The sequence below is a fragment of the Muntiacus reevesi genome, chromosome 2 (genome assembly GCF_963930625.1).
Source record: "Muntiacus reevesi chromosome 2, mMunRee1.1, whole genome shotgun sequence".
Lineage (NCBI taxonomy): Eukaryota > Metazoa > Chordata > Mammalia > Artiodactyla > Cervidae > Muntiacus > Muntiacus reevesi.
In genome coordinates, this window is record NC_089250.1 from 114,082,062 (window position 1) to 114,225,397 (window position 143,336).

A 143,336-nucleotide genomic window follows, 5' to 3' on the forward strand; every position below is an offset into this window, starting at 1 on the left:
TGATAGACCTTGCTAATACTTGTTGGAGCAACTCACCCTAGTTTGCCAGAGACTTTTCCATTCTGACTCTGAATGTCCAGTGTCCTGAGAAACCCTCAGTCCCTAGCAAACCAGGACAGTGGGTCACCCTACCTGGAGGCCTTCCTCACAAGCTGGTGATCCTAGGCTGGACATCTACATCTGGGGACGAAGCACTAAACACTGCCTGGAATCTCTGCCTGGGAGTAGGGTTTGTTGACTGATGGAGTTCGCCGCAGGGTGTTTAACTATCCATCAGTGCTGCCACTGAGGGAAACAGTAAATATCTGTCACTAGAGGACGTTTGTCTGAAATGCTCATTTTCTGCACAAATGAATTCTCTAATTCCCTGCTTGTGGATGGTAAATCAGATTGCTGACTTCTCAGGGTCTGAGATCCCATTATTCAATATGCAAATTTTTGCTTATTCCTTGCTTAGCCCCAGTATCTTACTTACCTCCTTCTTTCAAATTCATTGCCTTACATTTCTCCAAAGAAGACATACAGCTGCTAACAAACACATGAAGAGATGCTCAACGTCACTCATTATCAGAGAAATGAAAATCAAAACCACAATGAAGTACCATCTCACGCCAGTCAGAATTGCTACTATCAAAAAGTCTACAAACAATAAATGCTGGAGAGGGTGAGGAGAAAAAGGAACCCTCTTTCAGTATTGGTGGGAATGCAACCTAGTACAGCCACTATGGGGAACAGTGTGGAGAGTCCTTAAAAAACTGGAAATAGAACTGCCATACAGCCCAGCAATTTCACTGCTGGGCATACACACTGAGGAAACCAGAATTGAAAGAGACATGTGTACCCCAATGTTCATCTCAGCACTGTTTACAATAGCCAGGACAAGGAAGCAACCTAGATGTCCATTGGCAGGTGAATGGATAAGAAAGTGTGGTACATATACACAATGGAATATTACTCAGCTATTAAAAAGAATGTATTTGAATCAGTTCTAAAGAGGTGGATTAAACTGGAGCCTATTATGCAGAGTGAAGTAAGTCAGAAAGAAAAACACCAATACAGTATAATAATGCATATATATGGGTTTTAGAAAGATGGTAACGATGACCCTATATGTGAGATAGTGAAAGAGACACAGATGTAAAGAACAGACTTTTGGACTCTGTAGGAGAAGGCGAGGGTGGGATGATTTGAGAGAATAGCATTGAAACATGTATATTATCATATGTGAAATAGATCGCCAGTCCAGGTTCGATGCATGAGACAGGGTGCTCCGGGCTGGTGTACTGGGATGACCCTGAGGGATGGGATGGGGAGGGAGGTTCAAGATGTGGAATACATGTACACCCATGGCTGATTCGTGTGAATGTATGGCAAAAACCACCGCAATATTGTAAAGTAATTAGCCTCCAATTAAAAAACAAAAACAAGAACAAAAATAAGTTCATTGCCTTACATCTACCATTCTGCAGTCTCCACAGTTCAACATATGTGACAAATATGTCTCCCTTTTCCCATATCTCCCTGAAGGAAACAGAGAAAGTGACCTAGGGTTTCCACCCAGGCCCTGCGGTGCTGTGTGCAGTCTTACAGGTACCTTACATCTTCAAGGGCTGAGTCTTTCTGAGACTCTGGGGGTGGGGTGGAGAGAAATAGCTGGCTTCTCCTGGTTTTCTCCCCCTGGAGGCAACTGACATTTTGAGAAAGATTAGAGCCGTACAAGCTGCTGCAGAGGGAGAGGCAGAGCCTGCCGGCTGAACTGTTTGTTCCTACAATAGCTTGCTTACTTTTGCAAATCCTACAAGAACAGATAACTACGTAAAACACTACGAAGTAAAAACCCGTGAAGCCTCTCCCATGAGGAATCCACAGAAACCAGGGGCTTGCAACTTCACGGTGGTGATTCTGGCAGAGGGAAAGCAAATAGTTACCAGAGCTCTAGGCTGGATGCCTTGGCAGAAGATGGTATCTCACTTGAGATATAGAACCCAGAGGGAAAGCAGATTGAGAGCGAAAGATGGTTAGTTCATTTTTTGACATTATAAGTGTGAGTTTTTGGAGGAATATTTTGGTAAAGGTATACAGAAGTTATTGATTCATACATTTGTAATTCTGGTATCACTCCCCTGTTTAAATGAAAAAATTCAAACAATCTAAAGGAAGGTAGAAAAAGAAAAAAGAAACAAAGAGGAAGTATATACCATGTGATATTCAACATATCATGTGCCACCTGTATGGCTTAATGCCTCTTTTTCTTTTTTTAGTGCCTCTTTTGTTGCTGGATCTAGGGGAAGGTCAAGGTTGGGGTACTGTAAGGTCTCAACAACAACTATTTACTGAACAGGATGGAAATTTTTCAGTTTGTTATATCAGTCCTGAAGGCACACACACTCACACACACAAACATAACAACATAAAAGGCGTGGATATAAATCTCAATATTTCTGTAGTCGTTATCCATATAAGCTGGTTAAACTCACCAATTAAAAGCGGATACTCAGATCTATTTCTTAAATCTTGTAAAAAGTAGTTGTATGGCATTTCCAAGAGAAAACAACAACAAAAGATTCTAAAAATAAACAACAGTCAACTCTAGAAACCAGAAAAAGAACACTAGAGCAAGCACAAAGAAAGTAGAAGGAACAAAAGTACAAAGATAAAAGCAGAAATAAAAGGAATAGATCCTTAAAAAAAAGAGAGAGAATTAACATGATTTTAAAAATTAGAAGATTCCCTAATATCCACCTGCAGTGCCAGAGACCTGGGTTCAATCCCTGGGTTGGGAAGAATCCCTGGAGAAAGGAAAGGCTACTCACTCCAGTATTTTGCCCTGGAGAATTCCATGGACTGTATAATCCATGGGGTCACAGAGAGTCTGGCACCTACTAAGTGACTTTCACTTTCACTGCAAAATCTGGCAAGACAGATCAGAAGACTTTCTGGACCCCAGCCTCTCACCTGCCTCTCACCTGCCTCTGATTCACCCCGGGGTGCTTTTTGCAAGTCTCTATTGTGTGGGATATAAGTCCTGGGGGTTCATTGGAGGGACTGATGCTGAAATTCCAATACTTTGGCCACCTCATGCGAAGAGTTGACTCGTTGGAAAAGACTCTGATGCTGGGAGGGACTGGGGGCAGGAGGAGAAGGGTCGACAGAGGATGAGATGGTTGGATGGCATCACTGACTCCATGGGCATGAGTTTGAGTAAACTCCGGGAGTTGGTGATGGACAGGGAGGCCTGGCGTGCTGTGATTCATGGGGTCGCAAAGAGTCGGATACGACTGAGTGGCTGAACTGAACTGATTGTGTGGGATATTTACAACTTAATATTTTTTTCCCATTAAAGAAGAACTGTATTTAGAGTAATGTGATTTTCTTTTGTACCTCTTCCTGAGGCATCTAGTACAGGGCTGGTCATGTTGGCTGGGTCACCTTGGCTGTATTCAACCATGGTCAGATGAGTGAATCAAAAGATTTAATACGGTACTACTCAGAGGTCTACAGCACCTGACATTTTTACAAGGCACTTACTTTCCCTTGCTTCATTTGATGTTTGCATCAGCCCTGAGCAACAATGAAGTAGAGGTTACTTTACAGATTTTTATAGATTAATTTGAAAATTTTACAGGTGAGAAAACCAATGCTTGGAGAACGCATCCCTTCCAAGTGTCAGAATGGGAACTAGAACCCAGGTATTTGAACACCAAATCTAGTCATTTCCCCCACAGGGTGTTCCTACCAAGTCACAAAACCCAGCGGTAACTATTCTGGCTTCGAGGGGCTCAGTTCTAAGGCAGAAAAGTTTGTGCTACACCAAAGAATTTCAGTGTAAATGACTGACTTATCTATCAACGTCGTATTTAAAAGCATTTGCTCAGTCAGGAGAAAAATGAGCCAATCAAAGAAACTCGCTTCTGCAACTACCTAGGAGCTGGGAACACCGCGGTGCTGGGTCTTCAGGCTTTCGGGCTGGGGGGATACCACGTGAACTTACCAGACAAAACCCCCAGCCCAGAGAGAGCGCCAGGTAACAGATAACCCGCCCCCGCCCCCGGAAAGCTGCGGGTTCGGCTGGGCGCTTCAAGCGGGCGCCCGCACAAACAACGCCGCAGGCGCCCGCATCAGAGTAATAACAACCCTGCAAGAGTCGTCTGTGCCTCTGACTCTTTCCGCTCTTTTTCTGCTCCGGGGCGCGTTTCCTTCGAGCAGCTCGCGAGCCTTTGGCCTGCGTTTCACCCTCACCCGCCTAATCATCTCCAAAAAATGCAGTACGGTCCCCAAAAAGAGCCGCGCCTTGGGGGAGGTGGGGGTGTTGGAGAGACTGCGGAAGATGACTGGATACCCAGGGTTCTTAGCTGGGCTCCTGCGGCCAAACCTGCACCAGGGACCCTGCGCGCAGCACACTGACCTGGCATCCTCCTCGGTATGTCCAGCTCCTTCGCTATTAAAATGCAAATCGAACCAGCAGCTTTGTTTTTAACGGCCCCAAATGCGCAACAATCTAAAAGTCCGTTGTAAGGAGCTAAGTAACAAAGAATGATGACGCGCAAAACCGCTCCTATTGTGCAGTGGTTGGGAAGAACCAAGTTGATCCCGGTGCACTTGCTAGCTAAGACCCTCCAATATATAGTGACTAAAAAACCACGTTGCAGAAAAACACCGCAACACCATTTTGTAAACAGTACATCTACCTACTGTATGAAAGATACGTCTAAAAGTGGCCTGAGAGAATGAAAAGTGAATTTGTTTTTTTTAAACTGTATTATGGATGCTTAGTCGCTTCAGCCCTGTCCGACTCTTGGCGACCCCAGGAACTGTAGCCTGTCAGGCTCCTCTGTCCAAGAGATTTCCCAGGCAAGAATACTGGAGTGGGTTGCTATGTAAATAATATATTATATTTTAAAATAAGTACAATAAATATACTAATATATTACATAGATGACCTTTTTTTTTAACAAATAAACTTTATTTTCTAGAATAGTTTGTTACAAGAAATTTCAGATAGAGTTCTCATAAACTCCAGTTTCTTCTATCATTAACATCTTTTATTAGCATGGAGTTTTGCCACAATGAATGAGCCAGTATTGATGCATTATTATCAATTAACCTCCATACTTTATTCAGGTGTCCTTAGTCTTTATCTAATGGGCTTTTTCCAGGATCCTATCCAGGATACATTACATTTAGTTTTCACATTTTCTCAGGCTTCTCTTGACTGTACCAACGTGTCTCAGGCTTTTCTTGGTTTTGATGACCTTGACAATTTTGAGGAATACTGGTCAGTGTTTTGTAAAATATCCCTGAACCAGGATTAATCGTGTTTTTCTCACGACTAGATTAGGATTATGCATTTTTGAAAAGAAGACCACAATCGGTACATACTATCACTGTTGATCTATCATTCTTGACGTTGACCTTGACCATCCGGCTGAGATATTAATAGTTGACTGCAGTTTCTGCACCATGAAGCTACTCTCCGTCACCTCCACTTCCATCCTGTTGTGTCACTTTTTAATGTACAGAGTTAATAAAGAAGGGACACTGAGCTGGAGGGGGCTTGGGGAAATCCCCTTCCCCGGAGTGCAGCGCAGGGCAGGACAGGTCAAGGAAGGCGGTGCAGTGAACCTGTTCTTCGCCGACCTCGGGAGCCTGCCGTAACCTCCCGTGGCGGAAGGCCTGTGGCTTCCTTCCCAGACTGGTAGAGACATTCTGTAGTGGGCTGGCCCAGAGCGACTCTCACCTGGGGGCGGGGCCGCGTGCTTACCACGCCCCGGCCCCGCCCACCCGGCCCCGCCCCTCCGTGGCGCACGCGGCCCCGCCCCGGGGCACGTTGGGCCTCGGGCCCGGGGTTTTCCGCCCAGTGGGCTCCTCCTCCGGCTCCTCCCTGACGGCTGAGGAGCCTGCGGGTCGCCAGTTCCCCGAGTGCTCCGAGTGTGGGAGTGGGACAAAACTCGAGTCCGGTGGGAGGTGCCGCGCCTGGGACGCCCGGAGAGAGAGCTGCTGCTGCCCGCGTCCCACTTCTCCCCTCGCGGCTCCCCACTGCCCCTTGGCCAGGTGAGTGAGGTTTCTCCGGCTTGAGGGGGGCACGGGACGGGGTGGAGGCAGGGCGCCGCGGCCCGCGCCGGGAGGCCCCGGACTGCCCCGCGCCACCTTCAGCCCGGCCCTGAGGCTTCCTGGTTACACAGCATGGGGGTAAAGGCGCGGGTGTCGGGCTGGTCCCGGACGGGCTTCGTCGGCCTGCCTCCCCAGCTCTGTCAGCGGCTGGGGGCGCTCCTTGTGAGGTGGGCGGTGCACGGGCGGAGCCCCCAGTGGCCAGGGCCGCGTGATTGTGCTGCTCCGCTGGGGTCCGGGGCTCAGGGCCTGGGAGCCCGTTAACCTGCGACAAGAAGGCTGCTGACTGGTGTGGGGATGGCGGTGGCCGCGACCCCTCTGACCCCGCTGACTTCTGGAGAGTGTGTGTAACCCTTCCGGAAAAGGCTTCTGTAAGGAGATCTAGGAGGGGTGGCTGCCTTCAGGAACTTGCCTTCAGGAACTTTCCTCCGGAACTGGAAAGACGGAAATTCCTGGGAGCTGCTGCTGTTGCAGTTGATTTATAAGGCACTTTATTTGAGAGAATGCGGGATCTACCTCAGGTGCTGTGTTCACCTGTGTGTTTACCTTCTCTGCCTGTTCCTTCATCTCAGGCTTGAGCTACAGTTTCAGGGAGGGATTCTTGACTTCTCCCCCTGAAAAACCTTTAAGAAATGCGTCTGTTGATTTAACGGAGAGTTTTGCAGTTCATCAACTTGAGACTTTGGGGAGCTGAAGCCTAGCTAGACCGTTCCAGCCCAAGCTGGGAGCAGTATGCCTGGCACATTTCTGTCCCTTCCCCTCTAAATCAGCGACCTTTCTTTGGCGTGGTGTTTTAGGACAGACCCAGGGTATCTTTGGTAGCCAACCCCTCTGCCTTCCCTCCCTGCCTTCACTTTGCTCTCCGGCTGCCTTGACCTGGACTTGGACTGACCCTTCAAGGGGTGAGCCTTTGCCCAACCACCACAGCAGGAACAAAAGCTTAGAGGGCAGTGCCAGGCTGAGTTCAGGCAGGGCGTGTTATCTTGCTCATCCCCCAACTGGCTCTGCTTATGTTCCTTCCTTGTTTCAGTCAGTTGTTCGGGATGCCAGGAGAATTAGCAGGGCCCCTTCACTCAAGGCGCTCTCCTTGCCACAAGGTTTTCCCTGGCAGGAGAAACTAGGTGAGGTTCCAGGGCTGTTTGTTGCTCCGGCATGGGATGCACACTACCTTGGGCATCCCTTCCAAATCTCGCCTCTTACTAGTCTCTCTGCCTTTGGTTCCTTCGCCTTAACATGGGGGTAATAATAATACTTGGAGCTTCCCTGGTGGCTCAGCTGTAAAGAATCTGCCTGCCAGTGCAGAAGACGCAGGTTCTATCCCTGGGTCGGGAAGATCCCCTGGAGAAGGAAATGGCTACCTACTCCAGTATTATTGCCTTGGAAATCCCATGGACAGAGGAGCCTGGTGGGCTACAGTCCATGAGGTCACAAAGAGCCGAACATGACTTAGTGACTGAAGACAACAGCAACAATCATAATACCTACCTCACAGGGTTATTGTGAGGAGTAAATAAATTAATATACTAAACAACCATACAGCTCAGTCACTGATCTGAGTAGGTGGTGACCGTGCTTCTGTGTCCCAGATAGACGTAAAGCTTACAGCAGGGCCTGACACATTTGTATTCATTGGTAAGAGCCAATAATATTTATTACTCCCTTCATGCAGCTGAAGGTCAGCCTAGTTGAATTGCTCTCCTTCTGACCTGTTCCTCTGTCTTCGCTGATGTTCTTTTGCCCTTCTCCCCCCAGTTCTGCCTGTTATTCATTGCCCTTCTAGGAACCATCGAGGTACCTGGAGCAGGAAGGGGCAAGACACGTGGTCAGCCCACACAGCTCTCCTCTACTCCTTTAACATCACTTCTCAGTATTCGCCCTGCAGAAGTAATTGTACAGCCAACATCTTTCTGCCCCGTCCTCTGTCTGGAGGGTGGGTGGTATTTCTCACTCATCTCTTGGTCTCACAGCATCCAGAAAGGACCTTGCCTGATGTTGGTACTCAGCAGATGTTAGCTAAGTGAAGAGGCAGACCAGGGATATTTGACCTTGGAAGCTGAATTTGGATAGGTTAAAAAAAAGAAAAAGTGGGGAGAGTGAGATGGACGTTGAGTTCAGACTGAGAGGTGGGCATAGGAACTGGCAGAGAGGTCAAGAGGAAGTCCCCTTGGACTCCTTTATGTTATCAGGTCAAGGATTGTTGTCAGGGCTTGTCCTGGATTGCGGCATCTAGAAGGCCAAGATTTGATTAGTGATGCCTTGGCCACGTGATTTGGGGAGGATGGGTAGCTTGGGATGGTAGGAGTGAGAATTGAGCCCGAATAGGTGAGTGTGAGATTTTCCTGGGCATTCACTGCAAAAAAAAAAAAAAAAGAAAGAAAAAAAAAGCTGGTGTGGGTAGGAGGTGACTGTAGAAACCAAATCTGTGCTGAGTGCTGAATCTTCAGAGAACCTAGGGCCTTTCTGGATCTCACTCTTTCCTGTTCTTTCCTCTCTCTTTTCAGCTGCTGTCTTTCCCCCCTTAAGCAGTTCCTAGCACTTGTCCCATGGCGGGCACTGGAGGAAGATTCTGTGTGTAGGTGTATTTCACAATCGCAGCCAAGTGAACGGATTCAGGTTTCTCTGGATTTTTCTCAACAGCACCTTGTGAGCCCGTTGCCTGTAAAACATAAGGAATCTGAGGGATACCTAGATAGGAACGCTCTTAGGAGAAATGGAGAAACTGAAATGTCTTTGTTGGGAATTTGCATTTTTAAAAGCAGTTGTTGAAATTTCAACGGAGCTTTCTAATAACACTGAAACCATACCACAGGAGGCCTCCTGACCCTGATCCCGGGACCCGGTGAAATAAAGGTCAGATGTCATGTGGTGGTCTGGGAGGATCCTGACACTGTGGCGTGAATAGTGACTCAAACCGCAGCTGACTTTGCTCCTGATGTGAGAAAGTAACAGGTGGGGTGAATGGAGGGGTGAGGAGGCAGAGTTCCCATCTGTGCTGGGTATCCTGGGACAAGCCACATAGCCACAACAGGGTCCCAGTGTTCTGGGTAGTAAAATGGTTGTTTGCAGAATCTGGTGAGAAGATGTTTGCAAAAGGGGCTTGATATCAGTTAGGGGGTGGCGATGGCAGTGTTGATATCTTGGGTTGCTGCAAGGAATCTTGAAGCTGGGGTTGGAGTGTGTGGGTGGTAGGTAGCTGACTCCTGGTTCTGTGATCTGTGAGTTCTAGTCTTCCAAGGACTTATGGTCCTGAAGGTACCTCTGCCTTAGCAGGAAAAAGGGGGAGAAATGACTCCTGAAATTGAGAAGGGAAGTCAGGTGCCCGGAGCCTCTTACACCTGTAGCATGGGCAGAGACTGGCTTGGAGGACAGTGAGTGAGGGACGAGGAGAAACTCAAAGCTGATGACAGGGAGGTGGAGGGTCAGCCTGGGGATGGCATCCTTGGGGAAAAGGGTGTGTCTGTGAGGGGGCTGGTGATAGCGGACTGAGCTTACTGTGTTCACCTAAAAGGTCATGGCTATTTTAGGAAGCTAGTGACAAGCATATTGCTGTTGAACTCATAGTGAGTACCCACTGTTTGCCTAGCCTTGTACTGTGAGCACAAAAGCAGAGGCCACCCCCACCCTCCCTAGGTTGTCCTTGGCTGTTTTGTAGTACAGATATAAAATAATTTATTCTACCTTTCCCTTATTTCTGGGTATGGAGGCTATTGACTGTTTTTTTAGTTTGAAACAGTGTTGGAATAAATAGTCTGTGCATGCTCAGTCGCTTCGGTTGTGTCCCACTCTTTGCAACCCTATGGACTGTAGCCCGCTAGGCTCCTCTGTCTATGGAATTCTTCAGACAAGAATACTGGAGTGGATTGCCATGCCCCTCTCCAGGGATCTTCCTGACCCAGAGATCGAACCTGGGTCTCCTGCATTGCAGGCGAATTCTTTACCACTGAGCCACCGGTAGAAATCTTTATAAGGAAGAGTTAACACTTCTATAATAAGTCTTCCACATCAAGGACAAATTACAGGCCTTGTGATATAGAATGTCTTCGTTAGATACTAAGAATGGGATTCTAATTGGATATGTTGGAGGTGTATATTTCATAAAATATGTTATATAATTTGGAAATTATTTGTAAATATTTTTTTGAAAATTCTTTCTACTTTTTTGGTCATTGATTTCAACCTTTATTGTTACTCCTTTCTTCTTACTTTTGCTTATTTCATTGCTCTAGTTTTCATGTCTAAATTGGTTCATTTATTTTTAGTTTTTTAATTTAAAAATTATGTAGACGTCAGAATTTTCTTCTGAGTACCAGTCTAGCCAGTGGGCCTTTATATGAAATGCTTATCTTTCCATTGCTTCCTAGTACTCTGTAGATTATTTCTGATCCAAGGACTTTTTAGAAGGCAGCATCTTTAATTTCTGAGGAAGTTTTGGGGCAGTCTGATCATATTTTAATGTTGGCTGCTAGTTCCCTTGGCTTCCTCGGTGGCTCAGCTGCCAATGCAGGAGATGGGAGAGATGTGTGTTTATTCCCTGGATCGGGAAGATTCCCTGTATGAAATGGCAGCCTGCTCTAGTATTCTTCTCTGGAAAATTCCATGGACAGTGTAGCCTGGCGGGCCGGAGTCCCTGGGTCGCAGAGTTGGACGCAACTGAGCACACATGCACAGTTCTGTTGAGTGAAGGTGCTTGGCAGAATCTCTTGTGGGACTGTATTCAGATTTTCTTTGTGGCCAGCTACATGATCAGCCTGAAAAGCTTTCGTGACACGTATTCTCTGTGGAACACAGACGTCAGATATTTCTTTGATCTTGAGGGTGCCCTCTGCATCCTTGCTTATTGAATCTTTTTTTTTGAGTCAAACTCAACTTACATTTGCTCTGGATTTGTGAATTTGGCATGCATGTTTGGTGTATACAGCTTTATCAAGCTTATCTTTGTGGATTGTACCTTGTGTCATTTGTTACTTATTCTGTACCTTTGGCCTTAAATTCCATATTATCTATTTTAGGAGCATATATTGTCAATAATCTTGGAGAATTCCTTCTTTGTAGTCCTGGAATTAGTAATTAAATGCATTTTATAGGACAGTAAGTAAAAGGCCCAGAAATTTGGAAGCAAGCATCAGTCAGGCAGGGGGTAAGCCACATCCTTTAGTTTCCACTCAGGCTTATGCAGAGTAGGTAGTAATCAGGCTGGCTCTGCCTGCTTCTTAGACTTATGATGACTGTGAGCTCCCCCTTCTTGTCTGTCTCAGTGGCCCCCATGATAGCCAGGTTTTAGGAGGAATGGATAAAAGGAGGTCAGTTCGCAAAACCCAGGGATGGACTTCTGACTTTGTGGTTGGTTCCTCCCCCATCCCATAGGTCCAAGTAGATGGCTCTCACGCACAGTTATATTTCCTTCCTCATCTACAGTGGCAAAACAGACTCTCTGTTCCCCAAGGGATATGACAAAATAGTACACAAAAATGTCCTAAGACCAAATGTCAGCTATAAAGGCTTGGGCCCCAAGTTTTACAGTCTTTTCTGTGCTTGTGTTTTAAGTCATGTAAACTATTTCATTGGACTAGAAGGGCCTAAGCCTTGTTGTAACATGAAATCCTAGTGAGTAGTTTTCCAAGTCCTGTGTTTCCAGATAAAGGCAAATGGCTGAGAAGTGGCTGGAAAAAATCCTCATTCTGCAGAGGCAGGGTTATTGGAAAGTTCTCAACATGGTTTTAATACTAATATTTCCACTTCTGGTTTTTCTCCGTGCTGACCTAATATGTCTTTGCCTTAATTTTCAACTTTTCTTTTCCTTTTTTTAAGAAAAGTGTTTCTCTTGTAATCAACACGTGACTGGAGTTGAGGGGAGATGGCAGGAGGCAGTGATAATAACAACAAACTGAATTTGGTCATTTCTGTCTTTGGTAGAGAATCCAGACTGTTTGCATGCCAGATAGTCTTGATTGTATTTCTTGCGTCTTCTTGTCTGTTTATTATTTATTACACTTGGATGCTGTTTCTTTCCTACTTTCTGCTGCCTTGGTTGAGTTTCTCATCGTTCCTCTTCCTCACCCACCTGCATTAGGATTCAGGTTTGGCCATGATTTAAGAGGAGTCTCTCTCTCCCTCTGTCTCCAGAAATTGGAGTCCAGAGTTAGTAAGTGCCTGTTCCATGAGGTTGTCCAGGCACCAGACTCCTTAGGCACAGTTGCTCCTGGCGTTCTCCAGGGCTCTGGTTCTCAAACTTGAGCACATTTATGACTAATTTGGAAGGTTTGTTAAAAACACAGATTCCTGGGCCCCATCCCTACAGGCTCTGATTTAGGGGGTCTGTGGTGAGGACCGAGAAATTCCCTTTCTAACGGTCACTCAGGTTGTGCCGATGCGGCCGTCCAGGCACCACAGCGCTGCCCTGCTTCCCTTACCTGCGTGGCCCAGCACAGCTGACTTCCTGCCAGCGTCCTGCCGCGCTGCCAGGGAAGCTCGGGGGCATAGTCCTAATTCGGGGCTGCCCGGTGCCAGGCTGCTGGTAGTGTTCTGTTATGGAAGCGAGATGGGCAGATGGTTGAGGGGGGACAACCAGAAGTTTCTGGAACACCACCCACTGCTGTCCTCAGTCTGAAACTGAGGGATAATGAGAATGGGATCTCATGACAGTGGCATGCCGACAGGCAGTGCAGAGGAGGGCAGCGTCTGATCCAGTGGGCCGGCGACTAAGCAGGCAGGTTGCTGCTGCTGCTTTGCTGATGCTCTGAGGGTCATCACTGCTTCCAGGCCATTCCCAGTGGTCGGGTTTGGCAGCCATGCATTCTGCATGTGGAGCCACCTTAGAGGCCTTGGGGGCGGGTGTCCCTCCAAGACCCAGTTTTGGGATAGAGAGTATCTTACTGTGCTTTCTTCTCCTGACTGACCCGCCTCAACTCCAGATGTGACACGTCAGTAACTTATTTCTGGGAAAGCGTGGAGACAGAGCCCATTTGAACCCTGAGCTGTGTTGGGCTGATGGTCAGTGCAGCTCCTGATACCCCAGAGAGATAAAAATAAATGGCTGCCAATCCCTGCTCTCTGCTCTTGTTAACTCGTAGACAGGAACCTGGGGAGAAGCCATGTCACAGAGGGTTCCCAGGGCAGAGGACACTTTCTCTGTGACTTGATGACATGGGACTTTATTTGGAGGCAGCAGGGTCACCTTCTCATTCTGTCTTTCCCAGGATAGGCTTCACATTTCCGAGTCCATTCTCCAACCCAGGAAGGTGGAGTAGAACGCAGCAGCGTGAGTGGAGGGGAGCCAGTCTGGGCCTGGATGCATTGGCCTGGAGGTCAAGAAACATGTGTTGAGTCTTTGCCCCACCCCAGCCAATGGTGAGAGCCCAGGCAGGCTTTGCTCTCCAGGCCTCGGCTCCCACCTAAGTAAAATAAGCCAGTGGAGTCAAAGGGTCTCCTGAAGGTCCCTTCCAGCTCTGATGTTGCAGGATTCCTGTGTAATCCCAAAACTAGCACGCTGGGAACTGACTTTATTCCCCAGCAGTGTCTTTCTGAGCCTGCTTGCTCATGTTCAGCTCCTTGGTCAGGCCTGGACACTGGCCCGTGGCCACTCTCCCAGCTTGCTGTACCCGGAACTCCTCCAGGCGGGGCCACCCCAGGTGCCAGCCTTCAGAGGGGGGCAGAGTCGGAGGCACTGCTTGCCTAATGATTGACGTGTGCTCCAGCTATTCTTGATTCATGGGTGGGTATGTGTGTGTGGTGGAGGGGGGGAGTTGAATGTCTAACAGCACCTTCTGTGGGCTTTCTATTCAGTGCTTGGGAAAGGATGGTCTAGGTTGGTGGGGTGCTGCCTTGGGGCTCCCTCGATCGCCTCTGGGGCTTGATGACCTCATGACCCACACCTTGGAGGTGAGGCAGTGCTCCGGCAGTCAGGAATGTTCAGACGCCTCTTACGTCATTCAAGGTCCGGCCTTATCGTAGGAGGGAGAGAAAGAATGTTTTAGATGAGTTCTCTCTGCCCCCAGAATTCCTGGAACCTCCATACCAAAGATATCATTGGGACAGGTGCCACCAGGGTGTGAAAGAAATATACTCAGGATCCATTGATGTCCTGTCAGGAACCTCGCAGTGCCCTGCCCGTGCTAACTGGTGAAGGAGGAGAGGAGAGAGGCCTGTCCTACAGCCGCGGCACTGATTCTCTCGCTGGGAGGCCTAGAAAAAATAATTCTTAATTCTGGCTCTGGCACACGTCAGGTGTGTGATCCTTGCTTGTCAAGAATCATCTCTGAGTCGTAGTCCACTTGAGGTTATAATATCTATCTTGCAGGATCGTTGGGAAGGTTAATGAGGTGATACATGATGAAGTAATACGTGTTCCTGGAGTAGAAAATGGCAACCCACTCCAGTATTCTTGCCTGGAGAATCCCATGGACAGAGGAGCCTGGTGGGCTACAATCCATAGGGTCACTTGGAATCAGATATGACTGAAGCGACTTAGGTACTGAAAAGAGGGGAGTATTATTAGAACACTAGAGAACATAGAAAACATTTTAGGCCAAGTGCTGGTAAGTTCCAGAAAGAGAGGTCATCGTTGTGGGTGGAGAGATCAGGGTGGGTTTCCTGAAAGAAGTGGACCTCCATCTGGCTTAAAGGAAAAGCCAGAATTGACTTAGGCTTAAAGAGGGCAGACAAAGGAGCAAAGGAGCCAGGATGACAGACTAGGTAGAGAGATGACTGAGCAGAAGTTCTGAAGATGGAAAATGCTGAGGTATTGACTTGACTGAGCTATAGACATGCATTTCCTGCTTTCTTTCCATCACATGGAGACCTCTAGGGACCTTCCATTTTCTTGCCATGGCACAGCCCAGGGCTGCTTGGCAGGTCTTAGGGTTCCACCTGCTCAGCAGTCAGGTCCCCCTGAGATCTAAAAGACCATCTCCTCCTCCAGTGTGATCTGTAGGCCCTGGTGGGGATTTCTTTTCATCTTTCAGCTGAACAAGGCTGACTGGGGACTTGGTCACCATTAGAAGAGCCGACCTTGAGAAGTGCTATTGAAGGAGAGGTTTCTGGGGCTCCTAGGCAGGGTGGGGTGCTCCACTTTTTGGAGCTGAAATAGGTACTCTGTCAGGTCTTTGAGGTTTGAAGGGACCAGGCCTTTCCAAAGGCATTTGAACAGGCCCCAGGTCTGTGGAAGCCCCGGGGACTCCCTGCTGCCTTTTGATGTTTCATCTTATCCTCCACCACTCTCCGCCAGTTTGTTGGACAGGATCTGTGATTGACTAGAATATGAAGATGAGGTGGTTGATCGCATCTTACCTAGCAGAGCCGTGGGTGAACATCTGTGCCTTTCATTACAAATACGGGTGCCTGCGGGGATAGCCCTGGTGGGGACAGTGGGCAGCCCCGGCAGGCATCCCTGGATGAAGGGGCAGCTGCCACAGCCCTAGCTGTGTGCCACCACATGGGCTCCTGGTGTCCAGGTCTCCTCTTTTTCCATTTAAAACAAAATTTAAGTTGGAGAGACTCTTTTGCAGCCCCGCCCCTCCCCTCCCCACAACAAAATTAATGTTTGTGAACTACAGAACCTCCAAGGAGCCCCAGGCCCTGGGCAGGACAAGTTGACAACTGTGGATTCCTCACAGGCTCACTCATTTCACAGATGAGGGAGAGATGCCCAGGGGAGCGTGGGGTTGGCCAGGACCATCAGAGAGAAGTGGGTTTCTTAGACACATATCCTCTCTACTCCCAAAAAGCCCTTTCCTGATTCTCAACCTTAATCTCCATTCTGCCTGGGAGTGGCACTTAAACACTTGGTGAGTGTTTTCCTGTGACTGCTCTTTTGTATTTATCTCTCCAGATAGAGGGAAAGCCTAGTGCGGGCCAGAACTCTTGTTTTTTAACTCCTGTTCTCAGGGGAGTCTAGCCCCAGCATTGGGTGCCTCTTTGAGCCCAGAGGTAAAATCAGTGTGAAACTAATGAAACTTAGGGCTTCCCTGGTGGCTCAGATGGTAAAGAATCTGCCTGCAGTGCAGGAGACATGGATTCCATTCCTGGGTTGGGAAGATCCCCTGGAGAAGGGAATGGCTACCCACTCCTGTATCCTTGCCTGGAGAATTCCATGGACAGAGGAGCCTGGTGGGCTACAGTCCTTAGTTGAAGCCCCCCAACCCCCATATCCTAGTCACTTGCGTGTGGTCTCTCCAAGGCTGTGGGAGAGGCCCTGGCAGTGAATTAACAAAGTCATATAGTTTTGTAGAATTTGCAAAAAAAAAAAAAAAAAGCGTTCTGTTTCTGGCATCTTAAAAAGGACCCCTAAAATTATATAGGTTTCAGACTCCATAAAACCTGAGGCTCCCCCGCCAGAGATGCTGTGAAAAACCAGCGACTGGCTGTGGTCCTGCCTTTTGGACAGTGGGCCCCTGGCTTGGAGGCAGGAGTGGAAGGGCCCTGAACCAGCCCTGGGAGGATCTTGCTGTGTCACCTGGCCCTGTCACTTCCCCTCTCTGGTTGTCAGTTTCTCCATTTCTGAAATAGGAGCCAAGGTGGGGTGGGCAGGAATGAACTGAGTCATCTCTAGGCTGAAATGACCTCTGGTATTCCAGTTGCTTGGTCCTGGCTGGTTGGGTGTGTTCACCCACCCCACCCACCCAGGCATCACACTGCCCACATTTTCCCTCCCAGGAGCATTTGCATTGCTGGCTGGGTGTGTCTGGTTGGGCATACAGAACCCACTCACTAGCCCCAGGTCTCACCATGGTGACTCTGTTGACTGATACTATAAGCAAGAAAAGCTTTATTGACTGAGCTCTTATTCCCAGACATGTAGGAGACATGCACCTGGGCCTTCCCTTCTTGGTGGAATGGTTTTTCCTGTGGTCTTGGGGATTTATTGCTGCTTCTGCTGAGTGAGTTCAAACTGCACTGATCTCTTATGCAGAGGGAGCCTTTTCAAAGAGGACACCATGGAAGGATCTGGAGGGGCTTAATACCACAGTGCCTTTTTTTTTTCTAAAACCAGTTTTAGGTGTCTGTCTGGTGGTATTAAGTTGTTGTTCAGTCACTAAGTCATGTTTGACTCTTTGTGACTCTTTCATAGACCCCCATAGACTGCAGCACACCAGACTTCTCTGTGCTCCACTATCTCCCAGAGTTTGCTCAAATTCATGTCCATTGAGTTGGTGATGCCATCCAACTATCTCATCCTCTGTCATGACCTTTTCTGTCTTCCTTCAGTCTTTCTCAGCATCAGAGTCTTCCAGTGAGTTGGCTCTTTGCATTAGGTGGCCGGAGTATTGGAACTTCAGCCACAGTCCTTCCAATGAATATTCAGAGTTGATTTCCTTTAGGATTGACTGGTTTAATCTCCTTGCAGTGCAAGGAACTCTCAAGAGTCTTCTCCAGCACCACAATTGGAAAGCGTTATTGTACAGCCATCACCACCATCCATCTCCAAAACTTTTCATCTTCCCAAACAAACTCTCTCCCCATTAAACATTAACCCCCAATCCACTCTCCCCTCAGCTCCTGGCATCACTATTTTACTTTGTCTCTGAATCAGACTACTCTACTTACCTCACTTAAGTGGAGCATGCGTACTCAGTCCCTTCAGTTGTGTACAACTCTGTGATGCTGTGTTCTGTAGCCCTCCAGTCTCCTCTGCCCATGGGATTTCCCAGGCAAGAATACTGGAGTGGGTTGTCATTTCCTTCTCCAGGGGATCTTCCCAACCCAGGAATTGAACCTGTGTCTCTTGCGTCTCCTGCATCTGCAGGTGGAGTCTTTACTGCTGGTGCTACCTGGGAAGCCCCCTCACACAAGTAGAATCATAGAATATCTTTTTGTGACTGGTTTATTTGATTCAGCATAATAACCTGAAGATTCATCCATATTCTAGCATGTATCAGAATTTCCTTCTTTTTTAAGGCGAAATACTGTTTTGTTATGTATATTACCACATTTTGTTTATCCATTCATCTGTTGATGGACATTTGGGTTATTTCCACATTTTGACTGTTGTGAATAACAGTCAAAATGCTGTGAACATTGGAATGTTGGTGGACAAATATGTTCAAATCCTGCTTTCAGTTCTTTTGGGTACATTTACAGAAATGGAATTGCTAGGTCATATGTTTAATTTTGAGGAGCTGCCCTACTGTTTGCCACTGTGACTGCACCATTTTAGCACACGACCTTTCTGTTGTACAGTTTTCTCTCACGGATCTCCTGGTGTTTGTTGGCAGGATTACATTTTTTCTGGAAGCTGTGGAGGAGAATCTGCTTCCTTGTCTTTTCTAGCTTCTGGAGGCCATCTGCATCCTTTGACTTCTGGCACCCTTCCTGTGTGGATGGAATCCCTCTCAAGCTTCTTATCTCTTTCTTTTCATCTTTATTTCTCCTTATCCTTTTTTTTTTTTCATCCTTACCGTAGCCAGGAAAGGACTCATAGGCCCGCCTGGATAATCTAGGGTATGTTGCCCATCTCAAGGTTTGTAGCCTTGATCACATCTGCAAAGCCCCTTTGTCGTTTAGGGCAACATAGTCGCAGATTCTGGGGGGTCGGGATACTGACTCTCTGTTGGGGATATTTTTGACAGACCTAATCCAGAAACTTCACGGTGCCTTCATCATGGGCTTTGAAAGCCCTCCTTCTCTCCCGTCCCAGCCTTGTCTTGAACTACCTGTGACCATGACGATTGGTTAGGTACTCCCCTCACTGTGTGGGCTGGACACCTAGTAGACACTAAATAAGTTTGGAAGTCTGTTCAGGATCTTTGATGACCCTTTCCCCCCTCTCCAAACTTCAGAGCCTGTCCTCTTTGGCCACTTGGAAGGGTACAACCCAGGTTGAATTGGTGACAAAGCACAGAAAATGGTCCCTATTTTACAAAAGTCTTCCCTGTTCTTACTTCATTGAGTCCTCACAGTAATACCAAAGTAGGTTGGCAGGTCATATTTTTGCAGACAGCTTAGAAGTTCAGAGAAGTTAAGTTGTTCTGAAAATGTCACACAGCAAATGGTGAAATTAGGAAGGACCTAGACCCTAGCTACCAAGCTAATGCTTCTTAGGGAGTAAGTTAAGATTAACTGAACACCTACTGTATGCTAATAAGTTACATGGTGGATAACTTTATATGCATGTATCTCTGCATCAGACCCTCATGGCCACGTAGTAAGATGAATGTACCTTCCCAGTTTTAAGGAAAAAGGCACAGAAAGGTCAAGCCACACGCCCAAGCTCACACATTGGACCGTTTTTCACCCCAGTTGCCCAGTAGCAGTGTTAGAAGATGATATCAGGGCTGTGTGGGCCATGGGTAAAGTTCATATGACGGAGCTGAGAAGTCTCTTAGGACTGTCTTGTGATGTTTGTGGCTCGATAGGGGAGTGTGGGTTGTGCACAGATGGAAGAGAGAGTAATTGGAGGTAGTAGAAGAATCTGCAGAGGACCTGGGGTTGAATGTTATGAGACCCAGTGTTGGTGATGCTTAGGCTGCGTGAGCTGCCCACCCTCCCTTTCCCCACCCAGACCAAGGAGGGATTCAAAGAAGGGACTCCCCAAGTTCCCTTCCAGCTGAGCTGCTGATGGTTTTGTTGTGCAGACAGCACCCTCCACAGAGCTTGGAGGGTACACCCCTGTTGGGCCCAGGTGGTTCTAGAGGAACAACTCTTGGGTTGGACTTTGCAGGAAATGGAGGGGCTTGAGAGCTAAGTCGGGGACAGCAAGGAGGCTTTCTGTACTTTCGGGAGTTGGGCTTGATTTAATCGGCTGATCCTGAGGAGCCCATTCCGATCAGGTGGTGTAATTGCAAGCGGCTTCTGCTTGCGGAAGTGGTGAAACTGACTGATACAGGCCTGCCTCCCCAGCCCCAGAGGCATTTAGAAACAAACCTCCGTTTCCCTTTGGGGGAGGGGGTATTTCCTAATAAGGTCCTGGCCACACCTAGGACTTAAGTTGGTAGGGGTGGGAGGGATTTCCTGTCACTGCCTTTGTGACAGAAATTGTGTGTGTCAGAAGAACCTTGTTGACTCCAGGGACCTCAGCCTCATCTCCTGTCACAGCCTGGTTGTCTGGCAGATATTGACACCATATTTGGGTTCACCTGCTTCCTCTGTGGCCACTTTTCACCCCTCAGAAATCCTGAATCAGGGTTGGCATTTGACTAAGTGTTGGTGCTTCCAGAAGCCTGTTTAGTGTGGGCATCTGTCAGAGGGGACTCTTCCCGTGAGCTGAATAGACCAAGGTTTACCAGGGCTGTGCCGTGGAGAGGTTGTAGAGTGACCTGTGAATCTGTGTCTGCCTGCAGGTGCCTTTCCGTGAAGTGTCCGCTTCTGCTTCGCTCCCTCTTTCTCAGTTACCAGGACATGGTCTGGAAAGGTCTTCTCAGCTAAAAGCAGAAAAAATGGTTTCTGTCAGGGTCGAGCCCAGAGTGGGCATACAGGCAGCAGGCTCCTAGGTAGTGGTGGGGCTGAAACTGTGCAGACTGAGACTCTGCTTCTGCCAGTCACTCCTCCTGGGACAGGTTTCTTCTTAAGGTCTTTTCAGAGGTGCTTCCTCCTGCATCACCCCCACCCCTGGCCCCTGTGTGCCTGCAGGCGTGTATGCTAAGTCGCTTCAGTCAAGTCCGACTCTTTGCGGCCCTATGGACTGTAGCCTGCTAGGTTCCTTTGTCCATGGGATTCTCCTGGCAGGAATACTGGAGTAGGTTGCCATGCCCTCCTCCAGGGGATCTTGCTGACCCAGGGATCAAACCTGCCTCTCTTGTCTCCTGCATTGGTAGACGGGTTCTTTACCACTAGCATCACCTGGGAAGCTCCACGCCCCTCACTCCCAGCTTTTTTCGTGTAGTTTGGACCAAGCCCCCAGGCACCCAGGGATAGAAAGGAAACATTGCCAGTTTCCTGTTGGTGGTTTCTTAGGGAGATTGGAAAATCCAGTACAGCCATCCCCACCCAGGATCTGCTGCTAGGGGCTGGGCTTGGAGTGGAGAAGGAACCAGCAGACTTTACTCTCCGTGCCGTGCCCCCGCCCTCTGCCCTTCACACTGTCCTGACTCTCCAAGCTCTTGTGTTCCACCGCAAGCCCTCCCTGCCCCCACATCTCTCATCCTGAGTGTTATCAAGTGGTCTAGGGTCCTCTGGGGCCCTCTAATGTAACCTATTTTAGGGAAACTGATACAGTGAGAGGTTAGATGACATGTGGGGCTTTCCTGATAGCTCAGCTGGTAAAGAATCCGCCTGCAACGCAGGAGACCTGGGTTAGATCCCTGGGTTGGAAAGATATGGAGGAGGGAACGGCTACCCACACCAGTATTCTGGCCTGGAGAATTCCACGGACTATAGGGGTTTGCAAGAGTCGGACATGACTGAGTGACTAGAACTTTTGGGGGACTTCCCTGGTAGCTCAGCTGGTAAAGAATCTGCCTGTAGTTCAGGAAACCCTGGTTCGATTCCTGAGTTAGGAAGATCCGCTGGAGAAGGGATAGACTACCCACTCCAGTATTCTTGGGCTTCCCTGGTGGCTCAGCTGGTAAAGAATCCACCTGCAATGCCGGAGACCTGGGTTCAAACCCTGGTTTGGGAAGACCCCCTGGAGAATGACTACCCACTCCAGTATTCTGGCCTGGAGAGTTCCATGGGGTCTGTATAGTCCATGGGGTCGCAAAGAGTCAGACACGGCTGAGCAACTTTCACTTTCACAATGATATAATGGGAACATATTTGATATTAAACTGTTATTATCTGCATTTTACAGATGTGGAAAAGTGAGGCCCAGAATATTAAATAACCTGCCCAAGACCACACATCCCAGTGGAGCAGAACTGGGATTTGAATCTGGGCCTCCTGGCATCAGAGTTCATGTTCCTCCCACCACCCTAGACTGCCTTTAGTGAAATACCTGAGATCACAGTAAAACCTAGTGTCCTGCTTCCTAATTCTGTTCTGTTTCATCAACCAGTGTTTTTAAAGTTTCAATCTTTGAAATAGTAGTTTCTGGGGCTGGTGGGCCCTGGAGGAAATGCACTATAGGGGTGAAGTCCTGAACTTTGGGGCTTGGCTGCCTGGGTTTGAATCCTGGCTTTTCATTTACTAGCCGTGACCTTAGGGTAAGCTGTGTAATCTCTCCATACCTCCATTTCCTTATCTCTACTACAGAGATCATGATCTCAGTGTTATGTGTCTTAGGGAGTTGTAAAGTTCAGTTTATGTATGGCACTTGACAGAGGGCCTAGTACGTGATGAGTATTTGATAAATGTCAGCTATCACTGTTGTCTCGTAAGTTTGGGAAATTGAGGGGTAAAGTTAAGCAGACACCTGTTATAGGACTTCTCAGAGTCTTTATTATGCTATCAAAAATGAGCACTTTCCTGGAAGAGGATGTAGTAGGCAGCAGTTTTCAAAGTTTTTGGACAACTAGCCTCTTTTTTGAAGTGGGTACCTGGTAAATTCTTCACTCATGAGACGTTAGTTGGTGTTGGGGAACACAGTTCAGGGAGCACGGAGCTCTGTACCGTGCTGCCTGTTTCTGCTTGGCTGGGCTGAGCTGGAGATGGACCAGGCTAGATCTGAGTGAAGCTTGGAGGGCCTGTGTGTGGCAGAGCTTGGCTGTACCAGGCTTCTCTCCCCTCCTCCCTCTAGGTATGGGTAGAGGCCTGTGGAGTCAGCTGAGGCACTTGAGGGTTTCTGGAACCTCCTGGCCATGAGGAGTGACCTTGGCTGACCCCAGTTCAAAGCGGTTACTGCACTGTCTTCCTTTGCCCTTGGAGGAGAGAGAGGTCTTAAAGTAGGTCATCAAAGGCAAGACCGATTGGGACCACCAAACAAACCAGCCCAGCCCAGGTTGCGGTGGTCACAGGTTTTGTAACACAGTCCTGTTTCGGGAAGGCAGGGAGGCTCTGCTCTCTCTCAGGAAAGCTGAGTTCCACCTTGGACCCTCTGCTCTCTCAGGAAGGCAGAGTCCCACCTTGGACCCTCTCCCCATGTGCTTGTGACTTGAGTGAACTGGGTCCCTGGCATATTTTAGCTGCAAAACCAAGATGGTTGGGAACTGCAAGTTCCTTTCCAATATAGATATTTTGGGAGCCTCTAAATCTAGGGTTGGGGTGAAAACCTGAAGAGGTGTCACCTTCAGAAGTTGTGAAGTCCAACTAGGAAGAGCCCTGAGAGGTGAAGCCACCTGTCACACCCAAGGTCTGCGGAGGTGAGGGCCTAGCTCCAGGTCACTGGTTGGGACCTTTTTCCATGAGATTCTTTGAACTGAACTACCTTAAATAGCCTTACTTTGGGCTCCTTTTGCACCCTGCTCTGGGTCATTGCTTCCCAGCTGTGTGTGGTCGTCAAGAGCTTCTCAGACCAGCTCAGGGCTGGCTAACTGTTCATCTTCCCAACAGCCAGGTGCAGGAAGTGGGCCAGGGAGGCATGTGGCTGACTAATTACACCAGAGCCTGCCCAAACCTAGCTCTGAACTGGAGCGAGTGTTCGTTGATAGACAAATTTCTTTCTTGTTTTACATCTCTCTCTATATATGAATATATATAAACTATAGATAAACATATATGTATTTGCATTTTGTGTGTGTGTGTGTGTGTGTGTGTGAAAGTGTGTCTTGTCTTGAATTTTACTTTGGAATCTGCTCAGTGGTGACCTTTGGCTAGGGGATTAGAGGAGAGAGTGAATCTTGAATTTTACTTTGGAATCTGCTCAGTGGTGACCTTTGGCTAGGGGATTAGAGGAGAGAGTGAATTTTGCTTTTCACTTTGTGCCTTTCTCTTCTGTTTGAATTTCCACACAATGTATTTATATTCGTTTTATTTATTTATTTTTTTCATGATTATTTACTTATTTATGGCTGTGCTGGGCTTTTGGTGCCACGTGGACTCTTTTCTAGCTTTGGCAAATGGAGGCCACTCTCTAGTTGCGGTGCGTGGGCTTCTCATTGCGTGGTTTCTTTCGGTTGTGGAGCATGGGGTCTAGAGCTTGCAGGCTTCGGCAGTTGTGGCCTATGGGCTCAGAGGCTGCAGTTTCCAGGCTCTAGAGCACCGGCTCAGTAGTTGTAGCACTCAGGCTTAGTTGTTCCATGGCGTGTGGGATCTTCCCGGATCAGGGACCCAGCCCGTGTCTTCTGCATTGGCAGGCGGAGCAACAGGATTCTTTACCACTGAACCACGAAGGAAGCCCTATTTTTAATTTTTAAATGTAATTTAATTTATAGAGCAGCTTTAGGCTCACAGCATCACTTTCCCCACTATCAGTATCTCATATCAGAGTTAGAGTTGATGACCCTATATTGACATACCATTATCGCCTAAAGTCCATGGTTTATTGTTAGCATTCACTCTTACTGTTGTACATTCTGTGGATTTTGACTAATATATCCACTGTTTCGTGTCATACAGAATAGCTTCACTGTCTTAAAAATCTTCGGTGCTCTGCCTGTTCATGCCTTCCTTTCCCTAACTCCTGGTAATCACTGATTTTTTTTTTAACTTCTCCATAGTTATACCTCTCTCAGAATAACATGTGGTTGGAACTGTGCAGAACATAACCGTTTCAGGCTGGCGTTTTTCTCTTAGTAACATGCATTTAAGGTTCCTCCTTGTCTCTTCATGGCTTGACAGCTCACTTCTTTTACTGCTGAATAATATTCCATGGTCTGGATGTACCACAGTTTATCCATTCACCATCTGAAGGCATTTTGCTTGTTTCCATATTTTGGCAGTTATGAAGAAAGCAGCTGTAAATATCCATGTACAGATTTTTGTGTGCACATATATTTTCAGCCCCTTTGGGTAAATACCATGGAGTGCTATTGCTAGATCATAAGCTGAGAGTATGTTTAGCTTGTAAGAAACTGCCAAACTGCCTTCCAAAGTGGCTGTACCATTTTGCATTTACAGCAGCAGTGAATGAGTTTCTGTTGCTTCACACCCTCATTGGCATTTGGTGTCATCGGTGTTTTGTATTCCTGCCATTCTGATAGGTGTGTGGTGGTATATCACTGTTATTTTAATTTGCAGTTCCCTAAGCATGTGTGGTGTTGAGCATCTTTTCGTACATTTTTTTTGCCATGTGTATGTATTTTGGGGGAAAGTATCTGTTCAGATCTTTTGCCCATTTTTAATTGAGTTTTCTTACCTTTTAAAAAAAATTGAAGTATAGTTGATTTACAGTGTTGTGTTAGTTTCAGATATACATACTGTAGTTTTTAAGAGTTCCTTTTATATTTTGGGCAACAGTCCTTTATCACATGTGTCTTTTTAAACGTCTTCCCCCCATTCTGTAGTTTGTCTTCTCTTCCTTTGATTTTTAAAAAGAAACCAGCAGGGATCATCTGAACTGTATGGTGTAAGCTCTACATGTAAATTTTCACATAAAAACAGATTGAAGATTTAGTATTAATGAGCTAACACAAATAAGTACTCCAGTCCCCAGACTGGGAAGGGGTCATCCCATAGGGCATGCACTCTAGTCCAGGCCCTTTTGGTTTGCTGCTGGGCATTGGGCGGGAGGTCTCACGGCATGTGACTTCTGGCCCAGGAAGAGCTCCAGGTTTCTGCCTTCTCTCGGTGTAAGCCTGCTGCAATCCTAGCCCTCTGGGGAGGACACTGCATGATCCTTGTGCCAGGCATGCATGGCCCTGCCACCATCCTTTTTCCTCCACATCACTGGAAGTCAGGCAGGACACGAGAATATGTGCAGAGAGCATAGCCAGCCTAACATATATCTCCATCTCCCACTCTTGAGGTGGGGGAATGGCAAGACTCTTTATTATGGGGGGTGGTGGCTAGGTCAGGGCAGTGAGGTACCTCTTGTTCTGGGTGATTTTGCCTCTTCTCCCAATACCGTGTTTCTAGATTGCTGTGTTTGAGGACTCTGGGTGCCTACTCTTGTGGAATCCTTGAAATGTAATGGTATTCTTGTATACATGTACACGGTTTTAGGGAATAAGCCACTTTATAGGCCCCGAGAAGCCCCCTCTGTACCTGCTTTCTGCTTCCAGCATTCACCAAGTAAGCTGAGGCTTGGTCTCAAGGGACCGTGGGATGCTCAGATCTTGGTGTTTATCCTCAGAGTTTACTTACTGCTGAGAATAAAGATTAGATAGAATAAGCTAGAAAGTGTCCAAGTACCTCAAAGGAAAAAGCATTTCCTAGATTGTGGAGTGTAGAATCAATTACATCAGAATTCCTGGAGATGGGGATAGGGTGCTTGTTTATATTTCACATTCCCAGGACCGTCCCAGATTGAAGTTCCCAGAATGATTGGGGCCAAGGCCTGAGCATTTTTAGCAAGCTGTCCAGGTGATTCTCATGCATGAGGAAGCAGTGCTGCAGAAACTGGTCCAGAGTCAAGCAGCATCAGCATTTTGGGGCCAGTTCCCAAACCCACCCTGCAGAGACTGTGGGGCCAGGACCTGACAATCTGGGTTAAAACAAGTCCAGCACGTGATTGTCTTGCAGCCTGAAGCATGAGAAGCCCTAGTTTAGCCAGAGAGGGCCACAGCTGGATGAAATTTGGTGCACAGCTGCAGGTAGATGGTCCCAGTGAGGAAGGAAGGGAAGGCTGGTATTTGTGCTGCATCTTGAGAGACAGTACTTGAGGCTGAAAGTTCCCCAGAGACTGGTTTCTAGGAACTGGATTAGTCCCGGAAGAGGCCAGCTGCCTGCGGCACCTGGAGGCCCTCTCCAGTGAGTCCCAAGACAGAGTGCCCTGATGATAGCCGGCACAGAACAGGGAAGTGCCTGGCCTGTCAGAATCCCGGCCTGTCCCACTATGTGAAGCACCCCACGCAGGCACCTTTTTTCTTTGTTAAAGGGCAGAAGTAGGAGGAAGGCATTGGTCAGCATAGAAGGTGTGATATTTGTAGATGCCAAAGAGAAAGCAGATCTGCAGGTCATTCACTGTGTTACCTTTTGTTGTGCAGAGTGAGGGTTGGACAGAGTGGAGGGGAGGGTGAGGGCTCCACCCCTGCCCCCACCATGCCTTGCCTGAACTCCCCTCTGAGCCAGATTTGGTACCCCGGGTGCAGACTAACTTTGCCAAGGGCAGCGGACCCTGCTGGTGGCCTCTTGAGAAAAAGTGGAGGCCAGCGTATGTAAAGACTGGGCCATAAGCAAATTTCTTAATTTTCGCAGAAAAAGGGGGGCTTCCCTGGTGGCTCAGTAGTAAAGAATCCCCCTGCCAGTCAAGAGACATGGGTTGAATCCCTAATCTGGGAGGATCCCACATGCCGTGGAGCAGCAAAGCCTGTGTGCCACAGCTATTGAGCCTGTGCTCTAGGGCCTGGAAGCTACCAACTGCTAAGCCCACGTGTGCAGCTATTGAAGCCTGTGTGCCCTGGGACCCATGCTCCACAGCAAGAGAAGCCAGTGCGACTAGAAGCCCACACACTGCAGCTAGAGAGCAGCTTCCACTTGCCATGACTGGAGAAAAGCCTGCGTAGCAACAAAGACCCAGCACAACCAAAAATAAATGAGTAAAATTATTTTAAAAAGGTGAGGCGAAGACTGTAGATGTTGGGAGTCTAAGAGTTGCCTGCTGATCCTGGACTCTGCTAGGACATGTGGTTGTTGGGAGGGGGCGAGCCAGGGCACTGGGATTGAGGATAGGGCCCCCAAAGGTCGACCCAGGTTCCCTGGCTGCCTTTGCTGTTCTCCTGGAGATTCCTAGACAGATAAGCTAGAGTGCTCTAGGCGCTCTAGGAGTTGGGGGAGATGTGTTAGACTCCTCATTTGACGGAGGCCCTCTTCCTACTGTTGTGAACTAGATGAGGAAATGGGTGTCGATCAGGCTGTGGTAGAGTTAGGTGGTCCAATAACTGATTGAGTGGTCCTGGGTGGGGAGAGGTTGGTAGCGACAGTGCAGGAGCGCCCTTTCAGTGTCACTCTCTGGGAAGAACGCAAATGCCACATTTTCCCAACTAGTGAATATAAAAGAGACCTGAGAGAGAGCTCTAAGATGCTTGATACTGGTCCAGATTGCAGGAGATCTTGTAGTCTGGAGCAACAGGTAGAATGGAGGGGGGAAATTTAACAGGCATCAGCATCCTGTCTCCATTGTCCAGAACATGCAGGTATTACCAGTCCAGGGACGCTGGGGGAGCTACTGCTGTGGTCTCTCCACACCCTACCTGGAGCCTTTGCTTCCCAAGGGAGCTCTGCGAGTGAGAAGGGAGCGGGTCACCAACGTGAAACTAATTCAGGCGGGAAATGGTGGGAAGAAAATGAGACTGTTCTTTCAGAAGAGGGGAAGACTGGAGGTGGGCTTTTGGGGAGAGGAGAAACCAAGGGGGGCGTGGGAGGAAGGACTGTTTTTTGGGTGTAGAATTAGACCCGGCCTGTGGACACTGCAGGGCAGAGCTCATCATCAGGGAGCTCTGGGAATGAGCACCATCACCCTGTGAGTGGCTGAAGCTGTCCTGTGGCTCTCCCCCAGGCAGGAACCCTAGCAGTCCCTCCAGGTCCAAGTGCCATGGTGTATTTATATAATAATCCTAACCCCAGGCTCAGAGCTGGGCTGCCTTGCGCTGAATGGACCCTGTGTGAGTTATTCGAATCTTGGAAGAACAGCCACGACCTCAAGTGAGCTCAGAAATCCCCAACTGAATTGGGTCTTTTTTAAAGTTGTTTTTTTAATAGGCCCAAATGCATGTGGCAAGAAATGCAAATATAAACAGTGAATTTCATTTCTATTCCAGTTTTCCCCTCCAGAGGCAATCAGTGTTACCTAGTTTCTTGTTTAACATTCCAGGGATTGTAGGGTGTGTGTGTTTGTGTGTTCAGTGCTAAATTTGTACATTTTCTTTTTTTAAAGTTAGCGTACACACAGCACTACACCTTGATTAATAATGGTGATCATTTCAAATCTCCACTCATAGAGCTGGCTAATTCTGAAGTATATAATATATAGATATATGAGTATAATATACAAAGTATCCCTTGTGTGGATCCGTTGTGATTTATTTAACCAGCCTCTTGCAGGTGGTTATTTAGGGATTCCTTGTTGTTGTTGTTGTTGTTGTAGTAAATGTCACAGTTAAGTGCATCTGGGAAATAGATTTCCAGAAGTAGAGCTTCTGAGTCAAAGACTGTCGTTTTTAATTTCAACATCTCTGTGTTTTCACTTGGCGAGCCTCACCATGTTAGTGAGGGTGAACATCTAATGTTCCTTTTCAGTTATAGTTTGCATCATTTGAGTTTCTCTAAAGGTTATTGGTCTTTTTCTTACCATAAAACGTTTTTCCTAAATTTGTCCTTTCTCTTGTCTTTATGCTACTTTCCTTATTTCTGTCTTACACAGAAACTTAATTTTATCTTTGGGGGTAAGGGCTGCTTCTGAAGTCTGAAGCTTAGTGTCTGGCTGACATTTTACGTTGATGTAGGGAACAGGGGAGTATCCTACTCCTCCGTTTTGCTTTCCCATCCCACTGTGGATGAGGCCTCCAGGCTCATTCCTCTGGGAGGTGGTCTCCAGGGAGAACGGTGTCAGGAACAGGACTGCAGCTCCTCTGTTTCTCCGATGGGCGGTTCCTCTTTATTCCATGAGGAGGTTCCTGGCCCATCCATCGTTCAGGTCCCCAGGGTGTTGCCTCGCCAGCGAGGCCTCAGGGTTCTGGCAGAGGGGTCAGGCTGAAAGCACCACTGGGGACCTTACTTGCCTCTTCGCAGCGTGCTTGGGAAAAGGTCTCTGGCCCCCACCACAGGTCGCCAATTCTAGCTCTCTGCAAGGTCACTAGGCCGCCATCTGGCCTCCCATTGCAGTCCCCCGTTGACCCACTGACCCAAATAAATTACCATGCCCAGAGGGCTGAGAACCAGACTTGTGGGGACCAGTGGCACCTTAAGGAAGGAAGCCCTTCATCTTCCTTAAAAACAGCGTGCGCAGTTCTCCAGTGCAGCTGTGAAGGGCGGCCCAGAATCTTGTAGGTGGATAATGGTGTCTAGAGAGGTGTTTCTCAGAGTTCCTGGACCAGTAACATCACCTGGGAACTAGTTAGAAATACGAATTCTGGCTCTACTGACCCAAACCCTGCGGGTGGAGCCCAGCAGTGTGTTTAACAAGCCCTCCAGGTGGGTTCTGATGCACACTGCAGTTTTGAGAACTCGCTTGGGGCCTGGCTTGCAAGGAGCAGCTCACCTGGGCTCAGCAGGTGTGATTGTTAGGGGAGCCTACAGGTCTCCTCACTCTCACTGGTCCTTGGGTGCCTCTCAAATTGCAACAGCCACTGATTGGCAGGAGTAAGCAGGTTGCTGGTGGTCTGAGAGTGTGATATCACAACAGATCTTGTCCCTCTGGGCAGCTCCACTAGCATGAGACACGGCAGAGGGATCTGTACTGAGAGAGGTTTTTGAGGACAGGTTTCCCACCATCACCAAGAATTCTAGGTTCTGGGCCTGTCTCCTTCCCTTACTACTGACCTGCAGGTCTCTTGCCCTCTCTGAGCTCCATCTGTAGGGACAGGATGGTACTGCCTCACTTGATCAGATGAGCCCTCCTGAGGGCTCTCCTTATTTCTGGGAATGGTCATCCCAGAAATAGGTTCAAAGGATTCCCTTGCTGGGTGAACCAGAGGCTGGAGAACAAAAAGTGTAGTTTGGGGCAGATCCAACTCAGAGGCCGCTGTGGATCGCTCGGGGTCTGTAGGTCGGGCACAGGGAGGTGGGAGCGTGGGCTTTCCCCGATGCTGGCTGGATGGTAATAAAGAAGATTCAGGCAAATAGACTTGGACCCCTGAGAGAGAGACGGGAGAGCAGCTTCACACATGCAGCATCCCTTGTCCGCACAGGCGGGAGTGGAGCTTGGGTGGAAGGGGTTTTGAAGGAAACTCACCATCTCGTGGGTGGTGAATCCTGTAATGCCCCGATTGCGGTTTCTGGCAAGGGCCTGGTGGGTAAAGGGTGAGCTGGGTTGCCCCACCTCGGGTCAGGCCTCATGCAGCTCCTCCTGCCGGGGTTGGCTTGTGGGTGTCGCTGTTCTCTCGTAAAGCTAATGGGAGCCTCTGGCCGAGCCTGAGCACACTTTCCTCTTTCCTTTCAGATCTAGCCATGAGCTACCCAGGCTACCCCCCGCCCGCAGGTGGCTACCCACCAGCTGCACCAGGTAAGAAGGTCTGGGGCCTGTGGGGGAGGGATTGCCCTCTCTTCACAGCATCCAGGCATGCAGAGGGGAGGAGTGATGGTGCTTTCCAGTCATTTCCTTGCTCCTTTCATACCCACACAGTGCAGCCAGGTGGGAAGGGGTTGGAGAAGAGCTTGGATCCTGGGGCCAGGTGAGGCCAGGGTTTGAAGCCACTTCTGAAAAGCCAGGATGAGGCCAGGCCCCAGTCTCTTGCCTTATTAGCTGATGGGCGTGAAGTGTGAAGTCGCTCAGTCTTATCTGACTCTCTGTGACCCCAGGGACTATAGCCCAGCAGGCTCCTCTGTCCATGGAAGTTTTTAGGCAAGAGTACTGGAATGGGTTGCCATTTCCTTCTCCAGTATTAGGAACAGACAAACATGTTCCATTCTCTGAGACGCAGTTTTCTCCTTTGCGAATGAATTCCAGCGTCTCCATCACTGCGCTGGCCCAGACAGGACCGCGGTAGCCGGTGAAGGCTCTGGCGGTGTCCTCTGAGGTCCGGTCACTCCTACTGCCCTGTGTGCACGGCGCATGGCTTCCCAGCAGCAGGGCCCCTGCACGGGCAGGAAGTAGAGGCGGTCCCTGGGGGTCAGATGTTACTGCTGCAGCTGCTGCTGTGGGCCAGTAGCAGGGAGGCTGCGCCAGCCTGGCAGCTGTCTGTGTCCCACCACCTCCGCCTCTGTCAGCACCTGAGCAGCAGGAGAGGGAACTGGCGGGTGATTCCGGGGAGGCTCTGTCCTGAGTGTCCCGGAGCTGGAGAGCCACACTGGAGGCCCCCAGGGCCTTTTCGCGGCTGTGGACAGGGCTGCTTCTGACAGGCCAGCCGTGATGCTAGCTGCTGTGCTACTCGTGAGGGCTACGGTGAGGGCTGTCACACATGAACGCTCACCAGGTTCCCGGCTAAGCCCTGCCTGGAAGTAACTCTCTCAATCCTCCTCGTAGCAGTTTGAGGCCATCACTGATTATGCCCACTTCTCATGAGGAAACTGAGCCAGGCTGGTTGAGTGCTCGCCCAGGGCACATACCCCAGCCCTGCTGGTTTCAGAGCTGGGACTTTGTACTGCTGTTCCCCAGTTGTCCTCTTGACTAGGACAGGTGTCTGTTTTCCACAGCCAAGCCCTGTCTCCCTCTGTCCTGTCTTCCTGCTTCTCCCCGCCTCTTACACACATGTGGGGACTGCATACCACCAAATGAGCAGGACACCCCACCCCACCCGCCGTGCTTTCCCGTCACTGTGGACTCTGAGTGCTCCCTGAGCCCCCTCTCTGCTGGGCTCAGCACACCCTCCCCGAGTGACCTGTCTGTACTCCTGGTCCGTGGTGGTGAGCCCAGCAGAGCAGGTCTGCCCGTGGCCCTCCTACCGTAATACCCTGCAGAGAGTCTTGGGAATGTTTGCTGAGCGGTGCCTTCCTCCCTGAAAGGTGGGGAAGGTTCCTTCTTCTCTTCTCTGGCAGTGGGATCAGGCTAGACTATGTTGCCTGAGCGTTTTCATTGTGGCCCATAGGACTGCCCAAGGCTCTGTTTGGCCTCCTGTCTGACCACCTGGGAGCTTGACGTCTCTGCCTTGTCCTCTTGGTGGCTAATCGGGGGACTGATGGACTCGGTGTTGCTTTCAGGTGGCGGTGCCTGGGGAGGTGCTGGCTACCCACCACCCACCATGCCTCCCATCGGGCTGGATAACGTGGCCAACTACGCAGGGCAGTTCAACCAGGACTACCTCTCAGGAGTGGTGAGTCCAGCCCTCCCACTGGGCTGCCCCAGGGGCTACTCTTGTGGGGCCAGAGGGAGAAAAGCTGCTAGCTTCCATGGTGTCAGGGGTGTGTGTTTACCTGTGGGCACCCAGAGCTGGAGATATCTACAGGATATCTTAGGACAGAAGGGTTTCCATCAAGGCTCTCACCAGCTCACAGTCTCTCTGTGCATCTCGTTTTTCTCGACTGTAAAGTGAGGGTGGGGCAATTTGTTGGGCTGCGTGGTCTTCCAGGTTTCTTTCAGCGCTGGGGGATTGGGTAGGGGTGAGGAATATGCGTTGAGCACCTTCTGTATGCTCTTAGCATAGGGACGGGAGGAAGGTGGGGGTGTGTGTGTGTGTGATGCACATGTGACCACATGCAGGTGTGTGTTGTCCATGTTGGTACATGTGGATGACTGTCCTGGTTGGGCCTGGGGGCAGGTGCCTGGTAACACAGGCAGGCGTGCTACTTTTGATTTGCTTATAAAATGGTGTATTTTATAATCTAAAGATAAACGTATGCTCAGTGTGAACAGTGTAACCACTACATAGTCTAATTTGCACCAGGCCCATTGTAGGTGCTGGGGATCGAAAACCCCAGCCTAGGAGTACCTACCATCCACTGGGAGGAGACAGACAGTAGCATAAAAAAACAGTGGTGTGGTGTTAAAGCGAATGTGGGTGCTTTGGTACACAGGCAGGTTAAGGGGTCAGTGGTGCAGGCGGAGGGCATGTGCGACAAGGTTGGTGGGCACGGTTGGTCTGCTGAGAAGGCAGTGGTGCTCGGAGTCAGCTTGGGCTGAGAGTGGCTCCTGGGCACCCACTGCAGGGCTCAGGGTGGGGAAGGGCAGATAGATGGATGGAGTGTGGCCTTACCTCTCCAGGGCTGTTAGTCTAAGGCTCTGCTTTGTGGACTTTCAGGCAGCCAACATGTCCGGGACGTTTGGAGGAGCCAACGTGCCAAACCTGTACCCAGGGGCCCCTGGGGCTGGTTACCCTCCAGTTCCCCCGGGGAGTTTCGGGCAGCCCCCTCCCGCCCAGCAGCCTGTTCCTTCGTATGGAATGTACCCGCCCCCTGGAGGAAACCCACCCTCTGGGATGCCTTCATATCCGCCATACCCAGGGGCCCCTGTGCCAGGCCAGCCCATGTTGCCCCCTCGGCAGCAGCCCCCGGGGGCCTACCCTGGACAGCCGCCCATGACCTACCCCGGACAGTCACCAGTGCCACCTCCTGGGCAGCAGCCGGTGCCAAGCTATCCAGGGTACTCAGGTTCTGGGACTGTCACCCCTGCCGTGTCCCCAGCCCAGGTAAGTGCCAATCCTGTGCTACTGTCTGTCTGGGCCTGGCCCTAAGGGCCTGAGACCCCAAGGGGCCTAGTGTCCCCTAGCAGGGACGGGGGAGGGCTCAGTCCTGTAGCTCTGACCTCAAGTGTTCAGAGTCACTTTCTCACAGACTTCCCACCCCTGTTTGCACTCCTGAGGGCCCAGGGAGCTGCCCTGTTTGTCCCAGCTTGGTTAGATGGTCCCCTTGTGAGGCGGGTTTGAACGCCTCCAGGTAGTCTTCATCCTCTTGTGTTATTTACTGCCTGGGCTTTGTGACAACTGTCTCAAAAGGCCTTTGCCCAGTGGCCCTTAGTCTTTAATCCCTGGATGTGTCCTCCCAGACTCAAAACCAGCCCCTTTGAGTGTGGAAAATTGTTGCCGGTTCTTTCAGGACTGCTCTTGGCTCATTTTGGTGAGCAGTTCGTGTTTGCAGAGCCTAGAATTCATTGTCATGGTTACACAGCCAAACCAGCCAAGCACAGGGCTAGTGGAATGTGGTTGACTACTATTTTTAGTCAGAGGGTCCATTCCCCTCCTTCCCCAACACCCACACGTCCCTCCACCCCTGCCCTGCCCTGCCCTACATCGTCCCTATCTGCCTTCCCCTCATCTTTCTCTCAGCTTATCTCCTCTGTTAAAGACAGTTCGTCCTAGATCATCCATCAAGGGAGAGTTTAGGCAGGAAAAATCCAGTGTGCTTGGAGTGTAGCCGTCATTTGAGGAAGAAGCCCAGCAGGCAAGCAGGTCGTAGAGTCCAGAACATGGTGCCAGGAAACCAGAGTGAATCTAGGAGGTAGCCGATTTGCATGTACTGTCGTGAAGGCTGGGCACATGAAGGCATCCCGGAGGAGCACCTGTTTGTGATGTGCACAGAGTGACTGAGCCAGGCCTGTTAGGGGAGCCCCGATGTGCAGTGCTGAGGCCTTGAGGAGAGGCCGGACCCTGTTCCTGAGGCCTCCCCCTCATCAGGAGCCCAGGCCTGGAGGACCCGGGCATAGGGTAGATTTCCAGCACCAGGACTCAACTCTAGGTAGGCTCTGAGCCACGGGAGCCAGGCAGATGCTTCAGTGCCAGGACACGAGGACAGGTAATGTACGTTAGGCCGGCTCAGTGTTGAGTTCCCTGTGCTGTCAACTGCAGGCTCCTTCAGGTCCCCCAGCTTTTAGAAGAAAGGTCATTTCCAGAGTCTGGGCCAGGCAGTCTCACATCTAGGAAATGTAGCATCTTACTGTCTGTCTGTCTGTCTGAGTAGTTTGGAAACCGAGGCACCATCACAGATGCATCTGGCTTTGACCCCCTGCGAGATGCTGAGGTCCTGCGGAAGGCCATGAAGGGCTTTGGTGAGAGACCCAGTGTGGCATGAGTCCCAACTGCCTCCTGACTCCCTCGGCAGTTACACAGTGGCTCTGTGGGCTGGGGTCGCTGGGTGGAGGCAGCCTGGACCGTGTGTTAGAGAAGGTGGATATGGGGATGTATTGTGGATACTCGGGAGAATTGGAGGAACCAGGCCAAGAAAGTCTCTAGCCACAGAGCATCCCCGTGACCCCAGCCATGCCCACTCCCACCTCTCCTTCCACCAGGGACTGACGAGCAGGCCATCATTGACTGCCTGGGTAGTCGCTCCAACAAGCAACGGCAGCAGATCCTCCTGTCCTTTAAGACAGCATATGGGAAGGTGAGTGTTGGTGGGGGTTCCTTCCTGAATCAGGGCATATCCTCCTGATAGGAGCAACCTACTCCTGCTTTTCCTCGGGACCTGGATCTCCTAGATGAACTGTAAGGCATGTTAGGGCATTTCTTGGTGGCTGTCAACTGATGGCATCTTCTAGAGACAAAGGATGCTCTGAAACAGAAATCCCAGAGTCCACAGGGTACTAGTTTGCTGAGAGGTGCCAGGGATCTGGGTTCCATCCTGGCTCTGCGTGACTCACTGAGACTATGGGCAAGTTATTTCTCTTTGAAGGAAGAGGCTTTAAGTACTGAACACATGAAAGTTTGAATTTGGGGGCTTTTGGATCTTAATTAATAGAAAGATAACCACTGGGTACATATAGACTAGTACATGCAGACTAGTGCTCTGGCCTAGTGTCTCTCTTACTTTAATGGGCTATGAGTTCTCTGGGAATCTGGTTCAAATGCAGTTTACAATTCTGCAGGTCAGGCTGGGGCCTGAGGATTGTCTTTTGTGTAAATGCTGCTGGATCTGGGATATTGTTCCCTATTGGTCACTTCCTGTGGTTTCTCAAAATAGGTCTTGTTTGTTTGTCTGAATGTCCAATTAGGATTTGATCAAAGATCTGAAATCTGAACTGTCAGGAAACTTTGAGAAGACCATCTTGGCCCTGATGAAGACGCCTGTCCTCTTTGATGCTTATGAGATAAAGGAAGCTATCAAGGTGTGTATGTTCTGTGTTTGTGTGTGGACATGATGAACATAAAGACCTAGACCACGTGGTATGTCTTAGCTCGATTATTAGCTACTATTGTCAGCATAGCTCCTGGGGTCCAAGTACTATAGAAAAGGGAACTTCTGGTGGCTCCTCAAAGAGGCAAATGACGCATCACTCATCATCAGGGAGCATCTAAGTCTCTCTGCCTTAAATGGTAGGAGCTGGGACTCAGAGAAAATCAGTGATGCAGTGCTAGTAGGGGTGGGAGGAGTGGATGATATCATCCTCATTCATCAGGACTCTGTTGTTAGCAGGTAACAGAACACTCTTGAGGACCTTAAGCAGAGCCAGGGTGGAGAATCAGGAGGATAGAGACAGCAGCCTGACTTGGAGAGGGACGGGACTGGGCAGAATTTCTCATGTTTGTTGCTTGAGTGTCTGCTTCTTTCTTCCATCTGCTTCTGTGCCTCTCCTTCTTTGGCACAGCATCCCTTTGGACCCCTCCCTGAGTACCTGTCAGAGATCCAGCCACAGAGGAGGCCAGCTGTCCCTTGGTCTAAATTCCAAATAGGAGGCAGGTTTTGATGGACTTTGGGTTCAGCCTCCCCCTAGTCCTGTGACTGTCAAGCAGGTGTCCCTCAGTAGGTGTCCTATGGATGGGGTGGGGCCACTCCCACAGATGGGGGAGTCCTTGTGAACTGAGCAGGTGCCCCAGAAGAAACGTAACAGTCCTCAGGGCCTAGTGGGCACAGTGACTCTTCCTGCCCCGAAGGGACATCCCCTGAAACTAGGTTCATCTCTCTGTGGGTGTCAAAAGACACAACTAAGTCAAGGAGTAGGAGAAAGTGACTCCATGGACTGTAGCCTGCCAGGCTTGTCTGTCCATGAGATTCTCTAGGTAAGAATACTGGAGTGGATTGCCATTCCCTTCTCTAGGGGGTCTTCCCAACCCAGGGATCAAACCCGAGTCTCCTATATTGCAGGCAGAGTCTTTACTCTCTGAGCTACCGGGGAAGCCCAAGAATCAGGAGAGGGATTTATTACTTGCAGCAAGTGAGAACATCAGGGATCTTTCCCAAAGCAGTGTCTCCTGGAACTGCAAACTAGGGATAATTTTAAGCTAACAGGTGCATGTTCATGAAGGGGCTTGGATGGTTCACAGAGTCCATACCTGAAAAGGTCAACATCATCATCCCTTAGGTTCCATTTGTTTTGGTGGTTGAGTGCCCAAGGGGGTTTAAATTCTGCGGAACAGCTCAAAAAAGTGCTTCAGGCTTGTCTTTACCATTGACACAGAATCCAGGGTCTTTGCATATGTTTTGTTATCTTTCCTACTGCTCTGTTGTTCCCTTAAGGACAAGTACCGTGGCCAGGCTTAGATCACAAAATGGCTTAGACCAGAAATGGTTTCTCTTATGTCAAGAAGGTCCTTCTTGATTCTCTTGTTTCCAGGACACCCTACCATATCTGCCCCCAGTATCACTCCCATTTTATGGTCAAGGAACCAGAGGCACAGAGAGGTGAAGTAACATGCCGAAAGTCACATAGCTAGTGATCGTCAGAACCGAGATGCAACCCGATACAGAAGCCAGGCTGCTGACCCTGTCCCCTCCCTCTCACTGTCCCTTCCATCCTCAATGTTGTTGCCTTTTCTTCAGAGTCTCAGGATGCTCCACTCTCCACCCTGGGAGTCAGGTTTTCCCGCATGTCCATGCTCTCGCTTCCAACCCGTTTTCTCAGTTGTTTGTCACCTTGTCCATGGCCTGAACTTGGGGTAAAACAGATCTAGGGCTGCCTCTCAGCCCCACCGTTTACTGTGTGCCTTGGACAAGTCACCACACTTCTCTGATTTCTTGGTGTCCTGGAAGATGGAATGGGGATAATGCTTAAATGGACCTCCACTTGTCACCATGTTGCTATCTTCCCTGGTACTTTCCTGAGTCTGTGTGGGGGAGTTCGGCTGCTTCAGGCCAGGGTAGCAGCAGCAGCATGATGGGTGGGTCTGTGTCTGTGGCCTCTTCCCCTGGGGTTTGTGTCCTGGGGGATCATGGCACCTGCCCTTCCCTGCCTGCCAGCGAGGAGGCTATCACAAGCTCCTGCTTTGTCCTGTGCTCTGGCTCCACAGGGGGCGGGCACTGATGAAGCCTGCCTGATTGAGATCCTCGCCTCCCGCAGCAACGAGCACATCCGGGAACTGAACAGGCTCTACAAGACAGGTTAGACTGGCCCCAGGGCCTCACCCGCCATGGCCACACCCTCTCCCGGGGCCTGAACTCTTCCTTCCTGGCCTTATCTCCTCATCTCCTACCATCCCCAACACACTGGGCTTCCATCCCAGGCCCAGCCCTGCTTGCTGTTTACACAGAAGCAGGTGACTGAGGTTAAGGGAGGGCTGAGGGAAACCTCCTGGGCACGACTAGGGCCAGGTCAGCCTGGGAGTCGTAGCCCTTCCTGGTCTCCACTTGTATGTTCCTGGGGGCCATGTGGGCCTCCTGTCTCCTCATGCCAGGCTCACTGTTGACTGTGTGCAGTGGGCAGCTTGGTCCACGGGGCTACAGGGTGCCCCTTCCCTGCATCTTGCTTTCAGAATTCAAAAAGACTCTGGAGGAGGCCATTCGGAGCGACACGTCAGGGCACTTCCAGCGGCTCCTCATCTCTCTCTGTCAGGTACTTTCCCAGGGCAGAGCTTGGGCCCACGGCAGGGAGAGGTGGACGTCTGAGCCACAGGGAGGAGGAGCAGGGAGGGAGGGATGTGACTCCAAGGAGTGGCCTTGCCTCACAGCCTGCTTCCTTTCAGGGGAACCGTGATGAAAGCACGAACGTGGACATGACCCTCGTCCAGAGAGATGTGCAGGTGAGTGATGGCCGCTCACCTGGATTCTTGAGCAGGGGGCGTCTCCCACTTCCTTGTGTCATGAGGGGTGGAAACAGCAAAGATTAGGAGCGGATTCCAGATGCTGTAAGTTTCACAGGCTCTGCTGCTTATTAACTGTGTGGCCTTGAGCAGGTCATCCCACCTTCATAGGCCTCAGTCTCCCACCCTGTAGGAGGGACCATGTGGGATAATACTAATTTTAGCAGTTGGTAGATCAGTGATGGATGTGGGATTTCATGTGATTTTGTACATGTGTTTGATTGCCTAGACCATTATTCTGTTAATCTTTTGATTTGAACCTAGAAACCAGCTGCCATGTTAGTTTTGTAGCCTTGGAATTCTGCCCTTGTCCTCAGCCTGGTGTGAATTGCAGACCAAAGGGGGAGCTGTCTCTGGCCATTTCCTCTCCTTGTCCAGGAATCCAAGCGCCTCTCCAGAGGAGTTTGGGTTTCCCACCGATGATGTCAGACCACCATAGCAGGTCTGGTTGGAGAGGGCCCCAGCTTCCTGGGGGCTGGAGGGCACTGAGGTGTCCATGAGGACACTGAGGCTCAGGAAGGTAGAGCTGTGTCCTGAGAAACCTGGAGGCAGAGCCTGGACAGAGGCCCAGATACCTCGCTCACTCCCTGTTTCCAGGCAGCGCCTGCCTCTGCCCTGGTCCCAGACCCCTCCTTAACATCTTTCTGGCTGGGGTCCCCATTTCCATAACTGAACTCAGGGCTGGACGTCCTCAAAGTCCCAGGCTCTGGCCTTGCCCCTGTGGGGATTTTCCCATTGCTGTTTCCTGTCCAGGCCGTTTCTTAGCTCAGGCAGAAGTTGCCTTGGTTGAAGGGTTTCATGCCGACTTCTCTGCCTTCTTAGTTCTGGACCTGCTTGGCCTCACCTTGACGTGTGGGGTCTCTGAGCCCCTGATGGGCACCTTCTGCCCTCAAATATTGGTGCCTTTCAGTCCACGAGCTGCTGCTACCTGAGGCCCTGAAGGTACTTTGGAGCCATCTGGTTCAGAGGTTACCAATTGGCATATATACTGAGCTTAGACCTTCAGCGGCTTAAGAGGAAACTGCAAATTCTTCCCATTTACAAACATAAAATGGTGTATGCAATAAAATGACAGGCAGGCACCTATCACATAAAGCCCCACATCCATAACTGCAATTTATTAATTGTAATAGTTATTGTCTTACGTGTTTCTGATTATAGATAGGGAAACTGCCTTTAAAGATGAGAAATTTCATATGGACATCTGGATTTCTGGCTCCCCTGGTAGCTCAGTTGGTAGAGTATCTGCCTGCAGTGCAGGAGACCCAGGCTCAGTTGGTAGAGAATCTGCCTGCAGTACAGGAGACCCAGGTTTGATCCCTGGGTCGGGAACATCCCCTGGAGAAGGAAAGGGCAATCTACTCTAGTATTCTTGCCTGGAAAATTCTAGGGACAGAGGGACCTGGCAGGCTACAGTCCATGTGGTTGTAAGAATTGGACACAACTTGGCAACTAAACCACTACATGGAAAGTGGATCTGGGGGCTGTGAGCCTTGTTCCTCTGTCCTGTTCTCAGCTGAGAAGCACCTCTGTGTAGTCCCCGTGGTCCCCACCACTCTCTGGCCTTACAGCTGCCCTGATTCCTGCATTTAAGTTACCCAGTGGCCCCTTTGGGCTTTCAGGTTGGTGACCCTGAATCTAATTCACTCTTCCCACTTTAGAGCTGAGAGCGCTGAGAGGGCCAGTGACCTGCCTAGAGTCCCTTGGCAAGTGGGTGGCAGAGCTAGTACTCAACCTATGTTTTCCTTTGTGCTGCTGCCCACCCCTGGTTCCTTGCCTGTCCTGGACCCCAGCAGCCTAGGCTCTCCTGGCTCAGAATGTGTGGATGGCATCTGTCTCAGCACAGTGAATGGAACTCAGCTGGGGCCCTGCCCCCCTTTCCCTCCCCTCTGGGCTTCAGGGCCCAGAGAGACTGCCTAGCAGTCCTAGGTGACCTGGGCCTGGAGTTTGGGGTGAGGCCTGCATGCTTATCTGTCCATCTTCTGTCCAGGAGCTCTATGCAGCTGGGGAGAACCGCCTGGGAACGGATGAGTCCAAGTTCAATGCAATTCTGTGCTCCCGGAGCCGGGCGCACCTGGTGGCAGGTAAGGCCGTCCTGGCTTCCCTGTAGCCAGGAAATGGATTGCAGAAACACTTGGCAATTCCTCACTGCATGAACCTTTCACTTCCTTGAAAGAGCCCCCTAGTGGCGATTTGCAAGACAGTCTCAGCATGTCTCCTGCGTGTGCTGGCATCTGGTTCTGAGGAAAGCAGGGGAGGAGGTGAGAGAAGGGGGGCCTCCTGGTGGCTAGGATCTTCACCTGCTAGAATATGGAATTTCAGAGTTTTTGTTTGGGAGCAATTTTTAATTTGTTTTTTTTTTTAATTGAAATATAGTTGATTTACAATGTTGTGCCAATCTCGTACAGCAAAGTGAATCAGTTTTACACATTTATACATTCTTTTTAAAATTTTCTCTTCCATGGTTCATTCCAGGAGATTGGGTATAGTCCCCTGTACTATACAGTAGGAAGTCCTGCTGACAGTTGCATGGACTTAGGTGTTTATCTTGAATAAAACAGGGAGCCAGTGAAGGGCGCGGTGTGGATGGAGGGGTGTGATTTGACTTAGGTTTTGCAAGTGTACTGACAGTTGTGCTGAGAAGAGTGACGGGGTCTATGGTGAGGGAGGAAACCAGTTAGGAGACGGCTGCAGTCAGTCCAGGGGAGAAGTGATGGTGGTGTGGACAGCTGGTAGGAGCAGGTGGTGAGAAGGGGTCAGATTCTGGCTCTTGTTTGCAGATGAATTGGATGTGGGGTGTGAGAGAGAGAAAGGGCCCCGGGATTTGTCCCTGCTGAGCCAGTGGAAGAGGAAGAGGGTGGGGCCCTTGACTGAGAGTGGGAGGCTTTAAGGAGACAAGGGAATCGAGCTACAGGTGCCGTGGAAGCCACTAGGTTTGTGAGCCTGGAGGTCAGAAGAGGTCTGGCTAGAGGTGGAAGTTTGGGAGCTGAGTGGGTTGAAGGAGTTTGAGGCTCTGGGACTGCAAGTGGTCCCCTCGGGAGGGAGTGCAGCAGTCTGAGGACAGGGCTCTGGCCATGGCAGGAGACTTTGGAGGGGCACCCAGAGAAAGGGGTGTCCTAGAGGCCAGCAGTGTCAGCGTATAAGAGAGCAGGTGAGGATGGAGAACGATGACCACACCTAGCAGTGGGGTGGGATCTCCAGCACCCACTATGGGCATGCACTGAGCCTTTAATAAATTCCAGTAGGTGCCATTCTCCCACTTTACAGATGAGGAATGGGGCGAAGGCAGCTGGGGAAGTCAGGTACCCAACTGGTAATGTGGCAGAACTGGCATTTGCCCTCAGGCTGACTGCCTCCACAGCACACATGTGAACCTCTGCACTGTACTATAATGGAGCAAGAGTGTATATATGTTCCTCTTGATCATTATTTATTTTAGTAAGTATGAGATATGTTTATAGCACATCAGAACCCCAACTGCACGAATGATACTAGTCAGGAGAAAAGAGGAGCTGATCTGAGTTGGATACAGAGGTAGTAGAAATCATGATTCTGATATGCAAATGACAGCAGTTTGGAGAACACAGAAACTGAGACCTTGGCAGAGAAGAGGAAGTTACATTCTGGGGGCAGAGCTCAAGTTAGGACCCAGGTCTCCATAGCTCCACCTGCCTCTCTTAGAACCCACAGCCCACTTCCCACGTGTGCTCAGCCCAACCCAGGGTAAGCTGGGGTGCTGGAGGGGTGTTAGCTTACAGTCAGATTGAGAAAGACCGACACACAGAATGATGGAGAAGGGCTGGGGCTGGAAGTGGTGGATCTGAGAAGAGCATATCGGTGTCAGGGCTCCTGGACAGGGGATTGAGGTACAATAGGTAAGCAGAGGTGCTGGTAAGGGGACTGAGTAAGCAGGCCTGGGGGTGGGGGAGTGCACTTGCCTTGGGGTGAAGAACTGGCAGATTTAAGAGCTGAGCTAGTGTGGTCATTGGGACCGCCTAGGGTGCCAGGAGCAGAGTGGGAGAGGGGGGCTCTGGGAAGAGGCAGAGGTCTCAGCATGTGTCCTGTCTGAGTCAGTTCGAGCTGCCATAATAAAATACCATGGGCTAGGTAGCTTAAATAGCAGAAATCTATTTTTTTCCTAGTTTTGGAGGCCAGAAGTCCAAGATCAAGGTGCCGGCAGTGATGGTTTCTCCTGAGGCCTCCCTGCTTGGCTTGCACATGGTCCCTCCTTGCTGTGTCTGCGCATGCTCTTAGCTCTGGTGTTTGCTTGTATGTGCAAATCTCCTTTTCTTAAAAAGACACCAGCCAGATTGGATTCGGGCCCATGCTGAGGATGTCATTTTAACTTAATTACCTCTTTAAAGACTGTATCTCCAAGTACAGTTAAATTCTGAAGTTCTGGGAGTTAGGACAGTTCAACATAGGAATTTGGGGCGAGCGTCAGGGGCAGAATTCAGTTCATAACATGTCCCTCTGTCTTCCCACTAGTTTTTAATGAGTATCAGAGAATGACAGGACGTGACATTGAGAAGAGCATCTGCCGGGAGATGTCCGGGGACCTGGAGCAGGGCATGCTGGCTGTGGGTAGGTGTCTCAGCCCTCCTGCTGGGGTCTGGGGTGTGTTGTGAGTTTTCTGGGTGCTCACCCACCCTCCGGTTGAGGATGAGCATAGTGAAAGGGTCCAAGATTGTTAAATCCAGGTGCCTACGCAGTGGGAAATCAGGCTGCTTCCTGGATCACTGTGTGTGGTTGTGCCCCCAGCGGTCTTGTTTATATTTCAAGCCCAGCCCCGGGGAGGGAGCTGCAGTGTGAGCACCAGTGGGAGCACGACCAGCCGCTCTCCGGGAGGAAGATGACTCACATCCTGCCAAGTCTTCTCTAAAAATATATCCCTGCAGGCAGTTGTCAGATGTTTGTGATGGGAACACGTGGAAAGATTTTTTTTACTTGCAACAGCAAAACAGGCCCTGGCTGAGGAAAGCTGGCATAGCTCCCGGGACGCTGTGCGCTTCCCACAGTGCCCAGGTCCTGTCCTCCAGAGCAGGGCCTAGCATGCTCCAGGCCAGTCCTCCCCCGCCCTCCTCCTGCGGGTTTGGCTCCTCTTTATACCCACTTGGGACTGTCATGGGTTGTCCATCTTCTGCTTTGCTTTTCTTGGAGCTTTCTGAATGGGACAGGTTCCCCCATGTCCCCCAGGGTAGGTATCATGGCCTGAGAACCCTAGTTAGATACTCATTCTGCTCAGACAGCCTTCCCCCCGAGGGTCATGCCATCCCCAGTGGGTCCCCTCCTGCCTGAGCAGCCATATGGTTCCTTACCACCATCCACATTCCTTCCCTACCAGCTTCCTCCATCACATTGGTTACCAGGAAAGGGGTTGCGTTGGTGTCCAGGCTGAATGTTTCTATTCCAGAGGGCTGGAGCCAGGATCGTGGGATAATTGAGCCTGAAGGAGATGAGGGGGGAGGAAGATGGATGCTGTGGTGTGTTTGATGGACAGCCGGCCTTCTAGGAGGTGGCTGTGTGCCCTGTGTCCCCCTGACTGAGTTTTCTGCAGATCATTTTATGCTGTTTCTCTCTTCCAGTGAAATGTCTTAAGAATACCCCAGCCTTCTTTGCTGAAAGGCTCAACAAGGCCATGAGGGTAAGTAATCCCCAGGTGCAGGGTCTAGGTGAGGGGGGTGTCTCAGCCCATTCTGTGATTGGGATCTTGCTCAGGGGAGGAAGCTTGAGGAAAGCCACCCTTCCTCCAGAGGGGGCGGGGAAGGGCCCAGGGCCCAGGAAAGCTGGGGACTGGATGGTGAGGAGGTCCATAACTCATGCCCTTGGGCCACTTTCTTTAGGGAGCAGGAACCAAAGACCGGACACTGATCCGCATCATGGTGTCTCGCAGCGAGATCGACCTCCTGGACATCAGAGCGGAGTATAAGCGGCTGTATGGCAAGTCGCTGTACCACGATATCACGGTACGGGCCTCTAGGGGCCGTCTGGGCTGTCTCCCTGGCTGCTCCCCCATTCCCGTTGCTCTTCCTCAGAGCTCCTATAGGCTTGGCCTCAGCCAAGCATAGGCATCTTGTTTGTGGTCCTCTGCTTGCCCTCTTCAGCTTTCACAGCAGCCGCTTGTCAGCTCCTGGACCCTCCCTCTATCCCAGCATCTAGCACAACTGCTGTTCAGGAAATGGTTGGCAGAGGAGGGTCCACAATCAGCATGAGAAACACACAGTACTACCCCCCCCCACACACATGTACACCTGATGCCTGACCTTCAGAGTCTAGCCACCCTGTGGATCTGGCATCCATCAGTGAGAACTCAGGTCCCAGGCCCCCCCAGAGAGTGCATGGCTCTGACTTCCTGAAGAGTCACCTCTTTCGGCGTTATGATGGAGGCAGCACAGGAAGGCAGTTCAGAGCGAGGACTCGGGGGTCACACCACTTGGGGTCCAATTCTGGCTTTTCTATTAGTATTTTCTCATTGTGTGATCTCACACAGCTTGCTTAAACCTCCCTGAACCCTAGTTCCATCATCCTTGAGATGATCCCACCCCCAGAAGTGTTGGATCTTGAAGGAAGTGGTCTATGTAAAGCATATTGTATGACATGTACGTGTCTAATAGATAGTAGTGCCTCTCTTATCACTGTGTGTTAGAGACAGTCTGACAGAATTGATTCCTATTGCAGGGAGAGTGGGAAGGAGGGGAATTCTGATAGTTAAATTCTGAGCTCACATGAATCTTGAAATTGCCACACCCAGGTCCTGATTTCAGATTCACTGATGTTTGATGTTGGGCATCTTCTTAAGAGAAGCTTCTCTTTCTTTTCTTGGCTATAGAAACAATGCTGCTGATAGCAATCTTGTGTTTGCCAGTAGGCTGTGGGCATCTGGAATAAGCCATAGGCCTTGCCCTTAAGGAAGAAAATGATTAGAAATTAGCTCACTGTGGCCTTACATCTAAGTGCAGTGGACAGTTGGAGGAGAGCTTAATGTGAACTGGGAGCTGAAATCCTCCACTGGATGATCGCATCACAGTAGATGACATTTCCGGTACAGGGTACAGTGCCTTATGGTATAATCCCTGTTGAGTGCAACAGAAATGCACTGGGCAAAGGCCGCCATTAGTTAGACCTGGGTAGGGGTGTTTCTGGCTGTTCAAAAATTTTTTGTTTGTTTTTCAAATTCTGACTTTGATCATTGAGGTGAGTATAGCTGTCAGTTTTTTTAATGGGGCAGATTAGGGAGGCTGAGCTACACTGTCCATGGTCCATGTACGTGATGCCAGCATGTGACCTGCTCACCTGCTCAGCAGAATGGGAAATTTCGTAAGATAGGGCCACCTCTCTGTAAGGGCACTTTGGGCAGAAGAAAATCAAGAGCCAGGAAGCCAGAACTGGTCGAGCCTTTCTTAACTTGATGTGTTACTCCTTCCTGTGACCAGGGAGACACTTCAGGGGATTACCGGAAGATTCTGCTGAAGATCTGTGGTGGCAACGACTGAGCAGTGGCTGGTGGGTCACTTCTGTCCACCTGCTGGCAACAGCAATGCCAGGAAAAGGCCAAAAGAACGTTTGTCTGTTTCTAACAAATCTTCAAAACCGCCCCCAGGTGTCACCGTTCAGACCAGCCACAGAGCCGTGGCCCCAGCTCCTCCCCCACCCTCTTGATCCGGACACTGTGCTTGTGCGAACCTCGTCAGTCTCTCAGGACGGACGCCTCCTGCCCATCCCCACCCCTCACAGCCTCTTGCAGCTAAAGTAGATGTTTTGTTTCCTGACTCATGCAGTCATTCCCCTTTGCTTATGGCTGAAACTCTTGACTTCCTTTTAGTCATGTAATTTCGTATGTTTAGAAGATTGTTTTTTTTTTTTTAATATATAGTTGCAGACAGTTACATCCACGTCTTTGCTGCATACAAAGTTTGGGTGAAAGAGGTGGGGGTTGGAGTGCCGTGTCTTCACTGAGGAGTAAAAGGGAAAACCCTTAAGGGTACACACTCTGCATCTGGTGAAAATGTGTCATGAGCTTTGTTATTGCCAAACTCACTCCTTTTTAGAAAAGAAAAGGCCAGAAAGTCATCTGTTCTTTCTTCCACGCAAACCACAAGAACAAAGCCAGCTCCCTGCCAGTGACAGGGCTTCTTGTAATTGAGAATGTGCCTTAAACCTGAATGTTGATGGCCAAATGCTATTTCGAAATTAAAGTCATCCAGCTCTGGAATGTTCTGGAAGTGTTTTCCTGGTGCCAGTTTGCTTTCTCATGCTTCATGATCCTGCCCTGTAGCTTAGGGGTTCCAGCCTTATTAGCTCATGAAAAGTTATACGTCTTTAAATAGAAACTTGTGCTTAGGAAACCCTGAATATAAGTAATTTGCAGGGATTGGGCCTTAAGGACATGAGAAATGGAGGTTCCTGAAATCTTTGCTCAGGGCCCGCATGCTGAAAAGGCACACAGGGTTTTTGGTAAGATGTGGGTGCAGTGAAGTCCACTAGGGCAAGTAGGAGGAATGTGGTCCTTTCCCCAGGTCTGGAAGGAAGGGCACAGACAGAAGGGAGTGTGCATGACTCCTGGGGGTAGCCTTACAGCAGAAAGTCAGAGAGGCATGAGATGAACTCCTCCCCGCAGGGACGCTTCAGTCTGAAAGGGAGCTCCAGGCTGTGGTCTTTTGGGGGGCCCTTTGCCCCTTTGTTGGTGGTATCAGGAGAAGGCGAGTCCAGAAGGGGCAGAGTTTCTAGAAATCGTTGCATCTCATCCAGAAGCCCAGAGCATGTCTTCTGGTCAGTGATCTCCACTCCCTTTGTGGTTTCTTACGTTGAAAGTTTAGAAAGGAGAGAAGCCAGAGGCCAGGGTGGGAGCCCAAACCTGCTGAGCCCTAGCAAAGGCCCCAGGGAGTGCCTTGTCCACAAAGTAGACATCTGCCTGGGGACACCAGTTTGTCTCCTCCCTGCCTTCTAGACACAGAAGAGGAGATGGCCTAAGGGGCATGAGCTGGACAGAGCCTGGTCTACCCTGCCAGAGAAGGCTGCTGTAGGCTCTGGAATGGAAGGCAGGCAGGCCCTGCTTGTCAGTTCTGCTCTGTCTCAGTTCCCGTGCCTGGAGCCACTTGACCAAGACCTAGCATGTTTGGCCATCCTTGTGCTTTGGCAGGGAGTTATAGTCCCAGCGTAGAAATCAAGCTAAATCATTTCCCCAGGCAGATACTAGCTTAAAACGTTTGCTTCATCAAACCTGAAAGTTCTCTGCTTGTGTTCTAAAAACAAGAACATCGTTACTCAGTTCTCCACCTGGCCCTGTACAGGGTTCACTCTCAGCAAAGGATTCAATCAGTCAAACCCCCATCTCTACAAGGGGCTCTTATCCCCTCCCACTCCTTGGAAAACTCACTTTGGCCTAATACTGGTGTCCACTCTGAACCCAGTGCAGCCCTGAAGCAGAAAGAGCACTGGTCCAGGAGTCAGGCATCCCTCTTCTGGCCTCAGCTCAGCTACTGATTTGCTGTGTGACCCTGGGTAAGTTACTTTGGGCCTAAAGTGAAGGGGAGACTAGATCAGCACTTCTTAAACTTCATTCTTGTCAGCAAAAATGGTAGAGTAGGGAACTTGAAAAGCCTATTCCTCCAAAAAAGTGATAAGATGTCAGAATCAACTTTATGAGAAATCTGAAAATGAACTGAAAGTTTGCAGCAATAAAAAAAAAAAAAACTTTAAAAAAACAAAAACTGAGTCTTGGTAAGAGGGTCTTGTGGCATTCTCACTTACCCCAGCGTTATCCTCCTCACCCCAGCATGGTAGACTCAAGAACAATATCCACAGTCCTTTATAGGTTCTTAGCAATGGATGGAGCAGAATGGACCTTGTTTTCAAGAAGTATGGTTGGTGGTTTTGACCTGTCTGGTTGCTGCCAGGAAGACTGACTGAAATGACTTTCTTTTATTTTACCTAATTTGGAACTCTCGCAAGCTGGAGGTGGCAACCTTTGGGGACATTTGAAGGCAGTTTCATTAGTACTAATGCCTGGAGAGAGGGATAACAGTTGGGACAAACAGGTGACAAATTGAAAAGTTTGGGGAGCAAAGACTGACAGTGTGATGCTTTGCGGAGTAATGGTTTTGGAGTGCTTCCACTAATTGCTGGGAATCTGGAAGGCCACACACATGTTCAGGGCTGGGCATATGCCTAGAAGACTTGAGAGGGCCCTAAACTCTCACTTCAGGCTCTGCATTTGCAGGAAGTGAATGCTACTGCAGAGTCACAGTCTGGCTGGCTGCGTATCAAAAGATTTGCCTCCAATACACACAGAACACATTTGTAACTGGGAGATTGGGGTTTTGTTGTTCAAGGAGTTAAAGTTGAATCACTAGAGGCCATTAAGTTAGCTGAACAGATACTTCAGTGGCCACACTTGACACAGAATACAAACTTGTAAAAAATCAGTTCAGAAAGTCACTAGACAAACTACATGAAATTCAGCAAGCAGCAACAACAAACTCAGGAAGGGAAAGAATCTGATTTCCAGAGTTTTCACATAATGTTCAACAAATGCCCAGTTTTCAACAAAAATTACAAGGCATGCAAGGAAACAAAATATGACCCATATACAGAAACACAAGATCACTTAGAGAGGTTCAAGAAGATATTTGAGAAAGCAGAAGAAAGAGTTGGCAAACTTTAAGATAGGTCAGTTGAGATCTCCCAATCTGAGGAGAGAAGAAAATGGAGCCTAACACCTGTGGGACATCATCAGGTATACCAACATACACATAATGGGAGTCATAGGAGAGAGCGAGCAGAAATATTTGAAGAAACACTGGCTGGATTCTTACAAATTTGATGAAAGATATTAATCCACACATCCCAGGAACTCAAATCATAAGGGGTATTTTTGTGAAGATCTGCTTTGAGACACATAACCAAACTTGACAGACAAGGAATTGTGAAGTCGGCAATAGAGAACTGACTTGTCACATACAAGGGATCTTCAAAAATATTAACATCTGATTGCTTGTCAGAAACCATGGAGGCTAGAGGGTTATGGGATGACATAGTCAGTGCAGTGGGAAAAAATGTCTACAGGAATCCTATACCTAGCAAAATAGTCTTCAAAAATGAAGAAAAAGTTAACACATTCCTGGGTGAACAAAAATTGAGAGTTTCTTGCTAGTAGATTTTCTGTATGAGAAATGCCAAAGAAAGTCCTTCAAACTGAAATGAAAGGATATTGTAATTAAAATCCACATGAAGAAATAAAACATTGTTAAAGGTAAACACAGGTAAATATAAATATCAATATTAATATATATTTTTTAAATTTATATACTTTTTTCCTGTATGATTTAAAAGAAAACTGTACCAAACTGATTATAATACTATAGTTGGCACAAAATGTATAAGGATGTATTCTGTGACAATAACATTAAAGGTGGGTGATGGAGTTATACAGGACATATATAGAGAAACAAAGTTTTGGTCTACTATTGAAACTTGGTACTAATTCAAGCTGGACTGTTATAAATTAAGATGTTAATGTAATCCCAGACAATAACTAAAAAAACAGTAAAGGAGAAGGAATCAAGTGGTACACTTGAGATCATCTAACAAAATACGGCAATAATGGAGGAATTAAGGAGTCAAAAATTATAAGATACAAAACAAATAGCAAAATGGTATAAGTTATTAACGTGGCTAAGTCATTTCAGTTGTGTCCAACTCTTGCCATCCTATGAACTGTAGCCTGCCAGACTCCTCTCCCAAGGGATTTTCCAGGCACTAATATTGGAGTGGGTTGCCATTTCCTCCTCCAGAGGATCTTCCTGACCCTGGGACTGAACCTGCATCTCTTACACTTGCACTGGCAGGCATGTTCTTTACCACTGTACTATCTGGGAGGCCCATAAGTACTTTAAATATAAAGGGAGTAAATGCTCCCAATTAAGAGGCAGATGTTGGCAGACCAAGGACATACCCTAATAAAATGTTTAATCCATCAAGATATAACAACTGTAAACACATATGCATCTAACAGTAGAGCCCCAGAAAAGTCAGAAACAATGGAAGGGAGAAATAGTTAAGCAATAATGGTTGGAGACGTTTAACACCTCACTTACCCTATTGGATAAAACAGACAAAAGGAGCAAAATACTTAAGGAATAAATTTAACCAAGGTGGTGTAAGACACACTAAAAAACAACAACAACAACAACAAAACAATCCTGTGCTCATGGATTAGAAGACTTTGTACTGTGGAGATAGCAATACTCTAAAAATTGATCTATAAGTTCAATCCAATACATACCAAAACTTCAACTGCCTTTTGTCCTTGTGGACTGGCTGATCCTAAAATCCGTAAGGAATTGCATGGAATTCCTCAAAAAGCCAAAAGAGTCTTAGAAAGGAACAAAGAGAACTCATAGCTCTTAATTTCAAAACTTGCCACAAAGCTGTAGTAATTCAGTGTGATACTGGCATAAAGGTATATAGAACCATGGGATAGAATTGAAATGTAAACCTTATGCTAAAATGATTTTTGACAAGGGTGCCAGGATCATTCAATGGGGAAAGCATGTTTTCTTCAACAGCTACCCACAAACCAACTAATGAAGTTGAATCTTCACCTCACACCACATACAAACATTGACCTAAAATAGCTTGAAACAAAACAATGTAAGAACTAAAGCTATAAAAATCTTAGAAGACAGGAATAAATAATTCATAACTTTGGATATGTCAGTGGATTCTTAGATTGATACCAAAAGAACAAGCAACAATAACAAAAAATAGATAAACTGAATTTCATCAAAACAAATTTGGATATCAAAGGACACTGTTAAAATAAGACAACCCACAGAATGGGAGAAAACACTTGCAAATCGTATTTCTGATAAAAATTTAGTATCCACAGTACATAAAGAACTCTTACAACTCAACAGGAAAAAGACAGTCTAGTTTTTTAAATGGGCAGATTTGAACAGACTTTCCCCAAAAAAGATAACAAAAGTGACAGACAAACGTGAAAAGATGTTCAGCATCACTAATCATCAGGTAAATGCAACTAAAACCATGAGATACCACTTCACATCTAGTGTGATGGCTGTAATCAGTGAGATGTGTTGGGGAGGATAAGGAAAAATTTAAAGTCTTACATATATATTGCTGGTAGGAATGTAAAGTGATACAATTGCTATACAAAAATGATGAATCTTCAAAAACTTAATTACTCTTTGACTCAACAATTACATCCAAGAGAAATGAGATGACATACCCACCCAAACTTATGCATGAATGAGTGTTCACAGTGTTAATCATAATAACCCCAAAGTACAGACAACCCACATGTCCACAGATTTGATGAATGGATGAATAAAATGTGATATAGCTACATAATGGAATACTATTCAGCTATAAACAAAAATGAAGTATTGATATATGCTACAACATGGACGAACCTTGAAAACGTGGTAAGTGAAAAAACAGACACAAAATATTAGTCATTTCCAAGGGAGGATGGGAGGGGAAATGGAAAATGCAGCTTAATAGTACAGGCTTTCTTTAGGGGGTGATGAAAATTTCTAGAATTAGGTGGTGGTGATTGCACAACACTGAACCCACTGAATCTGTACCATTTTAAACGGTTAAAATTTAGAATTTTACGTGAATTTTACTTTAGTCGAAAAAATTTTTTCTTTAGTCGAGAAAAATTTAACGTGCATATAAATCCCCTGGGCAGTCTCATTAAAATGTAGGTTCTGGGCAGGGCCCCAAATTCAGCACTTTTGATAAGCTTCCAGGTGACTCCTTTACAGTTCACCCATGGCCACATGCTGATTAACAAGGTTACTCAGAGGGCCCTTTCACTGTGCTGCCTTAAAATTCTGGGCTTCAGGGGCCTCACCTCCTGAACCCACCCCTGCCCTGTCCATCCCTGTAAATAATAAGGGTGGAAGCATGCAGGTGGACTGGTGCTCCTACGTCTGAGTCTGCAGGGGTGCGAGCCTGAGGGCATGGGAGCAGATGGAGAGGGGGCTGTGGCTCCTGAGGTCACTGTCAGCAGACACAGAGAGGACCAAAGGAGTAGGTTTTATTTTGCACAAAGCTGAGGAAGCCAGGCCAGAATGCCTGTTCTGTTCTCAGAGGAGAGCTGTTGTGGCACTGCCAGCTGCTGGGCGGCTCCAGCTCTGGTGCTCAAAAGCGATCTGAAAGAGAGGAGGCAACCTGGGGGGTGAGTGAACGGGTACTGACTGCTGCCTGCCCTCCCCTCCCAGTCCCCCAGGGACTCCTGTGCCAGGAACACAGGGTTCAAGGAGGAGGCAACTGCTCTGCATCAGGGTGGTGCTGAGAGTGGAACTCTTCCAGGTGCCCTTTCCTGATGCTGGGCTGCAGCAACCCCAGGGGTGTGGGCAGACAACTCTTGAGGGGGAGTTGGGGGGAATTCCTCCCAATTCTGTCCCAAGAAGAAGCTGGAGACTCCCTGGCTTGTCCAGGTTACACAGTGGAGTGGAGCAGTTGTCCCCACCCTGCTGCCCAGTTCCAGAGGCTGTCATCTCTGCTACCCAAGCTGCTCACCATCTCCGTCTCCGAGGAGGTCGGGGATCGGGCTGAAGGGCCCCGGGGGCAAGTTCCAGGCCAACTCCTCCAGCTGACCCAGCAGGCCTTTGACTTCTGCCTCCAGGTGTTCCACCGTCTTCTCCACCGTCTAGAGCAAGGAGAGAAGGCAGAGGACAGTAGGGGAGTGGAAGACAAGAGTGAGGTCAGTCTTGCTTCATCAGCCACATCCTCCAGAGCCCGTGGCAGTCCAGTAGGGTGCAGTGGGAAGAGAACTAGGTGCCAGTGGACCTGGGTCCTCCTGGTTCAGGCTCTGCCCGCATCTGCCTCTCGGCTCCCAGATGACAAGATTTGAGGGGCTCACTCAAGGCCACTCCTGGTTCTGGCGCTCAGGGGTTTCGCTTAATCACTGGTTTGGGGGCGAGGATGGACTCTGGGATCCCTTTTCCTATTTCAAGATGACACCACTGGGAGTTCACATTCCTTTTGTTGCCCCGCCCCCTGGTGGCGACTCTGCCAAATGACCGTTTTGGCATTTTGAAATTTTCTTTATTCGGGGTTCTTAACTTTTTTTGTAAATGAATCCCTTTAGTAGTCTGGTAAAAACTATAGATCCCCATTAGAAGACTGCTTTCATTGAGAAAACATATAGGATTTCCAAGGACATAAACTGCATTAAAATATTAAAGTATTTAATTTTGATATAAAACTTCCTAGCTCAAGTAACAGCAGGCCTAGCAACCACTGAATTTTTGCCACACTGATTAGAATAAATGATATGTTGAGATATTCATAGTGACTATAATGGGATGAAATTATCTGTGATTTCTATTGATGACAAAGTCAAGGTACAGTTGTTTTTTGTCTATAGGGGTTTATTGTCTATAGTGAATGAGAGTGCTAAACTTCAGCTAAAGGTTTGTGAAATAAAGTGCAGTTTTTTCCCCCCATACAAGTTTATGGACCTTGGGTTACAAGCAGTGACTGTATAACAAAACACAGCGACTGAATTTCCACCTTCTCATCTGGTGAATATGCAGAGATCTCTGGCTGGAGGCAAGCAAGTTCCCAGGGGAGGCAGGGTCTGTTGGGGGCTGGTCAGCCTAACAGTACAGGTAGGGCACGGAGATGTTTAACATGGTGGCCAGGGAGCAGGACTGGCCTAGATCGCCCCAATTTTCCAAAGCCAGATTGGCTTGAGCACTCCAAAGCCACCAGCCTGGCAGATGGTCCCAAAGCTGCATGTCCTCCCAGGTGACCCTCATTACCTCCTCTATGATGTCCAGCCGACTGTGGACAGCCATGTATCTGTCACACCCTGTGCTCTGAGCTGAGTCTCCTCGGGAGGGGATGAAGGGTTCATCAGCTGTGGGAAAACAAGTCTTGTCAACGTGGGGCCCTCGGTTTCCCTGTAACATTAGAGTCTCCTACAAAGTACCCGGCTCAAAGGAGGTGAGTCCAGAAAACAGTCCAAAGAGAAGCAGAGAGGGCCAGGGTGTGAGTGTAGGGCTGCCCTACTCACTCATCTCTAGGGCCATGGTCACCTACAGACCCAAGTGGGCATCCTCAAGGAGGTGTGGCCTGAACTGGGTAAGAAAAGGAAGGGAAGGAATGTTTTAGCCAAAAAGAATGCATGTGCAAAGACAGACATGAGGTAGCATGGCTCAGTGCAGAAACCCTTGGGAGTCTGGAGTGGCTGGAAAGTACCGGGTGGGTGGGGCTGAGACTGGAGAGGTGGGTGGTGGAAACAAAGTCGGGGCCTAATAAAGCAATCATGATGTTTCGGGGGTTCTTTTAACAGGAGAGTCACGTAGTCATACATGAATTTTTAAAATACAGAGAATGAATTGGAGAGATTCATCTTTAAAGGCAGGAAGTATCGCAGTAATCGGCACAAGAACTGATGAAAGGAGGCAGCTGTAGGAAAAGAGGAAGAATATGTGTGGAGATATTTTAGAAATAGCATTATGTGCCACATGGTGTGCTCAACAAATGCGTAAACTCAGCCAACCTCTACAACCAATTACTATCCACAGTTTACACATAAGGAAATTGAGAGGGGTGAAATGATAGGTCCAACATCACACAGCTAGTAAGTAGAAGCTCTGAGGTTCAACTTGTTCAACATCATTTTCCTCCCCACTGTTGACTCCTTGATTCTTCCTGGCACCAGCAACCTTCACACCAGAAGTCTTACAGCCCGGTTTTGAGCTCAAGTTGCAGGGTTGGTGGCTCTGAGATGTTTTTAGGGAATCCAAGTTGGCTGGACCCTTGGAAAACCTGGACACTCAGGAAGGGGGACACTGTCCCAGAAACAAACAGAAGCCAAGCACTTTAAAGAGGATGAAACAGCATGGCCTAAAGAGGCACTGTGGTCTAGCAAGATAAAGACCGAGACACAGACCAACAGAGAAGTTGATGCCGAATGCCATCCCAGCGCGTTTAGTGAAGAGGAGCCAGCGGAGCAGAGTCTAGTCACAGTGGGATGAGAAGGGAAGCAAAGGCCAGGAGAAGGAAACCGAGATCCTGGAAAACATTACCACCAAGCTTGGCTGCGAAGGGAGATCAGATCACAGTTTAAAGAAGTGTTTATTGTTATTTCTAGGTTTTTAAGCATTGAAGAAACTAAAACACACTTTTAGCCTGAGGACAGGAAGAACCCAGGAGAACTGAAAGAATGCATTTCCTGAAGAGATGTGAGGCCACAGAATCCAGAAATGGTGATAGGGGTGGGGTGGGGGGTCACATGTGGAAGGAACAGAGAGGACATGCTGCAGAAATGGGTAAAATGTTCTACTTAAAAGAGTCAAGAAGTTGAGCGAGTCCCACCTAATAACTGCTATTCACTTGGTGAAGAGGGGAATCATCTGCTGAAAACTCATGCAGGGTTAGCAGAGGAGAGTTCATTGTGAAGTTATTGGGAATTCTATGAGCAGGCTGATAGACACAGCCACTAAAATGGGAGCCACGGCAAAGAGTACTTTCACCATGGAAACTGACAAACACCTTTTTTCCCAACAGCCAGTGTATCAGCGCCCCTGGGTAAGAAGCTTGAATAAAGAGAGGGGGTGAGAAGAATGACAGAAGCAGTTAGGAGGATGATACAGTGTGAGAGCGCCAAGGAAGCCCCACCCCGGCAGCTCAGCAGGTAGGCGTTAGCAAAGACAGAGGGGTGGACAAGCTGAAACCTGGGAGTCCGAGGGATGAATGTGGTGAAGGGTAGAAGAGAAAGGAGCTGACGATTCAACCAGCCAGGGCTTAGGTGGCTGAGTTCTGGAGTCTAGCTTGAATAAGGAAGGGGGAAAGGCCAGTAAGAAGACTAATAATTGGGAGAAAGGGAGGGTCTGAAGGCACTAGAGGTCCCGATGCAATGATGGGAGTAACGGAATTTACTGCAATTTTTAGCTTTGAGAGGTGGAGGAGCTTCACAGTGACAATGCCAAGGCTGTGGGCATCTGAATCTGAGTGGGGGTAAGAGTTATTGGACTTGATCTTTGTAAATGTAAAACTCTTGTAACTCTAAGACCTCAGTGTTGGCTAGGTTGCCCAAGGGGACAATATAAAGTTGCCTAGAAGGTTGGCAGGCCTTGAGGTAAGGATGGAGATGATAAGCCATTTTGCTGGTGATGAATGTGTAACTCTGAAGGCTGGGTGACTTGTCCAAGATCACACAGTTGGCAAATGACTGAACTCCAAGGACCCTGGCCTCCTCCTGGCCCCACGTCAGCCAGCTGGTTTTCTGGAGCTCTCCAGAGTCCCCATGCCCTAAGAGTCTCTAGTCCCAACTCTATCTGGACCCCAGCTCTTCCACACAGGGGTGAGAGCCAAGCACAGGGATAAAACTTCCTTCCACTCTGAGCATCTATTGTAGAGAATTTCGGTTTTTACTTTATGCTTTTTATTACATCTATCCACTGAACTTAGAAATGCCTCTTCAAAAAACACTGGTCGTCTTGTTGACTTTGAGGAGGGAGGAGATATTATAGTGTCACTTTGGTTATCTTTTTAAAAGGAGCCTTTTAGAGAGCTATCCTGAAATATTTATAGACACAATGCTATTATGTCTTGGCCTTACTTCAAAATAATCCAGGCCTGGGAGTGGGAGGAGGCATGGGTGGGAGTATTGAATATTGGTCAAGACTGACCAAGACTGGTAATTGTTGAAATTGAGTAATGGGGACATGGGGTGGGGGTTGGAGGGTTCACTCTGCTAGTCTACTTCTGTATGCCTGGTTTGAAATTTTCCACAATGTAAGGCAGTTGTCCAATGAGGTTGTCAGCAAAAAGCATAAGTCATTGTGCGCTTTGTGCATTGATGCAAAATGTTCTGGATGGGTGTTGGGGGGTGTTCCGAGAGACCCCACCTGGAGCGCTGTGCTCCATTCTGGGTCATTCACTGAGAGAAGGCTTTGGACAGGCAGAGGCAGGTCTACTGGGGTCACTGTGAAGAGACTCCAGATGTTGACTCATATGTCTCAGTTGAGAAAACTGGGGTGCTCAGCTAGAGAGAAAGGACTTGGAGGGGGGCAGGCAGAGCTGTTCTCAGCCACACAGAGGGCTGTCCTGGTCTAGGGCTGTCCTGGTCTAGGTCTGTGCCCACACACACCTTCTGCAGGCCTCGCCCAAAGGGGCCTTTGGCCAAACCCTTCTCCTGCGCCCCACCTGCCCTCTCCCAGACCCTAAACGACTCCTCTCCCCCTCCCCCACGCATGTAGGCCAAGAGGAAGCAGGGTGACCCTGCCGGCCAAGCAGGGCTCTGCCAGTCCTCTAAGTCAGGAACAGCATGAATCTGCTCCCCTCACTCAGCATAAAACATCCTGTTCTCTGCGTGTCTGCGATGAGGTCTGACTTGGCTCCCAGACCCCTCCAGGGAAGAGGCTGGGCTGAAGCTTCTCTCCACATCACACAGCAGTAATCCGTCGCATCTGGACACAACTGCGCCCAGGGCTGCGGCACAACTGTCTGTGAGCTCATCCAGGCCTCCCGGGGAGCTCTGCTGAGAGGGCGGGTTGGGGGGGTGGCGGGAAAAGCCCGGCCACCCTGCCCCGCCACGCCCTTCCCCACGGGGCTTCTCAAGGCGTTGACATCGAAGCCTGAAGGCAGAAACACACTGGAGCCTCAGCCGTGCACTGGTGCGGCCGTGGGAAATTTCTGCTTCCTGAGCCTCTGCTGCCTCCTCAGAACAAGGGTCGTGGGGCGGTGGGGAGGGGGAGGGCGAGGCACTCCCGAACAGATGCAGCGCACCCAAGGTTCATCTCTGTCTCTCAGACCTCAAATGAGCTACCAGGACAGAACCGGGATGAGTCTAAGGACAAGTTGCTTCTCCGCCCAGAAACTCCAGCAAAGCAAGAGTTAGGCAAGGATTCCCTTCTTCGAGCAGTCTTAAGGAGCTCTTGATAATGCCCGCCGGCTTCAGGGGCTCCAGGGAAGCTCAAACCGGAGGAAGAAGAGTGGGGGAGGTGGCAGGATTATCCCGCCAGACCACGGACGGCCAAGGCTGTGGTTCCCAGTGTTCCCTGCCTTCCTCTGCTCCCTCCCTCCCCTGCCTGACCAGTTGGGAAATGGACCTTCTTGGATGCAAGGTTGTTTTCCCTGGCCTGGCGCCCACTCAGGGCCGATGTGCACCCTGGACTGCGGCCTTGGGTGGAACATCGTGAGAGCAGGCTGCTGGTGGGGGCTGGGGGTGGAGTGGGACCAGAGGCCCAGCGTAGGCAAGGGGTAGACGCCACTGGGCCCCTGCCTCTGAGGCGGGAGTACGGCCCACTCCCACTGACAGACATAGGAGAACTTTTTTTTCCTCTGGACCTGAACACTCACTAAGAAAGTGCACAACTCAAACGATTTCTGATCCTGAAAAGTGCAGCTCTGACCAGCTACACTTGTAGATTGGGGCTTAATTCTATGTGACCACATTCAATATAATAGTCTAATACATTTGACCACATTCAATATTTGTATTAACATTTCTGCTTCATTCCAAACCAGTGTTTTGTTTTGTTTTTTAAGCAGAAGAATGCTATTTTCAAACAATTATATGAAGAACTCTAATCTGTGGACCTGCTCTGGCTGAAACAGGAGAAGGCCACTTAAGCCCCCTCAGAGGGAGCTCAGATGCTGGGAAACTTTTATTTTGGGAGCGATGTGTTGTCTCCCTTGTTCTCTGGTCATTTTCCAGAGGTGGATTTGAGCCTGCTGGTGACCTCAAGAGCTTACCAATGCAGTCAGTGGGTGGTTAAGTGAGGATACAAGCTGAGCTGCTGTAACAAAGAGCCCTCCCCTGCCCCCCAGTCACACAGGTGTTTCTCTCTTTCTCACTGATCAGTTCAGAGGTGGACTGGCTGATGCTCAGGGCTGGCAGGCAGCTCTGCTCCCCGCAAGGCCGTACAGGAAACCAGATTCCTTCTACCTCAGAATCCTACGTTTTTTGATCCACTGGGTTATAAAGTACTAGAATATTCCTAAACCCGCACCATGCCAAGGACTAGGACTCTGTTCACATGCTGTGAACAGAACACAGAGCTGGGAGTTAGAGGTGTGGTCCCACCTTCACTGCTGACTGACTGTGCTCTCTGCCTCTCACTCAGCTTCTTCTGCAAGGGATCCTCCCTGCTCTGTCTACTTGGCCTTCTTGGTGGGACTGCTGTGCTGATCCAAGGGGATTCTGCATTGGAAGGTACCTGAGAACTGCCAGATGATGTGCAAATGCCAGGTAAGGCATTCATCAGGTGGGTTGGAGCCTGAGCAGGTCAGTGTAAGCCCTCATGATCTTTCCTTTCCACATGGAGCCAGTGTTCTTCACTAGGTAACTCTGGCTAGGTCTCCTCAAGGTGGGAAGGCATCTGCTCTGGGACTACAGTGTACAGGGGTCCAAGGGGTGCTTGGGCGGGGCTTTGCCAACAAGCACACTGAGGGTTCAGGGCTGACCGGACTCTCTGGGCTCCATTATAAGCCAGTCCCACTGGCTGGATCCTTGGTTTCCCCACCTTTAGAATGGGCACAGCCATACTCTATATTTGAATCCACTATCAGTTTATGATCACTTATTATGTGCCTAGCTTTTTGTTCAGTGCTCATCTGCATTACCTCATTTCATTCTATCTGTAAGCTCAGTACTCTGCATCACATTTTTATAGATTAGAAAACCAAAGATCAAAGAGGTTGAGACACGCCCAAGACTACACAGAGCTAGTAGATGGTGGGGACAGGATTTGAATCCTACCCTCCTGACACCATGCTGTGTTTTGGGAGTTCTATGAGGAGTTAAAGGCCTCCCATCTTGGGATCTCGGCTGCCTCCTCTGTAAAATGAGAGGCTGGACCAGCATGGGGCAAAAAGTACCTGTATAGATGAAACCTGTGCACTTGTCCTGAGGGCCAACAAGAGCCCAACTGTGTACACTGTATCAAACTGTCTTGGAGAGGTTTGCTCCCCCCTCATCCATTTTTGTAAGAAGAGATGCAGTGATCCTTGCCATGCGTGCTGCATGCTAAATCGCTTCAGTTGTGTCCGACTTTTTGCAATCCCAGCGCCTGCCAGGCTTCTCTGTCCATGGGATTCTCCAGGCAAGAATACTGGAGTGGGTTGCCATGCCCTCCTCCAGGGGATCTTTCTGATCCAGGGACTGAACCCCAGTCTCTTGAGTCTCCTGCATTGGCAGGCAGGTTCTTTACCACTAGTGCCACCTGCGAAGATTGGACGATAGCCTGAGCATATTCTCCTTTCACCCAAAGTAAACAAGCAGAATCCCAATGGAAGACAGTCCACAGGGACCTGGAGTGGTGGTGGATCCCTGTAGGTCCTGAGGCATGGATGAGAATGGCTAATGGGACTAGGCTCTAGGACTTGAGATCCCTCTGATAGCAAAATAGAAAAGGAACTCAGCTGAAGCCTTAACTTAAAAAAAAATTCTCTACAAATAACACAGAACAGTCTGTTTCACTCAACACATAAAGGACTTTTATAGAGCAATGCGAAAAATCCCAATCCCACAATTGAAAAGGCCAAAACAATTCACAAGAATTAGAAATGACCAATATTCATTTGAAGAAACATCCAACCTTGGCAGTAATCAAAGAAATGAAAATTAAAGCAATAAACCATTTTAAAGTATTCTTGCAAAAAAAAAGTCTAATTGGAATTAATTAGACGATGCTTCTATATCTAATTCCCAGTTTATAGACAATACAGGGAAAAGAACATTTAAATGACATATAGAGGATGCAATCAGCTAAAATTTAAATGTGAAAAACTATAGGACTAGCAATGCAGTTTCTTCACCAAATAAATTTTAAGAAAAAAGAAAAGAACCTTATAAAGAAACCTAAAACTTACTAAAAGAAGTTTAATGGACATATCAACCAAAAACCAAATGTATCCACCTCATTTGAATCAAACAAACCAAATATAAAAACATGACACAATTATGGACATGAACACTGACTAGACATTTGATGATATTAAGGAATTATCCATTTTTAGGTAGTGATAATGGTATTTCAGTTATTAAAAGATTATTGATGCTTTAGTAACATATAAGGTAATACTTATAGATGAAAATATATAGTGCCTGGAGTTTCGTTTAATCTGAGAGAGGGGAGAGAAGGTGGATTAGATGAATTAAGATCTGTCAAGAATCCATGGAAGTTCCTTACACTATTCTGTGTATATATCCAAAAGATTTGATAATCAACAGTTAAAAAAAAAACAATGGTATAATTGTCTGAAGTCTGAAAGGTTATATACAAAAATGTTTGAACACAAAGTGAAATTACATTAATACATTTATACTTTCTTCTATTTTTCTTAATCTGAAGCAATGAAAATGATCAGGAAGAAAATGTTTAAAATGGCTTTGAGACAAAATGTATATACCGGTCATAGCTAAAGGGCCACAGAAGGTCAGCCGCTGTGGGCAGTGGCCAGCTCCTCCCTCTGGGGGAGCACAGACTCGGCTTTGTCCCCTCAGCTCCTGGAGGTGGAGACTCTGAGAAGAGGGGACGGGGTGGGCCGGGAAAGCAGGGGTGGGGAGGATCGCACTGTGGGCCAGGCTCAATGCTGGATGGTCTCAGCCACTCCTCACTCAGCTGTGAGGAAGAGCTTGTTGGTCCTCCTTTGCCAACCTCAGTGGAGAAACTGGCTCAGAGAGGTCAGTGGAGCTGTCTGAGGGGGCAAGGGAAGGAGTCAATGTGTGTTGACAGGTGTTTTGCGCCGGGCACTTCCCTTTCCTTCAGCTCTCTGGGTGGCTACCATTCTCCCCAACTTACCAGAAGAGGAAACAGCTTCAGAGAGATGACACGACTCACCCAAGGTCACTCAGCCGGGGGCTGGCCAGGAGCAGGACTGGCCTCAGCCCTTTCCCTGGGGCTCCTAGTTCCCTGTAAGGGGAGCTTCCATCCTGACACGGGGCACTTCTGCCTGCTCCAGGGGGATGGGGGAGCAGCCTGACATGGGGTAAGGGTGTTGAGGGGGGCAGGAGACCTGCATGCCTGGACAGACTGAGCCTTCTCCTCACCTGCACCACTGTGAGCATCAGCCGTCTCTGGTCGAGGCTGGCAAGAGAGCTTGGTTGGGTTAATGTCAACTGTAAAGAGCTATATAAAGTGCAGAGTCTTGAGGTGCTGGAAGGAACATCTATGCGTACAGTACAGTTAGTCCTTCTGCAGCCTTCTGGTCCAAGCCTCACCTGGGAGGGGACAGCTCTAAGGCTGCTGTCAGGGGAGGTGGAGGGGATAAGGCACTGCAAGGAACCCAGCCTGGAGCACCCAGAGGGCTTCTCCTTCCTGCAGCCTCCTCCCACACACCCAAGGCTGCTCAGGCCCTCTGCGAAGCTCTCCAAAAGGCTGACAACTGGCCTCCTCTCCTCTACTGCAGGGCCTCCTCAGACTATCAGGCAGGTAAAGCCAAGACCTCCAGGGGCCGCCTGCCTGGCCCCTACCAGCTGGGCCGGACCAGACGTGGGCCGGACCAGACGTGGGTCGTCTGCTTGTTGGGGCTCAGCATCCCAGGAAATTCCCCAGGAAAGGAGGCCTGGGTGCTTCGCAGGCCCCCCGCCACCCTGCAGACCTGACCATTCACCTCCTGATCCTGGCCCCCTCCTCTCTTTCCTCCCCACCTGGGGGATTGGGTTTCTCCATCCCCTCTCCTTTTTTTGTCTCTCAAATCTTCCTCTTTTCCTCAATATCCTCTCTCCCTCTCTCCCCTTTCTCTTGCCATTTTAGTTCCTCTGTTTCTTTCCCACTAAACTCCTTTTTCTCTGTCCTTATTCATAGTTCACACCCATCTGTTTACCTCCGAAATCTTTCTGTCCCAGCCTCTCCCTTTCTCTCTTTATTCTTTCCTTTTTCTATGTCCCTGTGCCTTTATCTCTCTGCCTTTTTCTGTTTCGTCCTTCCTTTTTCTCTCCCCATCTGTCTCTCTCCCCCCCTGCATCTCCCTCTTTCTCCATCTCTCCCTCTCTCTCTCTCCATCTGGCTCCGTTCCCACCTCCCTCCCTCTCTTCAGCTCGTTCCTCGCGGTCCGCGGTCTCCCTAGCCCTCGCCCCGCTCCCCGGCCCCACTCACCGGCGAAGACGCCCGGGGCGCGGAGCAGGGCGAGCCCGGCCAGCGCGCAGAGCAAGGGCCACATGCTGCCGGCCGGCGGAGCGCAGCGCCACTTCTGCCCGCGGCCGCCCTCCCCGCCCTCCCCGGGATCGCGCCGGCCCGCCTGGGAGGAAATGCTCGCAGTTCCAGCCAAGATTCCTGGGCGGCTCCGGGCTTTCTGGCTCCAGCGAGCCCGCCCCCTCCAGAGACCCCGCAAGCGAGCGGAGGGGCGATGTGCCAGGCTGGGCGCCTCCCCAGGAAGGGGCCGCGCTCTGAGCCCCCCGCGCCTCCCCCTGGGCCGGAGCACAGAACAGAGGATGATGGAACCGGGGGCCCAGTGATCCGTAATGAGCCCATTTCACAGACCGGCAGGCTGCAGTTTCCAGAAGTGCCACCCACGCCCCTGGCACAGGATCAGAATCCCTAACTTCACGGAGTAATCAGCTCTGATGATATCAGACAGTGTCGCTCTGAGAGGGAGGCTAGGAAATGGTCTGCATTCCACTGAAATTTTGTCCTTCTAAAGGAGTAACAGTATTGTTAAAAGATAACTTTCCAAAGGATTATAGTGGATTTGTTATTGACCCGGGTTCTTAAATAGAAATTGATGAGGACTTCCCTGGTGGTCTGGTGGTTAAGAATCTACCTTGCGATGAAGGGAACCTGAGTTTGATCCCTGTTCAGGGAACTAAGATCCCACACGCTGGGGAGCAACTAAGCCTAGATGCCACAGCTGCTGAGCCGTAGCGCCACAAGTAGAGAGTCCCTTTGCCGCAATGGAAGATCCCACATGATGGCAACCAACTAAACTTAAAAAAGAAATTGATACAAAGCCAGATCAGGCAAGGCTTTATTGGATCTCTTACCTAAGCACGCCAGATTACAGGTATGGGTGCCCTTGCTTGCTTCCTGGGGGAGGGGGTGAGCTGGTTCCTGAATGGCTCCAGGGTTGGGGTGGATCCTGCCTGGGCTGGAGGGGTATGTTTAGGTGGTCTGCCCACCCTCTTGGTGGTGCTGGGCGCACTGATGATGCATAGGACCCTGCTTTTGTTTCTGACCCCTCAGAAGTGGCAGTTGGGTTTTTGGTCTTTTTGTATCTTGTTGTTCCCAGTTTGTACAACCTCACAGTTATTTTTAGTCCACTATAGTTTCTTTGTATTTTCTTGCTGGAGAAAATAGTTTGTCCAGGAGCAGGGACTGCAGCAAAGGGTCCCAAGTCCCAGCCTGTCTCAGATTTAGGTGTACTAACATAGAATGATCTCTAAAATTTGATGAGATGAACATGAAAATAAAAGCATGAAAGTAAAAATCCCCAAATATAGGCTTCCCTGATGGCTCAGCTGGTAAAGAATCCGTGTGCAATGTGGGAGACCTGGATTCGATCCCTGGGTTGGGAAGATCTCCTGGAGAAGGGGACATCTACCCACTGCAGTATTCTGGCCTGGAGAATCCCATGGACGGTATAGTCCATGGGATTGCAAAGAGTTGTACAGGACTGAGAGACTTTCACTTTCCATATATTATTCAGTTCCATGTATACACATTTGTGTCTGAATTTATATTAGGAACCACATAGACAAGGAACTGGAAGAGTCTACCAAGCTGAGAGAACTGGACTGGAATCTAGCCAAGCTGGCCTCTTCCTGGATATGCCAGAGATTTTTACTAAGCCCAAAGGAGAGGCGAGCCACTGAGAGCAGGGCTCCAAGGCACACACAGTTACAGTGCAGTCTGTATGGGAATTGTGCTGCAGGTGGCGCCATTTACATAAAATACTTCTGCACTGGGGAGACCTGAAGTTGTAGTACTGGCAGCCCTGTACATTCTTGCACACTGAATATTTATCTTTTAATATTTTGACAGTTTGATGATGAAAAAAATTACCTTGTTATTTTTTATGTGTGAAGTTGACTTTTATTTGCCTATTCAAATTTTTTTTTTATTTTCCCTCTTTCCTTTGTGTATTCTGATTATTAATCTGATATATTAATATCAGCAAGGAGATCAAGCCAGTCAATCCTAAAGGAAATCAACCCTGAATATTCAATGGAAGGACTGATGCTGAAGCTGAAGCTCCAGTACTTTGGCCACCTGATGTGAAGGGCCAACTCATTGGGAAAAACCTTGATGCTGGGAAAGATTGAGGACAAGAGGAGAAGGGGGCGGCAGAAGATGGGATGGTTGGATGGCATCATTGACTCAGTGAAAACCATATATTTTCAGAGAAGATATATTTGATTAGATCAGAAAACTGCAGATCCCAGGTTGGAAAGCAGGTGGACCTGATTCTAAAATTCACGCTCTGAAGCATTATCAGGCCCCAGGTGAATAACTAGGTAGTGAGGAAATCTGGAGGGAGGTGGAGGTAGAAGAGGGCAAATTGGGTCTTTGGAGGCTCAGAGTGGCAAGTTCTTAAGTTAGGGAAGGATGACCCATAACTGCCTGCATAGTTAAAGTGCTGTAATGTGCAAAGTCATCTTTTCCTCTCATGCTTCCGCCCTGGCAGTTACCACCAAGATCCACAGTTGAACCCTCACTCGGAGGGTGACACTTGGAGAAGTCAGGGGGTGGCCTAAGGTCACACAGAAATGTGGAGACTTGCTCCCAGGATACCCATGCACCCATTGGCAATATTGCAGGATGTGTGTGGCCTCCCACGCTGGCCTGTTGTGGCGATAAAAGGGGGTAGGGGGCATCTGGCATGGCTTTCTCCCCCAGCCCACACCCAAAGGCAAGGGGCCAAGGCAAACGGTAAGTGGGAGCTGGCCATCTCTCTGGAGGTGGAGCGGAGGAGAGGGACTGCCAAGCTGGAAGGGGCTCAGTGGCTGGGAGGGTCAGAGTCCACAAAAGCCTCCTTGTCTTCTTGTCTCTGGGCAGACAAGACTGGTTCCAGAAAGGTCTCAGCCCCGCGGGGGCCAGGCCACCCCTCCTCCACACAGATGGAGCAGGGCTGCTAGCCCGTGGCCACACAAGTTACATGCAGAGAGAATGAACCAGTGGAGTGTGAGTATAGATGCCTCTGTAGGGGATAGAAGGTGCAGGGGACCTAACAAGGTGAGATTTAATAAGTCTTTTGTGTTTTATTTTTGTTTAAAACTCTATCCCCTTTCTGACAAACAGTCCCAAATCCTCCCAGTAGGGGAAGATGTAGGAAGGTAAGGAAATCTGCTGTGTACAGGCCTAACATTAACCAATATACCATCAATAATTGTAGTCCTAGATGCCGACATTCACTGATGCTGACATTCATTGATTCCGACTTTATGTCAAGTACCGTTCCAAGCACTGTGTTCTTGTTTCTCCGTTCATCCCGGCCGGTACTGTAAGCGTGGCGTTCTGTGGTTATCCCACAGGTTGGTAAGGGCAGCTTCCCACCCAGTGTTTTCTGAAGTGTGATGAATCCACATATAAAAGTGGAGGAATCCAGCTTAAAGGTATCCCACCTGCTTAGTTTAGAGATATCTTTTACGCAGATTCACATTGCTCAGCGTCAATTCAGTCCATTGTCAAAGCGATAGATATTTCCCAACAATGTGTTCAGTTATGACTCCAAGGTCCTGTGGGCTTGGCGGGTAGGGAGCCGTCTGGCATTTCCCCCAGCTCTGTGAGAACCTTGTTATCAGTGTTCTCTGGGGGCAATGATCTCATTTCGCTCTTCAAGACTGGAGCTGGGATAAAATATAAACTAAGGACATCTGTGTACTGATGTGGGTTCTCGGACACTTTAATCAGCAGAAAGTGAATAAAGAGGCCAGATGAGAAATGCAGGCAAAGCTTTACTCGGACTCGGACTTGTGCTGCAGCAGAAGGGAGTGAAGACAAGTAACAGGTGTCCTTGCTTGCTCCCTGAGGGAGGGGGAGCTGGTCCTTTAAATGGGGTGAGGGGAGGGGCGGATCGTAAGTTGAATTAGAAGAGTGGCTTAGGTGGTGTCCCCACCCCCTCAGTGCTGCTGCAGGTAGGGCTCACGCACAGTATCCTGCTTTTGTTTCTGACACCTCCTGAAAGGCCATTGGGTTTATAGTCTTTTTGTATCTTGTTTTTGATTTGCCCCAACTGCAAGATGCAGTTATTTTCATAGTTTTATTTGTATTCCATTGTATTTATATTTATTTGTATTCCAGGAGACATTTGTCCAGGTGCAAACACTGCAGAAAATGTCCAAGGTCAAATCAGTTGGCTGACTATTCAAAGCATTTTGGAGTTAGAATCCATCAGAAGAGGAGTTCAACCACTGACTCTGCCCTTCCTGGTTGCATAGCCTTAGGTAAGTCACAACAGCCTCACCAGCAAAGAGCGGGTAACAGTAAGAAATGAAAATTCCCTCACCTGCTTCTGAGAAGCTTTTCTGGGCTGGTCACTGTTGTTTCCTCACCTGATTTATCTGCAGGTTGGGAGTTTGCTGAGGGTGGAAGAGATGCGAGCAATGCACAGGCTGGCAGAGGCCCTCAGATGAAGTTCAGGGTTTTCAGGTGTTACCAAGCCTGAGCTTGAACTGCTTATAGCAGGGCAGGCCAGGCCAGGCCAGTAAATCGAGAGTTGAGTTGTTGGGGCAAAGAATATTGACTGTATTCGGAAGGCTGCAGGTTGAGAAGATGGTGGACTAGTTTCCCAAAGAACCATCTTGCCCAGGTTTGCATTCTAGTTTCTTTTATTCTTCTTTTACAAAGAAGGGGAGGCCAGGGTGTCAAGTGAAAAAGGAACTAAGTTGTTGCAAATATTTCCTGACTCTGGCCAGACTCTGGAAGGGTTGTGTTAATTTCTTCTTTCCTGAAGCCATTCACAGGATGGTCAGGATGTTTCCTGTGAGTTTAAACAAAAATATTTTAGCTTAGTGCTCAGGCATGTGAGGCAGGGTTCTCAGAGATGGGCTATTATGTATACTTTAAGATGGTGGTCCCGAACCTTTTTGGCATTAGGGACCAGTTTCGTGGAAGACTGTTTTTCCACGGACACTAGTGGTGGGGGGTGGGGAGAGATGCTTGGGGCAGGCTGTATGGTGAGTGTTGGTTCAGACCGAAATGTGAGCAATGAAGGGGGTGATTCAGGTAGTAACTTGAACCAGCAATGGGGATCAGTGGGAGCAGCAGGCGCTTGCCTAATTCACCTATCCTCCACCTCCTGCTATGCAGCCCGGTTCTTAACAGGGGTTGGGGACCCCTACTTTAAGGTATAGACAACATCCCTTTAGTGATTAACTTATAGAAAAAGCAATGGAATAGAGGTAAAAGTAAAAGAAACAGATCCAGTATGGAGTCAGATTTGCTCTTCCCTATTACACAGGGAGTCAGGAAAGTCAACTGTAGACCAAGCAAGGGCCAGCAGCTGACTCTGCTTCCTGAAGTAGGTGCAGAGTTAAGGCCTCATCAAGGAGGTCTTTGAACATGAGTAGGGTTCTTCTTTTCTCTCTTTCTTTTTTTGACAATTGCTATACAGCATTGTGTTTCTGCTGTACCACAAAACGAATCAGCTATATGTATACATATATCCCCTCTCTTCTGAACCTCCCTCCCCAACTCTACCCGCCAAGTAGGGTTTTTCTAAGCAGTATGTACTGTGTGCCATGGAAATTGGTGGGGTGTCGATAGGTGACAGGAGAAGGGAAGCCATAAATCTGGGGAATGTTTAGCCAGGTTATTGAGGGCCTTGAATGACACTCTAGGAGAGTCGCCCTTTATGGTGTAGGCAGAGGTGCTGGCAGGGATTTTGGCTGAAGGATGACTCAATCATGCTAACCCCCTTCTTTTTTAAAAAGTCTTTTTCTTTTGAAATAAGTGTAAACTTACAAAAATTATACAGTGAGTTCTCGAATATTCGTCACCAGCTTCCCCAAATATTAACATCTTACAAACTACAGTAGAATTATCAAAGTCAGGAAGTTAACATTAACACAATACTATTAAATAAGCTATTGGGGCAGTCAGAGCACAGGTTGGGAAAGAATTTCCAGACAGAGCGTTTCAGAAGGGAATGAGTTTATTAAAAACAAAGAGCTGAGATAATATGGGTACTGTGAGTACAGCGGGCTGACCTCCTGACACACCAGGGAGAACTGACAATTTTCGTGGATTAATAGCTAATGTTTATAGCCTCAAAGAAAATTCCAGCTGGAAAGCTGGCGTTAGGTGATTGGTTGGGGTACTATAGAGTGTTTACTGGAGTGGGCATCTTTGTCTGATTGGGAGTCAGGAAGCTTGTTAGTGATGATCAGGGACTTTTGGCAATGGTTACAAAGGGATTCAGCTTCGGAAGTGACCTTGGTTCTGGACTCCACTTCTGTGGCCTTGGTGCAAGGCCTTGCATCTGTGGCCTTGTGGGGTGGGATGCAACATAAGCTACAGACTTTATTCAGATGTTGCTGGTTGTCTCACTAATGTTCTTTTTCTGGCACAGGATGCAGTCCAGGATCCCACATTGACTCAGTTGTCACATCTCTTTAGGCTCCTTTAATGTAGAACAGCTCCTTTGTCTTTTTTTTTTTTTTTTTAATCTCTCATAACTTTGACAGTTTTTAAGAGTTTTGGCTAGTTATTTTTGTCTTTCATAACCTTGACACTTCGGAAGAATACTGGCTAATATTCTGTAGAATGTCCCTCAACTTGTGTTTTTCATGAAGACTTTGAGGTCACACATTTTTGGTGAGAATCTCATACGAGTGATGCTGTGTTGGGCTTCCTTGTGCCTCAGCTGGTAAAGGATCTGCCTGCAATGCAGGAGACCCTGGTTCAATTCCTGGGTAAGGAATATCTGCTGGAGAAGGGATAGGCTATCCACTCCAGCATCCTTGGGCTTCCCTTGTGGCTCAACTGGTAAAGAATCTGTCTGCAATGCAGGAGACCTGGGTTGATCCCTGGGTTGGGAAGATCCCCTGGAGAAGGGAAGGCTACCACTCCAGTATTCTGGCCTGGGGAATCCTATGGAATATGTAGTCCATGGGGTCACAAAGAGTGGGACACAACTGAGTGACTTTCACTTTCTTTGTAGTAAGGCATATCGGAAGTCATGCAGGATATTGCTCTGTCTCATTGCTGGTGATGTTAACCTTGAAAGACGATGTGGTAAAGGTGAGGTCTGTCAGCCTTCTCCATTGCAGAATTGCTGCCTTCCCTTTTCTAGTACATGAGTATCTTGTGGGGAGATCACTATTATACCCACTCTCAACCTGGTGGAGGGAGCCTTTCTCCCAGTGCCCCTGGGCTGAGGATTATCTTTTCAGGCTCAGATGGGCCTAAAACTGACCTGTCTCCTCAAATTTGGTTCTTCTGATGGCTCTCCCTTTCCATGATATAAGCCTCATAGATGGTTGGTGGGAATGTAAATTTGTACAGCTTTCGTGGAGGTGCATTTGCCAGTTTCCACAACAATTCTAAATGTGTATACTCTTTAACTTTATAATTTCACTTAGATAATGAAACACAAGTACACAGAAGGCATATGGTGTACTAAGGAGAAGTTAAAGTGAACAAATTTCCCTTTCCTACATTTTTGATGATAGCCTTTCTGACACGTGGGCTTCCCTGATAGCTCACTTGGAAAGAATCTGCCTGCAATGCAGGAGACCCCAGTTCGATTTCTGGGTCAGGAAGAGCCCCTGGAGAAGGGATAGGCTACCCACTCAGTATTCTTGGGCTTTCCTGTGACCCACCTGGTAAGGAATCTGCCTGTAGTTTGGGAGACTTGGGTTCAATCCCTGGGTTGGGAAGATCTGGAGAAGGGAAAGGCTACCCACTCCAGTATTCTGGCCTGGAGAATTCCATGGACTCTACAGTCCATGGGGGTGGCAAAGAGTTGGACACGACTAAGCGACTTTCACTCATTCTGATACGTGCAAGATGGTATCTCAGTATGGTTTGATTTGCATTTCTCTTGGACTTCCCTGGTGATCCAGTGGTTAAGACTCCACACTTCCATTGTAGGGGGCACAGTTTTGATCCTTGGTCACAGAAGTTAGGCATGGTACGTGCATGCGCACTAAGTTGCTTCAGTCATGTCCGACTGAAGTGTATTCACTATTTGCAGTCTTATGGACTGTAGCATACCAGGCTTTTCTGTCCATGAGATTCTCCAAGTAAGAATACTGGAGTGGGCTGCTGTGCCCTCCTTCAGGGGATCTTCCTGATGCAGGAATCTAATCTATACCTCCTGTGCTTCCTGCATTGCAGGTGAATTCTTTACCACATGGTGTGGCATCCGCCCCACCCCAAATCTGATTTGCATTTCCCTGATGATTAGTAATATTAAACATCTTTTCATGTGTCTATTGACTGTATGTCTTCTTTGGAAAAATGTCTGTCTAGATATGCCCATTTTAAAATCAGTTTGTTTTGTTTTTTGTTTGTTTTTACTGTTGAGTTGTATGAGTTCTTTATATATTTTGGATATTTGCATCTTATCAGGGACCTTCTTGGTGGTGCAGTGGATAGGAATCTGCCTGCCAGTGCAGGAGACACATGTTCAATCCCTGGTCTGGGAAGATTCCACATGCGGTGGAGCAACTAAGCCCATGAACCACAGTTACTGAGCCTGTGCTCTCGAACCTGTGAGCCACAACTACTGAAGCCTGCATGCCTTAGAATCTGAGAGCCACAACTACTGTGGCCACATGCTGCAACTACTGAAGCCCATGCGTCTATAGCCTGTACTCTGCAACAAGAGAAACCACCACAATGAGAAACCTGAGTACCACAACAAAGAATAGCCCCCACTTGCCAAACTAGAGAAAGTCTGCCTAAAGCAGTGAAGACCCAGTGCAACCAAAATTAAATAAATAATAATTTTTTAAAAAGGCATTGTATACACACACACAAATAAAAAAAATACATATATATCAGATATATCATTTGCAAATATCTACTCCCCATTGGTATGGGCTTCCCTGGTGGCTCAGACAGTAAAGAATCAACTTTCAATTCAGGAGACCTGGGTTCAGTACCTGGGTTGGGAAGATCCCCTGGAGGAGGAAATGGCAACCCACTCCAGTATTCTTGCCTGGAGAATCCCCATGGCCAGAGGAGCCTGGCAGGCTACAGTCCATGGGGTCACAAAGAGTTGGACATGACTGAGCAACTAAGCACTGCACAGATGGTAGGTGGCCTTTTCGTTTTGTTGATAGTCTCCTTCACTGTGCAAAAGCTTTTTAGTTTGATACAGTCCCATTTGTTCATTTTTATTTATTTTGCCTGAGACATATCCTTGAAAAAGGATATTACCAATATGGATGTCAAAGAGCTTATTGCCTGTTTTCTTCTAGAAGTTTTATAGTTTCAGGTCTTACATTTAATTCTTTAATCCATTTTGAATTCATTTTTGTGCATGGTTTGAGAGAGTAGTCCAGTTTGATTCTTCTGCATGTAGCTGTTCGGTTTTCCTAACATCATGTTAATGAGGCTTTCTTCCCCCATTGTATTATTCTTGCCTCCTTCGGCATAGATTGTTTGGATTCATTTCTAGGCTCTACTTAGTTCCCTTGATCTGTGTGTTTGTTTTTGTTCCAGTACCACACTGTTTTGATTACTATGGCTTTGTAGTATAATTTGAAATCATGGAGCATATTACCTTCAGCTTTGTTCTTCTTTCTCAAGGTTATTTTGGCTATTCAGGGCCTTTTGTGTTTCTGTACAAATTTTAGATTTGTTCTAGTTCTGTGAAAAATGTTCTTGGCATTTTGATAAGGATTGCATTGAATTTGTAGCCACTATGGAAAACAGTATAGAGATGCCTCAAAATGTTAAAAATCTAATTACCATATGATCCAGTAATTCCACTCCTGGGTAGTTATTCAAAGAAAACAAAAACATATGTATCCCTGCATTCATTACAGCATTACTTACAATGGCCAGGATATGAAAGCAACCTAATTCTAAGTGAAAGTTGCTCAGTTATGTCTGACTCTTTGTGACCCCATGGACTATACAGTCCATGGAATTCTCCAGGCCAGAATACTGGAGTGGGTAGCTGTTCCCCTTCTCCAGGGGATCTTCCCAACTCAGGGATCGAACCCAAGTCTCCTACATTGCAGGCGATTCTTTACCAGCTGAGCCACGAGGGGAGCCCAGAAAGCAAGCTAAGTGTCCACTAATAGATGATGATGTGTGTATGTGTGTGTATATATATATATATGCACACAAAATGGAATATTAGTCATAAAAAGAATGAAATCTTGTCATTTGTGACAACATGGTCTACCTGGATGGTATTATGCTTAGTGAAAGAAGTTAGAGAAAGACAAATACTGTATAATTTCACATATATGTGGAATCTAAAAACAAATGAAGAAACATAGCAAAATAGAAGCAGAATTATAGATACAGAGAGCAAAAAGATGGTTACCAGAGAGGATGGAGGTTGGGAGAGGAAAAAAATTAGGTGAGAGAGATTAAATACAAACTTCCAGTTGGAAAATAAATGAGTGACAGATACGAAATGTAGAGAGTAGGGAATTAGAGTCAATTATATCATATCTTTGCATGGTGACAGATGACAACTAGTCTTATCATGGTGATCATTTTGAAATGTATAGACACATCAAATCACTAAGTTGAGTAACAGGAGCTAAGACAGTGTTGTAGATCAATGATACTTTGAAAAATCCAATCACACAAACTCATAAAAAAAGAGATCAGATGTGTGGGTGGTCAGAGGGGGAACTGGATGAAGGCCGCCAAAATGCACAAACTCTCAATTATAAGATAAATAAGTACTAAGGTTGTAATGTACAAAATGATAAATATAGTTAACACATTAACACTGCTATATGTTATATATTGTATGAAAGTTGTTTAAAGAGTAAATTCTATGAGTTCTCATTAAGGAAGAATTTTTCTCTATTAATTTTGCATCTATGAGATGATGGATGTTCACTAAACTTATTGCAATAATCATTTCATGATGAATATGTAAGTCAAATCATTATGCTGTGCACCTTAAACTTACACAGTGCTGTATGTCAATAAAACTGTAAGTAAATGAATTAAATGAGTGGATCCTATCTATGTATGCCAGCATGGAATTACCTGCAAGATTTACTGTTGAATAAAGAAAACAATTTGCAGAAAAACGTGCACAATACGATCTCATCACGAACCAAAGTACATCTGTGAATCTTTATGCATGTATATGATACACTATTTTATACATGGTCTCTCTCTATATAACTGATATCTAGAAAAAATGCACAGTTGGCTGCTAAAGGTGCAATCACTGTTATACACAGGAATTAGGAAGAGAATGAGGGTACTAATTAACTGGGAACTTCATGTTAGACATTTCTCATTGTTGAATGATTTGATGTGTCACAGCAAGCATACAAAGGATATCTTTGGATTGGCAGTAACAACTCCTGTTGCAGCCCCACTCCTTGTCTAGTAAAGGAAACTGAGGCCCAGAGAAAGGGCCTTGTCCAAGTCCAGCTGGGAGGTTAGCAGCCATATGAGAAGTAGATGAGAAAGCAAGGCTGGGAGGGACCAGAGGTGAGCATATACGACACCCAGTTGGGGAGACCATGTAGAAAATGTTAAGGGAGAAAATGTTAATGTACTGTTAAGGGAGAAAAGGGGCTGGGCCATGCCTCCCCAAACTCTGAGAGCTCCGTGGTCCTTGAGAAAGGAGAGGGCAGAGTTCTGGGCCCAGCATAGGACACAGATCCTGAGTGTGAAGGACCTGGTGGAGGTGGCCACGATGCTGACTGAGGAAATGATGCTGAGGACAATCTTAACTGCAGCTGAGGCTGAAGAGGCACAGGGAGTGAGTGCCAGAGAGCAGGCTGGAACAGCCCAGGACCCACTAATTCCACCTTCATTGCCCTCATTTTATGAATGGGACTGAGAACAGATAAGAAACCTACCCAAGATCACAGTGGACTCCAAAGCCTGTTCCTTACTGTGGATTATGCCTCTGGATATGAAAAGTGCATTTTACTAAGAGTTGATCCTCAAACTAGTGTGTGACACTTACCTAGGCCTTGAATATCCTTTAAAAAAAAATCACACTTAATTTTTGCAACCAAAATTTGAACATCACTGAACTTGACCAAGAAGGAACAAAAACAGAACAGAAACGAAACAAGAGGAAGGAAGAGAAAAAAGAAGGTATATGCAAGTGCTGACATTTTATCTCTGGAATAATTCTGCTTTAACTCTGTTCCCTAGGACCAATGAATAGATGAGTGGAGAATTCTAAACTGTTCCAACCAGCCTGCAAGTTTTATTCCTTTGTAAATCTAAAATATATTGAAATTTTTGTGTGTTGTGCTGAAGCTTAAATGGGGGACTGAAGTTTCATGTTTCTGACTGAGGTATAAATTTAATTTGAAAACAGATGTTCCAATGATTGCTTTCTGCTCAGGGTGACTACTTGAGCCTGGATTTTCAGTTTGCCCTGAAAAAGAAGAGAGGATTCTGGAGAGAATTCTGCTGGGCTGATGGCCTGGACAAAGGTTAGTAGATGGGAATATGTACTTTTGGGTCAATGTTAGTGAAGAAATTTGCCTGATGGGGCAGAAATACTGATTCAGGATCAATAAGAGGTAAATTCCGTTGTGTGGGGCAAGGTTAGATTTGAATTTTTAGAAGAGGCAGAGAATTTAAATAACTGCTACTCTTGTGGGTCTCTAATTTATTGTGGTTCATCCGAAAAAATGTGTATATGTTGGATCTGAAAACCGAGGGACATATGTGAGCTACCAAGGTCATAGGAATTAACTTGCCAATTAAGGAATGTTGCTTGTCACCTGTTTCTACAAGACTCAAGTCACTAAATGCCACTTCAGTTATTGACATATAGCATGTATATACGTATACTGACATATAATTCTTTCTCTGGAAAGAATTCAGGGTGAAGGTCAAGAATGAGGCATTCTGTGCTCTGGGAAAACTGGCAGAACAGGCTCTCAGATAGTTAGATATTTTCAGGAGAAATTTTTATGAACCCAAATTCTTGTATCAGCCCATGCTTAGAAAAGCACTAAAATCATTAGCTGAGATATCTGATCCTTGTGACTGATAGCAACCTTCTGCAGAGGTGTGTGCCTGATTGCACATACTCCTCCAAAATCACATACCTCTTCAGAGCAGTTCTTCAAAGCAGTCTGAGGGGCTGTCTCCTGGGCTATAGTTCTAACTAAGATGCTGAATAATCTCAACTCACAGCTCTTATGTTGTATATGTATTAGTTAAGATGAAAAACAAAACAAAACAACGTTGAGAACTGGCCTGGAAGTTAGGACTCAAGGCAGCTGTTTCCTAGCTCTGCTGCTCTTTGCTGTGTGTGTTTGGGTGGTTAGCTCACCCTCTCTAGGTGTTAGGGTCCTCTTCTGTAAAATGAAGTGGTGGGTGAAAGGAACTCCAGTGATGGCAGCTCCTTCCTGCTCACATCACAAGACTTAGGAAAGCAATCTTGTTGGCAAGCTGGCTGTTTGCATTCCACGCTCAGTTGTTCACTTTGGAGGAAGATGTAGTTGGAGGCAGTCACATTGCCTTGTACCCAGAGCCCAGGCCAGACGAAGGCATGCCCATCCTGGCTGCATCAGGGGCTGAATGCAGAACTGGGTGATGGTTAAGAGCTGGGGGAGTCAGAGAAACATGGTTTCTAGTCTCAGTTCTGCCTCTTTCTAGATGAGAGATCTCTGGTAACTTGCTTTCTCTGACCTGAGTGTCAAATGAGGATGTTAATAGCAACTGTGTCCTCTTGGGAGTTGTTGAGAGAATCAGATGAGATGTGTATAAATGCCTAGAATAGTGCTGGGCACATATTATATGTTCAATCAATGTTAACTATTATTTGATTTTTAACATAATTTTTTGAAACTTATTTATGTATATTTGGCCATGTCAGGTCTCAGCTGTGGCACACAGACTCTCTAGTTGTGATATGCAGTTTCAGCAGCTGCAGCCCTCGGGCTCTCTGGTTGTTTTGCTTGCACTCCAGAATGCATGGGCTCAGTAGTTGTGGCATGCGGGCTTAGTTGCTCTGCTGCATGTGGGATCTTAGTTCCCTAACCAGGGATCTAACCTATGTCCCCTGCATTGCAAGGCAGATTCTTAACCATTGGACCACCAAGGAAGTCCCTATTTCTGTTGTTTTTACTACTCAAAATCAAATCTTAACTTCTTAACTAATATAGAAATTCTTGGCATGGCATACTGGACAAGTGGCTATCCTCATTCTTCTTGAATACTTCCAGTGACAGGAAACTCACTATTCCCAATTAATTGTTTCATTAACCAATAGTGCTTCTGGAATTTCATGGAATTTTAAAGCTGAAAGCTTAATGTAAATCTCAAGTTCAACTGCCTCATGAAGAAACCCAAGTTCAAGAGGTAAAAAGTTTGCTCAAGGCTGCGTGGCTAGTTAGGTGGCAGCAGCTCCTTTCTTCCAGTCTTATTTACTACATCCATTATCCTTAGTGCCTTTGAGCTCTTTGGTACTGTATCCACCCATGCCCCCCACTCTCCCCAGAGAACAGTTCCTGGAGGCCCCAGGCTGTCTGTTGAGTCTTTTTGGATCCCAGATAATGATTAGCTAACTCATTCTTGGACCCAGGGAAGAAAACCTCTATTTTAGAACTTCTAAATGAAGAAGGCTGAGTTCTCCTTGCTACAGTTTAGGAGGCAATCCCCTCCCTCCACCCAAGAGTCACAGGGATGATTCAGCTTCGCCCCATTCCTAGACACAGCCCTTTCTGCTGCCCAGCCCTCACTAGTTCCCCTGGCCTCTTAACCTCCACCCTGAAGCTGTTTTAAAAATGCCTGGTTTCACAGGCCCTGAAGGCGAGTGTCCATTTCCCTACCTGATCCACCTAGTCTGACAGTGTCTTCACACCACAAGTGGTACTCCTGGGGACAGTTACAGTTGACAAGGATTTGGATCTATTTTCGCCACAGTGATTATAGAAAAATAACACGTGTACCCGCTCAGGCGAGGGGTCGGGCCAGCCCCAGAAGCCCTCAGTGCCACTGACTTGACCTTGGATGTTGCTCCCTAGCCACATCAACCCTCCTACTCAGCTCACTGGCTCTGTGCTCCTGAGCTGGCCTTCCCCCTCCACCTCTTAATTAACTCCTTACGACGAGAAATCAGAAAGCATCATAGCAGTCTTTACAAGGCCCAAGCTTCAGTGGTTTCAGAGGAGGCCTCTCTAACCAGTTCCTGGTTAGACTCATGTTCAGATGGAAAACATATTTTCCTTCTAGATGCCAATTCAAAGGGATGTTTTGAAGCAGCAGAGAGTGATATGGCAATTCTAACACACCTGGTGGCTAGCCAGCAACACCAGATTTCATGTAAAACTTGCCTCTGAGGCAGGGGTGACGTCCCCCTTTTTTCCCTGGAGCACTTGTACATCTGAAGACAGCAGAGATTGATCCCCTAAAAAGTTCTTTGAGGCTCTAATCCTTTTAATTTATTTTTGACTGTGCTGGGTCTTCATTGCTGCATGTGGACCTTTTTCTCTAGTTGTGGAGAGCGAGGGCTCTTCTCTAGTTGTGGTGCATAGTCTTCTCACTGCAGTTGCAGGGGCTTCTCTTGTTGTGGAGAACGGGCTCTCGGGCACATGGGCTCAGTAGTTGTGACTCTTGGGCTCCAGAGTGCAGGCTCAGTAGTTGTGGCACACGGCCTTAGTTGCCCCATGGCATGTAGGATCTTGCTGGATCAGGGATTGAACCTGTGTCTCCTGTATTGCAAGGCAGATTCTTAAACACTGGACTACGAGGGAAGCCAGAGACTCTAATCCTGTTAATAGTTTTGTATGTGAAAACAAAACTATTAAAAGGATTTAATGGTAGACTAGCTTCCGTGGTAGCTCAGAGGGTAAGGAATCTGCCTGCAATGCAGGAGACCTGGGTTCAATCCCTGGGTCGGGAAGATCCCCTGGAGAAGGGATTGGCAACCCACTCCAGTATTTTTGCCTGGAAAATCCAATGGACAGAGGAGCCTGGTGAGCTACAGTCCACAGGGTCACAAAGAGTTGGACACAGCTGAGCGACTAGCATACACACATGTAGATTGTTTCCTTCAATGTTTTTCATTTGGGCTGTGATCTAACCTGTAATATAGCTTTATCTGTAGTAGGTGTGCCAGGGAGAAGGCAATGGCACCCCACTCCAGTACTCTTGCCTGGAAAATCCCATGGATGGAGGAGCCTGGTGGGCTGCAGTCCATGGGGTCACTAAGAGTTGGACATGACTGAGCATCTTCACTTTCACTTTTCACTTTCTTGCATTGGAGAAGGAAATGGCAACCCACTCCAGTGTTCTTGCCTGGAGAATCCCAGGGACGGGGGAGCCTGGTGGGCTGCTGTCTATGGGGTCGCACAGAGTCGGACACGACTGAAGTGACTTAGCAGCAGTAACAGCAGCTCTGCCAGAAGTGGGTTGCAAAGAGATTTTGTATTTGCTTGTGCCAGAGATCCCAGGGATATATCACTCAATCAGGGTCATTTGCAGTTTTCTGAATTGTGACTTCCTGAACCATGGTTAGGATTTTGGTAGGAGAGATCTCTTCCCCTGTTTGAGCCTAGGCTAATTGAGACATGTTTTGTTATTGAGTGAATATTTTACAAATTTCCATTTGCATTATTCTTTCATGATAATTCAAACTCATACTTTCAGATTATTTAGGCCAATCCTACCACCCCACCTTGGGGCCCAGCAGAGGATCAGCTCGGATGTTTAGTTTTGTTCTCTCACTTAAGCTTACTTTGTTTTTGGCCTCTGGAAGTCAGTTACTTCCTTGAAAGCTCATCCATGTATTTAAAAAGATTCTTGTTACAGTTTGTCTGGATATTTAGTGGAAGGATTGTAGAATTATCTATTCTGTTAAATGCCAAGAACCAGTATCCTTATATTATGCCAAGAGCCCCTAATATCCTTATAAATACTCTCTTCTGTTTTAAAAGACAATATGGATTGCTTGCTTGAGGTAGAAATCAAGTAATTTCTACACAAGGATTTAGATGATGGAGTCCATTTTAAATATGTATTTCACAGAGCAACGTATTTGACCATGAATACACTATCGTTGCATCTGTAATTTACCAATTACAAACCAATTGGTTTGTAACCAATAGGCTACAAACACACATGTAACAAACATAGGTTTTGGAGTCACAGGGATCTTGATTTGATTCCTGGTTCTACCACTCACTAGCTCTGATTGTTAACAAGCTACTTAATTTCATTAGGCCTCAGTTTTATAACTGGAAATAGGGGATGGCAGGACAAACCTCTTAGGGGTTAAAATGAGGATTAAGTCAAAGAATGCAAACAAGGCTCTAAGCATAATGCCTGGCCACCCAGTGACTGTTCAATGAATGTTTTTCTTCTTGTTATTAACATAGAAGTCATTCTGTGGGATTCCTGCAAATTCAAAGGATATAATGGGATTACACAAGGAATGCCTGTCTTTGGACTACAGTGTGTGTGTGTATGTGTTTAATACATACACTATTGTAAGTTTTACTTTAATCATGTATATTTACAGAATACATTTACAGATAGTATAAAATACACAGTTGTCTTTCCTACAAATCTGATATAGTTGATTTTCCTCCCAGGATGCTCTTGAATTCATAGTCAAATCATGGGTGCATTTCAACCATGATTTGGCATATGAAATTGCATCTCAGTCTGCTTTTTTCCCAGTAAACGGATTGTCTTACATATGATAAGATCTACTGATAAATTCACTCTTGTACAAACTATGTTCATTGAACTACATCCTCTTTCACCTTGAGCTCTAGTCAATCAGACTTTGAAGTTTAATCTGCATTATTAATATTTTCTCCTTGGCTTTCTTAACTCTAGAGAAGCAACAAAACGATAAGTCAACCAATATAGCATTCACCTATTTCCTTGGTGTACATATTCCCGTTGTGGATGATTTTAAGCTACCAACATGACATTACCAACCACCAAGCAGAGAAGAGACATAGCACCCTATTACATGGTATTTCCTCTGTATAGATAGGATGGCATGAAATCCATATTTTATGGCAAGACAAGAAGCACAAACATAAAAATTTTCGTTACCTGTTGGGGTCTCCTCCCTCCTCCTTAGTTTGTGTTGTATGATGCATTACCCAGAACTCCTGAGGAGACAGCATTCTTCCTGTTTTAAAAACTTTTTTCCTTCTTTATTTTTTAAATTATGAAAGGATGATAACACATTTACAGGAGACTTTGAAAATAAAAACAAGCTACATATAGTTCCACTACTTATTACAGTTATTTTTTAGTAGATAAATTAAGATTCTTAGTTGGAGTTTCAATATCAAACTTCCATAAATTAACAGAATGAATAGACAGAAAAGTAGAAGGATGTAGTAGGCCTGAAAAGCATTATGAACCAATTCAACATAATTAAGATTTATATAATTTTCACACAATAGGAGGATACAAATTCTATTCAAGTTCCCATAGGCTATAAACCAGGAGACACTGCAACATATCCAGGAACATAAAACAAGGTGCAAAAATTTCATAGTCTAAAGGTATTGAAATCATACAGAGGCTGTTCTCTTGTCACTGTGGAATTATGTTAAAAATCAATATCAAAAGATATTTGAAAATAGCCCACATATTTTCAAGTGCAGTGTCATAGTTACCAAGAGAGATCTTTGGCTTAGCCACTGAAAGCCTCAATAAAGTTAAAAGACTGCAGAGACACAAAGGGTGATTACAGAGAAGAAAGCATTTACATGAGAAATTAATATTAAAGATACTTTAAAAGCCCCATGTATTGGAAGTTAAGTGTCCACTTTAAATGATGGTGTATCTAAGAAGCCATGACAAGGAAAATTAGAAAATATTTGTAACAGATTAAAAATGAAAAGACAATTTATCAGAACTTGTTGCATGCAGCTGAAGCTGCTCAATGCAACTAAATACAACGTGGAATCTCGAATAAAGTATGAAAACCAACAATGGACACTAGCATAAAATTTTGTGAAATTTGAAAAAATCTGTGCTTTAGTTAATAATATCTACAGTGTGTTTTGCAACAGGCATTACAGGATGCCAGGACAATACTAGATGTATTTCAAAATGGAAATTTCGTAATATATTTATTTTCAGTTTCCTAGGAAATGTTCTGTAATATTCAGAACATAAGCCCAGCCAATTCTTGAACTGTACAGATGTTAAAGCTTCATAAATGCTATAAATACCCCTTTTGAGTGTACATGTGCAACGTATTATTGCTGTACCTTTAACCAATGGCAGGAACATCCCCTAGGTCTGCAGATGTTTACAGTATTTGTACATTGCTATGGATACAATATCAAAGGCAGGCGCCAGTAACATGAACAGGATGTAGGGGTTTAGGGCCTCTAACAACAGTGATGGAAAATATTCTCACTCTTAATGCATCTTTCTTGGATATTTGTGGAATATTTGGGAGGTGAGCCATGCTGTTGAGAGCATTACTTTGGCGGTTCATCCAACACTGCTGACAGGCAGCTTGGTGAAATATCAAGGAGTCAGAGACCTAGGTCTGCCACCAGATTGATCGCGTGACATTGGTGGTTACCTTCCTTTGTAGGCACTTGATTTCTCCCAATGTAAAATGAGGGTGTGTGTGTTTGGGGGCAGGGTTGTCTTTCTGATTTCTGCAATCCCCTACAACATTCTGATTGTGTTGTTCAGTCACTAAGTTGTGTTTGACTCTTTGCAACCCCATGGACTGCAGTATGCGAGGCGCCTCTGTACCTAACATTCCAGGTTCCTATGCAGTATTGTTCTTTATAGCATTTGACTTTACTTTAACCAGCACCAGACATATTCACAACTGAGCATCATTTCCGCTTTGGCCCAGCTGCTTCATTGTTTCTGGAGCTATTTGTAATTGCTCTCTGCTCTTCCCCAGTAGTATATTGGATACCTTCCGACCTGGCAGGGGTGGGGTGGAGGAGTATCTTATCTTCCAGTGTCATTTCTTTTTGCTTTTTCATACAGTTCATGGGGTTCTTCTGGTAAGAATAGTGGAATGGGTTGCTATTTCCTCCTCCAGTGGACCACATTTTGTCAGAACTCTTCACTCTGACCTGTCCGTCTTGGGTGGCCCTGCTCAGCATGGCTCATGGCTTCACTGAATTACACAAGACCCTTCACTACAACAAGCCTGTGATTCATGAAGAAATTCTGATTAGGAGTGGGTCACAAACATTATTTGTTCTCATTCCCTGTGTAGTTAAACGCTTCTAGTGAAGCTAAACAAAGTTAAGACTCCTTCCAAGATGAGCTATCCTAGCTGGCCAGCCTGGACTTCCTTTTTCTATCATTTTCTGTCTTGCTCACAAATCTTGCAGGTTCTGGTTAGCTTCCACACTGTCTCAGGGATGATCAACTAAGCAATCTTGTGGCAAATAGTCAAGAATTAAATGAAAATTAGATTAAGTTACCAAACTCGCAGTTCTGGGAGTTCTTCTCAAGATGCCAAAGTTTAGTAGCTGTTGACATATAGCAACATTCAGTTCAGTCGTTCAGTCATGTCCGACTCCTTGCAACCCCATGAATCGCAGCACGCCAGGCCTCCCTGTCCATCACCAACTCCCGGAGTCTACCCAAACCCATGCCCATCGAGTCGGTGATGCCATCCAGCCATCTCATCCTCTGTCATCCCCCTTCTCCTCCTGCCCCCAATCCCTCCCAGCATCAGGGTATTTTCCAATGAGTCAACTCTTCGCATGAGGTGGTCAAAGTATTGGAGTTTCAGCTTCAGCATCAGTCTTTCCAATGAACACCCAGGACTGATCTCCTTCAGGATGGACTGGTTGGATCTCCTTGCAGTCCAAGGGACTCTCAAGAGTCTTCTCCAACACCATTACTGGGTATTTAAGTCCTGTGTGTGTGTGTGTATACATATGTATAACTTTTCAGTAAATCAGAAATACTTGCTCACAAAACAGCAATGTACATTTTTTAAGAACAGCCACAGCAAACAAGTTGGAAATGTTGCCTGGATGTGGGGGCAGTAGGGGTGTTGGGGATAAAAGGAAATAAAACAAGAATGGAGTAGACACTGGGATTCAAAGACATGAAATTTATTCGAGGTATCACTAATATAGCTAGTAAGTACTAGGTGACAGTTTGAAGAGAGCTGTCACTCAAAGGCCAAGGGAGTGACATTATACCCTGCTGACTTTTGCTCTTAAGTGGAAATATGCATAACAATTACAGATAGATTGAAATGTGACTTGCTATCTATCAATGACCTAAATAAAATCCCTTATGATTATACAGTGGAAGTGACAAATAGATTCAAGGGATTAGATCGAATAGACAGAGTGCCTGAAGAACCATGGACAGAGGTTCATAACATTATACAAGAGGCGGTGATCAAAGCCATCCCCAACAAACAGAAATACAAAAAGGCAAAATGGTTGTCCGAGGAAGTCTTACATATCACTGAGAAAAGAGGAGAAGCAAAAGGCAAAGGAGAAAAGGAAAGATATACCCATCTGAATGCAGAGTTCCAAAGAATAGCAAGGAGAGATAAGAAGGCCTTCTTAAGTGAACAGTGCAAAGAAGTGGAGGAAAACAATAGAATGGGCAAGACTAGAGATCTCTTCAAGAAAAGGAGATACCAAGGGAACATTTCGTGCAAAGATGGGCACAATAAAGGAATGGTATGGACCTAACAGAAGCAGAAGATATTGAGCAGAGGTGACAAGAATACACAGAAGAACTATACAAAAAATATCTTAATGACTCGGATAACCATGATGGTGTGACCAGTCACCTAGAGCCAGACATCCTGGAGCATGAAGTCCAGTGCTCCCTAGGAAGCATCAGTACAGATAAAACTAGTAGAAGTGATGGAATTCCAGCTGAGTAATTTCAGTTCCTAAAAGATGATGCTGTTAAAGTGCTGCACCCAATATACCATCAAATTTGGAAAACTCAGCAGTGGTCACAGGACTGGAAAAGGTCAACTTTCATTCCAATCTCAAAGAAGGGCAATGCCAAAGAATGTTCAAACTACCACACAATTGCACTCATTTCACATGCTAGCAAGGTCATGCTCAAGATCCTCTAAGCTAGGCTTCAACAGTACGTGAACCAAGAACTTTCAGATTTAGAAAAGGCAGAGGAACCAGAGGTCAAATTGCCAACATCCGTTGGATCATAGAAAAAGCAAGAGAATTTCAGAAAAACATCTACCTTGGCTTCACGGACTATGCCAAAGCCTTTGACTGTGTGAATCACAACAAACTATGGAAAATTCTTAAAGAGATGGGAATACCAGACCACCTTACCTGCCTCCTGAGAAGCCTGTATGCAGGTCAGAAAACAACAGTTAGAACCAGACATGGAACAGCAGACTGGTTCCAAATTGGGAAAGTACGTCAAAGCTGTATATTGTCACCCTGCTTATTTAACTCCTATGCAGAGTACATCATGTGAAATGCCAGGCTGGATAAAGCACAACCTGGAATCAAGATTGCCAGGAGAAATACCAGTAGACTCATATGCAGATGACACTACCCTTATGGCAGAAAGTGAAGAGGAACTAAAAAGCCTCTTTATGAAAGTGAAAGAGGAAAGTGAAACAGCTGGCTTAAAACTCAACATTCAGAAAACAAATATTTTCTGGTCCCATCACTTCATGGCAAGTAAATGGGGAAATAATGGAAACAGTGAAAGATTTTATTTTCTTAGGTTCCAAAATCACTGCAGATGGCGATTGTAGCCATGACATTAAAAGATGCTTGCTCCTTGGAAGAAAAGCTATGATAAATCTAGACAGCATATTAAAAAGCAGAGACCTTACGTTACTGACAAGGTCTGTATAGTCAAAGCTGTGGGTTTTCGTATGGATAAACCATAGTAGTCTATGGCTATCCATAGTAGTCATTTATGGATGTGAGAGTTGAACCATAAAGAAGGCTGATCGCCGAAGAATTGATGCTTCTGAATTGTGGTGTTTGAGAAGACTCTTGAGAGTCCCTTGGACTGCAAGGAGATCAAAGCAGTCAATCCTAAAGGAAATCAACCTTGAATATTCATTGGAATGACTGATGCTGAAGCTTCAATACTTTAGCCACCTGATGCAAAGAGCCGACTCACTGGAAAAGACCCTAATGCTGGGAAAGATTGAAGGCAGGAGGAGAAGGGGATGACAGAGGACAGGATGGTTGGATGGTATCACTGACTTGATGGACAGGAGTTTGAGCAAACCCTGGGATATGGTGAAGGACAGAGAAGCCTGGAGTGCTGCAGTTCATGGGGTCCCAAAGAGTTGGACATGAGTGAGCGACTGAACAACAACAATAATTGATCAGTTCTCTCAGAGGGTTGCTATGTTGTTACCGTTCCCGTGGAAAGTAGAATACCTGCAGGATTCCCTCTTAGGAAGCTTTCTCTTTGTCTCTTTTCTCTTTATCAGATTTATCTTTTTGGGTGATTTCATTTCCTAGTAGTAGGAAAGTTAGAAAATGAAAGTGAAGTCGCTCAGTCGTGTCCGACTCTTTGTGATACCATGGACTGTAGCCCACCAGGCTCCTCCGTCCATGGGATTCTCCAGGCAAGAATACTGGAGTGGATTACCATTTCCATCTCCAGGGGATCTTCCCGACCCAGTGATCGAACCCAGGTCTCCTGCATTGCAGGCAGACGCTTTAACCTCTGAGCCACCAGGGAAGCGGAAAGTTAAGGTTAGCGCAACTTGGGTTTTCTGAGGTTGTTTCAGTATGAGTAATTCTAGTTCATTGAGATTTAGATGACTCTAGAGGGTTACAAAGTGGAAAGTTTTTCAAAATTTAAGATTTAAGGGACTAGATCCGATAGACAGAGAGCCTGATGAACTATGGACGGAGGTTCGTGACATTGTACAGGAGACAGGGATCAAGACCATCCGCATGGAAAAGAAATGCAAAAAGGCACAATGGTTGTCTGAGGAGGCTTTAAAAATAGCTGTGAAAAGAAGAGAAGCAAAAAGCAAAGGAGAAAAGGAAAGCTATTCCCATTTGAATGCAGAGTTCCAAAGAATAGCCAGGAGAGATAAGAAAGCCTTCCTCAGTGATCAATGCAAAGAAATAGAGGAAAACAACAGAATGGGAAAGACTAGAGATTTCTTCAAGAAAATTAGAGATACCAAGGGAACATTTCACACAAAGATGGGTTCAATAAAGGACAGAAATGGTATGGACCTAACAGAAGCAGAAGATATTAAGAAGAGGTGGCAAGAATACACAGAAGAACTGTACTAAAAAGATCTTCATGACCCAGATAATCACAGTGGTGTGATCACTCACCTAGAGCCAGACATCCTGGAATGTGAAGTCAAGTGGGCCTTAGAATGCATCACTACGAACAAAGCTAGTGGATGTGATGGAATTCCAGTTGAGTTATTTCAAATCCTGAAAGATGATGCTGTGAAGGTGCTGCACTCAATATGCCAGCAAATTTGGAAAACTCAGCAGTGGCCAAAGGACTGGAAAAAGTCAGTTTTCATTCCAATCCCTAAGAAAGGCAATCCAGAAGAATGCTCAAACTACCGCACAATTGCACTCATCTCACATGCTAGTAAAATAATGCTCAAAATTCTCCAAGCCAGGCTTCAGCAATACGTGAACTGTGAACTTCCATATGTTCAAGCCAGTTTTAGAAAAGGCAAAGGAACCAGAGATCAAATTGCCAACATCCACTGGATCACCGAAAAAGCAAGAGAGTTCCAGAAAAACATCTATTTCTGCTTTATTGACTACTCCAAAGCCTTCGACTGTGTGGATCACAATAAACTGTGGGAAATTCTGAAAGAGATGGGAATACCAGACCACCTGACCTGCCTCTTGAGAAACCTGTATGCAAGTCAGGAAGCAACAGTTAGAACTGGACATGGAACAATAGACTGGTTCCAACTAGGAAAAGAAGTATGTCAAGGCTGTATATTGTCACCCTGCTTATTCAACTTATATGCAGAGTACATCATGAGAAACGCTGGGCTGGATGAAGCATAATCTGGAATTAAGATTGCCAGGAGAAATATCAATAACCTCAGATATACAGATGACACCACCCTTATGGCAGAAAGTGAAGAGGAACTAAAAAGCCTCTTGATGAAAGTGAAAGAGGAGAGTGAAAAAGTTGGCTTAAAGTTCAACATTCAGAAAACTAAGATCATGGCATCTGGTCCCATCACCTCACGGGAAATAGATGGGGAGACAGTGGAAACAGTGTCAGACTTTATATTTTTGGGTTCCAAAATCACTGCAGATGGTGACTGCAGCCATGAAATTAAAAGATGCTTACTCCTTGGAAGGAAAGTTACTCCTAGGAATGACCAACCTAGATAGCATATTAAAAAGCAGAGACATTACTTTGCCAACAAAGGTCCGTCTGGTCAATGCTATGATTTTTCCAGTGGTCATGTATGGATGTGAGAGTTGGACTGTGAAGAAAGCTGAGCGCCGAAAAATTGATGCTTTTGAACTATGGTGTTGGAGAAGACTCTTGAGAGTCCCTTGGAGTGCAAGGAGATCCAACCAGTCCATCCTGAAGGAGATCAGTCCTGGGTGTTCATTGGAGGGACTGATGCTGAAGTTGAAACTCCAGTACTTTGACCACCTCATGCGAAGAGTTGACTCATTGGAAAATACCCTGATGCTGGGAGGGATTGGGGGCAGGAGGAGAAGGGGATCACAGAGGATGAGATGGCTGGATGGCATCACCGACTTGGTGGGCATGGGTTTGGGTAGACTCTGGGAGTTGGTGATGGACAGGGAGCACTGGTGTGCTGCGATTCATAGGGTCGCAAAGAATCGGACAAGACTGAGCAACTGAACTGAACTGAATGGAGGCAAAGCTATGATGCTAGGTAGGTTAGTTTTATTAAATGAATTTTTAATTTACTCTTCAGTGTACAAATGGGTTTGGGCTTCCCAGGTGGCATTAGTGGTAAAGAACCCGCCTGCCAGTGCTGGAGACATAAAGAGACACAGGTCCGATCCCTGGGTCAGGAAGATCCTCTGAAGGAGGGTATGGCAACCCACTCTGGTATTCTTGTTTGGAGAATCTCATGGACAGAGGAGCCTGGTCCATAAGGGTCAGAAAGAATTGGACAGGATTGAAGCAACTTAGCACACATATACAGTGGGTTTATTTGGACATAACCAAAGAAGCTCTGTATTTCAACTTACTTTTATGCCTGGTTAACTTATCCTAGTGCTGCTCCCCCCGCCCCAGCCCCTGCCTCCATACACACATACACCTATCCATTGTGGAAACTGACTATAGTGTATATAATTTAAATTTGGGCTTATCTCCTTTTATTTATTTATTTTGATGTTTCTCCCTCTCCCTCCCCTATATCTCTTGCAGCATTGTCTCACTTATTTCCCTTTTATTAAGGACTTTTTCCCCAGGTGTTTTCAATGTGGGTCTTTGTAGGGCAAACATTCTGAGTTCTTGAAAGCGGAGAACTTTTTTTTTCCCCATCACTGTCTCTCATTTGAATGATAATTTGACCAAAGAAAAATTCTACATTCAAAGTAGCTTTGCCCAGTACTTTTAAACTATTTTTCCCTGTCTTCTATCATGCAGTGTGGCTGTTGGATATCTGTTCATTGTCGTTCCTCTGGAGGTAATCTGTTCTTTCCCTCTGGAAACTTATGGATTTTCTCTTTGTCTTGATTATTGTCAATTTTTATTGTTATGCCTAGAGATTAGTATGCTTTATTTCTTTTGGCCCTTTATAAGTCCTTTCTTTTTAAAATTAAAAAAAAATTTTCATTTATTTATTTTTGGCTGTGCTGGATCTTTGTTGTTGCGCAGGCTTTTCTCTGTGGCAATCAGGGGCAACTCTAGCTGTGGTGCCTGACTTCTCACTGAAGTGGCTTCTCTTGCTATGGTCCCCAGGCTCTAGAGCACAGGCTAAATAGGTATGGCACATGGGCTTTGTCACTCCACGGCATGTGATCTTCTTGGATCAGGGATCAAACCTGTGTCTCATGCATTAGCAGATGGGATTCTGAGCCACCAGGGAAGCCCTTATAAGACCTTCCAAATACAGTTGTTTGTGGGAAATTTTTCTCCACTTTTTTTTCAAATATTTTTTCTACTCCATTTTTATGTTTCTATCTGGAACTTATGCCCCTAGGTGTTAGCATTTCTTCATCAATCACATTTCCAAGCTTCTTTTGTATTTTATGTTTTATATTTTCCCACTGTGAGACACTCATAAACCTCTGTCTACAAATTTGTTCTTCAACTATACCCATTTTATTTCATGTATTCTATTTTCATTTAATAGATTCTTTATTTCAACTATTTTATTTTTCATACCTAATATTTTTACTTAGTTATTTTTTATGATTTCTTGTTCATATACCGTATTGCTAACATCATCTTCTCTTTTTAACTCCTCATCTACTCAAGGAGAATTTTTACATTTCAGGTCCTTCAATACTTCTGTTTCAGATGACAGATGTGGCTTAGAATATATTTGTGATTCTCAACTTTCCAGTACTTTAATTTGTAATCTTGTATCCCTTGGGACATCAACCAGCAGGTCTGATAATGCATTGGGGGGAGGGCTAAAGCCAAGCCCTAGTCTACACTGAAATCAGTGATTTAAGGATGAAAATCCAGGAACCATAGAACCCTTAAAGAATCCCTGTTTGATACCATTCCATTGGTCACTCTTTTGCCTGAGGTTTTTCACTTTTGAGCCTTTGGGAAGAATTACCAGTGTAGTCCACAATCCTGGTGCTTTGGTTGGCAATTAGGGGTGATTGCCCGAGGGCTGTCAGTCTGTTGTCCTGAACTCTCTCTCATCATCCAGTGGGCTTTTGTGTTGCTAATATCAACAGAAGTTGTCATGGGCCCTGTTGTTGCCCACTTCTGTGCAGAAGGGTCAGGCCCATAGCTATGTTCAACTTGATGGAGAGATGAGAACAGATTAAAAGTTGTCCGCCAACCTACTCCCTACTGCCCAATTCATCCACCCCCAACACCAATTCTAGTTTTCTGTCTGAGGAATGGGGCGGGAGTGGGGAGGAGTTTCCCTACATTTTCTCTTTGGTTTTAGGAATTCATGCTTCTCTCATACATTTACTGTTTCTTCATGGTTGATCTTGGGAGAAGGATTCAGTGGCCTGAGCTAGTTGGCTGTCTGGGCGGGGATCTCCCTTCCCTGTCCTAAGTTGTTACCTCAGAGAGTTGTGGATGTTGGGTATTTTGTATCAGTGTTTAGAACAAAATTAATATTTGAAAAGTATTGAGTGTTTTTTTTTTAACTCTTGTCAGTTTGGTTTACTTCTCTTCCTCAGTTCTTGTAGTAAAAAAGATTTGGAATGATGGACTAATTACAGCTCAAGCAGGCAGGATTTCTTGAAACAACAGACTGGTTACAGCTTGGTTAAATAGACAGTGGATAGTTCACCACCAAGATGTAGGAGTGGGCTGACTGCAAAAGAGTGGCCACATCCCTCTTGGCTTTTACTGTTATACTGTCTCTTCTTCTTGGTTCTGCCCTGTCCAAAAATAGGACTTGTATCTGCCGCCAATCAGGAAAGGGAATGCAAATACACGTATGCTCAAGGCCAACTGACAGTTGCAAGTTACATAACAACAGACTCTATTGCTCATGTCATTCCCATAATTCAGTCTGTTACAGTCAGACGCGTATATGTATAGAATATTTATGAACCCTTAATGGGCTCCTAGCTGACTATGTTACTTGAGGACAGGGCTGTGCATCAAGGGCGCTTGTGCTGGAGTTGGAGAAGCCCCTGTGGTTAGTTTGTATCTACTGTGTGCCTAGGGCACATGTGCAGGAGTTGATAAAGTCTCTGTAGTTATTTTTGTAGCATATCTCTGAGCTCTCCTGGGCATGTCTGGGATGGTGTTTCGAGATAAGCTTGCATCCTTTTAGGCTAGGCCAGCCCTCATTGCTCATGTCTAACTTCCTACCTAACACTTTCAAAAGACCTCAATCCCAAACTTTTATTCTCAAAGAGGGGGGGAGTATGCAGATATGCCAATTAACTAATTTCATCAGTTTTTAAAAAATTGTAGTTGATTTATGATATAAATTAGTTTCAAGTGTACAACAAAATTTTATACTCCATTTAATGTTAGTATAAAATACTCTATATTTCTTGTGCTGTACAGTATGTCCTTGTAGCTTATCTTTACCCTCTTAATCCCCCATCCCATCTTGCCCCTCCCCTTTTCCCTTTCCCCACTGGTGACTACTAGTGGTCTGTTCTGTCTTTCAGTCTGTTTGTGTTTTGTTAAATTCATAGCATTTTTAGCTCTGCAGCAGTGTTCTTTGATCATCGTCAGGACTCCAAGTATTGTTTACACTGAGTGCTAGGCTCCCAGTGAAGGTGTTTAGCTATGTTAATTATTGACACAAACATGTTATCATGTTTAGAAATCAACCCCAAATATCAAGAAATCAAGGTCAAACCATGTGTGTTCTTATTCTAAAATTTCTCTAAAACTCTTACTATTCAAAGTGGTCTACAGATCACCAGGGAGCTTGCTAGACATGTGGAATCTTGGACCTGCTCCATACTCACTAGATCAGAGCCTCCTTTTTCACAAGATCTCATGGAATCCATCTGCACAGTCAAATTTGAGAAACGTAGCATATTTCATCAGCCATGACCAATCTTCCAGCAAAAACTATACTCGTTTAATGTTACAGTTTACAAAGTTGCTTTACATAGATAATTTCATTTAAATTTATTATTTTATTTTCATCCCAGCCACAATATAAAATTATTCATATTCAATGTTGAAACAAGTCCAGGAAGGTGACAAACTTGCCTAAAATCATATGTCTAGAGCCAGGTGAACCCCAACTTCAGTCTCAGTGGATGGTAGAATACTTTTTGATTATTAATAGTGTGCTGAATGTAGCATTAGTATGCATGGTGATTTTAGGTATAAAAATATAATGAACACACTAACCAGGAGTGGCATTTCAGTTATTCTTGTTTGAGAAGTTTTTTTAAGTGAATTCGGATGTAGCGTAGACATGACTAAAGTTTCAAGCGTGGGCCCTCCATGCTCCAGGTTCAGGGAACACTTTCCTACTTTATATTATAGATGTCATTCCTCTTTGATTTATAGCAATGTCAAAACTTTGATTTTAGTGATAATTTACATTGAGTAACTTTTATTTACTACAAACATCTAGTGCATTGTGTTGGTACAAGGAAAAAGTAAAAATTCTTCGTGAATATTTCTCTGAATAGTATTAGCATGCAAAAGTACTTTCCCTAATCCAGCCTTATGTCTTACTATAAACAGAAATGAGGTGACCAGTATAACTCAAATATAACTCAAACCTATTCAGAAAGCTTAAGAGCCATCTTAAAATGTTTGTTGATAGAATTACAAATGAAGTATTTTGGATAAGATTTTTAAGTGTCCACTGTGTAAATCTTCATAAATAAAAAGAAATGTGAAATGATAAGTACACACTCTTATTGTCTAACCCTGACAGAAAAAGGAACTATAATTTCCAATTCAATGTGGATAAGGAGCCTTGCAGAGAGAAGGGTCTCATAGGTTCATGTATTACTTGACTGCACTAGATTTTTTTTGTTTGTTTGTAAAGAAGGGAAGGAAAAATATTTATATATTTTTTATAAGCCAAATTGCTCAACTAAGAGCTTTAATTAACAAGGTTCCAGCAAGGGCCCTGGATAATTCTGAAGATGTGATTGCATTCTGTACTCTAACCTCAAAGGCAAGTTCTCCAGTATCTCTTTGGTGCTTTCATGTCCTCCGTGTAAATACATGCAGGCCCCCAGATGGTAAGTTGTTTTGCTAAAGAACCTCTTTACACATCTGGAATATAACCTCAAGATTTGTTTTAAAACCATGGCTTATAAAATATGTTTGGATTTGGATTGCATGGAGTCATAAACACGTTGAATGTAGGGAACAGTGTTAGTTTATAAATGTGGCCTGTTTTTAAGTTGTGAGGTTGTTGCAACAAAAACAGAAATGAGTGAACAGCCTTTGGCACATACCAGCCAAACAAGCCTACAAGAGTTAAATAATCTACATTATTTTTTAGCTGTTACTACTAACAAACACTTGTAACTGGACTTGTCCTTCACAGAGCTCATTACTCCTCTCTGTCCGTGGAATTCTCTAGGCAAGAATACTTGAGTGGATTGCCATTCCCTTCTCCAAATGTAAAACCAGCTGCTGCTAAGTCACTTCAGTCGTGTCCAACTCTGTGTGACCCCATAGACGGCAGCCCACCAGGCTCCTCTGTGCCTGGGATTCTCCAGGCAAGAGTACTGGATTGGGTTGCCATTTCCTTCTCCAACACTCTCTTGTAGCATTCTGCATTTAAGAAAAAAGGTCATGGGCCAATAACTTCAGGGAGACAAGTCCTGGTTGCTGAATTATCTGATGCCACCTGTGGCCATTCTGAAACTTTGCAAGAGAAAAAAAACCCAAGACTTTCTAAAGGGTATAAAACCTCTCCCTCTTCCTGAGAAGGATAGGGCACAGTTCTTGAGGTGCTAGCCTGCTGTGCTTCCCTTTGGCCTGGCAAAAATAATAAAGCTGCTCTTTCCTATTTCCTCCAAACTCTTTCTCTGTATTTCTTTTTGGCATTAGTGGACAGGGAGCCATGATTTTGGTAACAAGGTCATTAGTTTTGTTTTTGTTCCTCCCATTGGTCCTTTCTTCTTCGTTCTTCCAAACTCTACTTGCTGTTGGTATTTCTGCACATAGATGTTTCTCCCATATAACCACTGTGACTGCAACACAAGTCCAAGATGTCTCTATGTTTAGTGTTTGCTTCACAGGCTTACTCCTAAACTCCTGGGCTGTGGGAGAGGGAGGAGAGGAACATGAGATCCAGTTAGTCTGGCCTCTGTGTGTCACTTCACCCCATGGGATGCAGCTTATGGGTCCAAAAAATCAACGACCCATACTGTTTGCTATAATCCGTGTTTTGCTCTAAGCCACGATAATACCCCAAATAAGATTACAGCATTTTATACTTTCTGCCTTTAAAAACAGTACTCCATTTACTTACTGCGTAGACTGTGTCAAACCGAATGAAATGTAATAGAAACAAAAGGAGGTCAATCCTACAGTGAAAGGAGATGCTCATATCCACCCATGACTTGGTATATGTGGAGGAGTTATGTGGACTATAGGCAGCTCTTGAAACACAAGCAAGGATCTTAGTTGTGGCATGTAGGATCTAGTTCCCTGACCAGGGATCGAACCTGGGCCCCCTGCATCGAGAGGGCCCGTTGGGAGCGTAGAGTCTTAGCCACTGGATGGCCAGGGAAATCCCCTGCATTTTGTCTGCAGTAGGAAAAAAACAAACAAAACCCTGTTACAAATAGTTCCAGAATAGAGTCAGTTGGAGAAAGAATAGTATCAAATGTGTGACAATGCATAAAAAACTGACATACCAGAAAAGCATTTACTTGGAGATACAACTCACATTTTATTCAGTAATCTGCCAAATTATCCTTGAAACCACTAATAATCCCTCAATCACAAAAGAAGCAGTGGGAAAGACCCGGATTTTTGTGCAGAAGTCACTCTCCACCAAAAGCAATTCATAGTCTACCATCTTTCATGGCTGTGGTTTTACTTGGAGCCTCTTTTTTGGGGGGAGCAGGGAGAGGGATCTGTTTCTCACAAATATTAGTTTAAAACAAATAACATGACGTACTGTGTTATGGAAAAAAAACAAGGTCTAGTTCCTAGTGAACCTACAAGCAGGGGGGACTTCAGGAAAGGAACCCTACGATCTCCTAGAGGTGACAGTCAATAACCCTTCTGCCCCAACCAGTTAGTAGTCATAAGAGATAGCCAGGTGAATGAGCGAGGTAGTCATTAGCTGGAGAACCATGAGCTAGGCTCTCTAGAACAGGAATGGCTGAGTGAGTCAGAAAGGGAAGGACACATCTACAGAGTCTGAAGAAAAGTAATTAAGGATAGGAAAGTGTGGAAAAGATACAGGTTTCCCACACTGAAGGAGACCCACAGAAAGATGGGAGTCAAGGGCAGTCCTCTGCTTTTCTCTTGAGACAGGTGTACACTGAACAGGTCCTGCAGTTTTCAGATAAAAATTGGAATGCTGCTGAACCTAGTGCAAAGTGAAATCAGAGTAAACACTGTGTGAGGCAGTGGGACAGGTGTTAAGGTTAAAAAAGCAGCTGTCTCAGTGCGGTCCTGACCTGAAAGTGGCCGTCAGACCCTGCTCACTGCAGAGCGCTGTGTCGGAGGGCCCGAGTGAAAGGAGACACCACTTCGGGCTGGGAGGGAAGAAAAGGCATTCTCCAATCCTTTCTTATGGATTCCTAGCATGTCCCCTGTGTCACTGCTCAGCCCAGCCCATTCCAGGCACTTGTTTGTCTTATCTTTCTCTGTAATGTGAAATGGAAGCCTGAGAGAAGATCCTGCCTCACAGGTGTCTAATAACTGTGGGTGGAATTGATGTGCTGTGTAGGCCTCACTCTATTTTGGACCAAGTGGGTAGAAGAAAATTGGAGGAAAGGAGAGCTGATAAGATGGTGGTGCTAAGGGTAAGGTGTTTTAATCAGAAGGTGTGAGCAAAGGTATCCCAAACTTAGTATGTGGCTTAAAGCAGGTGACAGGGAGAATGTCAGTGCAGCCAAGGACCGCAGGAAGGTCCCTGGGAGCGCTCTGCCAAATACGTTAGTCTGCGTAATTGGAAAGCTAAAATCTTTTCCTACGATCTACTTAACTTTAACTAGAGCTGACGAAGGGATCATGAATAACTCGAGGGCCTTAACTTTCTAGAAAGTAGGAAGATCAAGTAAACATAGCACCCCTCAAAAAAGATGAGGCTGTATATCAAAGTATAGAGAAAGCTTTTGAATATCTTCTTTTCTCCCCCTAGGAACTTTATATGCTATATTTTCTCTCTCTCTTTTTTTTTTTTTAAATTGAAGTATAGTTGGTTAAAAATATTATATTAGTTTCAAGTGTACAATAAAGTGATTCAGTTTTTCTGGATATCTTTTTTAAGTTTGTTTTTGGCGTTTTGGTCTAAAAGCAATCAAGTAATAGAGAGACGCCATCCCGAAAAGGAACGTCTGTAGGAACCACAGCAGCTGGGTCCTGGCGTCTGTGATGCCTTTTGACCTAAAAAGAGAAAAGAGAAAAGTCTATCCACCAGCATCTTTAAGTGTTATGGTTTCACATGAGTCAGTTTTTAAAAATGCGTTACTTCTACCTACTTTCATTGGGTTTATTTTGCACTTTCCTCCCACTTATTAACTTGAATGGTTAGTTCGTTTAATTTTTCTTATGCATGTAGGAGGGTACACCCCTCCCTGAGAAAGTCTGGCTACTGCCTAGGGGATGATATTAAGAAACTATTTCTCACATGATTTGATGAGCATATAGGGTTAAAAAAAATCACTGGGACGGCTTCACAGCAAGTGTTTTGAAGACAGATTAGATATAAACCCTAGCTTGGGCTTCCCTGGTGGCTCAGTGAGGCCAGTGTAGGAGACCCGGGTTCCATCCCTGGGTTGGGAATATTCCCTGGAGAAAGAAATGGCAACCCACTCCAGGATTCTTGCCTGGGAAATCCCCTGGACAGAGGAGCCTGGTGGGCTACCATCTGTGGAGTAGCAAAAAGAGTCGGACACAATTTAGGAACTCAACAACAACAAATCCTAGCTTGGCCAACTACCAGCATGACCTTGGGCAAGTCACTCACTCACTCTCAGTTTCCTCATCTAAAAAAACAGGAAGAATAGTATTTATCTCACCTTGAGATAAGTTACACAAAGTGGTTAGTGAAGGGCTTGGCACATGGAAATAATAAATACTGTTTATACACCCATTCAAACTAAACTGCTTAACACCAAGGTCAAAAGAAAATGGCCCAGTTCAAGTGACTGACTTGCTACAGTTTCATCTGTATATAAATAAGTCTCATATATTTTAAAAAATAGATACAAATACAATATAATTTTCTATACTAACAGATTAAAGGAAAAAATTGTTATGATCATAAAAAATGCAGAAAAAGCATTTGATAAATTTCAACATCCACTTTTAATACAAGTTCTTAGAAAACTTACGACAACAGAACTTTAATCTGATAGAAGATCTATACAATATACAACTCTAGAAAAAACATGAGGCAGAGTGTTGAAAGTTTACAAGGCCAGGATGCCTACTGTTACCACTTTGAGTTGACAGTGAACTGGGTTACTGAGAGGGTAACAGGCAGGAAGGCCAGGGGTCTCCAAACAGAGGAAATAGGCTACAAGTGTCAGACATTTTTTTATCTCTCTCTTAAGTGGCCAGGAAACAAACTACTAGTGTTATATTTTTTTCCCCTTTTCTATACAAATTTAAAAAGGTTTCTCTTAAAATTCTGTGTTGCTATGATGACACCTGGTTCCACCTGAACTTAACTGTTTTCAAACCTTGAGGTAACCAATGCGTTTTTCTGATGGAAATGTTTGTCTTAAGCTATATTAATGAACAATGTATTTACCCTAGACTCTGTCTTTCTTCAAGTCAGTTCTGCTTAAGACTCAGAACTGATAGTTCAGTTGCTCAGTCATGTTGGACTCTTTGTAACCTCATGGACTGCTGCATGCCAGGCCTCCCTGTCGATCACCAACTCCCGGAGTTTATTCAAACTCATGTCCGTTGAGTCAGTGATGCCATCCAACTATCTCATCCTCAGTCATCCCCTTCTCCTCCTGCCTTCAATCTTTCCCAGCATCAGAGTCTTTTCAAATGAGTCAGTTCTTCACATCAGGTGGCCAAAGTATTGAAGTTTCAGCTTCAACATCAGGCCTTCCAGTGTATTCAGGACTGATTTCCTTTAGATGGACTGGTTGGATCTCCTTGCTGTCTAAGGGACTCTCAAAGAGTCTTCTCCAACACCACAATTCAAAAGCATCAAATCTTCAGTGCTCAGCTTTCTTTATAGTCCAACTCTCACATCTATATATGACTACTGGAAAACCATAGTCTTGACTAGACGGACCTTTTTTGGCAAAGTAATGTCTCTGCTTTTTAATATGCTGTCTAGGCTGGTCATACCTTTTCTTCCAAGGAGCAAGCGTCTTTTATCATTATTTTTTTTTTTGCGTCTTTTAATTTCATGGCTGCAATCACCATCTGCAGTGATTTTGGAGCCCCCCAAAATAAAGTCTGTCACTGTTTCCACTGGTTCCCCATCTATTTGCCATGAAGTGATGGGACCAGATGAAAAAGCTGGCTTAAAACTCAACATTCAGAAACATTCAGAAAACTAAGATCATGGCATCTGGTTCCATAACCGATAAGGGCTCAACAAACCTATATGTTTTACTCATACACTGTTCTCCTAATCTATGTTAATGAAACTACATATTTAGTTGGAAACCTGTCTTTTCAAGATTCATGTCAATCGGTTTATGGCCTGGGATGACTCACCTGGTGCCAATGTTATCTCAAAATGCATGTTGTGGGTGAGGGGCTTTGGTGCCACTCTGAGTTTTGAGACATCTCCTTTCTCTAATTAACAGCTTGCTAATAGGTATATGGGCTTCCCTGGTGGCTCAGAGGTCAAAGCATCTGCCTCCAATGCGGGAGACCTGGGTTTGATCCCTGGCTTGGGAAGCCCCTGGAGAAGGAAATGGTAACCAACTCCAGTATTCTTGCCTGGAGAATCCCATGGATGGAGGAGCCTGGTAGGCTACAGTCCACGGGTTCGTAAAGAGTCGAACCCGACTGAGCGACTTCACTTTCACTTTCAATAGGTATATAACTTACTGCTAAAGGCTAGCAGTAGCCTTTCTGCCTCCTTCTGATGTCTGTATCAGAAGCTTTCTCTATCTCTTTTATACTTTAACAAAACTTTATTACACAAAAATAAAGCCTCTGAGCAATCAAACCTTATCACTGGCCCCAGACTGAATTCTCTCCTCTGGAAACTGAGAATCCCAGCATCTCTTCACTACTCAGCAACAACCTTTCATTACTAGCTAGTGCAATGAAGAAAATTTAAATAAAAGGTATATGGAGTTGAAAGGAAGAAATAAAACTGGGTACCTAGAAAATGTAAAGGAATCTTTTAAATCATTAATGTTGAACAATTAGAACTCAAAAATGAATTTACCAAGATCACTGGGTGTGAGGTCAGTAGATAAGCATCAACTATATTCATAGATTCTACCACCAAACAATAAAAAGGTGAAATATATATCACAGTGGGTCAGGACATACAAGAAATTCATTCACACAGAATTATTTATAATAGTTTAGAAAAGCTAGAGGTTTAAAAGTCCATCAGAAGGAAGATTTGTTAAATACATTAGGACACATCTATATATTATGTACTAATGAAATGAATGAGTTCAATTTACAGGTATAGACATGGGAAAATAGGCATATACGACAATAGAAAAAATTATAGAAGTTTGTGTCTATTATGTATATATATATGGCAGCTATAAAGTCAAACATCTAGTCCAATCTTATGTCTAGTTAAATAGAATTCATCAATTCCTTTCTGTTGCTGGACAGTGGAATTTGGGGTCGAGGGCTACAAATGTTCTGCATGTTTTCATGATTCTTTTTTTTTTTAATTGGAGAAAAACTGCTTTATTCTGCCTTACAACACATTTAGTGATTTTTTCATTTAAATGTATTCATTCATTCATAAAAGGAATATTCATTCTGATTTACAGTGACCAATGATATACTGCAACATGTTAGTCCATAAATGATTTCAGGAACATGAGAACAGTGCCCTAACCTCTCAGTGCCTGTTCTCCTGCTTCCTCTCAGAGAACTGGAGAGCTGGATGTTCAATTCGAGTCTTTTCGTTTTCATTAGAGGCTTCATATGCCAATTGCAAAATAGGTGTCATGTACTCCAACACTCTAATTTGGAGGGCTGGACTGCACACCTCCAAGCTGAGCTCTCATTGAGAAGTGAAGAGGATTTCAGAAAGAGGTACTGGTGCTGTGGCATCTCCTATCACAAGTCACCCTGAAAAGCAGCTTCAAAAGAACCATTCAAAGAGCCTGACAAGAGTCCCCTGTGATTTGGGGGAGGGTTAACATCTGACTCACAAGTTTAAATACCAGTAGAGCTGCCTGATAGGATACATGGCTGCGCAGGAAACGGCACACACCTGCAGATTTATCCCAATGGAGGGATAAGAAAGCTGTCACTGTGAGCCTTACAGGTCTTATGGAAGGGCACTGGTATGCATGGGCTTAAAAGCGACCCTGCCCCAGAGGCCTAACTAAAGGGCAGAAGAAACCTAAATAAGAGGAAAATATCATCAACCCTAAGGGGAAACTGTGAAGTGTTAAGTGACATGCTGACTAAGGTTGAAGGAACCATCAAGGGAACTGTGGAAGGGAGATCCCTGGTGATGGGTGGTTTCTCAAAAATCCACCAGGGACCCTTTGGAGAGAAAAAATCAACAATGGGTATGCAACTTCCACATCATCCAGTTGCCTGATCACAAGGCAGATCATACCCTGCTTCCTTTACATATACTTCCGGCACCCCAAGGGGCCATAAACAACTACTGCTAGTGAGCAGGGAACAAAGTTAGAATGAGAGTGAAGACGTCAATTACACCGTCTTCCCCATGGCGGCCTGCTGAGCCTTGGCTGAAGAACATTTGTACTGAATTTGATAAAAAGTTCATAGTTTTAATAACTTTAAAACTTGACTTGAAAATATCAGATAGTGACTGAACAATCTATGGACCTGCTTTAGATTTTATCCAGGGCTACGGTGGGAGGCAGACAATAATCCATGGGGGATTGGAGAGAGGTTAAAAAAATAAAGCTGCTTTATGCTCCTCCCCCAGAAAGTCCAGCTTGTTTAGTAAAACAGAAGGTGGAGTAACATGTATTTAAGTCAGTTAGCAGTTGTCTGGCATCGTGTGCACCCAAGAAGTATTAATTATTTTTATTATTAAAACATAATAAAGTATCTTATTTTCCACTTTTAGAAGTAATACCACAAAAACAGAGGTGGTAATTAATCTTGAGCCAAAGAAAAAAACTCAAAGTAATCTGGCATTACTATAACCATTTACTTTCTGTGTATGCTTACATAAAGTCTAAATGTAGAGAAAAGCTTTTTCTAGTTTTCTCACATTTATTATTTACACTGGCATTTGCTGAGGAGGGCCTAGTCACAGGACTTTTAGCTTTCATTGCACCCCAGAATCATCTATAGAACTTGAAAAAAAATAACACATTCCTATGCCTGAAGCAAGGCCTACCAGATTAGGATCTCTGGGTCCGGAAACCAAAGAGGTGAATTTTAAGAAAGCTCCTCAGGTGATTCAGTTGCAAAACTAGGGGTTGAGAGTCATTGGGCTAGGTCAATACAGCTCTTTTTCAAAATAGAAGGCAGCCTCCTACTCTTTCCTTCTAGTTGGGGCTACAGGGAGATTTTAGAAAAAAAGAAAAAAAATTATCTAAATTAAATGACTAAATAATTGACTCATTAATACAAATGAAATGAATTCATTCATTAACTATTTACTGAGTACTGTCTCTGAGAACTGAGTGAAGCTCAGTATTACGTGTGGGACTTCAACTCTATCCTGAGAGTGTTCTCAGCCTACAAGCGCATGAATTATTGAAATGTAGCTACTTTTAACTTATGTTAGATACCAAGAGAAAAGCAACAAAGAGCTATTAAAACACTTACTTGCACAATACAATGGCAAACAGGGACTCTCCTACGTGAATCATCCAGGAAAGCCAATACCTGAAACAAAAGTCAGCCTAGTTTAAGGTGATGGTCCTCTGCTCATGAGATCTAACAGAAAAACCTCCAAAACAAAGGTGCTTTAATATGAACGAGCACCACTTTTAGAAGGCAACCATGGGCCTTCCAGGGAGACGGGAGCTGTGGGGACCACATTCCATTTCTGGAGCTTTACTTACCCACCATGCACGAGGGTGTGATGATGCTTCAGTAAGTACTGAGTGAAGGGGCCCAGGGGTCCCAGACTCTGATAAGGAATACTCTCAGGCCAGAAGACCATCCACTGAAAGAGAACCAGAGTGCTTTTAGATCACTTAAATGTATTTTTAACCAAGGCTATGAAATAATCCTGATTCTTCAAGAACAAATAACAGACCAAAGTAACTCTGAACCAAGCCATATGGGCTTCAATTCTTGAATTCTATTTTTAAAAAGCCATTCCAGTGGAAGGTTTCTGCCAAGGAAACTATGTGGTTATCAGACTTAGTGCCCAGATTAGCTGACTTCTGTTCTTACTGAATTCCACAATGTAGTAGTCTGCAACGCACTGTTTTGGGTATCTTCTTGCGGCTCAGCTGGTAAAGAATCTGCCTGCAATGCAGGAGACCTGGGTTCAATTCCTGGTTTGGGAAGATCCCCTGGAGAAGGGAAAGGCTACCCTCTCCAGTATTCTGGCCTGGAGAATTCCACAGACTGTGTATAGTCCATGGGGTCGCAAAGACTCGGACACGACTGAGCGACTTTCACTTTCACTGTATTCTTTAAATGAATTCTGTCTCTCAAAAAAAAGTTCCTGCTCCTCTCAGTAGAGATTGTCTTCTTGATTTTACATCTATGTCATAATATGCACATCCTCTCTATCCCTTCTTACCACTTAAATTCTACCCAACCTTTAGGTTTATCCCCATTTTCCAAGCAATTCCAACTGCCTCAAACATTCTGCTTTGGAAGCCCTATCTTGACTTGGCAGGCCTAGAACTGTCAACTTGGTCTCTTTCTCCTCTAGTTGTACTCAGACTTGAATAAGTCCTACTAACCTTGGAGACGCAAAGGCAGGAACATTTCCAAGCGAAAACCTGACTAGCCCACCGAACTTCCGCTTACGCCAATTACCTAGGCAACCGCCAGACGCGCAAGCGCAAGACCTCCCTCCTTCCCCCTCCCCAGTGCCCCTCGCTCTACGGGAGCCTGGCGGGCCAAAACAAAAGCGCCGCGCAGTACTACACCTTACCCCGAAATATCCCAGCACCAGGACTGTGACCAGCGACGGCAGGGGTCTGGCTACACGGAAGTAGGAGGCAGCAGCCCCGCCAGCCTCCGACTTCGCCACCATTTTGAAAGATCTAGTCACCTAGTCATGGGGTAGGGAGGGAAAGCGTGGGCAGCTGATTTCTCAAGATCTCAACACAGGCGAAATGCGCAGACAGACGAGTGCGCCTGCGTTTCTTTCCCGGGTCTAGTCCCCTGGCTCAGAGCTCGCGAGAGCCGCGAATGCGCCTGCCGCCTCTCCACGGCTCCAGGTGGGATCTTGCAGCTCCAGGCAGCACTCCAGCCCCTCACCTAGCCTTCCTCGGGCCCACTGTCCTTACTGTGTAATAGCCAAAAGAGAGGATGATGACAGTAACCCAGAACAGACTGCTCCTCTGGAAGTAGGTCTCATCTTCTCTCGCGTTCCCCATCGCTGCAGCACACATCCTGAGATGCCCGGCAGGCCACCCGCAGTGCGCGGGGAGATAAAGACAAGGCTGGGGCGGGGCCGCGGCAAAAGCTCCTCCCTTCTCTCCCCTAGAGGAGAAGAGTCTGTGGGCTTGAAACTTGGAAAGAGTCCGCACCCACTCTGGCCTGGTGGGCTGGTCATCATCTTGCAGGAGAGACCCCCCCCCCCCCAACTTCTCTGAGTTTGTGGAGCTTAAGATAATGGTGTTGGAATAGATGGTGCGTTATGCTTCCGATAATTATGGGTCTAGTTTTTTTTTTCTTTCAACTTTTTATTTTGTATTGGGGTATATATAGCTGAGCAACAATGTTGTGATACTTTCGGGTGTTCTCTAAGTCTGTGAATCTCATTCTGTTTTGTAAGTAAGTTCGTGTGTATCATTTCTTTTTAGATTCCACATATAAGTGATGTACAGTGATATTTTTCCCTCTCTGACTTACTTCACTCAGTATGACACTCTGTAAGTCTGTCCATGTTGCTGCAAATGGCATTATTTCATTCTTTTTAATGACTGACATCCCACTGTATATATGTACATCTTCATCCTTCCTCTCTAGATGGACATTTAGATTGCTTCCATGTCTTGGCTATTGTAAATGGTGCTGCAGGGAATATTGGGGTGCGTGTATCCTTTTGGATCATGTTTTCCTCCAGATACATTCCGGAGTGGGATTGAATCATATGGTAGTTCTGCTGCTGCTGCTGCTGCTGCTGCTGCTAAGTTGCTTCAGTCGTGTCTGACTCTCTGCGACCCCACAGATGGCAGCCCACCAGGCTCCCCCATCCCTGGGATTCTCCAGGCAAGAACACTGGAGTGGGTTGCCATTTCCTTCTCCATGGTAGCACTAGTTGTAGATTTTTTTAAGGAACCTACATACTGTTCTTCATAGTGGCTGTACCAGTTTACATCCCCTCCAACAGTGTGGGAGGATTCCCTTCTCTCCACACCCTTACCAGCATTTATTGTTTGTGGATTATTGATGATTGCCTTTCTGCCTGGTGTGAGGTGATATTTCATTGTAGTTTTGATTGCATTTCTCTGATGATTAGGCATGTTGAACATTTTTTCATGTGCCTCTTGGCCAACTGTATCTCCTCTTTGGAGAAATGTCTATTTAGGTCTTCTAGAAATGTCTTTAGGTCTTCCACTAGTTAATTGGGTTTGTTTTGATGCTGTAAACCATCATGAGCTGTTTGTAAATTTGGAGACTAATCCCCTGTTGGTCACATCATTTGCACATATTTTCTCCCAATCTGTAGGTTGTCTTTTCATTTTGTTTATTGTTTCCTTTGTTATGCAGAAGTTTTTCAGTAGGTCGCATTTGTTTATTTTTGTTTTTATTTCCATTATTCCAAGAGATGGATTGAGAAAGATATTGCTGCAATTTGTGTCAGAGTGTTGTGCCTGTTTTCCTCTAGAAGTTTTATAGTGTCTGGTCTCACATTTAGGTCTTTAATCTATTTTGAGCTTATTTTTGTGTATGGTGTTCAAGAATGATGTAATTTTTTTTTTTAAATATATAACTGTCCAGTTTTCTCAGCACCATTTGTTGAAAAGACTGTCTTTCCAACGTTGTGTGGTCTTGCCTCTTTTGTTACCATAAGTGCATGGGTTTATTTCTGGGCTATGTATTCTGTTCACTGTGGGGCTAATTTTTGAACTTAAGCTCTACTGTGCTCTGTGGGAAATGTAGGAAGTTAATAATAAATAAAAACCACAATTAAATAGACTTGGGATACTGATAGGGGGCACTCTCACACCTTGTGAGGCTAGCAGAGGCTGATAGGAAGACCAATCTTCTTTCCTGGCAAGGACTCAGCCAAAGAAAACCCATGGATTCTGTTTTCTACAGCCTTCCCAATGTCCTTTTCTTCTTAAAAGTGTTCTTCCCTTTGGTGGGGCGGCGGGAGCTTGTGTTGTTGTTCACATGATTGCAGACCCCAAATTGTAATTCTCTGCTGATCCTGCAATAAATCTATCTTTCCTGGAGAAATATATGGCAGTCTAAGTTGTTTTAGGTCAACAGAAATAATGCCCTTCCTCTTCATTACTAAAGATGTATGGATCCATATGGCACAGCACTTATGAGCAATGTTGGTGGACAGATAGAAAGTGAAAGTGAATAAGTAGCTTAGTTGAGTTCAACTCTTTGCAACACCATGGCCTATACAGTTCATGGAATTCTCCAGGCCAGAATCCTGGAGTGGGTAGCTGTTCCCTAGAATCCTGGAGTGGATAGCTGTTTCCTTCTCCAGGGCATCTTCCCAAGCCAGGGATCTAACCCAGGTCTCCTGCATTGCAGGCGGATACTTTACCAGCTGAGTCACCAGGGAAACTGAGTTTAAGTCCTGGTTCTGCCATTATCATTTTGTGCAAGCTTGTTGTTTTTCAGTCACTAAGTTGTGTACAACTCTTTGTGACCCCATGGACTGTGAGGAAGGAGGAAACAGACAGAACAGGCTCCATCTTGAAAGCAGGACTCCATCTTGGACTGGACTGTGAACTTTGAGCTATATGCCCAGATCTATGGAAATGGCATACCAACTGGGAAACCAGACCTCCACCCCCTCAGCCAATGGAACAGCCCCAGGGCTCATACCTAGGCTCACTGTTGCCTAGAAGAATACCCTAATTATCTGTGTAACCAAATAGAATCATAAATTCTATTATGCTTATTGGGCTAGGACCACAGGCCTATTGATAATTGTCCACTGTTAACTACCTAGGCTTAAGGCTTATGAATCACAGGTTAACTTTGATTGTATCTTTCTTTTTCTTTGTTGAGGCTAGTTTCAGGGAATGTGGGGAGGTGGGTTTGGGCATGTACACTTAGGGTATATAAGGTTTTCACAATAACAAGGTCCTGGGCTAAGAGGAGACTCTGCCTTGGGCCTGCTGGTGTAATAAACCACTTCACTATCTGCGTTGTCCTTCTGAGTGAGTTTGTTTCCTGAAATGCGTGGCTACAGCAGAAGCACGCCAGGCTTCCCTGTCCTTCAGTATCTCCTGCAGTTTGCTCAAACTCATGTCCATTGAGGTGGTGATGCCATCCAACCATTTCATCCTCTGTTGCCCCCTTCTCCTTCTGCCCTCAGTCATTCTTAGCATCAGGGTCTTTTCCAAGCTGAGACTATTATCTAACCCATTTGTGCCTTAGTTTCTTTGTCTGTAAAGTAGGGATATATTGGTTCCTACCTCAGAGATGTGGATGAATTAAATGTCAGAACTTGTAATAAAAGCACTGTAAAACAAAGAATGTTGCCCATCATCCAGCTGTACAAGGATCAAGTCATTAGTCACAGCAGTTGCTGACCTAAAAGGAATTGAGGATGAAGAACAGGATGATCCACTTAGTGCTTTGAGGAAACAGGCAAAACAAGCCATTAGATAATTAGATATATTTCAGGGAAAAAGCCTTTGACTGTGTGGATCACAATAAACTGTGGAAAACCCTGAAAGAGATGGGAATACCAGACCACCTGACCTGCCTCTTGAGAAACCTGTATGCAGGCCAGGAAGCAACAGTTAGAACTGGACATAGAACAACAGACTTGTTCCAAATAGGAAAAGGAGTACATCAAGGCTGTATATTGTCACCCTGCTTATTTAACTTATATGCAGAGTACATCATGAGAAACGCTGGGCTGGAGGAAGCACAAGCTGGAATCAAGATGCTGGGAGAAATATCAGTAACTTCAGATATGCAGATATGACACCACAGTCATGGCAGAAAGTGAAGAGCAACTAAAAAGCCTCTTGATGAAAGTGAAAGAGGAGAGTGAAAAAGTTGGCTTAAAACTGAACATTCAGAAAACTAAGATCATGGCATCTGGTCCCATCACTTCATGGCAAATAGATGGGGAAACAGTGGAAACAGAGGCTGACTTTATTTTTCTGGGCTCCAAAATCACTGCAGATGGTGATTGCAGCCATGAAATTAAAAGACGCTTACCCCATGGAAGGAAAGTTATGACCAACCTAGACAGCATATTAAAAAGCAGAGACATTACTTTGTCAACAAAGGTCCGTCTAGTCAAGGCTATGGTTTTTCCAGTGGTCATGTATGGAGATGAGAGTTGGACTGTAAAGAAAGCTGAGTGTCGAAGAATTGATCCTTTTGAACTGTGGTATTGGAGAAGACTCCTGAGAGTCCCTTGGACTGCAAGGAGATCCAACCAGTCCATCCTAAAGGAGATCAGTCCTGAGTGTTCATTGGAAGGACTGATGTTGAAGCTGAAACTCCAATACTTTGGCCACCTGATGCGAAGAGCTGACTCATTTGAAAAGACCCTGATGCTGGGAAAGGTTGAGGGCAGGAGAAGGGGATGACAGAGGATGAGATGGTTGGATGGCATCACTGACTCAATGGACATGAGTTTGGGTGGACTCCGGGAGTTGGTGATGGACAGGGAGACTTGGCATGCTGCGGTTCATGGGGTCACAAAGTGTTGGACACGACTGAGCGACTGAACTGAACAGGAAAAAGAATTTATAAATTCGAATTCTTGCATCTTCACATACTTAAAAAAACACTATAATCATTAACTGAGATATCTGTTCCTCGTGACTATCAGTAACCTTCTACTGGGATGTATGCTTGATTGCACGTAGTCTTTAGCCAAAATCATGTATGCTGGCCTCTCCCCCAACCTCCTCAGAGCTATCTGGAAGGCTGTCTCTTGGACTATAGTCCTCAGTAAAACACTAAATAAACTCAACTCATGGCTCTTACATTGTGCATCTTTGAGTCAACAGCAGTCACAAATGTGTCTGGCCCATAGTACTTTATGGGCTTCCCAGGTGGTGCACTGGTAAAGAATTCACCTGCCAATGCAGGAGATGCAAGAGACGTGAGTCTGATCCCTGGGTCCTGGATTCAGGATTCTCTGGAGCACGAAATGGCAAAACACTCCAGAATCCTTGCCTTGAAAATTCCAAGGATAGAGGAGCCTGGTGGGCTATAGTCCATGGGGTTGCACAGAGTCGGATATGGCTGAGCAGACACATGCAGTGTTTTATGAGTTACTGGTATTACTGACCCTTCAGCAGGTGTGCCAGGCCCTTGTGCTAAGTGCTGTGTCATCAATGTGAAGTGACAGACATATCAAACCAAGGTGTATTCCGCTTAGACTCAGGAGAGAAAGATGGTTTCACTTGGGCTTTAAAAGCTATTGTGGGGGCTTCCCTGGTGACTCAGTGGTAAAGAATATGCCTGCCAATTCATGCAATGTATTTTAAAGACAAGGAGTCCACTATTATCCACAGAATCAATCCTCACCAAGACTTTCCTATTTACATTAATAATATCATTCTTCCTGCAGACACCCAGACTCTTCCATTTGGCTGCCTTCATATCTAGTCACCTGTCAAGAGTTCTGTTGGTTTAGTAACATGATCCTTCTGGACTAAACTGAAGCTGAGTCCTTCTTCTAAAACCAAGTTTCTTTACTGAATTTATGATTTTTTAAAAATTTTAAATGTTTATTGAAATATAGTTAATGTACAGTGTTGTATTAGTTTCAAGTGTATATCTATCTGAATATATATTATATATATACATAGATAATATATATTCTTTCTTATATTCCTTTCATTACAGGTTATTACAAGACACTGAATTTATGATTAATTTCTCTATCCAAAACTCTATTCTCTTTCTTGTCTCTTCTGACCTCAATGCTGAGGTAATTGAACACTAACCAAAAAGAGTCAGGTGACTAAAATTGCTGTTGTAGATTTCACCATTAACATACAAACTCAGGTTTTTTCTTCAGGATAAGATGAGATAACAGACTCTGGAGTCAATGGACCACTTGGCCAGAGAATCATAAGCCAGAGATATCCTGACTCCCAAAACTATGATTAAGAACTATCAAAAAATGATGATTAATCCCACCGTCTTTGTTCTTCCTCTTAAAAAAATCCCTCTCAAAGACCAATTGGAGTGGGTCTGAGTCTTGTCCCCCCTTCTGTTGCTTGACATCCTGCAATAAATCCTGACTTTGATGCAAACACCTGCTGCCAGAATTTGGTTTTCTCTGCTACAGGCACGTGAGGCCTTGCTAGTTACAAAACCGTGGTTTTATTTTTACCACCTCCCCGGGTCATTCCAAGTGAGGTATATTCTACCACTTCAATAATCTCTTTCTCAAATTTGACCTATAAATGACAGAATAATCTTCCACAAGTACAGTTCTAAACCTTTACCTTACCAAAACTTTTCAAGAATTCCCTAATTTTAAACTGTTGTTGTTTTTCAATACTTCTCCTCAGGTGTTAAATCTGCAGCGAGGAAGTTATCAGAAAAACAACTCATGTTGGAATAGATGTTATTGAAGAGGAAAAATGGCTTGGGTCAAAGGACTTTTGGAAGCCAGATTTCATATCTTCCACCATTTTTCTCTGAGCCCAGCAAATTACTTAGTATTCCTGTGACTCCTCTTATTATGGAAGGTAAGAGTAGGACAGACAGGACCAAAGGATCTTACCATTAACCCGTTATGCACACATAAGGAATCCAGAAGAAACTACCCAGAAGATCTTACTCAGACATGAGTAAGAAACCCACAGTCAACTGAAGACGTCAACTGGAGATTCAGAAGGATGTCAACTGGAGATTCTCCTCTATATAACTCACCCACTCCCCATGTGATAGAAGTAGCTAATTTATCCTCCAGGTATCCTATATCATCATCCGCTCTGGACTGAGAGAGAAATCTCTCAACCCTTTACATTTTATCTTTTTCTCTCCCCTTTGGGTGGATTAATGACCTAAACCTTGAAAACAGTAAAGACAATGTGGGAGAAGAATTTTACAATCTTAGAGAATGGGGAAAAGGACTTCCTAGTATGATATTAAAGTTATACACAATAGAGAGAAAGATAAAAAAATTTAACTGCATCTCAATTTAAAGTTTTGTTCTTAAAAAAAAAACACTTTTTTTTTGTTTCATTTATTTTTATTAGTTGGAGGCTAATTACTTTACAATACTGTAGTGGTTTTTTTCATACATTGACTTGAATCAGCCATGGATTTACATGTATTCCCCATCCCGATACCCCTCCCACAAACTTCGTTCTTAAGAAAGGCACAATAAATAAAGTTGAAAGACCTGGAAGAAGGAATTCTTCAATATGTATAATAGACAAATGAATAAAAGATAAGAAATGGAAATTCTTCAAAAGGAAACTTGAATGTCCAGGGAATATTAAAAAAATTTCATCTTAATTACAATTTGGGAGGTGCAATATAAACCAAAAATAAGGTACTTCCTTCCACTCCCCTATTATATTGGCCTACTACTACTAGGTGTTACATGCTAGCAAAGTAGTGCTCAAAATCCTTCAAGCTAGTCTTCAGCAGCATGTGAACCAAGAACTTTCAGATGTACAAGCTAGATTTAGAAAAGGCAGAGGAACCAGAGGTCAAATTGTCAACATCCGTTGGATCATAGAAAAAGCAAGGGAATTCCATAAAAACATCTGCTTCATTGACTATGTTAAAGCCTTTGACTATATAGATTACAACACACTGTGGAAAATTCTTCAAGAGATGGGAATACCAGACCACCTTATCTGCCTCTTGAGAAACCTATATGCAGGTCAAGAAGCAATAGTTAGAACTGGACATGGAACAAAGGACTGGTTCAAGACTGGGAAAGGAGTACGTCAGGGCTGTGTATTGTTACCCTGCTTGTTTAACTTACATGCAGAGCACATCATGTGAAGTGCTGGGCTGGATGAATTGCAAGCTGGGATCAAAATTGCCCGGAGGGTATCAACAACCTCAGATATGCAGATGATACCACTCTAATGGCAGAAAGTGAGGAGGGACTAAAGAGCCTCTTGATGAGGGTGAAAGAAGACAGTGAAAAAGCTGGATTAAAACTCAACATTCAAAAAACTAACATCATGGCATCTGGTCCCATCACTTCATGGCAAATAGATGGGGGAAAAGTGGAAATAGTGACAGATTTTATTTTCTTGGGCTCCAAAATCACTGCCGATGTTACCAAAAGAATTGTGTGGTCCAGCTGCTTGCCACTCAAAAGCCAATAGACAGGCCAGGTTGGTGGAAGGGAAAGCTTATTTCAGATGCTGGTAACTAGAGTAGGGAGGGAGGTGGATGTCATTTTCCCCTTTTAATTGTAACTCCTTTCATAGGAAGTGTTGATAACCAGTATATTTTTCAGCGTTGCCAGAGTGGCTCTTTTGTCTGCTTTGAGTCCATTGATGTCTCTTGGTGCTAGGTTTCCTTTTTATTTATCAGATATCATGAACAGGCTCAGAGGTATGCTAATAGAGAAATGTTTTATAGGTCATACATTTTATCATTTATATCTAATTGTCACACAAACACTGTACATGTGCTTTAAGCAGTGAACTTAAAGCCAGTAGTGCTACACATCATGAATAGTTATACTGTGTGAGAACTTTACTGGACAGTTTTTCCATCCTGAATGTTAGGGTCAAAAATATGGTTAGAAACAAAGCAATTACTTTCCATTAGAAGTCTCTGTTACCAAAATCAGATCAATATTCCAGGAGACCTTTGTTTTCTTAACAGAGGGAAAAATTTAGTCTTGTATCAGTTTGTTCTTAATAACAAAATATATATACCTAATTAAATTTACTCTAATTTTAATCCTGACAACATACAAAATTCTTAAATTTTCTTTTTTTATAAACTTTTTTTTTTATCATTTTCTGCATCCAAACAAATTTATCCTTTATTTCCCTATCCAGAAACAAACAGCTGTAGGGCAAAATTATTATTATTTTTCTTTAACAAATCTCCATTTTTTTCCTATCTTCTCTTTATCAACAACACATATCTTACTTATTTTACACACGGACATGTTTTCTTTATCATTTTTAAATATTACAAGTTTTAACTTTTGAAACCTTAACAAAATTAAGACACAAGTGATTGAAATGTTATGCCAGTATTTTTTGATTGGCAAATTAGAGAACATATTTAATGACCTCTAAAAACATCATTTTTTAATAGCTTTTTTTTTTTAGTAGTACAATGTGTATGTTTAATAAACCCAAACAACTTTAGTTTCTCTTTTGATCTTACAAGAGGACAAAAGTAGGTAAATTTAGATTTATTTGATTTGTAAACACTCATTTATTTTTTCCTTAACTTGAAGTTTTACAATTAACCCAAGGCTAGAGTTCCAGGCAAAGTGGAATGTGTTTGTATTTCAAGTACTTGATAAGAGTTAACTTTAAGCTTTTTCCTAGGCATATTTTTGTTTTTTCAGGCTCTGAAAAAGTGTTTCATCAAGCTAGCTTTCTCTAACTGCGTATGCAAAAGAAACATTTTTTTTTTTAAATTTCATCTTAACCAATTTTCAAACTTTATCCCAAACCTAACCAATTAAGTTTCATCTTAACCAATTTTCTCCAGAGTCTAAAGAATATTGTTGCTATACATTGTCCAAAAAAAAGTGTCTTTTTTGTTAGTCATGATTCCATAGCTAAATTTTTTTTTAATGACTTGAACCTGAATTTCCCATTTTACACAAGGCAACAAGAATACCAGTCATACAAATGAAATACCCATTCTCACACCAAACAGATCTGCCACAAACCCTCTCCTAGGGTGACTGGTAGAGTCCCAAACAAACACTCCCCCCGAAACAAACAGTCCTCAGTGGTAGTCAGGCATCAGAACCAATTGACAAAATGTTCAAATGACACTCATTTCTCACAAATGGTCCTCAAGGGTAGGCAAATGTCATAACCAATTGGCAAGTATGCCCCAAAAGCACTTCATACTCATAAATGGCCCTCAATGGCAGACAGACATCAGAACCAATTGGCAAAAACATCCAAATAGCAGTCAGTACTCACAAATGGGAAGGTTGCCTTTGTGCACACCCGTGGACTTACCTGGTCTTGGAGCTCGTCAGCATGTCCCAAATGGAAGTTTCTGTGCCACCAAGGAAAAGTGTAAGTTGGCAGCCAGTGCCGAGCAGGGGAGAAACAGGGAAGATCCTCAAAACAAATGGTTTTGGCAGCTGCTAGGAACGTCCCCCAAACCCCTACTCAGGTCTAGGTAGCCCTGAGCAGCAAGCTAATACATGTCATGGCCACAGGTCTCCCCTGGAAGAGGCAGGAGAGCCAGGTGCCATGAAAGCACTGGAGCCAGCAGTGGCCAGCCCCATGCTGGGCACCAAAATCTGTTACCAAAAGGTGAATGGTGGGATCCGGCTGTTCGCTGCTCAGAAGCCAATAAACAAGCCACGTTGGTGGAAAGGAAAGTTGGTTTTACTTCAGACACTGGCAATATGATGGGGAGGGTGGTGAACATTTGCCCAAAGGCCAGACCCCTACTCCACCCCAACAAGCAGGGAGTGAGAGCTTTTATGGACGGATTCGGAGAGCGGGGGTTAACGAGCAGAAACAGCACAGTCATCTCTAACAGTCATCTTCAAATTGATCATCAGTGGTCTTAAGAGCATCATCTTGGTTGTTTTAGGTACAGTTAATCTTCAGTTCTAGAGTCCATTTGTTCCCATTTCTTTGTGGTCAGTTTTCAGAATTGTGGTAGCTCATGTCCTGGGTACAGTCTGGGTAATCATGTAGTTAATTTTCCCCTCTGGGGTTCAGTATCTGTAAGATAACTCACAGGATATGGCTCAGAATATTGTCTATAGTCCTTGAGAAGGAACTAAAGGTCGTTGACTATGCTTAATAATTACATTATTATTGTTTGGTCTCCTTGGACTGTTTTCCTTTGTTTTCACATATTCTCATTTCTCTGATTAAACTTATTCTTTTATTAAAATTTTCCACAGAAAAAAGGCAGGCAGAGGACATGGTGGGGACAGGGGGAAAGATCATAGGGTCCTGCTCCATTTCATGGACAGTGACTGCAGCCATGAAATTAAAAGACACTTGCTCCTTGGAAGAAAAGCTATGACAAACCTAGACAGCATATTAAAAAGCAGAGATGTCACTCTGCCAACAAAGGTCATTGTAGTCAAAGTTTTGGTTTTTCTAGTAGCCATGTGTGGATGTGAGGGTTGGATCATAAAGAAGGTTAAGTGTTGAAGAACTGATGCTTTCTAATTGTGCTGAAGAAGACTCTTGTCCAAGAGTCCCTTGGACAGCAAAGAAATCAAACCGGTGAGTCCTAAAGGAAATCAGTCAATCAATATTCATTGACAGGACTGATGCTGAAGCTGAAGTTCCAATACTTTGGCCACCTGATTTGAAGAGCCAACTCATTGGAAAAGACTTTGGTGCTGGGAGAGATTGAGAGCAGGAGGAGAAGGGGACAACAGAGAATGAGATGGTTGTATGGCATCAACGACTCGATGGACATGAGTTTGAGCAAACTCTGAGAGATAGTAAAGGACAGGGAAGCCTGGTGTGCTGCTGTTCGTGGGGTTGCAAAGAGTTGGAAATGACTTAGTGAGTGAATAAAACAACAACAATAATTAAAAACAATTGGAGACTTCCCTGGTGGTACAGTGGATAAGAATCTGCCTACCAATGCAGGGGACTCTGGTTTGACCCCTGGGAAGATTCCACATGCCTCAGGGCAACTAGAAGATAACAATCCAGGGTAACCATGGAAGTGATGCAAGCCTTGTGTAGAAGATGCTGGAACCTTTGTCCCTCTGGGTCCCTACCTGACTACATGGAATGGAATTCTCTCTTGGCAGCAACTGTATTTCATGAGAAAATTGCTGTCTGCAAACCAGAAGAGGGCTTTCCCTAGAACCGAGCAATTTTGGCATCTCAGTCTCTGACTTCCAGCCTCCAAAACTCAGCCCTAGAAAACCACTACAGGAGGTATGGGGAGGAACACACAGGAGGATGGACACACTGATTTCATTCAACGTCAAAGAGGAGAGGCTGCTCACTTTGGAGACAGATCTTGGGATAGTTTCAAGCTTGGTTTCCATCTGACAGAGCCAACTGCTGGTGAGTGGTAGAAAAGTAACACTATCCAGGTAACTTTTAAATTGTGGTCCTGGAGAAGATTTTTGAGAGTCCTTTGAACCACAAGGAAATCAAACTAGTCAATCCTAAAGGAAATCAGTCCTGAATATTCATTGGAAGGACTGATGCTGAAGGTGCAAGTCCAATACTTTGGCCACCTGATGTGAAGAACTGACTCATTGGAAAAGACCCTGATGCTGGAAAAGATTGAAGGCAGGAGGAGAAGGGGACGACAGAGGATGAGATGGTTGGATGGCATCACCGACTCGATGGACATGAGTTTGCACAAACTCCGAGAGACAGTGAAGGACAGGAAAGCCTGGTGCGCTGCAGCCCATGGGGTTGCAAACAGTCAGACACAACTTATGATTGAACAACAGCAGAGCAACTAAGCTCATGCAGCACAACTACTGAGCCTGTGTGATGCAACTACTGAAGGCCATGGACTTGAGAGCCTCTGCTCCTCATCAAGAGAAGTTACTGCAATGAAGCGCATGTGCCACAGTGAAGAGTAGCTCCCCCACCACCGCTGCAACTAGAGAAAGCCTGAGCTCAGCAATACCCAATGCAGCCTAAATAAATAAATAAATCCCAAACATTTGGTATTTGACATGCAAATCAAATACATTGATGGAAAAGAATACTGGAGAGATCTGACATGTACCCAAACATTTATTTATGATAAAGATCATGTGCAGGCAGAAAAATATTCTCTTCTTCCCTTTTAGGTTCTTTGGCCGATCTAATAATTAAATTTATATAAAATAGATTGTCACCCACATCAGGCCCTGAAACCTAAAGGATCCTTGGCTTAATTTATCTCTCTGTGTGTTTTAAAAGCATCTGATATTTGACAGAGACATTTTGCAGCTGTGCTTTAAGGGATAGGTAGTGGTCAAGGACCCCAAACTGGCTCTGACTTGACTGCAGGAATGCACTTGCACAGACAAGACCTGGAGGTGTCCAGAAAATCACCTTTGGTTCATTACAATGCTAAGACTCTGCACCAAGGGGGAGGTTTGTACTCTGCTAGGCACAAGTCATGCAGTGTGCAGAGAAGCATGGAAGACTGCATACTCCAGCTGCCCCTCAGCTGCCCCTGGAAATCTGCCCCTCTTCTGCAGCCCTGATGACATGACTACCTGCTACCCCTTTGAATTCTCTCACAGCCCTCCCTTAAGAGAGAGGTATTTTCAGAACATGAGCTCTCCCTTCTCCATTCCTTGATTAACTAATAAAGTTTCTCCTCTGCTATATAGAAAATGGTTTTGTTTGATAGGCATTTGTGACTGGCAAAGAAAGAGGGATCACTGACCTGTTGGGGTTTGGTAACAAGATCAACAGGATAAATAAACAAAATCACACAAATTCCCATCAAGATATAAAAAACTGAAAGGGCAGTCAGGTAATTGAAGCTCACGTAATATCTTGAGCAGAGCAAAGGAGCAGGTGTTTGGGGATACAAAGGTGAGGAAGGCCATTAACAGGAAACCAAGGTTGCCCTGTTATACAAATAAGTCTCTTGGTGAAAAGGCATTTGTGGTAATAGCTTTTATCCTGCTACAGATAGCCCTGCCAATGTAAATTTAGGCAGTTGAGGGAGAGGAAAAGAACTCTTCTTGAAGCTTCAAAGATCTGATTGCCTTTAGCAGAAAATAATCCTCCTGTAAAGGTGGGTTTTTTTTGAGGTGATAAATTCTGCTCCCCTTTAGCACCGTTTCAGATTAAAGAGGAACAAGTGAACTATTGATTGGTTATCTCTTTGGGAAAAACTATTTTGAACTCACTCCCCACCCCCAATACAAATTTACAAGTAATGCAGTATCACAAGAGTCCTTAGGCAGGTTCTGATGACAAGGTAGGATAGAATGAGCATATGCTGATATGGCAAACCCCTCACACTTTCCAGGATTGTGGGGAACAGAGGAGAGCAATATAAGCAAATATATGGAAATATGAATAGAGCAGTGTGTGTCCAGAGAATTAGGAGCAATTTATTGTTGCAAGAAGGAACAATGTGAAACTGAATGAAGGAAGGTGAGGCTGGAAGGGCAGGTAGGGTCTGATCATGAATGACATCAAGTGTTAAACTGAGGAGTATTTACTTGATCCCTTAGCCATGGTGAGTCAGAGATGGACTTTTTTTTAAATTGTTGGAGTGAAAATGTCTGGTGTGCATTGGAGGTAAAGTTGGAAGCAGGGAAAGCAGGGAAAATGAAAGATTGATGGAGCTATATAAAGTAAATGGAGAAAAGGTTGCATCAGTCACTCAAATATTCAATAGATATTTGCTAGGCCCTGGAGATACACATGTGAATAAGACAAATGCAGCCCAGGCTTCAGGTTGGGCACAGTGGAGTTCTTATTTTTTTTTTTTATTTAATAATTCTAATACATTTATTATTTATTTTTGAAGTCTTTATTGAATTTATTACAGTATTGGTTCTGTTTTACGTTTTGATTTTTTTGGCCTTGGAGCATGTGGGATCTTAGGTCCCCCACCAGGGATCAAACCTGCATGCCCTTGTTTGGAAAGTGAAGTCTTAATCACTGGACTGCCAGGGAAGTCCCCACAGTGTAGTTCTCAATTCAATTCAGTCACTCAATCATGTCCGACTCTTTGCGACGCCATGGACTGCAGCATGCCAGGCTTCCCTGTCCATCACAAACACCCGAATCTTACTCAAACTCATGTCCATTGAGTTGGTGATGCCATTCAACCATCTCATCCTCTGCAGAATCCTTCTTTTCCCAGCTTCAATCTTTCCCAGCATCAGGGTCTTTTCCAGTGAGTCAGTTCTTCGCATCAGGTGGCCAAAGTATTGGAGTTGCAGCTTCAGCATCAGTCCTTCCAATGAATATTCAGGACTGATTTCCTTTAGGATGGACTGGTTGGATCTCCTTGCAGCCCAAGAGACTCTCAAGAGTCTTCTCCAATACCACATTTCTAAAGCATCAATTCTTTGGCACTCAGCTTTCTTTATAGTCCAACTCTCACATCCATACATGACTACTGGAAAAACCATAGCTTTGACTAGACAGACCTTTGTTGGCAACGTCAGTTCAGTTCAGTTCAATCGCTCAGTCATGTCAAACACTTTGTGACCCCATGGACTGCAGGCCTCCGTGTCCATCACCAACTCCCCGAGTTTCCCTAAACTAATGTCCACTGAGTTAGTGATGTCATCCAACCATCTCACCCTTTGTCGTCCCCTTCTCCTTCTTCAGTCTTCCTGCCTTCCATCTTTCCAGCATCAGAATCTTTTCAAATGAGTCAGCTCTTTGTATCAGGTGGCCAAAGTATTGGAGTTTCAGCTTCAGCATCAGTCCTTCCAATGAATATTCAGGACTGATTTCCTTTAGCATGGACTGGTTGGATCTTCTTGCTGTTCAAGGGACTCTCAAGAGTCTTCAACACCACGGTTCAAAAGCATCGATTCTTTGTCACTCAGCTTTCTTTATAGTCCAACTCTCACATCCATACATGACTACTGGAAAAACCATAGCTTTGACTAGAACACCTTTGTTGGCAAAATAATGTCTCTACTTTTTAATATGCTGTCTGGGTTGGTCATAGCATTTCTTCCAAGGGGCAAGCGTCTTTTAATTTCATGGCTGCAGTCACCATCTGCAGTGATTTGGGAGCCCAAGAAAATAAAGTCTGTCACTGTTTCCATTGTTTCTTCATCTATTTGCCATGGAGTGACGGGACCAGATGCCATGATCTTAGTTTTTTGAATGTTGAGTTTTACGCCAACTTTTTCACTCTCCTCTTTCACTTTCATCAAGAGGCTCTTCTGATGACAGGCAAATCAATAGGGATGTACCATAAGCAGTATACTTTGATGTTCTAATATAATCATTTTGACCTTAAAGTATGATATCCTGCATTCAAGAGTTGCAAACAGAAATGTTCTTGTGACATTAAATTAAATGGATGAAGGAGGCAGAAGTATCTAGTAGGGCATGATGAAACTCTGGGGGAACCAGAATGTGTTTGTCCTCCCCTAAACATATCTTCAAATTCAAATAATGGTGAAGATTAATGATGATGGGGATTATGACAATTAGATTTTTGTGGGATTTTGGGTCTATAGGACACTGATTTTTTTTTTTTTAATTAGTTGGAGGCTAATTACTTTACAATATTAGTGGGTTTTGTCATACATTGACATGAATCAGCCATGGAGTTACATGTATTCCCCATCCTGAACCCCCCTCCCACCTCCCTCTCTACCTGATCCTTCTGGATCTTCTCAGTGCACCAGGCCTGAGCACTTGTCTCGTGCATCCAACCTGGGCTGGTGATCTGTTTCACTATAGATAATATACATGTTTCGATGCTGCTCCTTCGAAACATCCTACCCTGGCCTTTTCCCACAGAGTCCAAAAGTCTGTTCTGTACATCTGTGTTTCTTCTTCTGTTTTTCATATAGGGTTGTCATTACCATCTTTCTAAATTCCATAGATATGTGTTAGTATGCTGTAATGTTCTTGATCTTTCTGGCTTACTTCACTCTGTATAATGGGCTCTAGTTTCATCCATCTCATTAGAACTGATTCAAATGAATTCTTTTTAATGGCTGAGTAATATTCCATAGTGTATATGTACCACAGCTTCCTTATCCATTCATCTAATGATGGGCATCTAGGTTGCTGCCATGTCCTGGCTATTATAAACAGTGCTGCAATGAACATTGGGGTGCACGTGTCTCTTTCAGATCTGGTTTCCTTGGTGTGTATGCCCAGAAGTGGGATTGCTGGGTCATATGGCAGTTCTATTTCCAGTTTTTTAAGAAATCTCCACACTGTTCTCCATAGCAGCTGTAATAGTTTGCATTCCCACCAACAATGTAAGAGGGTTCCCTTTTCTCCACACCCTCTCCAGCATTTATTGCTTGTAGACTTTTGGATAGCAGCCATCCTGACTGGCGTGTAATGGTACCTCATTGTGGTTTTGATTTGCATTTCTCTGATAATGAGTGATGTTGAGCATCTTTTCATGTGTTTGTTAGCCATCTGTATGTCTTCTTTGGAGAACTGTCTGTTTAGTTCTTTGGCCCATTTTTTGATTGGGTCATTTATTTTTCTGGAATTGAGCTGCAGGAGTTGCTGGTATATTTTTGAGATTAATCCTTTGTCTGTTGCTTCGTTTGCTATTATTTTCTCCCAAACTAAGGGCTGTCTTTTCACCTAGCTTATAGTTTCCTTTGTAGTGCAGAAGCTTTTAAGTTTCATTAGGTCCCATTTGTTTATTTTTGCTTTTATTTCCAATATTCTGGGAGGCGGGTCATAGAGGATCCTGCTGTGATTCATGTCGGAGAGTGTTTTGCCTATGTTCTCCTCTAGGAGTTTTATAGTTTCTGGTCTTACATTTAGATCCTTAATACATTTTGAGTTTATTTTTGTGTATGGTGTTAGAAAGTGTTTGAGTTTCATTCTTTTACAAGTGGTTGACCAGTTTTCCCAGCACCAGTTGTTAAAGAGGCTGTCTTTTTTCCATTGTATATTCTTGCCTTCTTTGTCGAAGATAAGGTGTCCATAGGCTCATAGATTTATTGCTGTGCTTTCTATTCTGTTCCACTGATCTATATTTCTGTCTTTGTACCAGTACCATACTGTCTTGATGACTGTGGCTTTGTAGTAGACTCTGAAGTCAGGCAGGTTGATTCCTCTAGTTCCATTCTTCTTTCTCAAGATTGCGTTCGCTATTCGAGGTTTTTTGTATTTCCATACAAATTGTGAAATTATTTGTTCTAGTTCTGTGAAAAATACCGTTGGTAGCTTAATAAGGATTGCATTGAATCTATAGGTTGCTTTGGGGTAGTATAGCCATTTTGACAATATTGATTCTTCCAATCCAAGAACACGGTCTGTTTCTCCATCTGTTTGTGTCCTCTTTGATTTCTTTCATCAGTGTTTTATAGTTTTCTATGTATAGGTCTTTTGTTTCTTTAGGTAGATATAGTCCTAAGTATTTCATCCTTTTTGTTGCAATGGTGAATGATATTGTTTCCTTAAATTCTCTTTCTGTTTTCTCATTGTTAGTGTATAGGAATGCAAGGGATTTCTGTGTGTTCATTTTATATCCTGCAACTTTACTATATTCGTTGATTAGTTCTAGTAATTTTCTGGAAGAGTCTTTAGGGTTTTCTATGTAGAGGATCATGTCATCTGCAAACAGCGAGAGTTTCACTTCTTTTCCTATCTGGATTCTTTTTACTTCTTTTTCTGCTCTGATTGCTGTGGCCAAAACTTCCAAAACTCTGTTGAATAGTAGTGGTGAGAATGGGCACCCTTGTCTTGTTCCTGATTTCAGGGGAAATACTTTCAGTTTTTCACCATTGAGGGTAATGCTTGCTGTGGGTTTGTCATATATAGCTTTTATTATGTTGAGGTATGTTCCTTCTATTCCTGCTTTCTGGAGAGTTTTAATCATAAAAGGGTGTTGAATTTTGTCAAAGGCTCTCTCTGCATCTATTGAGATCATATGATTTTTATCTTTCAATTTGTTAATGTGGTGTATTACATGGATTGATTTGCGGATATCCTTGCATTCATGGGATAAAGTCCACTTGGTCATGGTGTATGATTTTTTTAATATGTTGTTGGGTTTTGTTTGCTAGAATTTTGTTAAGGATTTTTACATCTATGTTCATCAGTTATATTGGCCTGTAGTTTTCTTTTTTTGTGGCATCTTTGTTTGGTTTTGGAATTAGGGTGATGGTGGCCTCTTTTCTATAAAAGAGCCCCAGGAGGATGCTGGATCAGCTTTACAACCCACAGCATCCCCTCTCCACTGACAGCTGCTGTCTGGGACTCCAGAGCATTGTGACCAAGTCACCTGTGGATGTGGAGCAAGGAGATGTCAGCAGATGTGAGACTACCCAGTTGAGCATCTACATGTCACCTTGTTAACCTGAGATTTTGAGGAAAGGCCTGGTGTCTGTGAACCTCCAACTTTAAAACGGTTTTCATAATTTTGAGCTTCAGGATACAGAATCATGTTCAGTGAAATATCAAGTTGCCTAATTAGTTTTATAGTATGATAATTATGAAATTAAGGGATAAAGTAGTAATTATTCTTGGGTACAAATACATGTATACACAACAAACATTTTTTTAATGTAGATTGTGTTTATAGTCATTGGACAGTTGCATTTGGGCAAGAAGAAAAGCAAAGGTATAAAAAATACCTTCTTTATTATGAAACAGCTTATATAAATGTGAATAAACTAGCATCTGATTGGATTGCATATGTACAAAATTACCTCTTCTGTCCATGATGGCATTTTTCTTTTTTTTGATTTTGGTCTAATTGGTATATTTTATTAAAAAAAAATTTCATTGACCTATAGTTGTTTTACAATGTCGTGTTAATTTCTGCTGTACAGCAAAGTGACTGTTACATATATGTGTGTATATATATTCTCTTATAATATACATAGTCTTTTTCATGTTCTTTTCCTTTGTGGTTTGTCACAGGATATTGAATATAGTTCCCCATGCTGTACAGTAGGACCTTGTTGTTTATCCATCCTATATATACTAGTTTGCGTCTGCCTATCTCAAATTCCCAGTCCTTCCCTCTCCTTTGGCAACCACAAGTCTGTCCTCTATGTATGTGAGTTTGTTTCTCTTTCATAGATATGTTCATTTGTGCTATGTTTTAGATTCCACGTACAACTGATACCATGTGGTTTTTTTCTTTCTCTTTTTCATTTACTTCACTTAAAGTGTGGTAATCTCTAGGTCAGTCTATGTTTCTGCAAATGGCATTATTTCATTCTTTTTTTAATGGCTGAGTAGTATTCTATTGTATGTATGTACCACATCATCTTTATCCATTGTCGAGACTGGCTTGACAAGCCAGATTTCTGAAAGCATGATAAGATGAGAGAATGAGAAATGAGACACAAGAATTCAGAGAAAAGAGAGGATCAGGGGACCAACCGACTCCAAGGGGAAGGTGGTGAAGCGGAATCCAAGCCAGCTTTATTATACTTTCAGCTGTGAATGAAAGAATGTGCGGGAAGTTAAACTATAATTCATGTGGCCTTCAGGGCCAAAGAACAAAATGATCATTAACCGTTGAGTAATTAAGAAACAGTAATCAATAACCAATCAGTAACTAATATTCTTATCTACAGATTTTCCACCAGATACATAAAACATGTGACTCTGAGGAGCCAGTTGAGAAACAGTCTGGGGTCGGTTCTCCAACCCTAGGATCACATCTTGTTTTCAAGATTATGAACTGTTCCCTCTGGACTTGTTCCGAGAGTCTCATGCTTTATGGCATCCAGTTTATCAATAATTATAAATTTCTTTTGCGGCCCTGGCTGGAGCCTGCTTTTCTTTTATTTTTCCTGTCTCCTACAACCCATTCATCTCACAATGGGCATTTACGTTGTTTCCATGTCTTGGCTGCTGTAAACAGTGCTGCTATGAACGTAGGGATTCATGTATCTTTTAAAAATTATGGTTGTATCTGTATATATGCCCAGGAGTGGGATTTCTGGATCATATGACAATTCTGTTTTTTGAGGTACTTCCATAGTCTTTTCCATAGAGGTTGCACCAGTTAACATTCTCATGAACAGTGTAAGAGGGTTCCCTTTTCTTTACATCCTCTTCAACATTTATTATTTGAAAACTTTTTATTGATGGGCATCATGACTGGTGTGAGGTGGTGTGATGGCGTTTTTATTTCTATACAATCCTTATTCTTTTTTCTGACTTTTCTGTGTTGACAGAGAATAGCAGTAATACAGCATCAGAATAGTGGGAACTGGCATCACTGTCTACATTTCCTGTTTCACATTCACTATAGTATGTTATATTCAGTTCAGTTCAGTTGCTCAGTTGTGTCCGACTCTTTGCGACCCCATGAATCGCAGCACGCCAGGCCTCCCTGTCGATCACCAACTCCCGGAGTTTACTCAAGCTCACGTCCATCGAGTCAGTGATACCATCCAGCCATCTCATTCTCTGTTGTCCCCTTCTCCTCCTGCCCCCAATCCCTCCCAACATCAGGGTCTTTTCCAATGAGTCAACTCTTTGCATGAGGTGGCCAAAGTATTGGAGTTTCAGCATCAGCATCAGTCCTTCCAATGAACACCCAGGACTGATCTCCCCTAGGATGGACTGGTTGGATCTCCTTGCAGTGCAAGGGACTCTCGACAGTCTTCTCCAACACCACAGTTCAAAAGCATCCATTTTTTCAGTGCTCAGCTTTCTTCACAGTCCAACTCTCACTACATATGATCAATTTCTGCCAAGGGTTTCATGTATTTCTAGTTTTTCAGTTTATTTTCTCAAGTATAGATTTGACATTTCTTTTAATTGAAATATAGTTGACATGATATATTTGTTTCAGGTGTACAACATAGTAACTAGGTATTTTTATAGAATGTACTTCATACAGAGTTATTATAAAATTGACTGTATTCCTTGTGCTGTACATTACATCCCTGTAATTTATTTTATATCTAGTAGTTTGTAACTCTTAGGTTATAAACTACTGTTTTGCCCCTGTACCCATCCCCTCCCCTCTGGTAACCACTAGTTTGTTCTCTGAATCTGTGAGTTTTTTTGTTTTATTATATTTGTTCACTTGTTTTATTTGTTATATTCATATATAAGTGAAAAATACTGTATTTGTCTTTGACTAAATAATTTCACTAAGTCTTATATCCTCTGGGTCCATCCATGTTGTTGGCAAATGAGAAAATTTCATTCATTTTTATGGCTAACTAGTATTCCATAGTAAATATATACTACATCTTTATTCATCTGTTGATGGACACTTAGGTGATTTCCATATCTTGGCTATTGTAAATAATGCTACTGTGAACATTACTCAGGTATCTTTTCAAATTAGTATTTTTATTTTCTTCAGTTAAGTGCCCTGGAGTGAAACTGCTGGATCTTATGATGGTTTTATTCTTAATTTTTTGAGGAACCTCCATAGTGTTCTCTACAGAGGTTGCACCATCTTACATTCTCCACTCCTTATCAATTCTTGCTATTTCTTGTCTTTTTTGTCAATGACCATTCTGACAGGTGTAAGATATTGTGGTTTTGATTTGCATTTCCCTTATGATTAGTGATTATGTTTAGGGATTGCCTAGTGGCTCAGATGGTAAAGCGTCTGCCCACAATGTGGGAGACCTGAGTTCGATCCCCAGGTCGGGAAGATCCCCTGGCGAAGGAAATGGCAACCCACTCCAGTACTCTTGCCTAGAAAATTCCACGGATGGAGGAGCCTGGTGGGCTACAGTCCATGGGGTTGCAAAGAGTCGGACACGACTAAGTGACTTCACTTTATGATTAGTGATGTTGAACATCTTTCTTTTTTAAATTTATTTTTAATTGAAAGATAATTGCTTTACAGTATTCTGTTGGTTTCTGCCAAAAATCAACATGAATCAGCCATAGGTATAAATATGTCCTTTCTCACTTGAAACCCCCTTCCACCCATCTGGATTGTTACAGAGCCCAGTTTGAACATCTTTTCATGTGCCATCTGTATGTTTTCTTCAGAAAAATGACTATTCAGGCCTTCTGCCCATTTTAAAATCAAGTTGGTTCTGTTTTTGCTGATACTAAGTTGTGTGAATTCTTTATATATTTTGGATATTAACCCCTTACTGGGCATATTGTTTGCAAGTACCTTCTTCCATTCAGTAGGCTGCCTTTTTGTTTTGTTGGTTTACATGTCTTGGGTTGTTTGATTTTTTGATATTCAGCTGCATGAGCTGCCTGTTTATTTTGGAGATTAATCCTTTATCAGTTGTGTCAAGCTTTTTTTTTTTTTTAAACTTTTTATTTTGTTTTGGGGTATCACTGATTAACAGTGTTGTGAGTTTCAAGCTTTTAAATATGCTTTCCTCTAGGAGGTTTATGGTTTCATGCCTTAGATTTAGGTCATTCATTTTGAGTTTATTTTTGTATATAATGTGAGAATATCTTCATACATTTACAAGTAGCTGTCCAGTTTCCCCAGCATCACTTACTGAAGAGACTGTCCTTTTTCAAATGTATAATATATTCTTGCCTCCTTTGTGGTAGATTAATTGACAGTAGGTGCCTGGGTTTATTTCTGAGCTCTGTATTTTTTTTTTTTTTTTTGACATATAGTTGATTTACAATATTGTGCTAGTTTCAGGTGTACAGCAAAGTGATTCAGCTATATATATATTCCAGATCCTTTTCCATTATAGGTTATTATAAGATATTGAATATCTTGTAATTCAGCATCTCCCTGTGCTCTCTGGGGCCTTTCTGATCTCCTTTTCCTTGATGGGAAATTCCTCTGAGGGGATCCCTTGTGGTGCCACGATGCTCTTGGGAAGTGAATGAGAACAAAGTAATATGATTCTTATGCTTTTCTATGTGAGCTTCATCAATTTTTGAGCTGTATATTGATTTTGATGCTGCTGCTTTATAGTTTAGCACTTTCTCTGAACTATTTTCTTTGATCTGTAGTTACTGATTTTTTTTTTTTTTTTTTTTTTTGGGTGGAGAGAGGAACACAGGACCTCTCTACTGACATCCTCTTCTGTTTTTTGTCTGTTGTTTCTTGTGTGAGTTTTGGCAGATTGTGTCTTTAAAGACGTTTGTCCATTTCATCTAGGTTATCAAGTTTGTAGGCATAGTTTTTTTTTTTTTAAACATTGCAACATTGCTTTATTAGCTACTGAGATATTGCCAAGCTCAGATATTCTTTTCTCAACTATGTTCAGTCTACTAATAAGCTCTTCAAAGGCATTCTTCATTTTTGTTTAATGTTTTTCATCTCTAGCATTACTTTTTGGTACTTTCTTAGTTTTGCCATATCTCTGTTTACTCTATCCATCTGTTATTGCACACTATCTACTTTATCCATTGTTGTTGTTGTTTAGTCACTAAGTTGTGTCTGACTCTTTGCAGCCCCATGGACTGTAGCCTGCCAGGCTCCTCTGTCCTTGGGACTTCCCAAGCAAGAATACTGTAGTGGGTTGCCATTTCCTTCTCTAGGACATCTTCTCAACCCAGGGATAGAACCCGTGTCTCCTGCATTGGGAAATGGATTCTTTACCACTGAGTCACCAGAGAAGCCCTACATTAGACCCCTTATAATATTAGTCATGTGCGTGTGTTAAGTCACTTAAGTCATGTCTGACTCTTTGTGATCCCATGAACCATAGCCTGCCAGACTCCCTCTGTCCATGCGATTCTGTAGGCAAGAATACTGGAATGGGTTGCCATGTCCTCCTCCAGGGGGTCTTCCTGTCCCAGGGATCGAACCCGTGTCTCTTACATTTCCTGTATTGGCAGGCAGGTTCCTTCCTGCTGGCGCCACCTGGGAAGCCCTAATATTAATCATAGTTGTTTTCAAATTCCTGTTCCAATATTCTAATATCCCTGTCAAGTTTGGTTCTGATGCTTACTCTGTTTCTCCAAATTGTGTGTGTGTGTGGGGTTGTTTGGCATCCCTTGTAATTTTTCCAGCTTTGAGATAAGTTTACAGGGTTTTATGTTAATTATATGGTGTACAATCATGGTTTGATACATGTATATATTGGGAAATGATTACCAAAATTTGGTGAGCTAATACATCCATCACCTCTTATAAAATTACCATCTTATTGTTGTGCTAACATTTAAAGTTTACTCTCAGCAAATTTTAAGCATATAATACAGTATGGATATTTGTAGTCACCTTGCTGTGCATTAGATCCTCAGAAGTTGCTCATTTTATAACTAGAAGCTTGCTCCCTTTGACCAATGTTTCCTCACTGCCCCCACCCTCCAGCGCCTGGCAACCAGCAATCTATACTGTGTTACTATTTGTTCAGCATTTTTCTGATTCCACATGTAAGTGGAGTAATCATTGGAAATGATGTACTAGGTAAAAGGATCTTCTATAGATAAACCTTTCCGTTCAGTTGCTCAGTTCTGTCCAACTCTGCGACCCCATGGAATGGCGCATGCCAGGTTTCCCTGTTCATTACCAACTCCTGGAGCTTACTCAAACTCATGTCCATTGAGTCAGTGATGCCATCCAACCATCTCATCCTCTGTCATCCCCTTCTCCTCCTGCCTTCAGTTTTTCCCAGCATCAGGGTTTTTTTCCAATGAGTCAGTTCTTCACATCAGTTGGCCAAAGTATTAGAGTTTCAGCTTCAGCATAAGACCTTCCAATGAATATTCAGGACTGATCTCCTTTAGAATTGACTGGTTTGATCTTCTTGCAGTCCAAGGGACTCTCAAGACTATTCTCTAACACCATAGTTCAAAAGCATCAATTCTTTGGGGCTCTGCTTTCTTTAAGGTCCAACTCTCACATCCATACATGACTACTGGGAAAATCATAGCTTTGACTAGATAAACCTTTGGTAATGTGGAAATAAGGTATGGGGGAGCTTCCCAGGTGGCTTGGTGATAAAGAATCTGCCTGCCAGTGCAGGAGATATGGTTTGACCTGTGGGTTGGGGAGATCACCGGAAAAGGAAATGGCAACCCACACCAGTACTCTTGCCTGGGAAATCCCGTGGACAAAGGAGCATGACAGGATACAGTCCATGGGGCCGCAAGGAGTCGGTCATGACTGAGTGACTAAACAACAACAATAAGGTATGGAGGTAGAGGATGCATTTTGTCATCCTGTGATTAGGTCTTAATCTTTTAGTTATTAGCCTATGCCTCAGGATTGTGAGTTTCACAATCAGTTTCTTTTGTTTATCTTCTGGTAGAAGAGGATGGGTAGAGTGGGCTAGAGTTGGTATTTTCCTTCTCCCACGTGAAAGGCTAGAGCTGGCTTTAGTTTGGGATTTGTCTTTCCCAGGTTATTAGGTTCTGATAGTAATCCAGCCAGCTAGGATCTGAATCTGATTAACTGTTTTTTCTCCTGACTGTAGGCCTTGATAAGAATAAGAGAATGCTCTGGTGTATTTCGAAATGGTGTCTTTTGCCATCCTCCTGGCAGAGGCACATGGAGATTTTTCTATGATATTTATTGTGGGAACTTGACTGCACTCCTCCGGGGTAAGTCTCACAATATTGTGTTGCTCATCAACAAAATACCAGCAAGCCAAATTCAACAGCATATGAAAAGGATCATACAACATGATCAATTAGAATTTGTCCTTGGGATGTAACGATGAGTCAACTTGCACATAGCAATAAAGGTGATATACTTCCTTAATAGAATAAATAAAAAATGTCAAATCATCTCAAAACATTTGACAAAAATTTGACAAATGTTGCATTTGATGAAATACATTATTTCATGATAAAGATGCAACAAATTAGGTATAGAAGGAATGTACCTCAACATAATAAATGCTATATATGACAAGCCCATAGCTTATATTATACCTAAGAGTGAAAGGCTGAAAACTTTTCCTCTAAGGTCAGAAGCAAGACAAGAATGACCACTTTCTCGCCAATCCTATTCAACACAGTACTGGAAATTTTAGCTAAAGTAATTAGGTAAGTAAAAGAAATAAAAGGCATCTGCATGGGAGGGAGTAAGTAAAATTTTCTGTTTGCAGATGCTATGATCTTCTATATAGGAAACCCTAAAGACTCAAAAAAATTATCAATACATTCAGGAGTAGATCTCAGAAGTTATCTTCAAAAGAGAAAAAATATAACTATGTGTGGCAGTTAATGTTAATTAGATTAATTGTGGTGACAATTTTGCAGTACATACACATAACAAATCATTGTGTTATACATCTATATGTTGTATGCATGTCAATTATATCTCAACTGAAAAAGGTTCTGCAGATGCTCCAGTGTTCAGAAACATTTTTCATCACTTACAAGAGAGAAAAGCCCATGTTTTATATACATGAACAAGGTTATATCAACTTTTACAGAGAAAATGACTTATTTTCTAGGAGGAAAAAACCCTTCAAATCTCAGTGAAATTGCAGGATGCAAAATCATCACATTGAATGCATTTCTAGAACAAGAAATTATCTGAAAAGAAATAGATAAAACAGTTTCATTATAATGGCATCAGAAAAAGGAATAAAATACTTAGGAATAAATTTAACCAAAGAGGTAAAAGACCTATACACTGAAAACTTAAAAATAGTGAAAAATTGAAGTTACAAATAAATGCAGAGATATTCCATGTTCATGAATTAGAAGAATTAATATTGCTAAAATGTTCACACTACTCAAAGCCATCTACAGAGTCAATAAAATTCCTATCAAATTTCCAATGATGTAATTCTTAAAAATAGGGGAAAAAATCCTAAAATAAATGTAGAACCATAAAATACTCCGAATAGTCAAAGCAATCTTGCAGAAGAAAAATAAATCTGGTGGCACCACAGTGCCTAATCTCAACATATACTACAGGACTGTAGTCATCAAAGCAGTATGGTGGTGGTACTCAAAAGTATATTCACTCAAAACTTTGATGTAGTTCCATGTATTTTGGCATCTAGTATTACTGCTATAAGTCTAGAAAATTTATTATCTAGGTGATTTTTTTAAAATAAAAAATTTGAGGTTTGAAACTTCTAATACAGTTCTGAGAATATAAATAAATACTATGTTGTAAAAAAAGAAAGAGAAATTAACGTGGTACAGTATTATTAAATTACAGATTTTGCTCAAATTTTATGAAACATTATTTGTTTTCATACGTTATTCAACTCCCATTGTATTTAGTTGCATTGAGCAGCTTTAGCTGCATGCAACAAATTCTGTTAAAAACCTGATAGTTTTAATAATTAAGGAAAAGAGTAACTTAAATAAAAAAGAAGCAAATGACTCAAATAGACATTTCTCCAAAGAAGACAAGAAATAACCACAAGTACATGAAAAGATGTGCAACATTGCAAATCATCAAGGAAATTCATATCAAAATCACAAGGAGATATTACCTCACACGTGTTAGGATGGCTATTATAAAAAATATACAGGAGATAAAAAATCTTGATGAGGATGTGGAGAAATGGGAACTTTGTATGCAGAAGATGGGAATGTAGGTTGGTATGGTCGTAATAGAAAACAGTATGGAGGTTCTACAGAAAATTAAAAATTTGATCTAGCATTCCCATTTTTGTGTATCTATCCTAAGGGAAGTGAAATCACTATCTCAAAGAGCTATCTGCTCCCAGATTTTCATTACAGCATTGTTAATAATAGCAAAGACATGAAAAAAACCTAAGTGTCTATCAGTAAAGAAGATGTGATATTCCCTTGTGTGTGTGTGTGTATATATATAATTTATCTTTAAAACTTAAGGAAATCCGTCTTTTGCAACAACATGGATGAAGCTGCATGGCTGTATGCTTAAATCAGATAGAGGAAAACAAATACTGTGTGATATCATGTATATATGGAACCTAAAAAGAAAAAAATGTTAATTTATGGAAACAGAAGAATGATGGTTGCCGGGGGCTCAGAGGATGGGGGAAGTGAGATGCTGGTCAAAGGGTACACATTTTCAGTTATACATAAATAATTTCTGCTCTAATATACAACAGAATAACTATAGCTAATAATACTGCATTGTATTTTTGAAATTTGCTAAGAGAAATCATAAGCATCCTTACAGTACACACTCATGAAAGTAACTGCAGCAGTGGATGTATTAATTATTTTGTGATAATTATTTCATAATATATACATATGTGAAATTATCACATAAATGTATACAATTTTGTCAATTATATCTTAATAAATATAAATAAAAGAATAGAAAAATTTTCTTTTTAAAGATTTTATTGAAGTATAGTTGATTTACAATGTTGTGTTTAATTTCTACCATATAGCAGTGACTCAGTTGTACATATACATTCTTTTTCATTATGGTTTATCACAGGATATCGAATGTAATTCTCTGTGCTATATAGTAGGACCTAGAAGAAAAATTTTCTTCATTTTTAAAGTTGAATAATATTCCATTGTATGTTTATGCAACATTTCATTTATCCATTCATCCTTCAGTGGAAACAAGGGTTGCTCTGATCTGTTGGTTATTATGAATATTGCTGCTATAGTCATAGGTGTACAAATATTATTTCAAGTCCCTATTTTTAATCCCTTTGATATACTCAGAAATGAACTTGTTGGATTGTATTTTAATTCTATGTTTAATTTTTGACGAACTGCCACAGCATTTTTCCCAGTGGTTCCAACATGTTCTTTTCCCACCAACCATGCTTAAGTTTCCAATGTCTTCGTATCCTCATCAACACTTGTCATTTCCCCCCCCCCATATTCATCATCTGGATGCATGGCAAGTGATATCTCATTGTGGTTTTGATTTGCATTTCTGTAATGATGAGTAAGTGATGTTGATCACTTTTTCATATTCTTTTTGCCATTTGTACATATTTAGAGAAAGTTCTACTAAAGTTCTTTGCCCACTTAAAAATAAGGTTGTTTTTTTGTGTTGAGTTGTATCTGTTTTTATTTTCCTTATCACACCTCCTCAGCATGCTACCCTTGGAGAGAGCAGCCCAGTTTCTTCCTTCTATCCAGAGGGATTAGAGTAGATCTCATTTTTAGTGATAAACATCCAAGGGGCTGGTCTAAGTTTCACCTGATTAATTCTCAGAGCCTATCTGAGTTGTAGTTGTTCTTTATATATTCTGGATATTAATACTTTGTCATTTATTTGACTTTGTAATACTTTCGTCTATTCTGTGTATTGCCTTTGTACACTGTTGGTAGGGTCCTTAATGCAAAAAAGTTTTTGATTTTAATGAAATCCAATGTATTGATTTTTTTTCTTTTGTTGCCCCTGCTTTTGGCTTCATATCCATAAATCATTGCCAATTCAGTGTCCTGAATCTTTCACCCTATATTTTCATCTAGTAATTAATGCCTTTAACTCTTAAATTTAAATCTGTGATCCATTTTAAGTGAATGTTTATACATGGTATACGTTAGGGACCCAAATTCATTCTTTTGCCCTTAGATACACTGCTTTTCCAAAATCATTTCATAAGAAGTCTTTTGTTCTGTGCCAGTTGCAGCCTACCAGTAACCAGTGCTGTGTTTAGACCTGTCCTTGTGATTGTTATTACAATTGCAAGATACTTTTTTAGCAATATCCATTAGGTAACTTAGGGAAGAAAGGAAAGCTTGTTATCAGCAGGACCTGGAGATTAACCTAACGCCCAAAGAGCAAGGTGTAGGTGGGGGCAGTGGGGTGCACAGAGAGACAGAGAGCACACATGCACAAGCCTAGGCCTTGGGTTCTGCTTTTATTGGGGTCCAGGGGGAGGGCCTAGGGTTTTGTAGGCTCATGATTTCTTGTTGAATTCAAAGGATGGAAAGAGATATTAAAAACAAACAATCCCAGGGACTCCAGTGGTCACTTGTGGAAGTCAACCAAGGTCTCCAGAAGAAGCCTGAAGGAAGAGAGGTCTTGTTCTTTATCTAGTCACAAGGCCAGCAATGTGTTTGTTAGAGACAACTCTCTCTGAAGTGGAAAGTGGATGCCTCAGCAATCTAAGTGTAGACGCCAAAATTCTATGAAATTTCCTAACATTTTGAATGTGTTTTTTTTTTTTTTTTGATTGCATATTTGTTTGTTTGCTGGAGATCTTTGTTTCTGAGAGCTTTTATAAAGTTTTTGAAGCAAGACTCTAGTTGGTTTTCTTTTTAATGTTGCTATGAGAGAACAAAAACCAGAGATTCCTAGTCTATCATCTTGCTGAATTTATCTCTAAATAATAGTAAGAAGATTATCAGTTCAGTTCAGTTGCCCAGTCATTTCTGACTCTTTGCGAACCCATGGATTGCAGCACGCCAGGCTTCCCTGTCCATTACCAACTCCTGAAGCTTACTCAAACTCATGTCCATTGAGTCGGTGATGCCATTCAACCATCTCATCCTCTGTCGTCCCCTTCTCCTACTGCCTTCAATCTTTCCTAGCATCAGAGTCTCTTCTAATGAGTCAGTTCTTCGCATCAGGTGGCCAAAGTATGGGAGTTTCAGCTTCAGCATCAGTCCTTCCAATGAATATTCAAGACTGATTTTCTTTAGGGTGGACTGGTTAGATCTCCTTGCTGTCCAAGGGACTCTCAACAGTGTTCTCCAGCAACACAATTCAAAAGTATCAATTCTTTGGTGCTCAGCTTTCTTTATAGTCCAACTCTCACGTCCATACATGACTACTGGAAAAACCATAGCTTTTACTAGCTGGACGTTCGTTGGTAAAGTAATAGCTCTGCTTTTTAGTAAGCTGTCTAGGTTGGTCATAGCTTTTCTTCCAAGGTGCAAGCATCTTTTAATTTCATGGCTGCAGTCACCATCTGCAGTGATTTTGAAGCCCACCAAAATAAAGTCTGTCACTGTTTCCATTATTTCCCCATCTATTTGCCATGAAGTGATGGGACTAGATGCCATGATCTTAGTATTCTGAATGTTCAGTTTTTTTTTTTCATTTATTTTTATTAGTTGGAGGCTAATTACAATATTGTAGTAGGTTTTGTCATACATTGATATGAATCAGCCATGGAGTTACATGTATTAACCATCCCGAACACCCCTCCCACCTCCCTCTCCACCCGATTCCTCTGGGTCTTCCCAGTGCACCAGGCCCGAGCACTTGTCTCATGCATCCAGCCTAGGCTGGTGATCTATTTCACCCGAGATAATATACATGTTTCGATGCTGTTCTCTCGAAACATCCTACCCTCGCCTTCTCCCACAAGTCCAAAATTCTGTTCTGTACATCTGTGTCTCTTTTTCTGTTTTGCATATAGGGTTATCTTTACCATCTTTCTAAATTCCATATATATGTGTTAGTATGCTGTAATGTTCTTTATCTTTCTGGCTTACTTCACGCTGTATAATGGGCTCCAGTTTCATCCATCTCATTAGAACTGATTCAAATGAATTCTTTTTAATGGCTGAGTAATATTCCATGGTGTATATGTACCAAAGCTTCCTTATCCATTTGTCTGCTGATGGGCATCTAGGTTGCTTCCATGTCCTGGCTATTATAAACAGTGCTGCGATGAACATTGGGGGTGCACGTGTATCTTTCAGATCTGGTTTCTTCGGTGTGTATGCCCAGCAGTGGGGTTGCTGGGTCATATGGGAGTTCTAGTTCCAGTTTTTTAAGAAATCTCCCACTGTTCTCCATAGTGACTGTACTAGTTTGCATTCCCACCAACAGTGTAAGAGGGTTCCCTTTTCTCCACAGCCCCTTCAGCATTTATTGCTTGTAGACTTTTGGATAGCAGCCATTCTGACTGGCATGTAATGGTACCTCATTTTGGTTTTGATTTGCATTTCTCTGATCATGAGTGATGTTGAGCATCTTTTCATGTGTTTGTTAGCCATCTGTACGTCTTCTTTGAAGAAATGTCTGTTTAGTTCTTTGGCCCGTTTTTTGATTGGGTCATTTATTTTTCTGGAATTGAGCTTCAGGAGTTGCTTGTATATTTTTGAGATTAATCCTTTGTCTGTTGCTTCATTTGCTATTATTTTCTCCCAATCTGAGGGCTGTCTTTTCACCTTGCTTATAGTTTCCTTTGTTGTGCAAAAGCTTTTAAGTTTCATTAGGTCCCATTTGTTTATTTTTGCTTTTATTTCCAATATTCTGGGAGGTGGGTCATAGAGGATCTTGCTGTGATTCATGTCGGAGAGTGTTTTGCCTATGTTCTCCTCTAGGAGTTTTATAGTTTCTGGTCTTACATTTAGATCTTTAATCCATTTTGAGTTTATTTTTGTGTATGGTGTTAGAAAGTGTTCTAGTTTCATTCTTTTACAAGTGGTTGACCAGTTTTCCCAGCACCACTTGTTAAAGAGGTTGTCTTTTTTCCATTGTATATCCTTGCCTCCTTTGTTGAAGATAAGGTGTCCATAGGTTCGTGGATTTATCTCTGGGCTTTCTATTCTGTTCCATTGATCTACATTTCTGTCTTTGTGCCAGTACCATACTGTCTTGATGACTGTGGCTTTGTAGTAGAGCCTGAAGTCAGGCAGGTTCATTCCTCCAGTTGCATATTACTTTCTCAAGATTGCTTTCGCTATTAGAGCATTTTTGTATTTCCATACAAGTTGTGAAATTATTTGTTCTAGTTCTGTGAAAAATACACTTGGTATCTTGATAGGGAGTGCAATGAATCTATAGATTGCTTTGGGTAGTATACTCATTTTGACAATATTGATTCTTCCAATCCATGAACATGGTATATTTCTCCATTAGTTTGTGTCCTCTTTGATTTCTTCCATCAGTGCTTTATAGTTTTCTATGTATAGGTCTTTTGTTTCTTTAGGTAGATATAGTCCTAAGTATTTCATTCTTTTTGTTGCAGTGGTGAATGGTATTGTTTCCTTAATTTCTCTTTCTGTTTTCTCATTGCTAGTGTATAGGAATGCAAGGGATTTCTGTGTGTTAATTTTATATCCTGCAACTTTACTATATTCGTTGATTAGCTCTAGTAATTTTCCGGAAGAGTCTTTATGGTTTTCTATGTAGAGGATCATGTCATCTGCAAACAGCGAGAGTTTCACTTCTTCTTTTCCTATATGGATTCTTTTTATGTCTTTTTCTGCTCTGATTGCTGTGGCCAACACTTCCAACACTATGTTGAATAGTAGTGGTGAGAGTGGGTACCCTTGTCTTGTTTCTGATTTTAGGGGAAATGCTTTCAGTTTTTCACCATTGAGGGTAATGCTTGCTGTGGGTTTGTCATATATAGCTTTTATTATGTTGAGGTATGTTCTTTCTATGCCTGCTTTCTGGAGAGTTTTAATCATAAATGGGTGTTGAATTTTGTCCAAGGCTCTTTCTGCATCTATTGAGATAATCATATGGTTTTTATCTTTCAATTTGTTAATGTGGTATATTACATTGATTGATTTGCAGATATTAAAGAATCCTTGCATTCATGGGATAAAGTCCACTTGGTCATGGTGTATGATTTTTTAAATATATTGTTGGATTCTGTTTGCTAGAATTTTGTTAAGGAATTTTGCATCTATGTTCATCAGTGATATTGGCCTGTAGTTTTCTTTTTTGTGGCATCTTTGTCTGGTTTTGGAATTAGGGTGATGGTGGCCTCATAGAATGGGTTTGGAAGTTTGCCTTCTTCTGCAATTTTCTGGAAGAGTTTGAGTAAGATAGGTGTTAGCTCTTCTCTAAATTTTTGGTAGAATTCAGCTGTGGAGCCAGCTGGTCCTGGGCTTTTGTTTCCTGGAAGATTTCTGATTACAGTTTTGATTTCCTTGGTTGTGATGGTTCTGTTAAGATCTTCTATTTCTCCCTGGTTCAGTTTTGGAAAGTTATACTTTTCTAAGAATTTGTCCATTTCTTCCAAGTTGTCCGTTTTATTGGCATAGAGTTGCTGGTAGTAGTCTCTTATGATCCTTTGTATTTCATTGTTGTCTGTTGTGATCTCTCCGTTTTCATTTCTTATTTTGTTAATTTGGTTCTTCTCTCTTTGTTTCTTAGTGAGTCTTGCTAATGGTTTGTCAATTTTGTTTATTTTTTCAAAAAACCAGCTTTTAGCTTTGTTGATTTTTGCTATAGTCTCTTTTGTTTCTTTTGCATTTATTTCTGCCCCGATTTTTAAGATTTCTTTCCTTCTACTAATGCTGGGGTTCTTCATTTCTTCCTTCTCTAATTGCTTTAGGTGTAGAGTTAGGTTATTTATTTGACTTTTTTCTTGTTTCTTGAGGTAAGCCTGTATTGCTATGAACCTTCCCCTTAGCACTGCTTTTACAGTGTCCCATAGGTTTTGGGTTGTTGTGTTTTCCTTTTCATTCATTTCTATGCATGTTTTGATTTCTTCTATGATTTGTTGGTTATTCAGAAGCATGTTATTTAGCCTCCATATGTTTGAATTTTTAACATTTTTTTCCTGTAACTGAGATCTAATGTTACTGCACTGTGGTCAGAAAAGGTGACTGGAATGATTTCAATTTTTTTGAAGTTTCCAGGACTAGATTTATGACCCAGGATGTGATCTATTGTGGAGAAGGTTCCGTGTGCACTTGAGAAAAAGGTGAAGTTGATTGTTTTGGGGTGAAATGTCCTATAGATTTCAATTAGGTCTAGCTGGTCCATTGTGTCATTTAAAGTTTGTGTTTCCTTGTTAATTTTCTGTTTAGTTGATCTATCCATAGTTGTGAGTGGGGTATTAAAGTCTCCCACTATTCTTGTGTTATTGTTAATTTCCCGCTTCATTCTTGTTAGCTTTAGCCTTACATATTGTGGTGCTCCTATGTTGGATACATATATATTTATAATTGTTATATCTTCTTCTTGGATTGATCCTTTGATCAATGTATGTAGTATCCTTCTTTGTCTCTTTTCACAGCCTTTATTTTGAAGTATATTTTCTCTGATATAGGTATTGAGACTCCTGCTCTCTTCTGGTCTCCGTTTGCATGAAATATTTTTTCCAGCCCTTCGTTTTCAGTCTGTATGTGTCCCTTGCTTTGAGGTGGGTCTCTTGTAGACAGCATATATAGGGGTCTTGCTTTTGCATGCATTCAGCCAGTCTTTGTCCTTTGCTTGGTGCATTCAACCCATTTACATTTAAGGTAATTATTGATAGGTGTCGTCCCATTGCCATTTACTTTGTTGTTTTGGGTTCACGTTTATACAACCTTTCTGTGTTTCCTGTCTAGAGAAGATCCTTTAGCATTTGTTGAAGAGCTGGTTTGGTGGTGCTGAATTCTCTTAGCTCTTGCTTGTCGGTAAAGCTTTTGAATTCTCCTTCATATCTGAATGAGATCCTTGCTGGGTACAGTAATCTAGGTTGTAGGTTATTCTCATTCATTACTTTAAGTATGTCCTGCCGTTCCCTTCTGGCCTGGAGGGTTTCTATTGATAGATCAGCTGTTATCCTTATGGGAATACATTTGTGTGCTATTTGTTGTTTCTCCCTTGCTGCTTTTAATATTTGTTCTTTGTGTTTGATCTTTGTTAATTTGATTAATGTGTGTCTTGGGGTGTTTTGTCTTGGGTTTATCCTGTTTGGGACTCTCTGGGTTTCCTGGACTTGGGTGGCTATTTCCTTCCCCTTTTGGGGGAAGTTTTCAGCTATTATCTCCTCGAGTATTTTCTCATGGCCTTTCTTTGGTCTTCTTCTTCTTGGACTCCTATGATTCGAATGTTGGGGCATTTCACATTGTCCCAGAGGTCCCTGAGGCTGTCCTCATTTCTTTTGATTCTTTTTTCTTTTCTCCTCTCTGCTTCATTTATTTCCATCATTTTATCTTCTACCTCACTTATCCTATCTTCTGTCTCCGTTGTTCCACTCTTGGTTCCCTCCAGAGTAGTTTTGATCGGATTTATTGCATTATTCATTTTTAATTGATTGTTTTTTTTTTTAATTTCTTCTAGGTCTTTATTAAACATTTCTTGCATCTTCTCAATCTTTGTCTCCAAGCTATTTATCTTTAATTCCATTTTGTTTTCAAGATTTTGGATCTTTTTTTATTTTCATTACTCTAAATTCTTTTTCAGGTAGTTTCCCTATCTCCTCCTGTTTTGTTTGACTTGGTGGGCATTTTTCATGTTCCTTTACCTGTTGGGTATTTCTCTGCCTTTTCATCTTTTTAGATTGCTGCATCTGGAGTGGGCTTTCTGTATTCTGGAGGTCTGTGGTTCCTTTTTATTGTGGAGGCTTTATCCATTGGGTGGGTTTGGACGGTTGGCTTGTCAAGGTTTCCTGGTTAGGGAAGCTTGCGTCGGTGTTCTGGTGCGTGGAACTAGATTTCTTCTGTCTGGGGTGCAATGGAGCACCCAGTAATGAGTTTTGAGTTGGGTCTATGTGTTAGGTGTGACTTTGCGCAGCCTGTATGTTGACGCTCAGGGCTATGTTCCTGCGTTGCTGGAGAATTTGCACGGTATGTCTTGCTCCGAAACTTACTCGCTCTTGGGTGGTGGTTGGTTTCAGTGTAGGTATGGAGGCTTCTGGATGGTCTTATTATTTAATGTTCCATGTAGTCAGGAGTTTTTTGGTGTTCTCAGGTTTTGGACTTAAGTCTCCTGCCTCTGGATTTCAGTTTTATTCTTCCAGTAATCTCAAGACTTCTCCAACTATACAGCACTGATAATAAAGCTTCTAGGTTAATGGTGAAAAGATTCTCCCCCATGAGGGCCACCCAGAGAGCTTCACAGAGTTCCATGAAAGGGAGGAGAGGGAGGAGGGAGATAGAGATGAGCAGGAGGAGAAAGAGGGGGATTCAAGAGGAGAGAGAGAGATCTACGCAGTTGTCTGTTCCCAGAGTGTTCTCCGTAGCCCAGACACCCAGAAAGGTTCACAGAATTGGATTGGGAAGAGAAGGGGAAAGGAGGA

General features: G+C 44.4%; 3 protein-coding genes across 6 annotated transcripts; 1 reads left to right on the forward strand and 2 right to left on the reverse strand.

Moving 5' to 3' along the window:
- The first annotated feature begins 5,839 nt into the window (after positions 1-5,839).
- ANXA11 (annexin A11) lies at positions 5,840-47,763 on the forward strand. 2 transcript variants are annotated; one of them, XM_065922717.1, is made up of 16 exons: positions 5,840-6,051; positions 31,112-31,174; positions 32,809-32,921; positions 33,846-34,232; positions 35,500-35,587; positions 35,828-35,922; positions 36,530-36,643; positions 38,763-38,853; positions 39,225-39,304; positions 39,435-39,491; positions 41,542-41,635; positions 44,040-44,135; positions 45,137-45,195; positions 45,395-45,517; positions 46,985-47,054; positions 47,152-47,763. In XM_065922717.1, exons 2-15 carry the CDS (start codon positions 31,120-31,122, stop codon positions 47,042-47,044), a joined length of 1,512 nt encoding a protein of 503 aa, XP_065778789.1. In that variant the 5' UTR covers positions 5,840-6,051; positions 31,112-31,119; the 3' UTR covers positions 47,045-47,054; positions 47,152-47,763. The 2 variants fall into 2 exon arrangements, with proteins under 2 accessions (XP_065778789.1, XP_065778788.1); XM_065922716.1 differs by having other exon boundaries at positions 5,842-6,051; positions 46,985-47,763.
- A 4,647-nt stretch (positions 47,764-52,410) lies between these two features.
- PLAC9 (placenta associated 9) lies at positions 52,411-64,796 on the reverse strand. The gene is made up of 4 exons (XM_065922718.1): positions 64,640-64,796; positions 55,349-55,446; positions 54,102-54,231; positions 52,411-53,731 (listed from the first exon to the last, which is right to left on the reverse strand). Exons 1-4 carry the CDS (start codon positions 64,701-64,703, stop codon positions 53,721-53,723), a joined length of 303 nt encoding a protein of 100 aa, XP_065778790.1. The 5' UTR covers positions 64,704-64,796; the 3' UTR covers positions 52,411-53,720.
- Positions 64,797-97,066: 32,270 nt separating this feature from the next.
- Positions 97,067-106,118, reverse strand: TMEM254 (transmembrane protein 254). Of its 3 annotated transcripts, none has more exons than XM_065922714.1 (4): positions 105,997-106,118; positions 104,551-104,654; positions 104,312-104,371; positions 97,067-98,755 (listed from the first exon to the last, which is right to left on the reverse strand). In XM_065922714.1, exons 1-4 carry the CDS (start codon positions 106,063-106,065, stop codon positions 98,635-98,637), a joined length of 354 nt encoding a protein of 117 aa, XP_065778786.1. In that variant the 5' UTR covers positions 106,066-106,118; the 3' UTR covers positions 97,067-98,634. The 3 variants fall into 3 exon arrangements, with proteins under 3 accessions (XP_065778786.1, XP_065778784.1, XP_065778785.1); XM_065922712.1 differs by having other exon boundaries at positions 105,961-106,091; XM_065922713.1 differs by lacking the exon at positions 105,997-106,118 and adding an exon at positions 105,603-105,938.
- Positions 106,119-143,336: the final 37,218 nt, after the last annotated feature.

Coding starts and splice junctions, on each gene's coding strand:
- ANXA11 (XM_065922717.1), top strand. CDS start 31,120: ATGAGCTACCCAGGCTACCCCCCGCCCGCAGGTGGCTACCCACCAGCT. Junction 35,588..35,827: donor GAAGGCCATGAAGGGCTTTG/GTGAGAGACCCA, acceptor TCCTTCCACCAG/GGACTGACGAGCAGGCCATC. Junction 45,518..46,984: donor CGCTGTACCACGATATCACG/GTACGGGCCTCT, acceptor TCCTGTGACCAG/GGAGACACTTCAGGGGATTA.
- PLAC9 (XM_065922718.1), bottom strand. CDS start 64,703: ATGTGGCCCTTGCTCTGCGCGCTGGCCGGGCTCGCCCTGCTCCGCGCC. Junction 55,447..64,639: donor CGCCCCGGGCGTCTTCGCCG/GTGAGTGGGGCC, acceptor GTTTTCCCACAG/CTGATGAACCCTTCATCCCC. Junction 54,232..55,348: donor GGCTGGACATCATAGAGGAG/GTAATGAGGGTC, acceptor TCCTTGCTCTAG/ACGGTGGAGAAGACGGTGGA.
- TMEM254 (XM_065922712.1), bottom strand. CDS start 106,065: ATGTGTGCTGCAGCGATGGGGAACGCGAGAGAAGATGAGACCTACTTC. Junction 104,372..104,550: donor CACACCCTCGTGCATGGTGG/GTAAGTAAAGCT, acceptor CTTTTGTTTCAG/GTATTGGCTTTCCTGGATGA. Junction 98,756..104,311: donor TTTGCCATTGTATTGTGCAA/GTAAGTGTTTTA, acceptor TTCTCTTTTTAG/GTCAAAAGGCATCACAGACG.